The sequence below is a fragment of the Pristiophorus japonicus genome, unplaced genomic scaffold, assembly GCF_044704955.1.
Source record: "Pristiophorus japonicus isolate sPriJap1 unplaced genomic scaffold, sPriJap1.hap1 HAP1_SCAFFOLD_1081, whole genome shotgun sequence".
NCBI lineage: Eukaryota > Metazoa > Chordata > Chondrichthyes > Pristiophoridae > Pristiophorus > Pristiophorus japonicus.
The window spans coordinates 1-114,158 of record NW_027250736.1 but is presented as its reverse complement, the minus strand read 5'-3'; the positions used below and the strand labels follow the sequence as shown (position 1 = coordinate 114,158).

Below are 114,158 nucleotides of genomic sequence, written 5' to 3'. Positions count from 1 at the left end.
AGATAGGATGGTCGGGGGGGGCGGGGGGAAGGAGATAGGGTGGTGGGGGAGGGGAAAGGAGATAGGATGGTGGGGTGGGGGTTGTGGAGCAGAGGGGCAAAGTCGAGGAGCAGCCAGCAGCAGGCAGGACAATTCCTGCACCTCCCGGCCACAGAGAAACTGTTACACAGAGAATAAATAGAAAGAACCTGTTTTTATATCCGTCCTTTCACGACCTCGGTATGTCCCAAAGCTCTTTACAGACAATGAAGAGTTTTTAAAGTGTAGTCACTGTTGTAATTTAAGGAACACCACAACCAATTTGTGCACAGCAAGCTCCCACAAGCAGCAAACTGATAATGACCAGATAACCAGTTTTCATGATGCTGGTTGATGGATAAATATTGTCCAGGACACCGGACGGAACTAATTCCTTGCATCATTCCCTCTGGAGCTTCCAGCAGTCCCTTTAAGGACCACAGGTTGGGCCATTCTACAGACTGTTCCACTGGGCGGGAATTGCACAGCTCACGCACCGACCAATGGAAGACCAAGATTGCACGGGGGTCCCATGTACATTCTGGGATCCGGTTTGCATAAACTAATGCGGCTTCCCCCATGTTTAGTGCGGAACGCTGGATTCCTATTTCACGGCTGTGGTATAATTTCCCGGCGGCCCTTAGTGGGAACCACTGCGGGTGATTTTTGTCTCATTACTGCTCCATTTACGGTGTAAATCCGGACAATAGTGAAACGTAAATCACTCCCAACTACTTTATGCAGAGGGTATGGGAAGTAATACATTGTGAGAAGTGGTTTGAGATATTTGTCAGGAACATTGGAAATGTAAGTTTCTCCTTCAGATGTAATTACAGTGTGTTTATTTCCATCGCATTCCTTATACTGGACGCTGTCTTATCTGTGAAATATTTTATTCACAACACTACTTTCCTTGTGGCGTTTGGAAACAGCTACCCCCCCCCCCCGCCCTGCTCTCTCACCCCCCTCCCTCCCTCTCCCCCCGCTCTTCCCTCCCCTCCCCCCTCTCCCCTCTCCCCTCCCACCTGCTCTTTCTCCCCCTCTTCTCTCTCTCCATCCCCCCCACTTTCTCTCCCTCCTGCTCTCTCTCCCCCTCCTCCCCGCTCTCTGTCCCCCACTTTTCCTCCACCCACGCTCTTCCCCCCCCCGCCCCCTCAACCACCAGCTCTCTTCCCCCTCCCTTCCCCGCTCTCTCTCCGCCTCCCTTCCCCGCCTCCCTCCGCGCGAAGGCAGATTATCTTCTTAATAGCCAGATTAGGAAAAGGCGAGTTGCAACGAGACCTGGGTGTCATGGTACATCAGTCATTGAAAGTTGGTATACAGGTACAGCAGGAGGTGAAGGCGGCAAATGGTATGTTGGCCTTCATAGCTAGTGGATTTGAGTATAGGAGCAGGGAGATCTTACTGCAGTTGTACAGGACCTTAGTGAGGCCTCATCAGGAATATTGTGTTCAGTTTTGGTCTCCGAAGCTGAGGAAGGATGTTCTTGCTATTGAGGGAGTGCAGCGAAGGTTCACCAGACTGATTCCAGGGATGGCAGGACTGACATATGAGGAGAGACTGGATCAACTGGGCCTGTGTTCACTGGAGTTTAGAAGGATAAGAGGGGATCTCATAGAAATATATAAAATTCTGACGGGACTGGACAGGTTAGATGCAGGAAGAATGTTCCCGATGCTAGGGAAGTCCAGAACCAGAGGACACAGTCTAAGGATAAGGGGTAAGCCATTTAGGACTGAAATGAGGAGAAACTTCTTCACTCAGAGAGTTGTTAACCTGTGGAATTCTCTACCGCAGAGAGTTGTTGATGCCAGTTCATTGGATATATTCAAGAGAGAGTTAGATATGGCCCTTGCGGCTAAAGGGATCAAGGGGTATGGAGAGAAAGCAGGAAAGGGGTACGGAGGTGAATAACCAGCCATGATCTTATTGAATGTTAGTGCAGGCTCGAAGGGCCGAATGGCCTACTCCTGCACCTAATTTCTATGTTTCTATCCTGCTCTCTCCAGTGGTTTTCGGGTCTTTATCTCCGGGCGCTGATTCGGGCCCGAAATCGACGTAAATCGCCCCCCAGAGCGTAAACACTGGAGCAGTAGCTGATTCTATGATCACAACCCAGAGCCCGAGTGGGCACTTTAAACAGGAAAGTGTTTGAATAAATCACAGCAAGAAACTGAATCACTGACTGTTGTATTTTAACTTTCCCCAAGCTCCAGCCTCGATGACTCTGGATCCGAACACAGCAAATCTCCGGCTCATCCTGTCTGAGGACCCAACCCGTGTGAGACATGGAGACAAATGGCAGCTGCTCCCGGTCACCCTGGGGAGGTTTGATCCCTGGGGCTGTGTCTTGGGATCAGAGGTGGAGGTGTGGAACAAGGTGGGGTCTGGAAGTGGTCAGAGAGTCTGCCGGGAGAAAAGGGCCATTCACCCCGAGCACAGAGACCGGATACTGGATTGTGGGGCTGGATCCCGGAAGAGGCTATTTTGCCGGCACCTCCCCCTCACTAACCCACCTCACCCAGAGTGTGAAGACCCTGACGATCAGGGTGTACCTGGACTATGAGGGTGGACAGGTGTTATTTTACAATGCAGACAACTTGTCCCATCATGTCCCATCTCCACACTTTCACTGAGAGAATCTTTCCCTACGTCTCCCCGGGGCGGAATGATGGCGGGAAAAACTCCGCACCACTGACAATCTGTGGGGTTAAAGGTCACCAACAGGCCCATCCCAAAATTTCAACCTGCCACCTGCTGGCCATTGGTCCCAGTCACAGGTGGTGCGGGGAGGGAGCTGGGGAGCGAGGGAGCGAGGGAGAGAAAGCACGTGCGCGGAGGGGTGTTGGGGGGGGCGGGGAAGAGAGAAGAAACAAGTCGATGGTGAATTGTAGACGGGGAGTTACTGGGTGGAATGAGCTGTGTAACACAAGAATCCGGTGATCTTGCTGCCTGTAATGTTGCTCCACAGGCAGAAGGTGACACTACATGGCGGTGTTTGAGATGAATTAGTGCAACACCTCTTCTGGCAAGCCTGTTATTAAACTACACAACAGAAGCGACATTGTTGTTTTTTTAAGCGAATTGGGGGCTTAACGACATCCCAGCGTCATGTACTAAACATTTTTATTTTAAATTTGCACCTTACCCATCCCTGGAATTTAGAAGTTTAAGCCGTGATTTGATCGAAGTTTTCTAGACATTAAGAACCGAGAGTAAGCCTTTCTGCCGCGTGGGTTGTCTAGGACTAGGGGCATCGTCTAAAAATTATAGCCAGGCCTTTCAGGAGTGAAGTTAGAAAATACTTCGACACACAAAGGGTGGGAGAAGTTTGGAATTTTCTTCTGCAAACCACAATTGATGCAGCTTCAATTGTTAATTTTAAACCAGAGGTTGATGGATTTTCGTTAACCAAAGGGATTGTGGGATATGGGCCAAAGGCGGGTTTATGGAGACAGGTCACAGATCAGCCGTGATCGCATTGAATGGTGGGACAGGCTCCAGGGGCTGAATGGCCTCCTCCTGCTCCTATCCTGAACTAACAGGACTGATTTTAAGAGCCCCCGCCTGGTGTAACCGGAGCGATAGTCGCCTGGAAATGGCACTAAAGTTTACGCTGGTGCTTCAGCCATCGTCACTGTGGGTGGGGTCCTGAGATGGGCAGTGGGAACGCCTGCCTGTTTCAGGGGAGGAACCCTCATCAAACCGGGGTCCCGTGATGTACAGAGGACCCTGACTGCAATTCTGAGGTACAAATGGGCGGAGTGAGGGCACGTTGAGCGGCCGAACCAGCTGCTCTTCAAACACTCGCTGGAGGCCGCTCAGAAATATTTTTTATAAAACAGATCTCTTTCCTAAAAACAAACACATTCCTGACATCACAACCATTATATTTCTGATTTACTTCATTTTGTTCACAAATATTTTTAACCTTCCCCGTGTTCCACTCCCTTCAAGGCCGTTCCTTCATCTTTGTCCATGAAAGTGTGAACATTTCATGTTGAAAGTTTCTTCTGTATTTTTTTTCATTCGTTGCTGGGATATGGTGGTGCAAGGCCAGCATTTATTGCCCATCCCTAATTGCCCTCGAGAAGGGGGTGGTGAGCCACCTTCTTTAACCACTGCAGTCCGTGTGGTGAAGGTGCTCCCACAGGGATGCTAGGGAGCGAGTTCCAGGATTTTGACCCAGCGATGAAGGAACAGCTGATATATTTTCCAAGTGAGGATGGTGTGTAACGTGAAGGGAGAAGGGGAACTTGCAGGTGAGGGTGTTCCCCTGCAACTGCTGCCCTTGTCCCTCTGGGTGGTCGAGGTCGCGGGTTTTGGAGTTGCTGCAGTGCAACGTGTAGATGGTACACACTGCAGCCACGGTACGCCGGTGGTGGAGGGAGTGAATGTTGAAGGTGGTGGATGGGGTGCCAATCAAGCGGGATGCTTTGTCCTGGATGGTGGCGAGCTTCTTGAACTTTGTTGGAGTTACACTCATCCAGGAAAGTGGAGAGTATTCCATCACACTCCTGACTTATGCCTTTGAGATGGGGGAAAGGTGTTGGGGAGTCAGGAGGTGATTGAAAGTGATTTGACCAAATCAGTTGTGAATATACTGGTGCATTAATTCTCCAGTTTTAAACCATGAGAGAACCCAGTGTAACAGGTTAATGATTTAGATCACTGTTTTAGTTTACTAATGAATGAATTCTAATGGCCGATTGCTTCTAAAATAGTTGTGATTATTAGACTGTTGCATTATAAATCATGAATCAGACATCAAATGCTGCCATTTCATCTATTTTCTTATTTGAAGGGGTATGGATAATATTTACATTCTTTTACTCGTGTCTGGTATTGTTAAGATGTGCCCACTTATTGAGGGTTTTACGGGTTAAGTGAGAAACCAGGAAAGGCCCTCCGTACCAGGGTTGAGAATGTCCATTACATGTCTCCACACTCTATACTGGGTGGGTCCCTTCAATGCTCCCAGAGACAGGCTGCCTCCCGCTATGTTTGGCTGATAGTACACTTCACTAATAATGTAAATATGAAATATTGAACAGCAGAAAATAAAACCGCTCTTCAATATCCTACTTTATAATGTTGTTCAGTTATTTTTGGAGCGTGTCGTACCTCTCCTCCTCCGGCGGACTCTCCTGAAATAGACAGAAACACAAATGTTAATGCACAGCAGATCGCTGGCAGTGCTCAAACAGACTAAACAAGGCTCGGCTTTGCAGCATGAGAGAGCTAGAGAGTCAATAGTAAAGTGTGGAGCAACTCACTGATCTCAGCTGCCCAAAACCTGAAGTGATATGCTCCTCCTGTACCATGTGGGAACTCAGGGACACTTCCGGCGTCCCTGAGAACTACGTGTGTGGGAAGTGTACCCGCCTCCAGCTCCTGGAATTGGAGCTGAGGGTGGATTCACTCCGGAGCATCCACGATGCTGAGAATGACGTGAGTAGCACGTGTAGCGAGTTGGTCTTACCACAGGTGAAGGGTCCACAGCCAGATAGGGAATGGAAGAGCAACAGGAAGAGCAGTGCAAGGAAGGTAGTGCAGGGGTCCCCTGCGGTCATCCCCCTGCAAAACAGATACACCGCTTTGAGTACTGTTGGGGGGGATGACTTACCAGGGGAAGGCTGCAGCAGCCAAGTTCAAGGCACCGTGGCTGGCTCTGCTGCACAGGAGGGCAGGAAAAAGAGTGAGAGAGCGATAGTGATAGGGGATTTAATTGTAAGGGGAATAGATAGGCGTTTCTGCAGCCGCAACCGAGACTCCAGGATGATATGTTGCCTTCCTGGTGCAAGGGTCAAGGATGTCTCGGAGCGGGTGCAGGACATTCTGAAAAGGGAGGGTGAACAGCCAGTTGTCGTGGTGCACATTGGTACCAACGATATTGGTAAAAAATGGGATGAGGTCCTACGAGATGAATTTAAGGAGCTAGGAGCTAAATTAAAAAGTAGGACCTCAAAAGTAGTAATCTCGGGATTGCTACCAGTGCCACATGCTAGTCAGAGTAGGAATCGCAGGATAGCTCAGATGAATACGTGGCTTGAGCAGTGGTGCAGCAGGGAGGGATTCAAATTCCTGGGGCATTGGAACCGGTTCTGGGGGAGGTGGGACCAGTACAAACCGGCAGGACCGGAACCAATGTCCTAGGGGGAGTGTTTGTTAGTGCTGTTGGGGATGAGTTAAACTAATATGGCAGGGGGATGGGAACCAATGCAGGGAGACAGAGGGAAACAAAATGGAGACAGAAACAAAAGACAGAAAGGAGATGAGTAAAAGTGGAGAGCAGAGAAACCCAAGGCAAAAAACAAAACGGGCCACTGTACAGCAAAATTCTAAAGGGTCAAAGTGTAATAAAAAGGCAAGCCTGAAAGCTCTGTGCCTCAATATGAGGAGTATTTGGAATAAGGTGGACGAATTAACTGTGCAGATAGCAGTTAACGGATATGATGTGGTTGGCATCACAGAGACATGGCTCCAGGGTGACCAAGGCTGGGAACGCAACATCCAAGGGTATTGAACTATTGGAAAGATGGACAGAAAGGAAAAGGAGGCGGGGTGGCGTTGCTGGTTAAAGAGGAAATTAATGCAATTGTAAGAAAGGACATTAGCTTGGATGATGTGGAATCGGTATGGGTGGAGCTACGGAATACCAAGGGGCAGAAAACGCTCGTGGGAGTTGTGTACAGACCTCCAAACAGTAGTAGTGATGTTGGGGAGGGCATCAAACAGGAAATTAGGGGTGCATGCAATAAAGGTCCAGCAGTTATTATGGGTGACTTTAATATGCATATAGATTGGGCTAACCAAACTGGAAACAATACGGTGGAGGAGGATTTCCTGGAGTGCATAACGGATGGTTTTCGAGACCAATATGTCGAGGAACCAACTAGGGGGGAGCCCATCTTAGACTGGGTGTTGTGTAATGAGAGAGGATTAATTAGCAATCTCGTTGTGCGAGGCCCCTGGGGAAGAGTGACCATAATATGGTGGAATTCTGTATTAGGATGGAGAATGAAACAATTAATTCAGAGACCATGGTCCAGAACTTAAAGAAGGGTAACTTTGAAGGTATGAGGCGTGAATTGGCTAGGATTGATTGGCGAATGATACTTAAGGGGTTGACTGTGGATGGGCAATGGCAGACATTTAGAGACCGCATGGATGAACTGCAAAAATTGTACATTCCTGTCTGGCGTAAAAATAAAAAAGCGAAGGTGGCTCAACCGTGGCTATCAAGGGAAATCAGGGATAGTATTAAAGCCAAGGAAGTGGCATACAAATTGGCCAGAAATAGCAGTGAACCCAGAGACTGGGAGAAATTTAGAACTCAGCAGAGGAGGACAAAGGGTTTGATTAGGGCAGGGAAAATGGAGTATGAGAAGAAGCTTGCAGGGAACATTAAGACGGATTGCAAAAGTTTATATAGATATGTAAAGAGAAAAAGGTTAGAAAAGACAAACGTAGGTCCACTGCAGTCAGAATCAGGGGATGTCATAATGGGGAACAAAGAAATGGCGGACCAATTGAACAAGTACTTTGGTTCGGTATTCACTAAGGAGGACACTAACAACCTTCCGGATATAAGAGGGGTCAGAGGGTCTAGTAAGGAGGAGGAACTGAGGGAAATCCTTATTAGTCGGGAAATTGTGTTGGAGAAATTGATGGGATTGAAGGCCGATAAATTCCCAGGGCCTGATGGACTGCATGCCAGAGTACTTAAGGAGGTGGCCTTGGAAATAGCGGATGCATTGACAGTCATTTTCCAACATTTCATAGACTCTGGATCAGTTCCTATGGAGTGGAGGGTAGCCACAAATGCAACCCCACTTTTTAAAAAAGGAGGGAGAGAGAAAACAGGGAATTATAGACCGGTCAGTCTGACACCGGTAGTGGGTAAGATGATGGAATCAATTATTAAGGATGTCATAGCAGCGCATTTGGAAAGAGGTGACATGATAGGTCCAAGTCAGCATGGATTTGTGAAAGGGAAATCATGCTTGACAAATCTTCTGGAATTTTTTGAGGATGTTTCCAGTACAGTGGACAAGAGAGAACCAGTTGATGTGGTATATTTAGACTTTCTGAAGGCTTTCGACAAGGTCCCACACATTAATGTGCAACGCTAAAGCACATGGGATTGGGGGTAGTGTGCTGACGTGGATTGAGAACTGGTTGTCAGACAGGAAGCAAAGAGTAGGAGTAAATGGATACTTTTCAGAATGGCAGGCAATGACTAGTGGGGTACCGCAAGGTTCTGTGCTGAGGCCCCAGCTGTTTACACTGTACATTAATGATTTAGACGAGGGGATTAAATGTAGTATCTCCAAATTTGCGGATGACACTAAGTTGGGTGGCAGTGTGGGCTGCGAGGAGGATGCTATGAGGCTGCAGAGCGACTTGGATAAGTTAGGTGAGTGGGCAAATGCATGGCAGATGAAGTATAATGTAGATAAATGTGAGGTTATCCACTTTGGTGGTAAAAACAGAGAGACAGACTATTATCTGAATGGTGACAGATTAGGAAAAAGGGAGGTGCAACGAGACCTGGGTGTCATGGTACATCAGTCATTGAAGGTTGGCATGCAGGTCCAGCAGGCGGTTAAGAAAGCAAATGGCATGTTGGCCTTCATAGCGAGGGGATTTGAGTACAGGGGCAGGGAGGTGTTGCTACAGTTGTACAGGGCCTTGGTGAGGCCACACCTGGAGTATTGTGTGCAGTTTTGGTCTCCTAACTTGAGGAAGGACATTCTTGCTATTGAGGGAGTGCAGCGAAGGTTCACCAGACTGATTCCTGGGATGGCGGGACTGACCTATCAAGAAAGACTGGATCAACTGGGCTTGTATTCACTGGAGTTCAGAAAAATGAGAGGGGACCTCATTGAAACGTTTAAAATTCTGATGGGTTTAGACAGGTTAGATGTTGGAAGAATGTTCCCAATGTTGGGGAAGTCCAGAACCAGGGGTCACAGTCTAAGGATAAGGGGTAAGCCATTTAGGACCGAGATGAGGAGAAACTTCTTCACCCAGAGAGTGGTGAACCTGTGGAATTCTCTACCACAGAAAGTTGTTGAGGCCAATTCACTAAATATATTCAAAAAGAAGTTAGATGTAGTCCTTACTACTCGGGGGATCAAGGGGTATGGCGAGAAAGCAGGAATGGGGTACTGAAGTTGCATGTTCAGCCATGAACTCATTGCATGGTGGTGCAGGCTCGAAGGGCTTAATGGCCTACTCTTGCACCTATTTTCTATGTTTCTATGTTTGGGCCTTTGAGAGGAGCAGATGGGAACTAATGGAAGGAAACGGTTGGAAAGCTAATAAGCAAAGACCAGTGGATAGTATTGGACAAATTGAGTCAGTTTAGTGAAGTGCATGGGCTTGGTACTCAATATTGAGGGCGAGTCACTGGGGAGCTGGGACAGGGATTTTTGCAAACAGGTACAGGGGCAGCAAGAAACAGAAATAACTGCTGGGGGAAACCGAGCACATAAGATAATAGAGGATGCACTGACAGCAAGAAGAATGCTTGTAAAGACACTGAGAAAGCCACAACAATGTGCAGATATAGGAACATAGGAACAGGAGTAGGCCATTCAGCCCCTCGAGATTAAATCGAGATTTAATTCGATCAAGCACTAACTCCGAATGCAGAAGACCAAGTAATGGAGGAACAAGTAGTTCAGAAGCCAGAGAACATAGTTAGGACAAAGATGCAGTTCACAGAATCATAGAAATTTACAGCAGGGCAGGAGGCCATTTCGGCCCATTGTGTCCGTGCTGGCCGACGAAGAGTTATCCGGCCTAATCCCACTTTCCAGCTCCCGGTCCTAGTCCTGTAGGTTATGGCACTTCAAGTGCACATTCAAGTACGTTTTAGTAGTGGTGAGGTTTTCTGCCTCTACCAACCTTTTGATAAGTGCGTTCCATACCCCAACCACCCTCTGGGTGAAAACATTTCCCCTCAAATACCCGCTAAACCTCCTACCAATGACTTTAAATCTATGCCCCCTGCTTGTTGACCCCACTGCTAAGGGAAATAGGTCCTTCCTATTCACTCGGGTCTCTCCTCAGCCTCCTCTTTGCCAAAGAATAAACAATCCCAGCCTATCCAGTCTTTCCTCAAAACTAAAATTCTCCAGTCCAGGCAACATCCTCATAAATCCCGTCTGCTAATGTAAAGCCCATGTGTGTCTCAGTACCAGCTCCTGTACATTTACAGTACACAGTGGGTAAAGGGAAACGATTCACTCCCACCTGGTACTGTAGAGCCCGCGTGTGTCTCAGTGCCAGCTCCTGTACACAGCGGGTAAAGGAACAATTCACTCCCGGCTGCTTCTGTAAAGTTCGTGCTTGTCTCAGTGTCAGCTCCTGTGCACAGTGGGTAAAGGGGAACGATTCACTCCCGCCTGGTACTGTAGAGCCCGTGCCTTTCAGTGCCAGCTCCTGTACATGTACAGTACACAGCGGGTAAAGGAACAATTCACTCCCCTCTGCTACTGTAGAGCCCGCGTGTGTCTCAGTGTCAGCTCCTGTACACTGCACAATGTCCCACCATTTAATGTGTATTCCCTTGCCTTGTTAGCCCTCCCCAAATGCATGACCTCACACTTCTGCAGATTGAATTCTATTTGCCACTGTTCTGCCCACGTGACCATTCACTGATATCTTCCTGCAGTCTGTTAATGTGCAGGGAGATTCTGGCTGTAGGGAGGTGGGTGGTGATGAGTGCGGTAATGATGATGAGTTGGTTACCCAGAGATAGGTCTGTGCACATTGAAGATAAATGACAAAAGGTACTGGAGGAGCAGGAGGGGCTAAATGACAATGTATGAAATCCTGTAAGGACTCTGAACCCTCCCATGCAAGGATGGCCAAGAAAATCAAGGCAATTTCCTGTGTTATACTTCCTGATCTGGGTGACAAAGATGTTTGCAAAGAAAATTGCAAATTATGTCAATCTGCTGCGAAAATAATACTGGGACGTTGAAACGTAAATGGCACTGTTCTTGTGACAAAAAATGGGAGAGAGATGACCAAATAAAAACCATGGAGCTGGTCAGGAACGTTGAAGTAGCTGCAAGAAGCATTTTCATTGGAGGAGGGAGAAGGCCAGGAGGAAAGGTGATCCACATGACACTGATTACAGAGTGGAATCTAGACAGCAGGTGGGTGATATACAAGAACCAGGTAACATTAACAAGGGTAAACTAGGGGCCAAAAGATGGAACATCTACAGTAAGCTGTATAGACGTGAATGCTGAATGCATTCGGAATCAGCAATTCCAAAACACGAGGCTACTGTGGCACTCGGGAACTCCAGTGTTGTGGGAATATTATAAACATGGCTGACTGCAGAGGATGGTGCACAGGGACAGGAGGAGCCTGTTCCACCAGTTAGATCATGGCTGATCTGTACCTCAACTGCATTTACCCACTTCTGCTCCATATCCCTTGATGCCCTTAACCAACAACAATCTATCTATCTCAGTCTGGAAAATGGTGAATTGTTTGATTCTGGCATTCAGTCTTTTGAGGGAGAGAGTTCCAGATTTCCACAACTCTGTGAATGAATAATTTTTGTAAGAGTATTCAGGCACAGCAGAGTAGACAGCAGGGATGTGATGTGGGCCTGGATGTCAAAGACACCGAGGAGATTAAAGCTGTTGATCCTGTGAAAGAGCTGTCCAATTTATTCCCACACCCAATCCTTTCCCCATAACCCTGCAAATTAGTTCTCTCCAGCTACATGTCCAATTGCCCTTTGAACGTCCCGATGGAATCTGCTTCCACCACCCTTTCAGGTTCCAAATCTGAAAACATATCTCCACATTTCCCCTCTAGTTCTCTTGCCAATTATTTTAGATCTGTGACCTCGGGCTACCGATCCGGTTGCCAGAAGAAACAGTTTCTCCCGTTTGCTCAATCAAAACCCCTCAGAATTTTGATTATCTCCATTAGGTGTCCCCTTGACCTTTGCTGCTCCAAGGAGAACAATCCCAGCTTCTGCTATCTCTCCACTTTACTGAAGTCCCTCATTCCTACTCTCATCCTAATAAACCTCCTCCTTACTCTCTCCAAGACCTTGACATCCTTCCTCAAGTCTGGTTCCCAGAATTCTACACAAAACTCCAGCTGCAGCCTAACCAGTGATATGTAAAGGTTCAGCATGACTTCCTTGTATTGAATTCAATGCCCCCGTTTACAAAGCCAAGTATCCCACAAGCTTTCTTCACTGTCTTATCAACTTGCTCTGCCACCTTCAAAGATTCGTGAACATTTACCCCAGTTCCTTCTGTTCTTGCACAACCCTCAAAATAGCACCATTTAGATTATACTACCTCTCCATGTTGTTCTTCCCAAAGTGCATAACCTCACACTCAGCCACGTTAAACTGCACCTGCCATGTGTCTGCCCATTTCTCCAGTCTGTCTTTGTCCTCCTGAAGTCTGCTTCTATCCTGCTCACTATTCACTACGTTGCCAAGTTTTGACTCGTCTGCAAACTTCAAAATTGTATTTTCTATCCACAAAATAGCACCATTTAGATTATACTACCTCTCCATGTTGTTTGCCCCAAAGTGCATCACTTCACACTCAGCCACATTAAACTGTATCTGCCATGTGTCTGCCCATTTCTCCAGTCTATGTCCTCCTGAAGTCTGCTTCTATCCTGCTCACTATTCACTATGTTGCCAAGTTTTGTATCATCTGCAAACTTCAGAATTGTACTTTCTATCCCCAAGTTCAGGTTCTTTATCTACAGCAAGGAAAGCTTATCATGAATTGTCTCAGATTTCTCACAGATTTGTCTCCATTCTGAATAAAATAACATCCTTTTCCTCATTCAGTTCTTTGACCAAATTCTGTTCCTTTTCATCCAAAATATTGTGCAATGTAGAAAATTCAGAGTCGATGAGAGCCTGCGATTGATTCGACTGTTCCTGTGAAGACAAAAAGAGTTCAAGGAGGAAGCAAAACTATTGCAGGTCACCAGCACATTGATCACAATGCTTAATAAACGCCAAGCCACGCTGCTGAGAATGCACAGGGATAGAGTTCTGTTAGCCAGCATGGGGTGCATAACACGCTAACTGTACAGGCACAGCCCATATCGGCCCACTGAGAATTCACCATCATTTCAGAGATGCTCTCTTGCTGCTCAAACTCAAAATCGTCAAGAGGTTTTCTTCTGCCTCAGAGAATGTAGGATTGTCTTCATTTTCTCCTGGGATTGAAACTCCGAGATCGGAAGATAATTGGCAAATGGCAAAAAACAATCCAGGGGGTAAATGAGGGGCTACATTTTTACACAGCAAGTTATGGTGATCTGGAGTGCCCTGCCTGAAAGGGTGGTGGAAGCAGATTCAATAGTAACTTTCAAAAGAGAATTGGATAAATTATTAAATAGGAGACATTCGCAGGGCTCTGGGGTAAGAGCAGGGGAGTGAGACTAATGGGACAGCTCTTTCACAGGCACGATGGGCCGAATGGCCTCCTCCTGTGCTGTGTGCGTCTATGATTCTGGGAGCTGATAAGAGAGCCACGGCGCTGCTAAAATTTAAAAAATTAAAAGTAAATTTATAATTTGTACAATCGGCAAAGTGTTAAACTGGGCAATGTGACCCCTCCTTCACCTCCACATTCCTGTCTCATCTCCTCCTCACATCCCACCCCCTCCTCCTCACTGCCCCATCCTCTTCCCCCATCTCCTCACCCACATCTTAACCCACATTCTCCCACCTCCTCAACCACACTGCACCTTTCTCACACACCACCCACCTCCTCATCCCCATCTCCCCCTCAACCACACTGTCCCCCTCCTCACACACCACCCACATCCTCACCCCCATCCCCCCTCAACCACACCCCCATCCCCCCCTCAACTACACTGTCCCCCTCCTCACACACCACCCACATCCTCACCCCCATCCCCCCTCAACCACACCCCCATCCTCCCCTCAACCACACCGTCCCCCTCCTCACATACCACCCACATCCTCACCCCCATCCCCCCTCAACCACACCGTCCCCCTCCTCACATACCACCCACATCCTCACCCCCATCCCCCCCCCTCAACCACACGGTCCCCCTCCTCACACACCACCCACATCCTCACCCCCATCCCCCCCCCTCAACCACACCGTCCTCCTCCTCACACACCACCCACATCCTGCCCCACATCCTCCCTCCTCCTCACTCCCATTCCGCTTCCTTACACCTATCCTCACTTCCCACCCCACATCCTGCTCCAACCTCCAACCTTCAACCCCCATCCTCCTACCCCCATCATCTCCTCCTCCTCCTCCTCCTCATCATCGTCCATCGTCCATCAATCATCATATCCCTCCTCCTCTCACCCCAGCCCCCCAGGTATAAAACCAGGCAGCCGCCCTCAGCCGCTCCCAGCGTCGCATAACTGCCCCCCCGGCCCAAACACACTGCCTGAGCTCCAAGTCCCACTGAGGCCCGGGCCCGCCTCCCTCACTCTGAGTGACAGGCATTCCGGCCAATCCGCTTCCCCCGGGAGCGCCTCACCGCGCCGCCCCTGGCCAATTAGCGCTGCCTGGAGGCGGGGTTTGCGGCCATGATTTGGGTTGAGCGAGGCTCGGGCTCGGAGCTTGGCGGTTGGGTTGAAATATTTGAATGTTTAACGGGCGGTGACCTTTGCCCCTGTGTCCCACTCCAGGACATTGTGACGTATTTACTGAGGCGGCCGAGAGCTCGGGCCTTACACTAAACATCCGTAAGACAAAGGTCCTCCAGCAGCCTGTCCCCGCCGCACAGCACTGCCCCCCAGTCAGCAAGGTCCACGGCGCGACACTGGGGACCATTCCCCAAACCTCGGGAGTCTCTTATCAACAAGGGCAGGCATTGACCACCAGATCCAACACCGCCTCCAGTGCGTCAGTGCAGCCTTCGGCCGCCTGAGGAAAAGAGTGTTTGAAGACCAGGCCTCAAACCTACCACCGAGCTCATGGTCTACAGGGCTGTAGTAATACCCGCCCTCCTGTATGGCTCAGAGACATGGACCATGTACAGCAGACACCTCAAGTCGCTGGAGAAATACCACCAACGATGTCTCCGCCAGATCCGGCAAATCCCCTGGGAGGACAGACGCACCAACGTTAGCGTCCTCGACCAGGCCAACATCCCCAGCATTGAAGCACTGACCACACTCGACCAGCTCCGCTGGGCAGGCCACATTGTTCGCATGCCAGACACGGGACTCCCAAAGCAAGCGCTCTATGCGGAGCTCCGTCATGGCAAACGAGCCAAAGGTGGGCAGAGGAAACGTTACAAGGACACCCTCAAAGCCTCCCTGATAAAGTGCAACATCCCCAGTGACACCTGGGAGACCCTGGCCAAAGACCGCCCTAAGTGGAGGAAGTGCATCTGGGAGGGCGTTGAGCTCTTCGAATCTCAATGCCGCGAGTGTGAAGAGGTCAGGCACAGGCAGCAGAAGGAGCGTGTGATAAATCAGTGCCACCCACCCCTTCCTCCGACGAATATCTGTCCCACCTGTGACAGGGTCTGTGGCTCTCGTATTGGACTGTTCAACCACCAAAGAACTCATATTTTAGGAGTGGAAGCAAGTCTTCCTTGATTCCGAGGGACTGCCTATGAAAAAAAAGAGGGATTGGCGGGATAACAACAACAACTTGTGTTTATATAGTGCCTTTAACGAAGTAAAAGGTCCCCAGGCGCTTCACAGGAGGGTCACAGATTGTTTTGTCTATTCCGAGGCAGATCTGCGATTGTCACCGAACTAATCTGCCTCCCACAATATCTACAGAATCTTGGGAATACCCGCAACCTCCCCGAGAATGGTCTTCATCATCATCAGCGCTCCCTGGAACCAGGATGATTTGCTTCCACATGGGTTTGCAGATGTTTCAATGAAGGAGCCGATATTCCAGTCCTGAACTCCAATTGAAGGGTGGAAGATGCCTGTGCCTGGATTGTTTTAACGTGTGGTGGCCGTCTCACACCAGCCACCACACGGGATCGACAGAGCTTGGCCTTTATCCAGTGGCAAGGGTTAACCAGGACGGCTGGAGACGTGCTCTGCTGCAAGGACCTAGTGCGCACACATATCGTAGTGTGGGCAGGCCCGTGCTGCCCCTGGGCTCTCGGCTCTTCTGGGCCCGTACCCTCATTCACTGCACCTCCGCCACGATCTCTCACCATTCCTCCGCCACGATCTCTCACCGCTCATCCGCCCCGACCTTCCCACTCCTCCACTGTACCTGGACCCCGCCGATGTTCCTGCCCACGCTCGAAATGGCGACCTGGGTTTTGATGATCTCATCCAGTCGCCCACCTCGAAGCCGTCGCACACTTGTAGCAGCTCACTCTGGAAGCTGCAGTGGTATGCTCTTTTATCCTCCCGACCCGCCGTGGCTTTTTTTTCTTCAAAAATATACTTTATTTATATAAAATTTTCCAAATACATTGGAAAGTAGTTCAGTACCTTGCGGTCAGCAATTCCATACAATTGATTTGGATGCTGACAGCAGTTCCATACGATGCACTAGCGTGCATTTCATTTCAAGGTACAGTTTAGTACAATCCGTAAATCATGTTACATGTAGTACTGTGCAAATAAGGGTAATATATGGAGCAGATAATAACAGGTTTACATGTCATTCAAGAATACATTTCAATACCGATCACGAATCTCGTTACATGTAGCACTATACAGATGAAAGCAGTACACGGAACGGATGAGAATATGTCCTCTCGCAGGTCGGGGTGACCCACGATGAATGAATGCCCTGGGAATAAGTTGCCCTGATATTGATGCTCAGATTGTAATTATTTCTGTGGTGCCCAACTTTAATATTCTCCTGAAAGTCCCACTGCAATCCAGTTCCAGTTCCATTGAGGGTGTAAAAGAAAAGATAGCCATCCGTGGCTAACTAAAGAAATAAAGGACGGTATCCAATTTAAAACAAGGGCATACAAAGTTGCCCAAACTAGTGGGAGGACAGAAGATGGGGAAGCTTTTAAAAGCCAGCAAAAAACGACAAAGAAAATCATTAAGGGAAGATAGACTATGAAAGTAAACTAGCACAAAATATAAAAACAGATAGCAAGAGTTTCTCTCGGTATATAAAAAGGAAAAGAGTGGCTAAAATAAATGTTGGTCCCTCAGAGGACGAGAATGCGAATTAGTGATGGGGTACATGGAGATGGCAGAAACTCTGAACAAATATTTTGTATCAGTCTTTACTGAGAAGTAAGATAATGGGACTAAAGGCGGATAAATCCCCTGGACTTGATGACTTGCATCCTAGGGTCTTAAGAGAAGTAATGGCAGGGATAGTGGATGCATTGGTTATAATTTACCAAAATTCCCTGGATTCTGGGAGGTCCCAGCAGATTGGAAAACGGCAAATGTAACACCCCTATTTAAAAAAGGAGTCAGACAAAAAGCAGGAAACTAGACCAGTTAGCCTAACATCTGTGGTTGGGAAAATGTTGGAGTCCATTATTAAAGAAGCAGTAGCAGGATGTTTGGAAAAGCATAATTCGGTCAGGCAGAGTCAGCATGGATTTATGAAGGGGAAGTCATGTGTGACAAATTTGTTGGAATTCTTTGAGGATGTAATGAACATGGTGGATGAAGGGGAACCTGTGGATGTGGTGTATTTGGACTTCCAAAAGGCATTTGATAAGGTGCCACATAAAAGGTTACTGCGCAAGATAAAAGTTCACGGGGTTGGGGGTAATATATTAGCATGGATAGAGGATTGGCTAACAGAAAACAGAGAGTCGCGATAGATGGTTCATTCTCGGGTTGGCAATCAGTAACTAGTGGGGTGCAGCTGGGACCCCAACTATTTACAATCTATATTAACAACTTGGAAGAAAGGACCGAGTGTAACATAGCCAAGTTTGCTGACGTTGCAAAGATGGGATAAAAAGCAATGTGTGAGGACACAAAATATCTTCAAAACGACATAGACAGTCTAAGTGAGTGGGCAAAAATTTGGCATAATGTTGGAAAGTGTGAGGTCATGCACTTTGGCAAAAAAAAATCAAAGAGCAAGTTATTATTTAAATGGAGAAAAATTGCAAAGTGCTGCAGTACAGTGGGACCTGGGGGTATTTGTGCATGAAACAAAAAAGATTAGTATTCAGGTACAGCAAGTGATCAGGAAGGCCAATGGTGTCTTGGCCTTTACTGCAAAGGGGATGGAGTATAAAAGCAGGGAAGTCTTCCTACAATTGTACAGGGTATTGGTGAGGCCACACCTGGAATACTGCCTTGGTTTCCATATTTACGAAAGGATGTACTTGCTTTGGAGGCAGTTCAGAGAAGGTTCACTAGGTTGATTCCGGAGATGAGGGGGTTGACTTACGAGGAACGGTTGAGTAGAATGGGCCTCTACTCATTGGAATTCAGAAGAATGAGAGGTGATCTTATGGAAAAGTATAAGATTATGAGGGGGCTTGACAAGGTGGATGCAGAGAGGATGTTTCCACTGATAGGGGAGACTAGAACTAGGGGGCCGCCCATTTAAAACTGAGATGAGGAGAAATTGCTTTTCTCAGAGGGTTGTAAATCTGTGGAATTCGCTGCCTCAGCGAACTGTGGAAGCTGAGACATTGAATAAATTTAAGACAGAGGACAACAGTTTCTTAACCGATAAGGGATTAAGGGGTTATGGGGAACGGGCAGGAAAGTAGTCCTGAGTCTATAATCAGATCAGCCATGATTGTATTAAATGGCGGAGCAGGCTCCAGGGACCGTACGGCCTACTCCTGCTCCTATTTCTTGTGTTCTTATGTAAAAGACCGATGATAATCAGACCTTGATGAATCGACTGACTCTGGCAGATAGGGACGTGATCTTTGGGTTTGAGCTTCCCGTGTGTTAATCTTCTCCTTCTAATACCCTGTAAAAGGAGTTTACAAAAGTCATCACTGTAAGTACAGGATAGAACTTCAGAACATTCTCTCCTTGTTCTTGTCCCATGGGCCATGCAGCGCCGATACACCTGGGTAATCTGGGCCTGTCACTGATGGTAAAACCCGCAGCTCCCGCCCCGCTGGACACACACGTGACAACCAATGGCCCAATGGTTTTCCTGGTGCCCTCCCCGTCCCTGGTGCCAGGTTCGGTACTCGGCCATCTTGTGGGGTCGGTGCCCTCACCTGGTGCCAGGCTCGGTACACGCCCATCCTGTGGGCTCAGTGCCCTCCCTGTTAGGCTACATGACGTCACAGAGACTGCGTTGCCAGGTTACTGATGTCACACACCTCGCGTTGCTGGGGTTTTGACGTCACACACCCCTTCTTGCCGGGTTGTTGACGTCACGCAGCGCGCTGCCGGATGGGTGACGTCACTGGCGTAGAGTAAACGGCGGCGCGAATTCGAATCGCAGCCACGTGACCCGGAGCGAGCCGCCTCCGACTGTGGGAGTGGGCGGGGTAAATGACAGAAACAGGGCCCCGATTGGTGGGCGGCCTGTCAATCAGGGCAATCAGCCAATTGCAGGGGCGGACAACGCCTCACTGAGCGCGCTGTGAGGCGGCACTGCGCATGTCCGGGATACCCGGAGGCCGGCCGTTGGTGAAGGTAAACAAGATGGCGGAAAGTGAGCGGAGCCGAGCGGCACCGGGGGGGGGAGAGGGAGAGGGTGAGGGTCCCGGGGGGCTGAGGGAGAGTATCCCGGGGGGGAGGTGAGACATGGAATGGGGCTGAGGGCGAGAGAGACACGGACACGGACACACAGACTTGACACAGGCACATCCCCAGAATGACTATGGAGGGAGGAGACAGACGAGGGGGAGAGAATGGGGGGGTCCTGGGAAACCGTTCCCCTCCCCATCTCCTGCAATCGTCCCCTCGGCTCCTCGTCCCCTCGTCCCCATTCCCGTGGCCCAGTGAGATCAGACAGTGTGTAACCCGGGGGTGGGCCCAGTGAGATCAGACAGTGTGTAACCCGGGGGTGGGCCCAGTGAGATCAGACAGTGTGTAACCCGGGGGCCCAGTGAGATCAGACAGTGTAACCTGGGGGCCCAGTGAGATCAGACAGTGTGTAACCCGGGGCCCAGTGAGATCAGACAGTGTGTATCCCGGGGGCCCAGTGAGATCAGACAGTGTGTAACCCGTGGGTGGGCCCAGTGAGATCAGACAGTGTGTAACCCGGGGGCCCAGTGAGATCAGACAGTGTAACCTGGGGGCCCAGTGAGATCAGACAGTGTGTAACCCGGGGGCCCAGTGAGATCAGACAGTGTAACCTGGGGGCCCAGTGAGATCAGACAGTGTGTAACCCGGGGGCCCAGTGAGATCAGACAGTGTAACCTGGGGGCCCAGTGAGATCAGACAGTGTGTGTAACCTGGGGGCCCAGTGAGATCAGACAGTGTGTAACCCAGGGCCCAGTGAGATCAGACAGTGTGTATCCCAGGGGCCCAGTGAGATCAGACAGTGTGTAACCCGGGGGTGGGCCCAGTGAGATCAGACAGTGTGTATCCCGGGGGCCCAGTGAGATCAGACAGTGTGTAACCCGGGGCCCAGTGAGATCAGACAGTGTGTAACCCGGGGGCCCAGTGAGATCAGACAGTGTGTAACCCGGGGGCCCAGTGAGATCAGACAGCGTGTAACCCGGGGGCCCAGTGAGATCAGGCAGTGTGTAACCCGGGAGCCCAGTGAGATCAGGCAGTGTGTAACCCGGGGGCCCAGTGAGATCAGGCATTGTGTAACCCGGGGAGATTTCTGGTGATTTTCTGTCAGTCCAGACGGGCGGGAGAGATCTGAGGAAAAGGATAAAATCAAACAGAAATACTGGATATATACTGTTCTGAAAGGTTGGAAAAACACTTTACATTACATTCCACTTCACAACATTAATCTTCTAATTTTCTGCCCTGTGATAATTAGATCCCGGTGAATAGCGGAGTGATTGAGAAAGTTCCACAGCTGGAAGGAAACAGGGATTGTGGACTGAGGAACAACAGCAGGTGAACCAGCACAGGATTGTGAGAGCACCAACCAGTGAGCCCCTTCCGATTGAAAGCGCTTCAATAGATCGACTGGGGAGAAAGGTAAGAGAAAGTGCCATTTACTCAGATACACACCGGTCCTGTAGACAGTACACACAGGTTGCAAGGTAAGACAGGAAATGAGACCGGGAGAGACTAACCACTGAGTACAATTATCCAGCATGAGTCTGTGCAATGGGATGTGAAGTGAGATCAGTTTCTGTCTCTAAACACAGTCACAGTGAATCTTGTGTGTGTTTTAGAGTAAAGGGCTTTGATCTAAGAGGTGACTCCAGTTTGAGGCAGAGCCCAGCAGATGGACCGGTCTCTGTACATTAGGTGCGGCTGAACTCTCACCGACACCATCAGATCTCAATGTTCGAATATTTCCCATCTGGTGAGAAAGCCAATGAAAAGATTGAACCGGAAGCACATCGTCAATTCACTGATCACGGTGCACAGACCCATCTGAAAGACCAGCACGGCCTATCACCCACAGAATCAATTATTCATTCATGGACATTTAGAATTATAAGAAAATATATTGATAACTACTTTATATTGATTACTAATATTGAAGCATTAATCACGAGAGATATGTAGTATTCTAATATACTGAAACACAGATATGGAGAGTTGCAATTTATTGATTGGCGTCGTACTTGACCCCGAGATGAGCTTCCAAACCCATATTCCCTCAATCACCAAGTCCGCTTACTTCCACCTCCATAACATCGCCGGTCTCTGCCCCTTCCTCAGCTCATCTGCTCAAACCCTCATCCATGCCTCTGATCGGCCTCACACCTCGCACTCTCCGTAAACATAAGCTTAAACTTAGGGGGCATAGTTTTAAGGTGGTTGGTGGAAGATTTAGAGGGGATTTGAGGGGGGGCTTCTTTACGCAGAGGGTTTTGGGGATCTGGAACTCACTGCCTGGAAGAGTAGTGGATACAGAAACCTTCACTACTTTTAAGAGATGGTTGGATGGGCACTTAAAGTGCTGTAACCTGCAGGGTACGGACCTCGAGTTGGTAATTGGGATTAGACGAGATCACCTCTTGTTGGCTGGCGCAGATATAATGGTAAGTGCTGCAGGGAATCGAATACGGCCAGGGTGATGTGGACTAGTTTCGATCGCCTGGATGGGTAGGAGAAAAATTTTCCCACATTTTCTTTCCCTAAATTGGCCTGGGTTTTATCTGTTTTTTTGCCTCTCCCAGGACATCACATGGTTCTGGTTGGGGTGGAGTGCAGAATGTTTCGGTGCAAGGGGTGATGCAGTTATGTGAGGCGGACTGGTTGGGCTGGGTGCTATTTACCTTTCCGCCATTGTTCATTGTTCATAGGTTTATATGTAACCTTCCGGGCTGCTGACCGAGGGCCGTGTGGCTCTTTGTCGGCTGGCGCGGACACGATGGTCTGAAATGGCCTCCTTCTGCGCTGTAAATTTCTATGTTTCTTCAACACTCCTGCTCGTATCCTTACTCAAGAACACAAGAAGTAGCGGCAGGAGTTGGCCATACGGCCCCTCCCATCTACTCCGCCATTCAGTAAGATCGCTATTCGATAGAGAATTTTAAAGATTCACAACTCTCCAAGTGAAGAAATAGCTCCTCCACATAGTCTTAAATGACCGATCTCTTATCCTAATACTAGGACCCCTAACTCTAGACTATCCAGCCCTTGTCAATTCCTCTCAGAATTTTATATGTTTCAATGATATCACCTTCCGTTCTTCTAAACTCCAGAGAATATAGGCCTATTCTACTCAATCTGTCCTCAGCCCTCTCATCCCAACTTGTACCAATTTGCGTTCACCCATCACTCCTGTGCTCGCTGAACTACATTGGCTCCTGGTCCATCAGTGCCTCGCTTTCAAAATTCTCATCCTTGTTTTGAAATCCATCCAGGACCTTGCCCCTCCCTATTGCTGTAACCTCCTCCAGCGCGACAACCCTCATATCTTTACATTCCTCCAATTCTGGCCTCTTGAGCAGCCCCAATTTTCAGCAATATTGGTGGCCGTACCTTCAGCTGCCGAGGCCATATGCTCTGGAATTCCTCCCTAAACCTCTCCACCTATAAAATGCTCCTTAATACCTAGCCTTTTGAACAAGCTTTCAGTCACCTGTGCTAATATTTCCTTCTGTGACTGGGTGTCAAAGTTTGTTTGCTAACAGTCCTGTGAAGTGACTTGGGACATTTTACTACGTTTAAGGCGTGATATAGATGCCATTTGTTGCTGATAACTGAAGATATTTTGAATCGTAATATAACGAAACTACAGGCATGGGGAATTGCAATAGATTGATAACTGCAGAGGAAGAGGATTGTTATGTATTGCTCATAGTGTGAATTCTTTTAATGTGAAGTGGCCCAATGACCCCGTTGCTTGTTCCCTTGGATTGGATCTTTATTTATTCCCTTTGGTTTGTTTTCAGTTTCACTGCTGGACCCACTACTCAAAGCACTTTGTCTGATTTGCCCCTGGGAATGAGCAGACTCCTCCCTCATCTCCCACACTGCACCAGCTCTCCTCCTCTTTCCCCCATGGTTGTGTTCCACTTTCTGGGCCTTGGGCCTTCCCCGGGGATTCTCAGTATGAACAGGGGGATGTGTGTTGAGACAGGATGTCCCAGCTCTCCACCTTTAAAAGGACATGAAGAGGGCCCACTGGGCTGAATGGCCCTGCTTTATGATAACACTGCAGTGCCTAGCAACGAACCTCCCTGAGCCCTGCTCATTATGGGCTGGCAGTGTCTGATGGGACAGTGAAGAGGGAGAAAGACTTGGATTTATTTGGCGCCTTTCACGACCAAAGGACCCCTCAAAGCGCTTTACAGCCAATGAAGTACTTTTGGATTGTAGTCACTGTTGTAGTAAAGGAGAGTTACCCTGTATCTAACCCGTGCTGTACCTGCCCTGGGAGTGTTTGATGGGACAGTGTAGAGGAAGCTTTACTCTGTATCTAACCCATGCTGTACCTGCCCTGGGAGTGTTTGATGGGACAGTGTAGAGGAAGCTTTACTCTGTATCTAACCCATGCTGTACCTGCCCTGGGAGTGTTTGATGGGACAGTGTAGAGGGAGCTTTACTCTGTATCTAACTTGTGCTTTACCTGCCCCTGGTGAGTGTTTGATAGGACAGTGCATACGGAGCTTTACTCTGTATCTAACCCGTGCCATACCTGCCCTGGGAGTGTTTGTTGGGTCAGTGTAGAGGGAGCTTTACTCTGTATCTAACCAGTACCGTACCTGCCCTGGGAGTGTTTGATGGGACAGTGTAGAGGGAGCTTTACTCTGTATCTAACCCATGTTGTACATGTCCCGGGACTGTTTGATGGGATAGTATAGAGAGAGTTTTACTCTGTATCTAACCCTGTGCTGTACCTGCCCTGGGAGTTTTTGACGGGATAATGTAAAGGGAGCTTTGCGCTGTATCTAACCCATGGTGTACCTGATCTGGCAGAGTTTGACGGGACAGTTTAGAGAAAGCTCTTCTCTCTATCTAACCCATACTGGAACTGCCTTGGGAGTATTTGATGGGACAGTGTGGTGGGAGCTTTTCTCTGAATCTAACCCATACTGTACCTGCCCTGGGAGTGTTTGATGGGATAATGTAGATGGAGATTTACTGTGTGCCAAACCTGTGCTAACCCAGCAAGTTGTGAAGAGGACGCCAATAATCTACAAAGGGATATAGAGAGGCTAAGTGAGTGGGCAAAACTGGCAGATGGAGTATAGTGTTGGAAAATGTGAACTTATCCACTTTGGTAGGAGAAATAAAAAAGCAAATTATTATTTAAATGGGGAGAGAATACAAAATGTCGTGTACAGATGGATCTGGGGGTCCTTGTACATGAAACACAAAAATTTAGCATGCAGTTACTGCAATTAATTAGGAAGGCAAATGGAATGCTGGCCTTTATTGCAAGGGGGATGGAGTATAAAAGTAGGGAAGTCCTGCTGCAACTGTATATAGCATTGGTAAGACCACACCTGGAGTACTATGTACAGTTTTGGTCTGCTTATTTAAGGAAGGATATACTTGCACTGGAGGCAGTTCAGAGAAGGTACACGAGGTTGATTACTAAGATGAAAGGTTGGGCCTATACTCCTTGGAGTTTAGAAGACTTAGAGGTGATCTCATTGAAACATATACAATTTTGAGGGGGCTTGACAGGATAAATGCAGAGAGCATGTTTCCTTTTGTGGGGGAATCTAGAACTAGGTGGCATAGTTTCAGGATAAGGGGTCGCTCATTTAAAACGGAAATGAGGAGGAATTTCTCCAGGAGGGATGTAAATGTTTGGAATTTTCTATCTCAGCTGTGGGGGCTGGGTCATTGAATGTATTTAAAGTGGGGATAGACAGATTTTTGAAAGATAAGGGAGTCAAGGATTATGGAGAACGGGCGGGGAAGTGGAGTTGAGGCCTGGATCCAATCAACCATGATCTTGTTGAATGGCGGAGCAACCTCGGGGGGCCAAATGGCCTACTCCTGCTTCTATTTCTTGTGTTCTATACCTGCCCTTGGAGCTTTTGATGGGACAGTGCAGAGGGAGGTTTACTCTATCTAACCCGTGCTGTACCTGCCCTGGGAGTGTCTGATGGGACAATATAGAGGGAGGTTTACTCTGTTTCTGACCCATGCTGTACCTGTTCTGGGAGTGTTTGATGGGCAGTGCAGAAGGAACTATACTCTGTATCTGACCCGTGCTATACCTGCCCTGGGAATTTTAGATGGTACACTGTAGAAGGAGCTTTACTCTGTATCCAATTTTGCTGAACCTTCTCTGGGAGTGTCTGATGGGACAGTGCAGAGGAAGCTTTACTCTGTATCTGACCTGTACTGTACTTGCCCTGGGAGTGTTTGATGGGATAATGTAGTTGGAGATTTACTGTGTACCGAGCCTTTGCTAACCGAGCAAGTTGTGAGGAGGACGCAAAGAATCTACAAAGGGATATAGAGAGGCTAAGTGAGTGGGCAAAACTTTGGCAGATAGAGTATAATGCGGGAAAATGTGAGGTTATCCACTTTGGTTGGAGAAATAATAAAGCAAATTATTATTTAAATTGTGAGATTACAAAATATGGTGGTACAGTGGGATCTGGGGGTCCTTGTACATTAAACACAAAAAGTTAGCAAGCAGGTACTGCAATTAATCTGGAAGGCAAATGGAATGTTGGCCTTTATTGCAAGGGGGATGGAGTATAAAAGTAGGGAAGTCCTGCTGCAACTGTACAGGGTAAGACCACACCTGGATTACTGCATACAATTTTGGTCTCCTTATTTAAGGAAGGATATACTTGCACTGGAGGCAGTTCAGAGAAAGTTCCCGAGGTTGATAACTGAGATGAAGGGGTTTTCATAATGAGAAAGGTTGAGCAGATTGGGCCTGTACTCATTGGAGTTTAGAAGACTTAGAGGTGATCGTATTGAAACGTATAAGATTCTGAGGGGGCTTGACAGGGTAGATACAGAGAGGATGTTTCCCCTCGTGGGCGAATCTAGAACTAGGGGGCATAGTTTCAGAATAAGGGGTCGCTCATTTAAAACTGAAATGAGAAGAAATTTCTTATCTGAGGGGCGTGAATCTTTGGAATTCTCTCCCTCAGAGCTGTGGGGGCTGGGTCATTGAATGTATTTAAGGTGGGGATAGACAGATATTTGAACGACAAGTGGGTCAAGGACTACGGGGAGTGGGCAGTGAAGTGAAGTTGAGACCTGGATCCGATCAGCCATGATCTCATTGAATGGCGGAGCAGGCTCCTATTTCTTATGTTCCATACCTGCCCTTGGAGTGTTTGATGGGACAGTGCAGAGGGAGTATTACTCTGTATCTAACCCATGCTGTACCTGCCCTGGGAGTCTCTAATGGGACAGTGTAGGCGAGGTTTACTCTGTATCTAATCCGTGCTGCACCTGCCCTGGGAACATTTCATTAGACAGTGTACATAAGAGCATAAGGAACAGGAGTAGGCCATATGGCCCCTCGATCCTGCTCCGCCATTCAATAAGATCATGGACTCGGCTCCACTTCCCCGCCCGCTCCCCATAACCCTTTATCCCCTTATCGTTTAAGAAACTGTCTATTTCTGTCTTAAATTTATTCAATGTCCCAGCTTCTACAGCTTTCTGAGGCAGAGAATTCCACAGATTTAGAACCCTGTGAGAGAAGAAATTTCTCCTCATCTGTTTTAAATGGGCGGCCCCTTATTCTAAGATCATGCCCTCTAATTCTCGTCTCCCCCATCAGTGGAAACATCCTCTCTGCATCCACCTTGTCGAGCCCCCTCATAATCTTATACATTTCGATAAGATCGCCTCTCATTCTTCTGAATTTCAGTGAGTAGAGGCCCAACCTACTCAACCTTTCCTCATGTCAACCCTCTCATCCCCGGAATCAACCGAGTGAACCTTCTCGGAACTGCCTCCAAAGCAACGATATCCTTTTGTAAATATGGAAACCAAAACTCAACACAGTATTCCAGGTGTGGCCTCACCAAAACCTTGTATAGCTGCAGCAAGACTTCCCTGCTTTTATACTCCAACCCCTTTGCAATAAAGTCCAAGATACCTTTCGCCTTCCTGATCACTTGCTGTATCTGTATACTATCCTTTTGTGTTTAATGCACAAGTACCCCCAGGTCCCGCTGTACTGTGGCGCTTTGCAATCTTTCTCCATTTAAATAATAACTTGCTCTTTGATTTTTTTCTGCCAAAGTGCATGACCTCACACTTTCCAACATTATACTCCAACTGCCAAATTTTTGCCCACTCACTGAGCCTGTCTATGTCCTTCTGCAGATTTTTTGTGTCCTGCTCACACATTGCTTTTCCACCCATCTTTGTATTGTCAGCAAACTTGGCTATGTTACACTCAGTCCCTTCGTCCAAGTAGTTAATATAGATTGAAAATAGTTGGGGACCCAGCACTGATCCCTGCGGCACCCCACTAGTTACTGGTTGCTAACCAGAGAATGAACCATTTATCCCGACTCTCTGTTCTCTATTAGTTAGCCAATCCTCTATCCATGCTAATATATTACCCCCAACTCCGTGAACTTTTATCTTGTGCGGCAACCTTTTATGTAGCACCTTGTCAAATGCCTGCTGGAAGTCGAAATACACCATATCCACTGGTTCCACTTTATCCACCCTGTTCGTTACATCCTCGAAGAACTCCAGAAAATTTGTCAAACATGACTTCCCCTTCATAAATCCATGCTGACTCTGCCTGATCGAATTTTGCTTATCCAAATGTCCTGCTACTGCTTCTTTAATAATGGACAAGGGCAACATTTTCCCAACCACGTTAGGCTAACTGGTCTATAGTTTCCTGTTTTTTGTCTGCCTCCTTTTTTAAATAGGGGCGTTACATTTGCAGTTTTCCAATCTGCTGGGACCTCTCCAGAATCCTGGGAATCTTGGTAAATTACAACCAATGCATCTACAATCCCTGCTGCTACTTCTCTTAAGACCCTAGGATGCAAGCCATCAGGTCCAGGGGATTTATCTGCCTTTAGTCCCATTATCTTACTGAGTACCACCTCCTTAGTGATTGTGATTGTGTTAAGTTCTCCCCCCTGCTTCCCACCACCACATAGCCCCTTGACTATCCACTGTTGGAATATTGTTGGTGTCCTCTAACGTAAAGACTGATACAAAATATTTGTTTAGAGTTTCTGCCATCTCCATGTTTCCCATTATTAATTCCCCGGTCTCGTCCTCTAAGGGACCAACATTTACTTTAGCCACTCTTTTTCTTTTTATATACCTATAGATACTCTTGCTATCTGTTTTTATATTTAGTGCTAATTTACTCTCATAGTCTATCTTCCCTTTCTTCTTCATTTTTTTCGTCGTTCTTTGTTGACTTTTAAAAGCTTCCTAGTCTTCTATCCTCCCACTAGTTTATCACTTTGTATGCCCTTGTTTTTAGTTGGATACCATCCTTTATTTCTTTCGTTAGCCATGGATGGCTATCTTTTCTCTTGCACTCTTTCCTCCTCACTGGAATGTATTTTTCTTGAGAGTTGTGAAATATCTCCTTAAATGTACACCACAGTTCATCAACCGTCCTACACATTAATCTATTTTCTCAGTCCACTTTACCCAACTCTGCCCTCATACCTTCATAGTCTCCTTTATTTAAGCTTAGTACGCTGGTTAGAGATCCAACTTTCTCACCCTGCATCTGAATTTGAAATTCAATCATGTTATGATCACTCATTCCGAGAGGATCCTTTACTAGGAGATTGTTTATTAATCCTGTCTCATTACACAGGATCAGATCTAAGATAGCCTGCCTCCTGGTTGGTTCCGTTACATACTGCTCAAGGAACCCGTCCCTTATGCACTCCATGAACTCCTCAAGGCTGCCCTGACCAATTTGATTTGTCCAATCAATATAGAGGTTAATATCACCTATGATTATTGCTGTTCACTTTTTACAAGCCCCCACTATTTTCTGGTTTATGCTCCGACCAACAGAGTTGTTACTGTTCGGGGACCTATAGACTATGCCCACCAGTGACTTTTTCCCCATATTATTCCTTATCTCCACCCAAACTGTCTCAATACCCTTATCATTTGAGCCAATATCGTTCCTTACTATTGCAGTGATTCCATCCTTTATCCATAGAGCTACCCCACCTCATTTTCCTTTCTGTCTGTCCTTCCGGATTGTCAAATACCCCTGGATATTTAATTCCCAGTCCTGGTCACCTTGCAACCACGTCTCTGTAATGGCTATCAGATCATACCCATTTGTCTCAGTTTGTGCCGTCAACTTATCTATTTTGTTACAAATGCTACGTGCATTTAGACAAAGTGCCTTTAAGTTTGTTTTTTCAACTTTTTTTCCTGCTTGTTTCCTCTCTCCTTCAAACACTTTCATTATTTTTGCTTTCTCATTCCAGCTTTACTCCTCTCCCTATTGAATCTTTTTCAGGTTCCCATCCCCCTGCCAAGCTAGATAAACCTTCCCCAACAGCACTAGCAACCGCCCCCCTCCCCCCCCTGCGAGGATATTGGTCCCTGTTATGTTGAGGTGCAACCCGTCCGGCTTGTACAGGTCCCATCTCCCCCAGAAGCAGTCCCAATGCCTCAGGAAGCTAAAGCCCTCCCGCCTGCACCATCTCTCCAGCCATCTGCTCGATCCTCCTATTTCTGTACTCACTAGCTCGTGGCACCGGGAGTAATCCAGAGATTACTACCTTTTGAGTTCCTGCTTTTTAATTTCTCTCCTAGCTCCCTAAACTCTGCCTGCAGGACCTCATCCCTCTTCCTACCCATGTCATTGGTACCGATGTGAACCATAACCTCTGGCTGTTCAACTCTCCCCCCCAGAGTGTAGAGAGAGCTTTACTCTCTACATAACCCATGCTGTCCCTGCCGTGTGAGTGATTGATGGGACACTTCGAGGGAGCTTTGCTCTGTATCTAACCCATGCTCTTACCTGCCCTGTGAGCTCTGATGGGTTGGTGTAAGGGAAGCTTTCCTCTATATCTAACCCGTACTCTATCTGCCCTAGTTGTGTCTGATGGGACAGTGTAGAGGGAGGTTTACTTTGCATCTAACCAGTACTGTTCCTGCCCTGTAAGTGTTTGATGGGACAGTGTAGACGGAGCTTTACTCTGTTTCTGACCCGTGCTGTACCTGTTCTGGGAGTGTTTGATGGGGCTGTTTAGAGGGAATTAAACTCTGTATCTGACCCGTGCTATATTGGCCCTTGGAGTTTTTGATGGGACAGTGTAGAGGGAGATTTATTCTGTATCTAGTTTTGCTGTATCTGCCCTGTGAGTGTTTGATGCGGCAGTGTAGAGAGAGCTTTATTTTTTATCTGGCCCGTGCTAGACCTGCCCTGGGAGTTTTGAAGGGACAGTGTCGAGGGAGCAGTACTCTATCTAACCTGTGCTATATCTGCTATGGCAGTGTTAGAGGGAGCTTTAATTGGTATCTAACCCATGCTGTACCTGCCCTGAGAGTATTTTATGGGACAATGTAGAGGGAGCTTTACTTTGTATCTAACCCGTGTTGTACTTGCTCTGCGAATGTTTGATGGATAATGTGGATGGAGATTTACTCTGTATCTCACCTGTGCTAACTTAGCAAGTTGTGAGGAGGACGCAAAGAATCTACACAGGGATATCGAGAGGCTCAGTAGGTGGGCAAAACTTTGGCAGATGGAGTATAATGCGGGAAAATTGAGGTTATCCACTTAGGTAGGAAAAATAAAACAGCAAATTATTATTTAAATGGGGAGAGATTACAAAATGTGACAGTACAGAGGGATCTGGGGATCCTTGTACATTAAACACAAAAAGTTAACATGCAGTTACAGCAATGAATTAGGAACGCAAATGGAATGTTGGCCTTTATTGCAAGGGGGGTGGAGTCTAAAAGTAGGGAAGTCCTTCTGCAATTGTACAGGTCGTTGGTGAGACCACATCTGGAGTACTGCATACAGTTTTGGTCTCCTTATTTAAGGAGGGGTATACTTGCATTGGAAGCAGTTCAGAGAAAGTTCCCGAGGTTGATTACTGAGATAAAGGGGTTGTCATAAGAAGAAAGGAAAAGCAGTTTAGGCCTATCCTCATCGTAGTTTAGAAGATTTAGAGGTGACCTTATTGAAACACATAAGATTATGAGGGGGCTCGATAGGGTAGATGCAGAGAGGATGTTTCCCCTCGTGGGGAATCTAGAACTAGGAGACATAGTTTCAGAATAAGGGGTCGCTCATTTAAAACTGAAATGAGGAGGAATTTCTTATCTGAGGGACGTGAATGTTTGGAATTCTCTACCTCAGAGAGCTGTGGGGGCTGTGTCATTGAATGTATTTAAGGTGGGGATAGACAGATTTTTGAATGATAAGGGAGTCAAGGGTTATGGGGAGCGGGAGGGGAAGTGGAGTTGAGGCCAGGATCGGATCAGGCATGATCTTATTGAATGGCGGCGCAGGCTCGAGGGGCCAAATGGCCGACTCCTATTTCTTATGTTCTATACCTACCCTTTGAGTTTTTGATGGGACAGTGTAGAGGGTGCTTTTCTCTATATCTAATCCAGGCTATACCTACCCTGGGAGTGTTTGATGGGACAGTGTAGAGGGAGCTTTACACGGTATCTGACCTGTGTTGTACCTGCCCTGGCATTGTTTGATAGGGGAGTATAGAGGGAGCGTTACCTTCTGCCGAACCCATGCTATACTTGCCCTTGGAGTGTTTGTTGGCCAGTGGGAAGAATCTTTTCTCTGTATCTAACCAGTACTGTACCTCCCCTGGGAGTGTTTGATGGGACAGTATAGAGGGAGCTTTACTCTGTATCTAACCCGTGCTGTGTGGGCCCTTGGAGTATTTGATGGGACAGTGAAGTGGGACCATTACTGTGTATTAAGAACCAAGGTTGCAAGTCATCAGGTTCAGGGGACTTTTCAATCTTTAGTCCTATTATTTTATTGAGCCTTTTTTTTTGTGATAGTGATTGCTTTAAGTTCCTCCCTCGCTATAGTCCCTTGATTATCTATTATTGGGATGTTTTTAGTGTCTTCTACCGTGAAACCTGATACAAATTATTTGTTCAAAGTCTCTGCCATTTCCCTGTTCCCCATTATTAACTCCCCAGTCTTATCCTCTAAAGGACCAACGTTTACTTTAGCTACCCTATCCTTTTTACATACCTGTAGAAGCTCATACTATCTTTTTTATATTGCTTGCTAGTTTACTCTCATAATCTATCTTCCCTCTCTATTATTTCTTTAGTCATCATTTGCTGTTTTTTAAAAAATTTACCAATACTCCGGCCTCCCACTGATCTTGGCCACTTTGTATGACATTGTTTTCAAATTGATACCATCCTTTACTTCCTTCATTAGCCACGGAAGATTCTCCCTTCGCTTAAAGTTTTTCCTTCTCACTGAAATATATTTTTGTTGAGTTATGAAATATCTCCTTTATTGTCTGTCACTGCTTCTCAACCGTCTTACACTTTAATCTATTTTCCCAGTCGACTTAAGCCAACTTTTTTTTTATACCTTCCCGGGATGTGGACGTCGCTGACAAGGCCAGCATTTATTGCCTATCCCTAATTGCCCTTGAGAAGATGGTGGTAAGCCACCTTCATGAACTGCTGCAGTCCATGTGGTGATGGTAGTGCCACAGTGCTGATAGGAAAGGAGTTCCAGGAATTTGACCTCGCGACGATGAAGGAATGGCGATATGCTTTCAATTCGGGATGGTGTATGACTTGGAGGGGAATGTGGAGATTGTGGTGTTCCCATGCGCTTGCTGCCCTTGTCCTTCTCGATGTTAGAGGTCATGGGTTTGGGAGGTGCTGCCGAAGAAGCCTTGGCGAGTTGCTGCAGTGCATCTTGTAGATGGTACACACTGCAGCCACGGTATGCCGGTGGTGGAGGGAGTGGATGTTTAAGGTGGTGGATGAGGTGCTAATCGAGCGGGCTGCTTTGTCCTGGATGGTGTCGAGCTTCTTGTGTTGTTGGCGCTGCACTCATCCAGGCAAGTGGAGAGTATTCCATCACACTCCTGGCTTGTGCCTTGTAGATGATGGAAAGGCTTTGGGGAGTCAGGAGATGACACACTTGCCGCAGAATACCCAGCCTCTGACCTGCTCTTGTCACAGTATTTATGTGGCTGGTCCAGTTAAGTTTCTGGTCAATGGTGACCCCAGGATGTTGATGGTAGGGGATTCGGCGATGGTAATGCCATTGAATGTTAAGGGGCGGTGGTTAGACTCTCACTTGTTGGAGATAGTCATTGTCAGGCACTCGAGTGGCGCGAATGTTACTTGCCACTTATCAGCCCAAGGCTGAATGTTGTCCAGGTCTTGCTGCAAGCGGGCATGGACTGCTCCATTATCTGAGGAGTTTCGAATGGAACTGAATATTGTGCAGTCATCAGTGAACATCCCCACTTCTGCTTTCATACCTTTGTAGTCGCCTTTATTTAGAATCAGGACACTGGTTTAAGGTCTGACTTTCTCACCCTCCAACTGAATTTGAAATTCAACCATGTTACGATCACTTTTTCCTAGAGAATCCTTTACTATGAGATAATTTATTAATCTTGTCTCATTACACAGTACCAGATCTAAGATAGCCTGCTCCCTGATTGGATCTTCAACTTACTGTTAAAGGAAACCATCCCAGATACACTCTTATAAACTCTTCCTCAAGTCTACCTTGGCAAATTTGATTTGTTTAATCAATATGAAGATTAAAGTCGCCCATGATTATTGTCGTACCTTTCTTACAAGCCTCCATTATTTCTTGATTTATACTCCGTCCAACAGTGTAGCTACTGTTAGGGGGCCTATGGACTACACCCACCAGTGACTTCTTCCCCTTATTATTTCTTATCTCCACTCAAACTGATTCTACATCTTGATCTTCTGAGCCAATATCATTTCTCACTACTGCACTGATCTCATCCTTTATGAACAGAGCTCCCTCACCTTTTCCTTTCTGTCTTACCTTCTGAATTGTTAAATACCCCTGAATATTCAGTTCCCAACCTTGGTCACCTTGCAACCACGTTTCTGTAATGGCTGTCAGATCATACCCATTTGTATCTATTTGTGCCGTCAACTCATCTATCTTGTTACGAATGTGAAAGCATTCAGATAAAGAGCTTTTAATTTTGTCTTTTTAACATTTTTTTCCTGCTTTGACCCTACTTTCTGTTACACTCTTATTTTATACATTCTGTCCCTTCCTGTCGCAGTCTGGTTATCATTTCCCCCACCGCTACCCTGCTCTATTGCCTTCTCCTTGCTCTTTGATTTTTTAAATTTCCGCTTACCTAAACCCTCCACCCCCCCACCCCCCACCCCCCACCCGCGACCCCCCCAGTACTGGTGCCAGTGCCCCATGAACCGAAACCCATTTCTCCCACACCAGTCTTTGAGCCACATGTTCATCTCTCTGATCTTATTTACGCTATGCAAATTTTCTTGTGGCTCGGGTAGTAATCCAGTGATTATTGCCTTTGTGGTTCTGCTTTTTAATTTAGCCCCTAGCTGCTCAAAATCCCTCAGCAGGGCCTCTTTCTTTGTTCTGTCTATGTCATTGGTCCCTCCGTGGACCACGACAACTGGATCTTCCCCCTCCCACTCTCCAGCCCAGAGGAGATGTCCTTTACCTTCGCACCGGGCAGGCAACACAGCCTTCGGGACTCCCACTCTCGGCTGCAGAGAACAGTATCTATCCTCCGAACTATACTCTATCCTACCACTACAACATTTATTTTTACTCCCCCCATTGAATGGCCTCCTGAACCACGGCGCTGTGGTCAGTTTGCTCATCCTCCCTGCAGTCCCCGCCCTCGTCCAAACAGGGAGCAAGAATCTTGTACCTGTTGGACAATTGCAAGGGCTGAGGCTCCTCCATCACTACCTCCTGGGTCCCCACAGCTGCCTCACTCGTAATCACACCCTCCTGTCCCTGACCACGGACCAAATTTGAATGAATTAATCTAAGGGGTGTGACTGCCTCCTGGAACACAGCGTCCAGGTAAGTCTCCCCCTTCCTGATGTGTCGCAGTGTCTGCAGCTCGGACTCCAGCTCATCAACGCGGAGCCGAAGTTCCTCGAGCAGCCAACACTTACTGCAGATGTGGTCGCCGTGGACCTCAATGGGGTCAACCAGCTCCCACATGCAGCAGCAGTAACACATCGCCTGCCCTGCCATCTCGAATGGATTTAATTAAGTTTTCACGTTTTGAAAGTTTAGATTTTTAATCCTAGCTCTTAGTTTAAACCAATGCCCAAGAAAAGAGAGAAAAACTGACCAACCAATCACTTCCCTGCTTTCCTGTGACATCACACTTTGAATCTTTTTACTTCTTACCCTCCCAGGTCACTTGGTGCTGTTTCGGCTGTCTGCTCGGCTGACTCACGCCCTTTGTAGGCTTACCGCTGCTCCCACTCTGTGCCCTTTCCGAAGTCCCACTGCTCGGCTGACTCACGCCCTTTGTAGGCTTACCGCTGCTCCCACTCTCGGGCCCTTTCCGAAGTCCCGCTGCTCGGCTGACTCACGCCCTTTGTAGGCTTACCGCTGCTCCCACTCTCGGGCCCTTTCCGAAGTCCCGCTGCTCGGCTGACTCACGCCCTTTGTCGGCTTACCACTGCTCCCACTCTCTGGTCCTTTCCAAAGGGATGGACGCAAGTAGGTTTTCCCCCTCGTGTTGGTCCTCTCACCACCTGCTGCAGGCCCAGTCTGGCAGCTATGTCCTTCAGGACTCGGCCAGCTCGGTCAGTAGTGGTGCTGCCGAGCCAGTCTTGACGGATGTTGAAGTCCCCCACCCAGAGTACATTCTGTGCACCTTGCTACTCTCAGTGCTTCTTCCAAGTGGTGTTCAACATGGAGGAGTACTGATTCATCAGCTGAGGGAGGGCGGTGGGTGGTAATCAGGAGGAGGTTTCCTTGCCCATGCTTGACCTCGAGCCACGAGACTTCATGGGGTCCGGAGTCAATGTTGAGGAGTCCCAGGGCCACACCCTCCCGACTGTATACTACTGTGCTGCCACCCCTGGTGGGTCTGTCCTGACGGTGGGACAGGACATACCCAGGGATGGTGATGGAGGAGTCTGGGACATTGACTGAAAGATATGATTCTGTGAGTGTGACGATGTCAGGCTGTTGCTTGACTAGTCTGGGACATCTCTCCCAATTTTGGCACAAGTCCCCAGATGTTGATGGGAAAGACTGGGCTGGGTGTGCCGTTGTCGTGTCCGTAATCGGGGCGGAGGTCGATGCCGGGTGGTCCGTCCGGTTTTATCCTTATTATTGATTTTTGTAGCGGTGGATCAATTGATGAATCAGTATGGTCTTGAATGGCAGAGCAGGGTCGAGGATCCAAATGACCTACTCCTGCTTCTAATTCTTATGTGTTTATACCTTAGCCCAGATCATTTCTCTATATTAAGAGCAATGGTCCCAACACTGACCCTGGGGACACCACTGTTTACATCCCTCCAGTCTGAAGAACATCCATTAACCACTACTCTCTGTTTTCTGCCCTTTACCCAACTTCCTCTCCACGCGGCCCCACTCCCTTTAATACCATGAGCCTTAATTTGATCAACAAGCCTCCTGTCCGGCACCTTATCAAACACCTTTTGACAATCCATCTACACAACATCCCCTGCATTTCCTTTCTCACTGCACTGTGTTATTTCCTGCAATAATCCCTGCTGTCTGTCCTGAATCAACCCATTTCACTACCAAATGTTGTAACGTTTACTTCTGTAGCCAGAATCCCCCACACAGGGGTAAAGTGCTCTATCAATGACAACAGGAGCCCAGACGTGGGACCGGGCTGTGCTCTGAGCAGGCGCAGTGCCAGTGTGGAGGTGGTCTGAGGTGGAAGAGACGTTCCGCGAGTCGGTAGGAGCTTGTGGGCTCAGTGGAGGAATTGGACCCCTGGGTGGGCTGGGCAGCTTCATAAACACCTGGTGTAGGCCTCAGACCCCAAATACAAGCCCACAGGCCCCATGTTTGACCCGCGGTGATAGACCCGACCGCTCGGGGTAACTAGCCGAATTTTTGGACAGGATTAGGGCGCCTACGTGGCCATCTTGCTACAGGAGCAGAGGGTGGGCGGGGCTTTGGGGTCCCAGTGACTAGGAGAGAAAATCATTCCTCATTTATTCTCAGTCTGCACACTAGGAATGTAGAACTGAACTCAACCAGAGAAGAGGGAGTGAGAAAACAGCAGCTGGAAGAAAGAAATGATGGAGGTAGTGCGATGTGTTTGGATTTCAGCAGCAGGAGGAGGGAGAGTGTGTGGGACGGGAATTTACAGCTTTGGGGGAACAAGAGAGGAAAGAATGTTCCATAGAAACTAGGATTGTCTGTCCTCAATTTCTATCCTGCACTTCCAGTGCTGACTTTTGTAAACTCCTTTTACAGGATATTAGAAAAGGAGGATTTGCAGACGGGAAACTCCAACCAATCATATCGAGATCTGACAGAGTCACTCGATTCACCTGTATATCATTGGCCTTTGAATGTGGAAGGAGAAACATTTGTCTGTTCTGTCTGTGGGAAAAGATTTTAAACATTTGTGTGACTGGAAAAGCACCGAGACACACACACCCGAGTGAGAGTGTTCCAGTGCACTGATTGTGGAAAGAGCTTTAACCAGTTACACAGCGTGAAAAACATCGCACTATTCACAGCGGGGAGAAACCGTTCATGTATTGTGTGTGTGGACGAGGTTTCAACTGATCGTCCAACCTGGAGAGACACAAGGACACCCGCACCATGGAGAAACCGTGGAAATGTGGGGATTGTGGGAAGGGGTTCAATTGTCTCTCTGCACTGGAAACTCATCGACGCAGTCACAACGGAGAGAGGCCGTTCACCTGCCCCGTGTGTGGGAATGGATTCACTTATTCATCCAGCCTGCTGGCACACGAGCAAATTCACACTGGGGAGAGGCCGTTCATCTGCCCCGTGTGTGAGAAGAGCTTCACTCAGTCATCCAACCTGCGGACACACCAACTCACTCACACTGGGGAGAGGCCATTCATCTGTTCCGAGTGTGGGAAGGGATTCACTCGATCATGTGAGCTGCTGACACACCAACACATTCACACTGGGGAGAGGCCGTTCATCTGCTCTGAATGTGGGAAGGGTTTCACTCGATCAACCCATCTGCTGAAACACCAGCACATTCACACTGGGGAGAGGCCGTTCACCTGCTCCGTGTGTGGGAAGGGATTCACTCGATCATGCATCCTGCTGACACACCAACGCATTCACACTGGGAGAGGCCGTTCACCTGCTCTGAGTGTGGGAAGGGGTTCACTCAGTCATCCAACCTGCTGAGACACCAGCGAGCTCACAAGTGACTCTGGGAGTTGGACTCTGCTGTTATTGTTGCCGTTAATCACATCCAGGTCTGAACCATGTTCACTCGGACAGTTGGGGTTTGTTGCCGCTGGTGTAATTAATCCCGACAACTGGGCTGGAGTTTAATTTTCTAAATATCATAGAATGGTTACAGCACAGAAGGAGGCCTTTCGGACCGTCGAGCCCGTGCCGGCTCTCTGCAAGAGCACTTCAGCTAGTCCTACTCCCTGCCCTTTCCCCGTAGCCCTGCAAATGCTTTATTTCAGGTAATTATCCAATTCCCTTTTTGAAAGCCACGATTGAATCTGCCTCCACCAGCCTTTCAGGCCGTGCATTCCAGATCCTAACCACTCGCTGCATAAAAAAATATATATTTTCTCATTTCGCCTTTTGCCAATCACCTTGAATCTGTGTCCTCTGGTTCTCCACCCTTCCGCCAATGGGAATATTTTCTCTCTACTCTGTCCAGACCCCTCATGATTTTAGAGCACCTCTATCAAATCTCCTCTCAACCTCCTCTGTTCTAAGAGCAATCACCCCAGCTTCACCAGTCTATCCATGTAACTGAAGTCCCTCATCCCTGGAATCATTCTTGTAAATCTTTTCTGCACCCTCTGTCAAACAACTGTCAAATAAATCAGCTTTGTTTCCTACATACAGTGAGTCGATTCCTTGATTTCTCCATGGGGAGGCTAATTGATGTCCTGTTACCGACTGTTTCAGTTTTTAACCTTTTCTCCGTTGTTAATGGAAGACTTATATTTATTAAATGTTTTTCATGGCCTCTGTTTTGGTGATGTTGATTGAGGGATAAATGTTAGCCAGGACACCAGAGAGATCTTTTCAAAATAACGTCATGGAATCTTTTACGCCCACTTGAGAGGTCAGATGGTTCTGATTCTTTTTTTATTCGTTCACGGGATGTGGGCGTCGCTGGTAAGGCCAGCATTTATTGCCCACCCATAATTGCCCTTGAGAAGATGATGGGGAGCCACCTACTTGAACTGCTGCAGTCCGTGTGGTGATGGTACTCCCATGTGTTAGGGAGGAAGTTCCAAGATTTTGACTCAGCGATAATGAAGGAACGGCGATATGCTTCCAGTTCAGGATGGTGTGTGACTTGGAGGGGAACGTGGAGGTGGTGGTGTTCCCATGCGCCTGCTGCCCTTGTCCTTCAAGGTGGTAGAGGTCGTGGGTTTGGGAGGTGCTGCCGAAGAAGCCTTGGCGAGTTGCTGCAGTGCATTTTGTACATGGTAAACACTGCAGCCACGGTACGTCAATGATGGAGGGAGTGAATGTTTAAGGTGGTGGATGGGGTGCCAATCAAGCGGGCTGCTTTGTCCTGGATGGTATCGAGCTTCTTGAGTGTTGTCACAGTTGCACTCATCCAGCCAAGTGGGGAGTATTCCATCACACTCCTGACTTGTGCCTTGTAGATGGTGGAAAGGCTTTGCGGAGTCAGGAGGTGAGACACTCGCTGTAGAATACCCAGCCTCTGACCTGCTCTTGTTGCCACAGTATTTATGTGGCTGGTCCAGTTAAGTTTCTGGTCAATGGTAACCCCAAGGATGTTGATGGTAGGGGATTTGGCGATGGTAATGCCATTGAATGTTATGGGACGGTGGTTAGACTCTCGCTTGTTGGAGATAATCATTGCCTGGCACTTTTGTTCGTGAATGTTACTTGCCACTTCTCAGCCAAGCCTGAATGTTGCCCAGGTCTTGCTGTATGTGGGCTTGGACTGCTCCATTATCTAAGTCGTTGTGAATGGAACTGAACACTGTGCAGTCATCAGCAAACATCCCCACTTCTGACCTTATGAAGAAAGGAAGGTCATTGATGAAGCAACTGAAGATGGTTGGGCCTAGGACACTGCCCTGAGGAGCTCTTGAAGCGATGTCCTGGGGCTGTTGATGATTGACCGCCAACCACCACAACCATCTTCCTTTGTGCTAGGTATGATTCCAGCCAGTGGAGAGTTTTCCCCCTGATTCCCATTGACTTCAGTTTTATTAGGGATCCTTGATGCCACACTCGGTCAAATGCTGCCTTGATGTTGAGGGCAGCCACTCTCACCTCACCTCTGGAATTCAGCTCTTTTGTCCATGTTTGGACAAAGCTGTGATGAGGTCTGGAGCTAAGTGGTCCTGGGGGAACCCAAACTGGGCATCACTGTGCAGGTTATTGGTGAATAAGTGCCGCTTGATAGCACTGTTGGCGACACCTTCCATCACTTTGCTGATGATTAAGAGTAGACTGATGGGGGCGGTATTTGGCTGGATTGAATTTGTCCTGCTTTTTGTGGACAGGACATACCTGGGCAGTTTTCCACATCATCTGATAGCTGCCAGTGTTGTAGCTGTACTGGAAAGCATGGCTAGAGGCGCAGCTAGTTCTGGAGCACAAGTCTTCAGCACAACAGCCAATATGTTGTCAGAGCCCATAGCCTTTGCTGTATCCAATGCATTCAGCCGTTTCTTGACATCACGTGGAGTGAATCGAATTGGCTGAAGACTGGTTTCCTTCGGAGGCGGCTGATATGGATCATCCTCTTGGTATTTCTGGCTGAAGATGGTTGTAAACACTTCAGCCTTTTCTTCTCACATTATCAAGATATAGAATCAGTTTGTGTGGAGATAAGAAATCACTGGTGGGAGTAGTCTACAGGCCCCCTAACAGTAGCTACGCTGCAGGACAGTGTATAAATTGAATTATTTTCATTTTGATTGGACAAATCAAATTGGCAAAGGGAGCATAGAAACATAGAAAATAGGTGCAGGAGTAGGCCATTCGTCCCTTCGAGCCTGCACCACGATTCAATGAGATCATGGCTGATCATTCACCTCAGTACCCCTTTCCTGCTTTCTCTCCATACCCCTTGATCCCTTTAGCAGTAAGGGCCATATCTAACTCCCCCTTAAATATATTCAATGAACTGGCATCAACAACTCTCTGCGGTAGAGAATTCCACAAGTTAACAACTCTCTGAGTGAAGAAGTTTCTCCTCATCTCAGTCCTAAATGGCTTGCCCCTTATCCTTAGATTATGTCCCCTGGTTCTGACTTCCCCAACATTGGGAACATTCTTCCTGCATCTAACCTGTCCAGTCCCCTCAGAATTTTATATGTTTCTATGAGATCCCCTATCATCCTTCTAAACTCCAGTGAATCCAGGCCCAGTCGATCCAGCCTCTCCTCAGATGTCAGTCCTGCCATCCCGGGAATCAGTCTGGTGAACCTTCACTGCACTCCCTCAATTGCAAGAACGTCCGTCCTCAAGTTAGGAGACCAAAACTGAACACAATATTCCAGGTGAGGCCTCACTAAGGCCCTGTACAATTGCAGTAAGGCCTCCCTGCTCCTATACTCAAATCCCCTAGTTATGAAGGCCAACATACCATTTGCCGCCTTCACTGCCTGCTGAACCTCCATGCCAACTTTCAATGACTGATGTACCATGACACCCAGGCATCGCTGCACATCCCCTTTTCCTAATCTGGCGCCATTCAGATAATATTCTGCCTTCGTGTTTTTGCCACCAAAGTGGATAAGCTCACATTTATCCACATTATATTGCATCTGCCACGTGTTAGCCCACTCACCCAACCTATCCAAGTTACCCTGCAGCCTTTTAGCGTCCTCCTCACAGCTCACGCTGCCACCCAGCTTAGTGTCATCTGCAAACTTGGAGATATTACACTCAATTCCCTCATCCAAATCATTGATGTATATTGTAAATAGTTGGGGTCCCAGCACTGAGCCCTGCGGTACCCCACTAGTCACTGCCTGCCATTCTGAAAAGGACCCGTTTATCCCGACTCTCTGCTTCCTGTCTGCCAACCAGTTCTCTACCCACGTCAGTATATTACCCCCAATACCATGTGCTTTAATTTTGCACACCAATCTCTTGTGTGGGACCTTGTCAAAAGCCTTTTGAAAGTCCAAATACACCACATTCACTGGTTCTCCCTTGTCCACTCTATCAGTTACATCCTCAAAAAATTCTCGAAGATTTGTCAAGCAGGATTTCCCTTTCATAAATCCATGCTGACTTGGGCCGATCCCATCACTGCTTTCCAAATGTGCTGCTATTTCATCTTTAATAATTGATTCCAACATTTTCCCCACTACTGATGTCAGGCTAACTAGTCTATAATTACCCGTTTTCTCTCTCCCTCCTGTTTAAAAAAAAGTGGTGTTACATTAGCTACCCTCCAGTCCATAGGAACTGATCCAGAGTCGATAGACTGTTGGAAAATGATCACCAATGCGTCCACTATTTCTAGGGCCACTTCCTTAAGTAGTCTGGAATGCAGACTATCAGGCCCCGGGGATTTGTCAGCCTTCAATCCCATTAATTTCCCTAACACAATTTACCACCTAATAAGGATTTCCTTCAGCTCCTCCTTCTCACTAGACCCTCGCTCCCCTTGTATTTCCAGAAGGTTATTGGTGTCTTCCCTCGTGAAGACAGAACCAAAGTATTTGTTCAACTGGTCTGCCATTTCGTTGTTCCCCATTATAAATTCACCTGAATCTGACTGCAAGGGACCTACGTTTGTCTTCACTAATCTTTTTCTCTTCACATATCTCTCGAACTTTTTGCAGCCTGTTTTTATGTTCCCAGAAAACTTCCTCTCAAACTCTATTTTCCGCCTTACATAGAAAATAGGTGCAGGAGCAGGCCATTCAGCCCTTCCAGCCTGCACCGCCATTCAATGAGTTCATGGCTGAACATAAAACTTCAGTACCCCCTTCCTGCTTTCACGCCATACCCTTCCTGCTTTCACGCCATACCCCTTGATCCCCCGAGTAGTAAGGACTTCATCTAATTCCCTTTTGAATATATTTAGTGAATTGGCCTCAACTACTTTCTGTGGTAGAGAATTCCACAGGTTCACCACTCTCTGGGTGAAGAAGTTTCTCCTTATCTCTGTCCTAAATGGCTTACCCCTTATCCTTAGACTGTGACCCCTGGTTCTGGACTTCCCCAACATTGGGAACATTCTTCCTGCATCCAACCTGTCCAAACCCGTCAGAATTTTAAACGTTTCTATGAGGTCTCCTCTCACTCTTCTGAACTCCAGTGTATACAAGCCCAGTTGATCCAGTCTTTCTTGATAGGTCAGTCCCACCATCCCGGGAATCAGTCTGGTGAATCTTCGCTGCACTCCCTCAATAGCAAGAATGTCCTTCCTCAAGTTAGGAGACCAAAACTGTACACAATACTCCAGGTGTGGCCTCACCAAGGCCCTGTACAACTGTAGCAACACCTCCCTGCCCCTGTACTCAAATCCCCTCGCTATGAAGGCCAACATGCCATTTGCTTTTTTAACCGCCTGCTGTACCTGCATGCCAACCTTCAATGACTGATGTACCATGACATCCAGGTCTCGTTGCACCTTCCCTTTTCCTAATCTGTCACCATTCAGATAATAGTCTGTCTCTCTGTTTTTACCACCAAAGTGGATAACCTCACATTTATCCACATTATACTTCATCTGCCACGCATTTGCCCACTCATCTAGCCTATCCAAGTCACTCTGCAGCCTCATAGCATCCTCCTCGCAGCTCACACTGCCACCCAACTTAGTGTCATCCGCAAATTTGGAGATACTACATTTAATCCCCTCGTCTAAATCATTAATGTACAATGTAAACAACTGGGGCCCCAGCACAGAACCCTGCGGTACCCCACTAGTCACTGCCTGCCATTCCGAAAATACCCATTTACTCCTACTCTTTGCTTCCTGTCTGACAACCAGTTCTCAATCCACGTCAGCACACTACCCCCAATCCCATGTCCTTTAACTTTGCACATTAATCTCCTGTGTGGGACCTTGTCGAAAGCCTTCTGAAAGTCCAAATATACCACATCAACTGGTACTCCTTTGTCCACTTTATTGGAAACATCCTCAAAAAATTCCAGAAGATTTGTCAAGCATGATCTCCCTTTCACAAATCCATGCTGACTTGGACCTATCATGTCACCATTTTCCAAATGCGCTGCTATGACATCCTTAATAATTGATTCCATCATTTTACCCACTACTGAGGTCAGGCTGACCGGTCTATAATTCCCTGCTTTCTCTTCCCTCCTTTTTTTAAAAAGTGGGGTTACATTGGCTACCCTCCACTCGATAGGAACTGATCCAGAGTCAATGGAATGTTGGAAAATGACTGTCAATGCATCCGCTATTTCTAAGGCCACCTCCTTAAGTACTCTGGGATGCAGTCCATCAGGCCCTGGGGATTTATCGGCCTTCAATCCCATCAATTTCCCCAACACAATTTCCCGACTAATAAAGATTTCCCTCAGTTCCTCCTCCTTACTAGACCCTCTGACCACTTTTATATCCGGAAGGTTGTTTGTGTCCTCCTTAGTGAATACTGAACCAAAGTACTTGTTCAATTGGTCTGCCATTTCTTTGTTCCCCGTTATGACTTCCCCTGATTCTGACTGCAGGGGACCTACGTTTGTCTTTACTAACCTTTCTCTCTTTACATACCTATAGAAACTTTTGCAATCCGCCTTAATGTTCCCTGCAAGCTTCTTCTCGTACTCCATTTTCCCTGCCCTAATCAAACCCTTTGTCCTCCTCTGCTGAGTTCTAAATTTCTCCCAGTCCCCAGGTTTGCTGCTATTTCTGGCCAATTTGTATGCCATTTCCTTGGCTTTAATACTATCCCTGATTTCCCTAGATAGCCACGGTTGAGCCACATTCCCTTTTTTATTTTTACGCCAGACAGGAATGTACAATTGTTGTAATTCATCCATGCGGTCTCTAAATGTCTGCCATTGCCCATCCACAGTCAACCCCTTAAGTATCATTTGCCAATCTATCTTAGCCAATTCATGCCTCATACCTTCAAAGTTACCCTTCTTTAAGTTCTGGACCATGGTCTCTGAATTAACTGTTTCATTCTCCATCCTAATGCAGAATTCCACCATATTATGGTCACTCTTCCCCAAGGGGCCTCGCACAACAAGATTGCTAATTAGTCCTTTCTCATTACACATCACCCAGTCTAGGATGGCCAGCCCTCCAGTTGGTTCCTCGACATATTGATCTAGAAAACCATCCATAAAAGACTCCAGGAAATCCTCCTCCACCGTATTGCTACCTGTTTGGTTAGCCCAATCAATATGTAGATTAAAGTCACCCATGATAACTGCTGTACCTTTATTGCACGCATCCCTAATTTCTTGTTTGATGCTGTCCCCAACCTCACTACTACTGTTTGGTGATGTGTACATCACTCTCACTAACGTTTTCTGCCCTTTGGTATTCCGTAGCTCCACCCATACTGATTCCACATTATCCAAGCTAATGTCCTTCCTTACTATTGCGTTAATTTCCTCTTTAGCCAGCAACGCCACCCCACCTCCTTTTCCATTCTGTCTATCCTTCCTGAATGTTGAATACCTCTGGATGTTGAGTTCCCAGCCTTGGTCACCCTGGAGCCATGTCTCCGTGATGCCAATTACATCATATTGGTTAACAGCTATCTGTGCAGTTAATTCATCCACCTTATTCCGAATACTCCTCGCATTGAGGCACAGAGCCTTCAGGCTTGTCTTTTTCACACACTTTGCCCCTTTAGAATATTGCTGTAATTTGGCCCTACACTTTAACCGTCCTACACTTTAATCTATTTTCCCAGTCCACTTTTGCCCAATCTGCCCTCATACCTATGTAGTCTCCATCATTTAAGCTTAGAACGCTGGTTTGAGATCCAAATTTCTTACTGTCGACATCTCGACTCGCAATATACGACTCAGACACCTTCAGCTCCGGCAGATGTTCCTTTAATTTTACTTGCAGGAAGGGAAAAGTCTCACTCAGTCAACAGCTAAGTGAAGACCTCCAAAATGGTACAGTTTCATGAGATATTTATACAGTAAAAACACAAGTTATGACCTCTTCCTGTGTATTGGCTCTGTCTTGCAGTCAGTGAATACAGATAAAGAGTTAATCACCTCATCCTTGTCCTGACATGGTTCCCAAATGTCTCCTTTTGTCAGAGTTATTAGTTGGCCAGTCAGCCATTACTCGATGAGAGTGTGAAAATGTGCTATTACCGGCATTGCATTGTGTCAGGATTGTCCAGTTTCCTGGTCAGTTATCTTTTTGCATGAAATGGATGAGTTCTGTATAAGAGATAATGGCTGGTAGTTTGAGTATCTCAAAGCGGGGGCGGGGAGTGGAACTGGTGCTGCATGGACAATACAGGAGAGCACCAGGGGTGGTACTTGTCTTAGCACGACAGTCTCCATTAATCAGCTACCGGCCGTTTCAAGCCAGGTTTAGCTGTTTATGCAGACAGACTGTCTGTTGCAGAAATTTCTAGAAGGACCAGGACTCCATTTTGTTTTATCTCAAAAAGGGTACAAAATACAGTGTGATACAGCTTCGATAAAATACATTTCCACATCACCCTCCATCTGAATTTGAAATTCAACCATGCTATGATCACTCATTCCAAGGGGCTCCTTTATTCGAAGATTGTTGATTAATCCTATCTCATTACACAGGACCAGATCTAAGATAGACAGCACTTCAGAGGAGGAGAGGGAGAAGGAGAGGGAGAGGGAACCAGTGAGTGTCGAACTGAACCCAGCCACAGTCAGCACCATCAGGGGAGGGAGAGGGAGGGGAACCAGTGAGTGTAGAACTGAACCCAGCCAGAGTCAGCACCATCAGGGGAGGGGAGGGAGGGGAACCAGTGAGTGTAGAACTGAACCCAGACAGAGTCAGCATAAGAACATAAGAAATAATAGCAGGAGTAGGCCATACGGCCCCTCGAGTCTGCTCCACCATTTAATACAATCATGGTTGAGCCGATCATGGACTCAGGTCCACTTCTCTGCCTGCTCCCCCTCACCCCTTATTCCCTTATCGATTAAGAAATTGTCTATCTCTGTCTTAAATTTATTCAATGACCCAGCTCTCTGAGGCAGCAAATTCCACAGATTTACAACCCTTTGAGGGAAGACTTTCCTCCTCATCTCAGTTTTAAATGGGCAGCCCCGTATTCTAAGATTATGCCCCCTAGTTCTAGTCTCCCCTATCAGTGGAAACATCCTCTCTGCATCCACCTTGTCAAGCTCCCTCATAACCTTCTACGTTTCGATAAGAACACCTCTCATTCTTCTGAATTCCAATGAGTAGAGGCCCAACCTTCCTTCATAGGTCAACCCCCTCATCTCCAGAATTAACCTCGTGAACCTTCTCTGAACTGCCCCCAAATCAAGTATATCCTTTATTAGATATGGAAACCAAAACTTTTTGCAGTATTCTAGGCGTGGCCTCACTAATACCCCGTATAACTGTAGCAAGACATCTCTGCTTTTATACAACATCCCCTTTGCAATAAAGGCCAAGATTCCATTGGCCTTCCTGTTCAATTGCTGTACCTGCATACTTACCTTTTGTGTTTCATGCAGCAGGACACCCCAGGTCCCGCTGTACTGCAAATTTTTCTCCATTTAAATAATAACATGCTTTTCGAATTTTTTTTCTTGCATAACCTCACACTTTCCAACATTATATTCCATCTGCCAAATTTTTGCCCACTCACTTAGCCTGTCTATGTCGTTTTGCAGGTATTTTGTGTCCTCCTCACATTGCATTTCCTCCCATCTTGGCTACATTACACTCAGTCCCTTCATCCAATTCATTAATCTAGATTGTAAATAGTTGGGGGCCCAACACTGATTCCTGCAGCACCCCACTAGTTACTGATTGCCAACCCGAGAATTTATCCTGACTCTCTGTTTTCTGTTAGTTAACCAATCCTCTATCCATGCTAATATATTATCCCCAACGCCGTGAACTTTTATCTTGTGCGATAACCTTTTATGTGGCACCTTGTCAAATATCTTCTGGAAGTCCAAATACACCACATCCACTGGTTCCCCTTCATCCACCCTGTTCCTCAAAGCCAGAGTCAGCACTTTTAGGGGAAGAGAGGGAGGGGAACCAGTGAATGTGGAACTGGGCCCAGCCATAATCAGCACCTTCAGGGGTGGAGAGGGATGGGAACCAGTGAGTGCAGAACTGAACCCAGCCAGAATTGGTGGTGAAAACTGGGAGTGGAGGAGAAACAGTCTAGAAATGTGCGATGGGTTTGGATTTCAGCACAACAGGAGGAACAATGTGTGGGACAGGGAATTACAGCTTTGGAAGAACAAGAGAGGAAAGAATGTTCCATGGAAACTAGATGTGTCTATTCTGAATTTCTATCTTGCACTGACAGTGATGAGTTTTATTATCTCCTTTTACAGAATATTAGAAGGGGATATTTTCAGACAGGAAACACAAACCAAACATCACGTCAAGATCTGACAGAGTCAATCGATTCATCAGGACCTGAATATCATCGGCCTCTGAAAGTGGAAAGAGAAATGTTTGTCTGTTCTGTTTGTGGGAAAAGATTTCAAACATCAGTGTGACTGGAAAGGCACCGAGACACACACACACCCGAGTGAGTGTTCCAGTGCACTGCCTGTGGAAAGAGCTTTAACCAATTACACAGTCTGAAAAAACATCGCACCATTCACAGCGCAAAGAAACTAAACGTGTTGTGTGCAGGGTGAGGTTTCAAACCATCGTCCAACCATGGAGAGTCACAAGGATACCCGCACCATGGAGAAACCGTGGAAATGTGGTGATTGTGGGAAGGTATTCAGATCACCGTCTGAGCTGGAAATTCATCGACGCAGTCACACTGGGGAGAGGCCGTTCACCTGCTCAGAGTGTGGGAAGGGATTCACTGGGTCATCCCAACTTGTAGCTCACCGGCGAGTTCACACCAGGGAGAGACCGTTCACCTGCTCTGAGTGTGGGAAGGGATTCACTCGATCATCCAACCTGCGGATACACCAGCAACTTCACACTGGGGAGAGGCCATTCACCTGCTCTCAGTGCGGGAAGGGATTCATTTTTTCATCCAACCTGCTGACCCACCAGCGAGTTCACACTGGGGAGAGGCCATTCAACTGCTCAGAGTGTGGGAAGGGATTCACTTGTTCATCCAACCTCCTGACACACCAGCGACTTCACACTGGGGAGAGGCCGTTCACCTGCTCTGAGTGTGGGAAGGGATTCAATTTGTCACACGATCTTGTAACTCACCAGCGACTTCACACTGGGGAGAGGCCATTCAACTGCTCAGAGTGTGGGAAGGGATTCACTCGATCATCCAACCTGCTGACACACCAGCGAGTTCACACTGGGCAGAGGCCATTTACCTGCTCAGAGTGTGGGAAGGGATTCACTCGATCATCCAACCTGCTGACACACCAGCGAGTTCACACTGGCGAGAGGCCATTCACCTGCTCAGAGTGTGGGAAGGGATTCACTGCGTCATCCATCCTGCTGACACACCAGCGAGTTCACACTGGGGAGAAGCCTTTCACCTGCTCAGAGTGTGGGAAGGGATTCACTCAGTCATCCCACCTGCTGAGACACCAGCGAGTTCACAAATGACTGCAGGGTTTGGAATCTGCTGTTGTTGCTGCTGTTAATCACATCCCGGCGGAACCATGTTCATTCTGACAATTGGGATTTGTTTCTGCTGATTTTAATAACCCTATAACTGGGCTGGACTTTAATATTCTGGATATATTGCTGATTGTGTTCTCGGGGCTGCTGTGTCCATTTAAGAAACGCTGTGTGTAATCTTTCCCCTTAATTCAACGACTCACAACAGAAAGCTAGTTTGCAATAAAATTATGAACTTTTACTTTAATCCTAAATTGATCTTTGGCACAAAATCTGCAATAGTGTGTAAAATGTCCAATTAGAAAGAGCTTGCTGACAATTCTTACTGACTTGCACATTGCACACAGTGGCCCCTCCATTATCCACCAGAAAAAAGGGGAATGGGAATTGGTGGGGAATCAGTGTCCCCAAATGTTGCCCCTCCGGTCTGGTATAGCAATCCCCTTGGCATAGGAATAGAGACCACTCCAGACCAAAACTGTACGCAGTACTCCAGGTATGGTCTCACCAACGCCCTGTACAGTTGCAGCAGGACTTCCCTACTTTTATACACCACCCCCCTTGCAATAAAGGCCAGCATTCCATTTGCCTTCCTGATTACTTGCTGTACCTGCATACTACCTTTTTGTGTTTCATGTACAAGAACCTCCAGATCCATCTGTACATAGAAACAAAGAAAATAGTTGCAGGAGTAGGCCATTCGGCCCTTCGAGCCCGCACCACCATTCAATACGATCATGGCTGATCATTCACCTCAGTACCCCTTTCCTGCTTTCTCTCCATAACCCCTTGATCCCTTTAGCCGTAAGGGCCTTATCTGACTCCCCCTTGAATATATCCAATGAACTGGCATCAACAACTCTCTGCAGTCGGGAATTCCACAGGTTAACAACTCTGAAGTTTCTCCTCATCTCAGTCCGAAATGGCTTACCCCTTATCCTTCGACTGTGTCCCCTGGTTCTGGACTTCCCCAACATCGGGAACATTCTTCCTGCATCTAACCTGTCCAGCCCCGTCAGAATCTTAGATGTTTCTATGAGATCCCCTTTCATCCTTCTAAACTCCAGTGAATAAAGGCCCAGTTGATCCAGTCTCTCCTCAAGAGTCAGTCCTGCCATTCCGGGAATCAGTCTGGTTAACCTTCGCTGCACTCCCTCAATAGCAAGAACGTCCTTCCTCAGGTTAGGAGACCAAAACTGAACACAATATTCAAGGTGAGGCCTCACCAAGGCCCTGTTCAACTGCAGTAAGACCTCCCTGCTCCTATACTCAAAAGCCCAAGCTATGAAGGCCAACATACCATTTGCCTTCTTCACCGCCTGCTGTACCTGCATGCCAACTTTCAATGAGTGATGTACCATGACACCCAGGTCTTGTTACACCTCCCCTTTTCCTAATCTGCCACCATTCAGATAATATTCTGCTTCATGTTTTTGCCCCCAAAGTGGATAACCTCACATTTATCCACATTATACTGCATCTGCCATGCATTTGCCCACTCACCTAACTTGTCCAAGTCATCCTGCAGCCTCTGAGCATCCTCCTCACAACTTAAACTGCCACCCAGTTTAATGTCATCTGAAAACTTGGAGATATTACACTCAATTTAGATAATCACTATCACTAGGGGGGTAGTGCTGGACAGGCTAATGGGACTCAAGGTAGACAAGTCCCCTGGTCCTGATGAAATGCATCCCAGGGTGTTAAAAGAGATGGCGGAAGTTATAGCAGATGCATTCGTTATAATCTACCAAAATTCTCTGGACTCTGGGGAGGTACCAGCGGATTGGAAAGCAGCTAATGTAACGATTCTGTTTAAAAAAAGGGGGCAGACAAAAGGCAGGTAACGATAGGCCGGTTAGTTTAACATCTGTAGTGAGGAAAATGCTTGAAGCTATCATTAAGGAAGAAATAGCAGGATATCTAGATAGGAATAGTGCAATCAAGCAGATGCAACATGGATTCATGAAGGGGAAATCATGTTGGAACTAATTTACTGGAATTCTTTGAGGATATCACGAGCATGGTGGATAGAGGTGTACTGATGGATGTGGTGTATTTAGATTTCCAAAAGGCATTTGATAAGCCACACAAAAGGTTACTGCAGAAGATAAAGGTACGCGGAGTCAGAGGAAATGTATTAGCATGGATCGAGACATCACTTTCTAAACAAGACAATGGGTTATCAATAAATGGTAATGATATTAAACTATCTGCAATTACATTCTGAATAAAAGGATATAAAATGGTGAAAAACAACTGGTGAAGATAATCATTTATTTTTGCAGAATGCACTTGCAAACATTAAGAATGATGTACTTTGTACACCCACACATTCCACATATATAGAGTGAGCAGTGTGCTTTTTTCCCCGTTGTTCCTCTTAATCAGATGAGAGTTAGTGAACCCGGCGGACATTAGGACCCTGCGGCTGCCCATCCGGCGGTGCTGTGAGGTCCCGGTTCCAGGCTCTGTCTGACACAATCAGTGGGCCAGGCAAAGCTCAATGGAAAACACTGCCAAGAAAAACAATCCTTAGCATTAAAATCTGTGAGCAGTTGGCACAGGACACAGTGTGAATTAGTGACCTTTAACACACAGAGTGCCACTAAGTAGTGCAAAGTGAATTGTTCCCCTTCAGTCCTGTCCCTCAATCCCAGTCCATCTCTGGGAGATTGTTACAAGATTCACCCCATCCTCTCAACACAAATATTACCCACACAATACCAGATCAATAGGACATTGCCCACAGCTGCTGATAGCTATTAACAAGAAAAAACCTGCTTCGAAGTAAAGAAACCAAAATGATTGCATCCTCTCACACATACAAATACATATCTTTACGATTATCAATATTTATCTATTCCTCCATCTATCATCTGTCTCTCTATCTTACAGATGCAAGGTCTGGTTCAGTATTAGCTGAGACAGGTTCTATTGTAATATAAACAGAGACAGGGTCGAGTGTAATATAAACAGAGATCGGGTCGAGTGTAATATAAACAGAGATCGGGTCGAGTGTAATATAAACAGAGACAGGGCCTAGTGTAATATAAATAGAGACAGGGTCTAGTGTTATATAAATAGAGACAGGGTCTAGTGTTATATAAATAGAGACAGGGTCTAGTGTAATATAAACAGAGACAGGGTCGAGAGAAATATAAATAGAGACAGGGTCTAGTGTAATATGAACAGAGACAGAGTCTAGTGTAATATGAACAGATACAGGGTCTAGTGTAATATAAACAGACACAGGGTCTAATGTAATATAAACAGAGACAGGGTTTAGTGTAATATAAACAGAGAAAGGGTTTAGTGTAATATAAACAGAGAAAGGGTCTAGTGTAATATAAACAGAGACAGGGTCTAGTGTAATAAACAGAGACAGGGTCTAGTGTAATATAAATACAGATAGGTCGAGTGTAATCTAAACAGGGACAGGGTCTAGTGTAATATAAATAGAGACAGGGTCTAGTGTGATATAAACAGGGATAGGGCCTAGTGTAATATAAACAGAGATAGGGCCCAGTGTAATATAAACAGAGACAGGGTCTAGTGTAATATAAACAGACACAGGGTGTAGTGTAATATGAACAGAGACATGATGTAGTTACTGAATCACAGAGTCGAAGAATGATACATTTCAGATCGTGTACATCCAGCCCACTGGGGCCTGTGCCGGAACTCATGTGAAAGATCTAACCAATTATCCCACTCCACCTGCTCCTTCCCAATATCCCAATTAGTCCCACTCCCCCGGCTCCTTCCCAATATCCCAATTAGTCCCATTCCCCCTACTCTTTCCCAATATCCCTGCATTTTTTCCAATTCAAGTATTTACTCAATTCCCTTTAGAAACTTATTACTGAATCTGCTCCTGGCACCCTTTCAGGCCGTGCATTCCAGATCCTAACAGCTCACTGCGTACTTTCTTTCCTCATTTCACCTCTGATTCTTTCGCTAGTTAAAACTGTGTCCTCTGGTTACACACCCTTCAGTCTCTGGAAACTAGTTAAGAACATAAGGGCATAAGAATTGGAAGCAGGGGTAGGCCATACAGCACTTGGAGTCTGCTCTGTCACTCGATAAGATCATGGCTAATCATCGACTTCAATTCTACTTTCAGGTCTGTTCCCATAGTCCCGTGATTCCCCTCGAGTCCATAAATCTATCTATCTTAGCCTTGGATATACTCAATGACTCGGCATCCACAGTCCTTTTAGGTAGAGAATTCCAAAGATTCACAACCCTCTGAGTGAAGACATTCCTCCTCAACGTGGTCTGAAAAGGCATACCCCTTATCCTGACACTATGCCCCCTATTTCTGGATTCTCCAGCCAGGGGAAGCAACCTCTCGGCATCTACCCTGTCAATCCCCCTCAGAATCTTATATTTTTCAATGAGATCCCCTCTCATTCTTCTAAACTCCAGAGAGTATAATCTACTCAATCTCTCCTCATAGAACAACCCTCTCATCCCAGGGATCAATCTGGTGAACCTTCATTGGACCACCTCTGTGGTCTCACCAAAGCCCTGTACAATTGTAGTAAGACTTTCTCACTCTTGTACTCCAACCCCCTTGCAATAAAGGCCAACATGCCATTCACCTTCCTAATTGCTTGCTGTACCTGCATGCCAACTGTGTGTTTCCTGTACGAGGACACCCAAACCTCTCTGAACACCCAACATTTAACATTTTCTCACAACTTAAAACATTCTGTTTTTCTGTCCTTCCTACTAAAGTGAATAACCTCACAGTCCCCCACATTATGCTCCATCTGCCACCTTATTGCCCACTCTCTTAACCTGACCATATCCCTTTGCAGATGCTTTGTGTTCTCCTCAAAGCTTACTGTCCCACCCATCCCGGATACTGCTCCCGATACCCAGCACCTCTCGATACTGCTCCAGATACCTGTCATCTCTTGAACCACTGCATCAAGATTGGGAACAAATGACTGGACTGAGGCCTGTCTTGGATTAAAAACATAAGGAGCACTGTGTCACCATCTGCAGCAGCAAGTCAACAAGGCTTCTGCGACTGCACCTTCTAAACCCACAATCTCCACCATGTAGAAGGACAAGGACAGCAGGTCCATGGAAAGACCAGCATCTCCAAGTTCCCCTCCAAGTCACACACCATCCTGACCTCAGCACATAGACTGCAGCATGGTTCAAGAAGGCAGCGGCTCACCACCACCTTCTAAAGGGGCAGTTGAGGATGGGCAATAAATGCCGACCTGGCTCGCCCACATTCCGAGAATGAATGAAGAAATAAAGAATGAACTCACAGTGAGAAAGGAGCTGCAGAACTGCCGACACCGTCAGCTTTTAGGAGATGTTTCCCTTTGGAGATCGGGTTGCCCATTGAGTTTGATTAAACTGATGTTAAAGTAACAATGCTGCTTTGCCCTGTGACAGTAACAGATTATCAGAATATTTCCCATCGTTTGAAATCGAATGTCAGACTTGGACATTTTGTAGATTCAGCTTTTAAAAAGTTGTGGGAACTCTGTTCTAAGCTGGATTCCACCCAGTTCTATGTTCTTTGTTCTATGTTCCAGTTCGTAACAAGTCCTCAATCAGCTTGGCTTGTCATTGAGATATCAAGGACTAGGCACACGGTGTTTAAAAGAAAGCTGATTGATAATCTGTATAAATGTGAAATAAATCAAACGATAGCCCAGTTATAGGCAGAAACAAATCCCAACTTCCAGAATTAACATAGTTCTGCCTTGGGTGTAATTAACAGAAGAATCCAACCCCTGCAGTCAGTTGTGAACTTGTTGGTGTTTCAGGAGGTCGGATGATACAGTGAATCCCTTCCCACACACGGAGCAAGGGAACGGTCTCTCCTTCGTGTGAACTCGTTTGTTGTGTACCAGCAGGTGGGATGACTGAGTGAATCTCTTCCCACATTTGGTGCAAGTGAACGGCTTCTCCCCAGTGTGAACTCGCTGGTGTATCTGGAGACAGACTAACAGAGTGAATCCCTTCCCACAGACGGAGCAGCTGAACGGTCTCTCCCCAGTGTGAACTCGCTGGTGTGTCTGGAGGTTGGATAACTGAGTGAATCTCTTCCCACAGACAGAGCAGCTGAACGGCCTCTCTCCAGTGTGAACTCGCTGGTGTTTCAGAAGGGTGGATGACAAAGCGAATCCCTTCCCACATTCAGAGCAAGGGAACGACCTCTCCTCAGTGTGAACTCGTTTGTGTGTCAGCAGGTTGGATAACCGAGTGAATCCCTTCTAACACACAGAGCAAGTGAACGGCCTCTCCTCAGTGTGATCTCGCTTGTGTGCCAACAGGCCAGATGACTGAGTGAATCCCTTCCCACATATGGAGCAGGTGAATGGCCTCTCCCCAGTGTGAACTCACTGGTGATTCAGCAGGGAAGCTGCCTGAGTGAATCCCTTCCCACAAACGGAGCAGGTGAACGGTTTCTCCCCAGTGTGAATTCGTTTTTGTGTCAGCAGGTTGGATAACTGAGCAAATCCCTTCTCACACACAGAGCAGCTGAATAGCCTCTCCGCAGTGTGAAATCGTCGATGAGTTTCCAGCTGGGACGGGTAATTGAATCTTTTCCCACAGTCCTCACATTTCCACGGTTTCTCCATGGTGTGGGTGTCCATGTGTTTGTCCAGGTTGGATGATCAGTTGAAGCCTCATCCACACACAGAACACATGTACGGTAGCTCTCCGCTGTGCAATGTTTTTCAGGCTGTGTAACTGGTTAAAGCTCTTTCCACAGTCAGTGCACTGGAACATTCTCACTCGGGTGTGTGTGTCTCGATGCTTTTCCAGTCACACTGATGTTTGAAATCATTTCCCACAGACAGAACAAACAAACATTTCTCCTTCCACTTTCCAGGTCCGATGATATTCAGATCCTGATGACTCGAGTGACTCTGTCAGATCTTGATGTGATGTTTGGTTTGAGTTTCCCGTCTGTAAATCCTCCCCTTCTAATACCCTGCAAAAGGAGTTTACAAAAGTCATCACTGTAAGTACAGGATAGAAATTCACAACAGACAATTCTAGTTTGTTCACATGCCCGGGATCATTTAATCCACTCTGTTAATTGCTTTCAGCTACTGAACTTAACGTGTGCCTAACAGCATCTCTCTCATCTTCAATGTGCGAATAGAGCATCACGCCTGCAAATCTGGTTTTCAATTTACTCAGCAAATGTATTGAACTGAAGATGAACAAGTAAACAGATCATGGCCTAATGTTACAGCTCTAAATTCATAGGAGAAAGTCTGTTATCTAACTCCTCGAGTGGACAAAATAAAGATCCAAAATGCAAGAGTCCCTCGAATCCTTTGTTAAAACATTACAAATCTTGCCCGGTTCCTTCCTTATTACAGAATTATTTCTCCCTGTGGGAGTCGATATTGGTCAAAAACTACCAATTGTAAATTTGTAACCTTCAGTTTCAAGCTGACCAGATCCTTCTCTCAGAGAATCTCCAAAGAGATTATTTGATTTAAACACAGCTCTCCTCTCCTTTAAATCCAGGATTAGAGTTACCGGGAATTTGAATACTTGACCACATAAATTTAAAAGGGCATGTCATCTCTCCAGCCTTTAACCGATGAAACTTGTAACACCGAGCCTGAAATTCCACTCACGTGCACTGGATTCCAAACCTGGGACTGTACATGGGAATTCTAATCCTGGGACTATACATGGGGATTCTAACCCTGGGACTCTACATGGGGATTCTAACCATGGGACTCTACATGGGGATTCTAACCCTGGGACTGTACATGTGGATTCTAACCCTGGGACTGTACATGGGGATTCTAACCCTGGGACTGTACATGGGGATTCTAACCCTGGGACTGTACCCGGGGATTCCAATCCTGGGACTGTACATGGGAATTCTAACCCTGGGACTGTACATGGGGATTCTAACCTGGGACTGTACATGGGGATTCCAACCCTGGGACTGTACTTGGGGATTCCAACCCTGGGACTGTACATGGGGATTCCAACCCTGGGACTGTACTTGGGGATTCCAAGCCTGGGACTGTACTTGGGGATTCCAAGCCTGGGACTGTACATGGGGATTCTAACCCTGGGACTTTACTTGGGGATTCCAACCCTGGGACTGTACATGAGGATTCTCACCCTTGGACAGTACATGTGGATTCTATCCCTGGGACTGTACATGGGGATTCCAACCCTGGGAATATACGTGCAGATTTTAACCCTAGGATTATTGAACGGGGCCCAGCTCTGCAGCTGGCTCTTCTGTTAGAATTGTGTGGGATGTAAACCGTAAGCTGGACACTTACCAACGCCTTCAGGAGAGATGGTGAGAAATACGATGTGTGGAGAGTGGGGATAAAACAAATGAGGCGATGTTTTACTCCCGGGCACTGGGACCCGGTTGGAAACACACACTGCAGCCCCGCCCACTCTGTACCAAGATGGCTGCGCATGCGCTATTGCGCCATGAAGCGAGCGGGCCGCACTTTGAACCTACCCACCTTCCTGCACAAAGATGGCGGTTAATCTGGGCCTGCTACCGGGAGAAAATGCCCGTCGCTGCAAACGCGGGAGTTTCGGATTATTACTCGGGGCTTGCGGCCTGCACCAGATGTTTATGAAGCCTCCCCGCCCACTTGCCGATCGATGACTCCCCTGCGCCCCGCTGATTCTCACCCGGTGCAGAGTCCGGCTCCAGCCTGAGCTCGGCTCAGTGTTCGTGCGTCTCCAGTACTCGATCTGCGCATGCTCAGCTCACACTGCCCGGAAGATTGTCAGCAGCTCCGGACCAATAGGAAGAGAAGGGGGCGGGACTGGAGGACCGGGTGGACGGTTGGTCCTCCAACCAATCCGAGTGTGAGAGGGGCGGGGCTTGCGGCCCCCCAGTGGGCGGGGCTGAGCCCGGATCTCACTCACTGAGCATGCGTGGCCAGCGCAGCCGGATGTTGGTGGAACAAACGCTTCGGGAAGGCGGTAGGAGATAGTGGCCGCGGGGGAGAATGTGGACCCGCGGGTGGGCCGGCGAGCATCATAAACATCCGGTGTAGGCCTCAGGCGCAGAATAAGAGTCCGCATTGACAGTGTTTGCCCCGCGGTGACAGGCCCGTGTAAACGGGGTCTCTGGCCGCCATCTTGGGCAAGGCAGGGTCACAGCGCATGCGCGGCCGCCTTGGCCAGGAATAATGAGTGGGCTCGGCTTCAGTGTCCCAGTGCCCGCGAGACGGAGTAACTCGAGCAACAGGCGCGTCATCACCTCACAACAGTAACCCGGGCAACAGGCGCGTCATCCACTCACAGCAGTAACCCGGGCAACAGGCGCGTCATCACCTCACAACAGTAACCCGGGCAACAGGCGCGTCATCACCTCACAGCAGTAACATGGAAAATAGGTGCAGGAGTAGGCCATTCAGTAAGATCATGGCTGATCATTCCCTCAGTACCCCTTTCCTGCTTTCTCTCCTTACCCCTTGACCGTAACTCCCTCTTGAATATATCCAATGAACCGGCATCAACAACTCTCTGCGGCAGGGAATTCCACAGGTTAACTACTCTCTGGGTGAAGAAGTTTCTCCTCATCTCAGTCCTAAATGGCCTACCCCTTATCCTTAGAATATCTCCCCTGGTTCTGGACTTCTCCAACATCGGGAACATTCTTCCCGCATCTAACCTGTCCAGTCCCGTTAGAATTTTATATGTTTCTATGAGATCCCCTCTCATCCTTCTAAACTCCAGTGAATAAAGGCCCAGTTGATCCAGTCTCTCCTCATGTCAGTCCCGCCATCCCGGGAATCAGTCTGGTGAACCTTCGCTGCACTCCCTCAATAGCAAGAATGTCCTTCCTCAGATTAGGAAACCAAAACCGAATACACTATTCCAGGTGAGGCCTCACTAAGGGGCCTATTTCCCTCAGCAGAGGGTCAACAACCATTCGGCATAGATTTAAAGTAATTGGTAGGGGGATTTGAGGGGAAATTTGAGAGTTGTGGGGGTCTGGAACTCACTGCCTGAAAGGGTGGTAGAGGCAGAAACCCTCACCACTTTTAAAAATTGCTTGGATGTGCACCTGAAGTGCTGTAACCTACGGGGCTACGGACCAAGGGCTGAAAAATGTGATTTAGCTGGATAGCGCTTTGTCTGCCGGCGTGGACACGATGGGCTGAAATTAATTCCTTCTGTGTTGTAAATTTCTACGATTCTGTGACCCTTGTGAGGGGGGGGTAAGCATGTATGGAGTGTGTGCCTAGAGCCTGTGCACGGGAGAGGCAATGTTTAGGGTTGGTTGTGAAGCCCTTCACAGGCGAATAGCTTGTCAGCAAATCCTTACATCCCAGTGTGGGGGTCATTGCCTCAAAAAGGAGGAGATCTTGGGACATTATTGGAGAACACCGGAGGTTAGTTAAAAGAAGACATTTATTGCTGACTCCTCTGTGGCACCAGTCTCTGTCCGATCTTTTATAGATGTCAGGCTCGATGTCACTCCCGTGTCATTGGGCCCAGCCCGGGCTCACAGCCAGCAGAGGGTGCCCAAACATCTGGGACGAGTTCACCTCAGTCAACAAGTAAGTAAATACCGACACACTCCTCGGGGACTCCATGTAAATACTGACACACTCCACGGGAACTCCCTGGAAATACTGACACATTCCTGGGGACTCCCTGTGCTACTTACATACTCCCCGGAGATACCCTGTAAAAACTGACACACTCCCAGGGACCCCATGTAAATATCGACCCAGTTTCAGGGACCCTTGTAAATACCGACAGATCCCTAGGGACCCCCTGTAAACACAGACACTCCCGTGGACCCCTGTAAATAGACACATTCCTGGGGCCCCTGTAAATACTGACACACTCCCCGGGACCCCTTGTAAACATCGACAAACCCCCAGGGACCCCCTGTAAACACTGACACACTCCTAGGGACCCCTGTAAATACAGACGCACCATCGGGAGTCCTTTTAAATACGCACACACACCTGGGGACCCCCTGTAAACACTGACACAATCCCGAGGACCCCCTATAAGTATAGGCACACTCCTGGGGATCCCCTGTAAATACTGACACAATCCTGGCGACTACTTGTAAATACTGACACACTATCGGGGGTCCTTGTAAATACAGGAACACTCCTGTCGACACCCTGTTATTATGACACACTCCTGGATACCCGCTGTAAACACTGACACACAACCGGGGATCTGCTGTAAATACTGACACACTCCTGAGGAGCCCCTGTAAACACTGACACACTCCCGGGAACTCCCAGTAAAAACCGACACAATCCCAAGGACCCCCTGTAAATACTGACACACTCCCTGGGACACCTCCTGTAGATACTGACACATTCCTTGGGGATCCCCTGTATATACAGACACACTCCTGGGGGCAGCCCCTGTACATACTGATATAATCCCCGGGGATCCTCTGTAATTACTGCCACACTCCCGGGGACTCCCGTAAACGCTTATACAGTCACCAGGACCCCTTGTAAATACTGAGACACTCCCGGGGACCCCTGTAAAAACTGACACACTCACAGGGACCGCTTGTAAATACTGAGACACTCCCGGGAACCCCTGTAAATACAGATAAACTCCTGGGGACCCCTGCTAAGTACTGACTCACTCACTGCAACCTTCTATGAATATCAACACTCTCCCGGGCCCCCCTGTAAACACCGATACACCTCTGGAGACCCTCTGTAAATATAGACACACTCCTGGGGATCCTCTGTAAATATTGACACAGTCCTGGCGACTACTTGTAATTCCAACACACTATCGTGGGTTCTTGTAAATACAGGCGCACTCCCAGGGATCCCCTGTAAATAGTGACACACTCACGGGGATCCCCTGTAAATAGTGACACACTCACGGGGATCCCCTGTAAATACTGACACACTTCTGGCAACACCCCTTCTACACACTGACATATTCCCCGGGGATCCAACGTAAATACTGCCACACTTCCGGGGACCCACGTAAACACTGACATAGTCACAGGGACCACTTGTAAATACTGACACACTCCTGGGGACCCCCTATAAACACTGACACACACCCGGGGAACCCCTGTAAATACTGACACACTCCTGGGTACCAGCTGTAAACACTGACACACTCCCGGGAACTCTCAGTAAAAACCGACACACTCCCGGGGACCCCCTGTAAATACAGACAAATTCCCGGGGATCCCCTGTAAATACAGACACCCCCTGTACATGCTGACATACTCCTGGGGACCCCTGTAAAAACTGACATATTCCCGGGGACTCCCGGTAAATACTGACAAACACCCAGCGACCCCCTGTAAACACCGACACACTTGCAGGGGTCCCTGTAAATACTGACACGCCCCTGGAGACCCCGTCAACATTCAGACACTCCGGGATATCCCCTATTAATTACTGACTCACTCACGGGAACCTTCTGTGATTACTGACACACTCTCCGTGGACTCCCTGTAAAAATCGACACACACCCGGGGACACCCTCTAAGTACTGACACACACCCGGGGATACCCTGTAAATACAGACATACTCCCTGGGACAACCTCTGTAGATACTGACACATTCCCTGGGGATCCCCTGTAAATACAGACACACTCCTGGGGACACCCCTGTACACACTGACATATTCACCGGGATCTGCTGTAAATACGCCACATTTCCGGAAACCCCCGTAAATACTGACACAGTCACAGGGACCCCTTGTAAATACTGAGACACTACCGGGGACCCCTGTTAAAACTGACTCACTCCCGGTGACCCCCTGTAAACACTGACGCACTCTCCAGGCACCCCCTGTAAACACTGACACATCCCTGGGGACCTCCTGTAAACACTGACACACTCTCGGGGACCCCATGTAAACACTGACACACTCCTGGGGATCCTCTGTAAATACTGACACAGTCCTGGCGACTACTTGTAAATACCGACACGCTATCGGGGGTCCTTGTAAATACGGGCACACTCCTGGGGATTCCCTGTAAATACTGACACACTCCCAGGACCTCCCTGTAAAACCCGACACACACCCGGGGACCTCCTGTAAATACAGACAAACTTCTGGGGATCCCCTGTAAATACAGACACACTCCTGGGACACCCCCTGTACACACTGACATATTTCCCGGTGACGCCCTGTAAACACTGACACACTCCCGGGGAACCTCTGTAAACACTGACACACTCCCGGGGAACCCCTGTAAATACTGACACACTATCGGGGGGCCTTGTAAATTCGGGCACATTCCCGTGGACACCCTGTCATTACTGACACACTCCTGGGTACCTGATGTAAACAATGACACACACCTGGGGATCTCCTGTGAACACTGACACACTCCCAGCAACTCCCAGCAAAAATCGACACACTCCCAGGGACCCCCTGTAAATACAGACAAACTCCCGGGGATTCCCTGTAAATACAGACACTTCCTGCATATTGACACACTCCCTGGGACCCCTGTAAAAACTGACACACTCCCAGCGGCCTCCTGTCAACACAGACACTCCCGGGGACCCCCTGTAAGTACTGACACACCCTTGGGGACCCCCTGTAAACACAGACACGCTCCTGGGGGCAGCCTCTGTACATACTGACATAATCCCCGGGGATCCTCTGTAAATACTGCCACACTCCCGGGGACTCCCGTAAACGCTGATACAGTCACCAGGACCCCTTGTAAATACTGAGACACTCCCGGGGACCCATGTAAAAACTGACACACTCACAGGGACCGCTTGTAAATACAGATAAACTCCCGGGGAAGCCCTGTAAATACAGATAAACCCCCGGGGACCTCCTGTAAATACTGAGACACTCCCAGGGACACCTCCTGTAAAAACTGACACACTCCCGGGGACTCCCGGTAAATACTGACACACCCCTGGTGACTCCGTGTCAGTACTGAGAAACTCCCGGGGACACCCTGCTAAGTACTGACTCACTCACTGCAACCTTCTATGAATATTAACACTCTCCCGGGCCCCCCTGTAAACACCGACACATCTCTGGAGACCCCTTGTAAATATAGACACACTCCTGGGGATCCTCTGTAAATACTGACACAGTCCTGGCGACTATTTGTAATTCCAACACACTATCGGGGGTCCTTGTAAATACAGGCACACTCCCAAGGATCCCCTGTAAATAGTGACACACTCACGGGGATCCCCTGTAAATGCTGACACACTCCCGGGAACTTCCAGTAAAAACCAACACACTCCCGGGGACCCTCTGTAAATACAGACAAACTCCCGGGGACTCCCTGTAAAAACCGACACACTCCTGGCGACCCCCTGTAAATACAGACAAACTCCCGGTGATCCCCTGTAAATACAGACACACTCCTGGCAACACCCCTTGTACACACTGACATATTCCCCGGGGATCCAACGTAAATACTGCCACACTTCCGGGGATCCACGTAAACACTGACACACTCACATGGAACACTTGTAAATACTGACACACTCCTGGGGACCCCCTATAAACACTGACACACACCCGGGGAACCCCTGTAAATACTGACACACTCCTGGGTACCAGCTGTAAACACTGACACACTCCCGGGGACCCCCTGTAAATACAGACAAACTCCCGGGGACCCCCTGTACATGCTGACATACTCCTGGGGACCCCTGTAAATACTGACACATTCCCGGGGACTCCCGGTAAATACTGACAAACACCCAGCGACCCCCTGTAAACACCGACACACTAGCGGGGGTCCCTGTAAATACTGACACACCCCTGGGGACCCCTTGTTAACATTCAGACACTCCGGGATTTCCCCTGTTAATTACTGACTTACTCACGGGAATCCTCTATGAATACCGACACACTCTCCGGGGACTCCCTGTAAAAATCGACACACATCCGGGGACGCCCTCTAAATATTGACACACACCCGGGGACACCCTCTAAATACAGACACACACCCGGGGACACCCTCTAAATACTGACACACACCCGGGGACACCCTGTAAATACAAACAAATTCCCAGGGACACCCTGTAAATACAGACACACTCTTGGGGGCAGCCCCTGTACACTGACATATTCCCCGGGGACCTCCTGTAAATACTGCCACACTCCCGGGGACCCCTGTAAATACTGACATAGTCATAGGGACCCCTTGTAAATACTGAGACACTACCGGGGACCCCTGTAAAAACTGACTCACTCCCGGGAACTCTCGATAAATGCTGACATCTCCCAGGGACCCCCTGTAAACACCGACACAATAGAGGGGGTCCCTGTAAATACTGATACACCCCTGGGGACCCCTTGTCAACACTGAGACACTCCCGGGGACCCCCAGTTAAGTACTGACTCACTCACGGGAACCCTCTATGAATACCGACACACTCTCCGGGCACCCCCTGTAAACACTGACACATCCCCGGGGACCTCCTGTAAACACTGACACCCCCCCGGGGACCTCCTGTAAACACTGACACACTCCTGGGGATCCTCTGTAAACACTGACACACTCCCGGGGACCCCCTGTAAATATAGACACACTTCTGGGGATCCTCTGTAAACACTGACAGTCCTGGTGACTACCAGAGTCAGCACTTTTAGGGGAAGAGAGGGAGGGAAACCAGTGAATGTGGAACTGGGCCCAGCCAGACTCAGCACCTTCAGGGGTGGAGAGAGAGGGGAACCAGTGAGTGCAGAACTGAACCCAGCCAGAGTCAGCACCTTCAGGGGTGGAGAGAGAGGGGAACCAGTGAGTGCAGAACTGAACCCAGCCAAAATTGGTGGTGAAAACTGGGAATGGAGGAGAAACAGTCTAGAAATGTGCGATGGGTTTGGATTTCAGCACAGCAGGAGGGACAGTGTGTGGGACAGGGATTTACAGCTTTGGAAGAACGAGAGGAAAGAATGTTCCATGGAAACTAGATGTGTCTATCCTGAATTTCTGTCTTGTACTGACAGCGATGAGTTTTATTATCTCCTTTTACAGAATATTAGAAGGGGAGATTTTCAGACAGGAAACACAAACCAAACATCACGTCAAGATCTGACGGAGTCAATTGATTCATCAGGACCTGAATATCATCGGCCTTTGAAAGTGGAAGGAGAAATGTTTGCCTGTTCTGTCTGTTGGAAAAGATTTCAAACATCAGTGTGACTGGAAAAGCACCGAGACACACACACACCCGAGTGAGTGTTCCAGTGCACTACCTGTGGAAAGAGCTTTAACCATTTAAACAGCCTGAAAAAACATCGCACCATTCACAGCGCGAAGAAACTGTAAACGTGTTGTGTGCGTGGGCGAGGCTTCAACCCATCGTCCAACCTGGAGAGTCACAAGGATACCCGCACCATGGGGAAACCATGGAAATGTGGTGACTGTGGGAAGGTATTCAGATCACCGTCTGAGCTGGAAATTCATCGACGCAGTCACACTGGAGAGAGGCCGTTCACCTGCTCAGAGTGTGGGAAGGGATTCACTGGGTCATCCCAACTTATAGCTCACCGGCGAGTTCACACCAGGGAGAGACCGTTCACCTGCTCTGAGTGTGGGAAGGGATTTACTTGTTCATCCATCCTGCGGATACACCAGCGAGTACACACTGGGGAGAGGCCATTCACCTGCTCTGAGTGTGGGAAGGGATTTACTCAGTCATACCACCTGCTGACACACCAGCGAGTTCACACTGGGGAGAGGCCATTCACCTGCTCAGAGTGTGGGAAGGGATTCACATGTTCAGCCGACCTGCTGACACACCGGCGAGTTCACACTGGGGAGAGGCCGTTCACCTGCTCTGAGTGTGGGAAGGGATTCACCCGATCATCCAACCTGCTGACACACCAGCGAGTTCACACTGGAGAGAGACCATTCAGCTGCTCAGAGTGTGGGAAAGGATTCACTACATCATCCACTCTGCTGACACACCAGCGAGTTCACACTGGGGAGAGGCTGTTCACCTGCCCTGAGTGTGGGAAGGGGTTCATTCGGTCATCTGACCTGCTGAGACACCAGCGAGTTCACACTGGGGAGAGGCCATTCACCTGCTCCGTGTGTGATAAGGGATTCACTTGTTCATCCGACCTGGTGAAACACCAGCGAGTTCACACTGGGGAGAGGCCATTCACCTGCTCTGAGTGTGGGAAGGGATTCACTACGTCATCCAAACTGCTGATACACCAGCGAGTTCACACTGGGGAGAGGCCATTCACCTGCTCTGAGTGTGGGAAGGGATTTACTACGTCTTCCCACCTGCTGACACACCAGCGAGTTCACAAGTGACTGCAGGGGTTGTAATCTGCTGTTATTGCTGCTGTTAATCACATCCCAACTGAACCATGTTCATTCTGACAGTTGGGATTTGTTTCTGCTGATGTTAATAACCCGACAACTGGGCTGGACTTTAATATTCTGGATATATTGCTGATTGTGTTCTCGGGGCTGCAGTGTCCATTTAAGAAACACAGTGTGTTATCTTTTCCCTTAATTCAGCAACTCTCAACAGAAAGTTAGTTTGCAATAAAATTATGAACTTTGACTTTAATCCTAAATTGATCTTTGGTACAAAATCTGCAATAGTGTGTGAAAGTTTCTACTGAATAAAATGTCCAATTAGAAAGAGCTTACTGACAATTCTTACTGACTTGCACACAGTGGCCTCTCCATTATCCACCAGAAAGAAGGGGAATGGGAATTGGTGGGGAATCCGTGTCCCCAAATGTTGCCTCTCCCATCTGGTGCAGCAATCCCCTCGGCACGGGAATAGAGATAAGTCCAGACCAAAACTGTGCGCAGTACTCCAGGTGTGGTCTTACCAATGCCCTGTACAGGTGTAGCAGGACTTCCCTACTTTCATACTCCATCTCCCTTGCAATAAAGGCCAGCATTCTATTTGCCTTCCTGATTACTTGCTGTATTTGCATGCTAACTTTTTGAGTTTCATGTAGAAGAACCTCCAGATCCCTCTATACAACAGCATTTTGCAATAGTCCCCATTTAAATAATTTGGTTTTTTCTTTTTCCTATCAAAGGGGATAACCTGACATTTTACCACATTATGGTCCATCTGCCAGATTTTTGCCCGTTATCGAAACATAGAAAATAGGTGCAGCAGTAGGCCATTCGGCCCTTCGAGCCTGCACCACCATTCAATGCTTTCTCCCCATACCCCTTGATCCCTTTAGCTGTAAGGGCCACATCTAACTCCCTTTTGAATATATCTAACGAACTGGCCTGAACAACTTTCTGTGGTAGAGAATTCCACAGGTTCACAATTCTCTGAGTGAAGAAGTTTCTCATCTCAGTCTTAATTGGCTTACCCGTTATCCTTAGACTGTGATCCCTGGTTCTGGACTTCCCCAACATCGGGAACATTCCTCCTGCATCTAACCTGTCCAATCCCAAGACTGAGATGAGAAACTTCTTCACTCAGAGAATTGTGAATCTGTGGAATTCTCTGCCACAGAAAGTTGTTCAGGCCAGTTCGTTAGATATATTCAACAGGGAGTTAGATGTGGCTCTTGCAGCTAAAGGGATAAAGGGGTATGGGGAGAAAGCATTGAATGGTGGTGCAGGCTCGAAGGGCCGAATGGCCTACTCCTGCACCTATTTTCTATAACGAGCAAAAATCTGGCAGATGGACCATAATGTGGTAAAATGTCAGGTTATCCCCTTTGGTAGGAAAAAGAAAAAGCAAAATTATTAAAATGGGGACTATTGCAAAATGTTGTGGTACAGAGGGATCTGGGGGTTCTTCTACATGAAACTCAAAAAGTTAGAATGCAAATACAGCAAGTAATCAGAATTTTATGTTTCTATGAGATCCACTCTTATTCTTCTAAATTCAAGTGAATAAAAGCCGAGTCGATCCAGTCTTTCTTCATATGTCAATCCTGCCATCCGAGGAATCAGTCTGGTGAACCTTCGCTGCACTCCCTCAATAGCAAGAATGTCCATCCTCAGATTAGGAGACCAAAACTGTACACAATATTCAATGTGTGGCCTCACCAAGGCCCTGTACAACTGCAGTAAGACTTCCCTGCTATACTCAAATCCTCTCGCTATGAAGGCCAACATGCCATTTGCTGCCTTCACTGCCTGCTGCACCTGCATGCCAACTTTCAATGACTGATGTACCATGACACCCAGATCTCGATGCACCTCCCCTTTTCCTAATCTGTCACCATTCAGATAATATTCTGCCTTCATGTTTTTGCCACCAAAGTAGATAACCTCACATTTATCTACATCATACTGCATCTGCCATGCATTTGCCCACTCATACAACCTATCCAAGCCACCCTGCAGCCTCTTAGCATCCTCCTCACAGCTCACACTGCCACCCAGCTTAGTGTCAACTGCAAACTTGAAGCGATTACATTCAATTCCTTTGTCTAAATCATTAATGTATATTGTAAATAGCTGAGGTCCCAGCACTGAACCTTGTGGTACCCCACTAGTCACTGCCTGCCATTCTGAAAAGGACCCATTTATGCCTACTCTTTGCTTCCTGTCTGCCAACCAGTTCTCTATCTACGTCAATACATTACCCCCAATACCAGGTGCTTTAATTTTGCACACTAATCTCTTTTGTGGGACCTTGTCAAAAGCCTTATGAAAGTCCAAATACACCACATCCACTGGCTGTCCCTTGTCCACTCTACTAGTTACATCCTCAAAAAATTCTAGAAGATTTGTCAAGCATGATTTCCCTTTCATAAATCCATGCCGACTTGGACCAATCCTGTCACTGCTTTCCAAATGCGCTGCTGTTACATCTTTAATAATTGATTCCAACATTTTCCCCACGACTGATGCCAGGCTAACCGGTCTGTAATTCCGTTTTCTCGCTCACTTTTTAAAAAAGTGGTATTACACTCGCTACCCTCCAGTCCATAGGAACTGATCCAGAGTCGATAGAATGATGGAAAATGATCACCAATGCATCCACTATTTCTAGGACCATTTCCTTAAGTACTCTGGGATGCAGTCTATCAGGCCCTGGGGATTTATCGGCCTTCAATCCCATCAATTTCCATAACACAATTTCCTGACTAATCAGGATTTCCTTCAGTTCCCCCTTCTCACTCGACCCTCGGTCCCCTAATATTTCTGAAAGGTTATTTGTGTCTTCCTTAGTGAAGAGAGAACCAAAGTATTTGTTCAATTGGCCTGCCATTTCTTTGTTCCCTATTATAAATTCACCTGAATCTGACTGCAAGCGACCTATGTTTGTTTTCACTAATCGTTTTCTCTTCACATATCTATAGAAGCTTTTGCAGTCAGTTTTTGTTTCCTGCAAGCTTCCTCTCACACTCTATTTTTTCTCTCAGATGTTGCCTGACCTCCTGAGATTTCCAGCAGTTTGTTATTATTTCAGACTTCAGCATCTGCAGTATTTTGCTTTTGTATTAAGAAAGAAAGACTTGCATTGATATAGCGCCTTTCATGTCCACCAAACGTCTCAAATGCTTTACAGCCAATGAAGTACTTTTGGAGTGTAGTGACTGTTGTCATGTGGAAAACGCGGCAGCCAATTTGAACACAGCAAGCTCCCACAAACAGCAATGTGATAAATGACCGGATACCCTGTCCATGTTATATTGGAAGATCGGGATATGTTATGGCAGATCTGGGCGATAAAATGAGCAGCGTGCGGCCCAGGGAGCAGCGTGGAAGCATGCAGCTTCAGGGAGCAGCACGAGCTGTGAAGGCAGCAAAGAGTGATGTCATCAAGGTCCAGGTTGATGATTGGACCCTGGGTCGGTGCAGCAGGAGCAGCGAGGTCAGGGCGAAGAAGCAGTGAGAGACTGGAAGGACGTGATTGGGGCCCAGGAAAGGTGTGAGTTCGGGGCCAGGGGCCCAGAGTCAGCATGGGCCAGCCCACACTGTGATATGTGTGTGCACTAGGTCCATGCAGCAGAGCTGGTCTCCAGTCGTCCTGGTTAATCATCGCCACTGGACCAAGACCTAGCTCTGTCAAGCCCATGTGGTGGCTGGTGTGCAACGGCCATCAAACGTTAAAAAAATGCATGCACAGTCATCTACCATCCTTTGGGATGTAGTTCAGTACCTGGAATATTAGGTCCTTTATTGAAACACCTGTGAACTCATCCTATTTTGGCGTGGAAGCAAGTCATCCTCATTTCAAGGGACTGCCTATGATGATGATTTTCCCCCTCCTCATTAAACCCTTTGTCCTCTGCTGAATTCTAAATTTCTCCCAGTCCTCAGGTTTGTTGCTTTTTCTGGCCAATTTATATGCCTCTTCCTTGGATTTAACACTATCCCTAATTTCCCTTGTTAGCACGGTTGAGCCACCTTCCCCATTTTATTTTTACGCCAGAGAGGGATGTACAATTGTTGAAGTTCATCCATGTGATTTTTAAATGTCTACCATTGCCTATCCACCATTAACGCTTTAAGTATCATTCACCAGTCTATCCTCGCCAATTCACGTCTCATACCATCGAAGTTACCTTTCTTTAAGTTCAGGACCCTAGTCTCTGAATTAACTGTGTCACTCTCCATCTTAAGGAATAATTTTACCATATTATGGTCACTCTTCCCCAAGGGGCCTCGCGCAACAAGATTGCTAAGTAATCCTCCCTCATTACACAACCTCCAGTCTAGGATGGCCAGCTCTTTAGTTGGTTCCTTGGCATATTGGTCGAGAAAACCATCCCTCTTACACTCCAGGCAATCCTCCTCCACCGTATTGCTACCAGTTTGGTTAGCCCACTCTATATGTAGATTAAAGTCACCCATGATAACTGCCGTACCTTTATTGCATGCATCCCTAATTTCCTGTTTGATGCCATCTCCAAACTCACAACTACAGCTTGGTGGTCTGTACGCCTTTTCTGTCCTTTGGTGTTCTGCAGCCCTACCCATACAGATTCCACATCATCCAAGCTAATGTCATTCCTTACTATTGCATTAATCTTCTCTTTAACCAGTAACACTACCCCATCTCCTTTTCCTTTCTGTCTATCCTTCCTGAATATTGAATACCCCTGGATGTTGAGTTCCCAGCCTTGATCACCCTGGAGCCATGTCTCCGTCATCCCAATTACATTATATCCGTTAACAGCTAACTGCGCCTTATTATGAATGCTCCTCGCATTGAGACACAGATCCTTCAGGCTTGTTTTTTTAACACTCTTTGTTCTTTTAGTATTATGTTGTAATGTGGCCCTTTTTGAATTTTGCCTTTGATGTCTCTGCTCTCCACTTTTCCTTATCTCCTTTCTACCTTTCGCTTCTCCCCCATTTTAATTTCCTCTGTCTCCCTGCAAAGATTCCCATCCCCCTGCTGTATTAGTTTAAACCCTCCCCAACAGCACGAGCAAACACTCCCCCTCGGACATCGGTTCCGGTCCTGCCCAGGTGCAGACCGTTTGCACTGGTCCCACCTCCCCGAGAACTGGTTCCAATATCCCAGGAATTTTAATCCCTCCCTCTTGCACCATTCCTCAAGAAATGTATTCATCTTAACTATCCTGCTATTTCTACTCTGACTAGCACGTGGCACTGGTAGCAATTCTGAGATTACTACCTTTGAGGTCCTACTTTTTAATTTAACTCCTAGCTCCCTAAATTCAGCTTGTTGGACCTCATCCCATTTTTTACCTATATGTTGGTACCTCATTATCCTATCGATATCCCTTTGTAGATTCTTTGCATCCTCCTCACTACTTGGTTTGCTATCTATTTTTGTATCATCAGCAAATTTGACTGTGTTACACTTGGTCCCTTCATCCAAGGAATTAATATAAATTGTAAATAGTTGAGGTCCCAACACTGATCCCTGCAGCACCCCACTAGTTATAGTTTGCCAACCGGAAAATAACCCATTTATACGGACTCTCTGTTTTCTGTTACTTAGCCAATCCTCTATCCAATCTGATATATTACCCCCAATCCAATGAGCTCTTAGCTTGTGTAATAACCTTTTGTGTGTCACCTTATCGAATGCTTTCTGGAAATGCAAATATACAACTTCAACTGGTATTCCTTTATGCACTCTGCTCATTACATCGTCAAGCAACTCCAGCAAATTTATCAACCATGATTTCCCTTTCATAAATCCATGCTGACTCTGCTTGACTGCAACATGATTTTCTAAATGTCCTACTAATTCCTTAATGATGCATTCCAGTATTTTCCCAATGACCGATGGTAGGCAAACTGGTCTATGGTTTCATGCCCTCTGCCTCCCTCCTTACTTGAATAGGGGTGTTACATTTGCAGTTTTCCAGTCTGTTGGGACCTCTCCAGAATTCAGGGAATTTTGGTAGATTACAACCAGTGCATCCACTATCTCTGCAGCCACTTCTTTTAAGACCTTAGGATGCATGCCATCAGGTCTGGGGGATTTGTCCACCTTTAGTCCCATTTGTTTGCTGAGTACTTTATCTCTAGTGATAGTGACTGTTTTAAGTCCCCCCTCACCACCGCAATAGCTCCTTGATTATCAACTGTTGGGATGTTTTTAGTGTCCTCTACCGTGAAGAACAATACAAAATATTTGTTCAAAATCTCTGCCATTTCCGTGTTTCCCGTTATTAATTCTTCAGTCTCATCCTCTAAGGGACCAACATTTACTTTAGCTACTCATTTCCTTTTTATATACCCGTAGAAGCTCTTACCGTCTATTTTTATATTTCTTGCTAGTTTGCTCTCATATGCTATCTTCTCTGTCATTATCATTTTTTTGTAATCCTTTGCTGGTTTCTAAAAAATTCCCAATCTTCTGGCGTTCCACTGTCTTTCACAACATTATATCAGACAGGAGGGGATTGGTGTCAGTGACTGTGGGGTTGGTTTATATCAGACAGGAGAGGATTGGTGACATGGAATCATAGCAGTTTACAAAACAGAACGAGGCCACTAGGCCCATCGTGTCTGTGCGGCCGAAAAAAGCTATCCAACCTAATCACACTTTCCAGCTCTTGGTCCGTAGTCCTGTAGGTTAACGCACTTCCAGTGCATATCCAAGCACTTTTGTAAATGCAATGAGGGTTTCTGCCTCTACTATTCTTTCAGGCAATAAGTTCCAGACTCCCATCTCCCTCTGGAGGTTATGCTAGAACTGTGTAAAACACTAGTTAGGACACAACTGGAGTACTCACACAGTTCTGGTCATTACATCACCCCATTGGGCCAGCCTGGGCTCACCCTATTGGGCTAGCCCGGCCTCAGTCTGTTGGGCCAGCCCGGGCTCACCCTATTGGGCCAGCACAGAAGACCCAGTCGAAAAATCAGCAGCTCATTGAGTTTATTCTCACTCTGCACACAGCGGGTGCAGAACTGAACCCAACCTTGTAAGCTGGAAATGCATCGTCACTGTCACACTGGGGAGAGACTGTTCACCTGCTCTGAGTGTGGGAAGGGATTCACTCATTCATCTGACCTGCTGAGACACCAGCGAGTTCACAAGTGACTGCAGGGGTTGGATTCTACTATTATTGCTGCTGTTAATCACATCCTAACTGAATCGTGTTCATTCTGTCAGTTGGGGATTGTTTCTGCTGATGTTAATAACCCCTATAACTGGGCTGGAGTTTAATATTTTGATATTTCAAATAACAGAGTGTGTCAATATTTGATGACTCCAAAATAAGAGACTAATTGACATCCTATTACTGACTGCTCCATTTTGGGCCTTTTCTCCTTTCTAAATCCGGATTATTTTAATTCTTATACCTTTGGTTACTCTCAGGGGTAAGTCCCAGTTTCCCATACCTTCCAGAGTTGATCTCCTAGCCTTGGTATCCAGGGAAGGTGTTGGTCACACACCAAGGATCACTAAACATAAAACCCAGTCTGTTAATCACCTTCAGATACTGGACTGAGCATGTGCCCCACAGCATCTCTCTCACCTTCGATGTGTGAATGGAGCTTCACGCCTGCAAACCTGGTTTCAATTTGTATTTGAATCCACTCAGCAAACATATTTTTAAAAAGACGCACATGTAAACCAATCACATCAAATAATTGGCAAAGATTTCGAGTCAACAAGATGAATAAGTAAACACATCACAGGCCAATAAACCAGCTCTATATTCACAGGAGAAAGTCTGTTATCTAACTCCTCGAATGTCAGTTGGTGAGATGAGCGACTGAATCACTTTCCATGTACAACACCATCCATTCCCACTGCCCCCACATTTACAGTGTTGAGTCAGGTGGGTGCACGGGTCTCACAGGCTGAACGATTGGTTGAAGGTGTATCACACACACAACATGTGTCCTGTTTCTCCCCGCTGTGATTGGTGTTTTTACAAAGGCTGATGAGAAGGTGATCCTGATCAATCCGGGAATCTGTCAAATCTTGAGGCGATGTTTGGATTGAGTTTCCCAGCTGCAGATCCTCCCCTTCTAATACCCGGCAAATAAATGGTGCTTACAAACATTGTTACTTTAAATACAGGATAGAGATACAGAACAGACAATTCTAGATCCGACACAACATTCTGTTCCCCCGGGGGGGGGCCTGTCACCGGGAGAAAGCCCCGCAGCTGCCACCCGCTCGGGGAAAGGCCGGAGACCCACAGCGGGTGTGTGTGAGGCGGATAATGCGGAGTGTTGTCTCTCGGGCGGGACGGCGGGGCCTGGGCCCGCACACGGTGTGTGTGAAGCCCGCGGCCCCCCGGGGTTTATTAATCCGCTCCCTCCCTCCGCCCAACTCTCAGCTGCTGCCTCAGACACAGCCGCCCCACCGCGCATGCTCAACTCACGCTGCCCGGGTGATTGACGGCGGTTCCGGGCCAATAGGAAGAGCAGGGGGCGGGTCCGGAGGACCGAGCGGGCGGTTGGTCCTCCAAGCAATCGGAGTGTGCGAGGGGCGGGGCTTGCGGCCATCATTTCCCCCCCCTTCTAGTGGGCGGGGCTGAGCCCGGATCTCCCGCACTGAGCATGCGCGGGCGGCGGTGGCGACAGTTGGTGGAGCCCGAATGATGTGGGACACGAGACGGTGGGTTGTCGGCGCGGGGCAGGAATTGGAGCCGCGAGTGGAGCTGGTGAGTGACATAAACACCTGGTGTAGGGCCCAGGGCCCAATAACAGGCCAGAGGCTGAGCCCGGGGTTGTCCCGCCCGCCCGCGGGGACAGGGCCTCAGGCTCCCCGGGACACCCCACTAAATGCATTTTAGAAGCAGGAGAGAAATGGGAGGCATTCTAAACCAAATGGTCCAATTTAAAGGTGACCACAAATCTGTGAGGGGCAGGATCAGCTGATCAATCTGTTAATGCATTAATAGCAGTATAGAGCACAACAACAAGCTCATTATGGTCAACCTTTATCAGTCACTAGTTAGAGACTTGTCTTCAATACTGGCCACCACACTTTGGAAAGAACATCAGTATTAACTTTCAAAACGATAAATGCATCATGATTTTATGGGACTGGGATTTACAGCTTTCGGGGACAAGAAAGGAAAAAATGTTCCTTAGAAACTAGAATTGCCTGTTCTGAATTTCTATCCTGTAGTTACAGTGATGACTTTTGTAAACTCCTTTTACAGGGAGGATTTGCAGACGGGAAACTCAAACCAAACATCACAGATCTGACAGAATCACTTGATTCATCAGGACCTGAATATCATCGGCCTTTGAACGTGGAAAGAGAAATGTTCGCCTATTCTGTTTGTGAGAAAAGATTTTAAAATCAGTGTGACTGGAAAAGCACCGAGACATACACACCTGAGTGAGAGTGTTCCAGTGCACTGACTGTGGAAAGAGCTTTAACCAGTTACACAGCCTGAAAAAACATCGCACCATTCACAGCGGGGAGAAACTGTAAACGTGTTGTGGATGAGGCTTCAACTGATCATCCAACCTGGAGAGACACAAGGACACCCGCACCATGGAGAAACCGTGGAAATGTGGGGACTGTGGAAAGGTGTTCAGATCACCGTCTGAGCTGGAAACTCATCGACGATTTCACACTGGGGAGAGGCCGTTCACCCATCCCCTGTGTGGGCAGGGATTCAGTCAGTCCTCTCATCTCATTGAACACCAACGTGTTTACTCTGATAAGAGACCTTTTAAATGTTCTGACTGTGAGAAGAGCTTTAAATGCAGAAGTGATTTGATGAGGCACGAATGCAGTCACACTGGGAAGAGGCCGTTCACCTGCTCCGTGTGTGGGAAGGGATTCACTAATTCTTCCGGTCTCATTGACCACCAACGTGTTCATTCTGATAAGAGTTTAAATGTTCTGACTGCGAGAAGAGCTTTAAATGCAAAAGGGAACTGCTGATACGCCAGCGCACTCACACTGAGGAGAAGCCGTTCACCTGCTCCATGTGTGGGAAGGGATTCACTTGGTCGTCCAACCTGCTGATACACCAGCGACTTCACACGGGGAAGAGGACGTATACCTGCTATGTTTGTGTGGTGAGGTTCATTTATTCATCCACTCTACTGAGACATGGGTGAGTTCACAACAGACTGCAAGGATTGGATTCTGCTGTTAATCAGATACAGGACTAAACCAAGTACATTCTGATAGTTGGGGTTTGTTTCTGCTGATAATAACCTATGTAACTGGGCTATAGTTTGATATTCTGTATAAATGTCTCTAATATCAGCTTTCTTTTAAACACCAGGTCTCCCGTCCTTGATATCTTAATGATAAGATGAGTTGTTATGAAGTGAGGGCAATCCACCTTGGAACTGTGTTCCTAGAACAGAGTGCCTGTAATAAAACAGGGGAACTGCAGGCAATAATATGTTGCGAGGAACCAGATATAATACGGATTACTGAGTGATGGCTACAGATACGTATTTAGAAAAGATAGAGGGGGAAAAGGGAGAGGGAGAATAGTTGTACTTATTCGAGATAATAGAATGGCAATAGAAAGACAGAAATAGAATCCATGTGGATCGAGATAAAAGATAATAAAGGATCAGTCACACAAATAGAGTGTACAAACTACCTAATAGTGGAAAGGAGTTGGAGATAGAAATATAAAAAATTAGGGCAATGAATAAAAAACCTAGAATAATCTTGGGGGATTTCAACTATGCCAGAAGAGGTAGTTAAAGGGGAAAAGTGAATGGAGCCCTTTCTAACCCAGTGTGTAAGAAGCACAACAAGGGAGGATCTGCTACTAGATCTAGTAATGGGGAATGAACCAGAGCAGGTAAGAGAATTAAAAGCAGAGGAACTTCTAAGCAATAGTGACCTTAATATAACATGCTTTAAGATGATAATTGAGAAGAACAGAAGTATGCCAAAAAACAAGGTAATCGATTGGGGAAAAGCTGAGAATCGAACTTGGGGAAATCAAATGGACAACAATATTGGCAAACAATGACAGAACAGCAATGAGAAACATTTGAAATGGTGCTCAACAGAGTCCAGGAATAATATATTCTGCTAAAAATAAACCAATAATGGTCACCATGGGTGAATAAAGACATAAGGGGGAATTGAGGGTAAGGAAAGAGGCACACACTAAGTACATGGACAGCAGGGGAGAGCATGACGAGAGAATATGAAGCGATTAGGAGAGAAGTCAAAAAAGCAATTAGGAAGGCAAACGGGAACTATGAAATTAAGTCATCAAGAAACATTTTTAAAAATTGTAAAATCTTCTACAGACTCTGAAATAAAAAAAGGAAAGTTGGGTGGGGATAGGCCGCTAAGGGATGGAGAGGATTAAATCCCAGGCAGCGATAACAAAATGGCAGAAACATTAAATCATTACTTTGCTTCAGTACTTACCATGGAGACAGGCCAGGTGGGCATGACATCGGAAGATGAGATTACAAATGATAGACATGCATTTAAAATTAGAAGAGAAAGATTAAATAAACTAGTCAAGTTAAAAGAGGATAAAACCCCTGATCCGGACAGATTTCATCCACACATCTTAAAAGAATCTAGGGAAGAGATAGCAGAGGCACTGTTACACATATTTAATAATTCTTTACAAAAAGGTGTCGTGCCAGAGGACTGCCGCATAGTTAACGTAATACCCAGAGATAGAACGTGTCCAAGGACCTATAGACCAGTCAGCTTAACATTGGCCGTAGGAAAAATAACGGAATCCCAACTGAAGGAGAACACAGAAAAACATCTAGAAACCAAAAATATAATAATGAGTAGTCAGCATGGATTTCAAAAGGGAAAGTCTTGCTTGACCAACCTCATTGAATTTTTTGATGAGTTAACAGAGAGTAGACAAGGGTAATGCAATACTTATCTAGATTTCCAAACGGCCTTCAATAAGGTACCACATAATAGACTAATGAACAAGGTCAGAGCATGCAGAATCAGGGATAACAGCAGAATGGATAGCTAACTGGCTTCAAGGCAGAAAGCAGAGAGTAGGGGTAAAGGGTAGCTATTCAAAGTAGCAAAAGATGGAAAGTGGGGTCCCACAAGCATCAGTGCTGGGACCACTATTGTTCACAATTTATATTAATGATTTAGACTCAGGAATCAAAAACTCAATTTCTAAATTTGTGGATGACACCAAATTGATCGGGATAGTCAATACTGAGGACTGCAATAAACTACAAGACATTAATAAACTTTCAGAACGGACATATAATTGGCAAATTAATTTCAACACATAAGTGTGAGGTATTATATTTTGGTAAGAAAAATAAGGAGGTCAAATATTACTTGGTAAATAAGAATCTAAATGGGGTAGAGAAGCAAAGGAATCTGGGAGTACAAATACACAAACCACTAAAAGTAGTGAAGCAGCTCAACAAGGCCATGACAAAGGCAAACCAACCACTAGGGTTTATTTCTAGAGCTATAGATTTGAAAAGTAGGGAAGTTATGCTAAACTTGTATCAAACCTTGGTTAGACCACACTTGGAGTACTGCGTACAGTTCCGATTGCCATATCAGAAAAGGGATATAGAGGCACTGGAGAGAGTGCAAGGATGACACCAGAAATGCAAATTTATACCCATCAGGAAAGGATGAACAGGCTGGGTCACTTTGTTCTCGAAAAGAAAAGGCTGAGGGGTGACCTAATAGGGGTCTTTAAAATACTGAAAGGTTTTGATAGAGTAGACAGAGAGAGAGTGTTTCCACTTGTGGGGAAGAGCAAAACTAGAGGTGATCAATATAAGATAGTCACCAAGAAATCCAATAGGGAATTCAGGAGAAACGTCGTTACCCAGAGAGTGGTGAGAAAGTGGAACTCGCTACCACAGTGGTTGAAGCAAATAGTATAGATGCATTTCAGGAGAGGCTAGATAAGTATGAGGGAGAAGGGAACAGAGGGTTATGCTGATAGATTTCGCTGAGGAGAGATGGGAGGTGGCTCGAGTGGAGCATAAACTCCGGCATGGACTGGTTGGGCTGAATGGCCTGTTTCTGTGCCATATATTCTCTGTAATGTTTAAAAGATGGATCTACAGGGTGTCCAAGTCTGACCAGAGAGAACACTCTATTATATCACAAAGTCCCCTTCAAACAGCCTGGGCAGATTTCCACTCCCCATTCCACATTTCACTCCTAGGTCTTGGTCGGGGAGGCGCCGGGAGGTCGGGGAGGTCTGAGGAGCAGGAGGCCCGAAGGTCAGTGTGGAGTTCAATTCTGACGAGGATCTCATCACCCTTCGTCTGGGCAGGAAAGTGGTTGGCTGTTTGATTGGTAAGTTTCTTTCTTTTTCTTTTAATTAGATTTTTCATAAGATAAGTCTAAGTAGAGGGATGGCAGGGCAGCTCAGTCCCATGAAGTGCATGTCCTGCGGCATGTGGGAAGCCCTGGGCGCTTCGCGCGGCCTAGACAACTATGTGCAGTAGGTGTCTCCCGCTTCAACTACTTGAGCTCCGTGTTTCGGAGCTGGAACGGCAGCTGGAGTCACTACGGTGCATTGCGAGGCTGAGAGCTATGTGAATAGCACGTTTCAGGAGGTGGTCACCCCACAGCTTAAAATCGTGCAAGCAGAGGGGAAGTGGGTGACCACCAGACAGAGTAAGAATGCTGGGAAGGTAGTGCAGGAGTCCCCCCGTGAGCCCATCTCTCGTTCAAACCGATATTCACTTCTGAGCATCGGTGAGGGCGATGGTGTTTCTGGGGAGTGCAGCCAGAGCCAATTCCAAGGCACCAGGAGTGGCTCAGCTGCACAGGGGGGACAGACGAAGAATAAAAGAGCTGTAGTGATGGGGGATTCTATAGTTAGGGGAACAGAGAGGCGTTTCTGTGGCCGCAGACGTGACTCCAGAATGGTACGGTGCCTCCCTGGTGCCAGGGTCAACGATGTCACAGAGCGGACGCAGGGCATTCTGGGCGGGGGGGGTAAACAGCTGGAAGTCGTGGACCAACAACATAGGTAGAAAGAGGGATGAGGTCCTACAATCAGAATTTAGGAAGCTAGGAAGAAAATTAAAGGATAAGACCTCAAAGGTAGTAATCTCCAGGTTACTACCGGTGCCATGTGCTAATGAGTACAAGGATAGAAGGATAGAGAGGATGAATGTGTGGCTGGAGAGTTGGTGTAGGTGGGAGGGCTTTAAATTCTGGAGGCATTGGGACTGCTTCCGGGGGAGATGGGATCTGGACGGGTTGCATCTCAACAGCACCAGGACCAATATACTCGCGCGGAGTTTTGCTCGTGCTGTTGGGGAGAGTTTAAAATAGCTTGGTAGATGGATGGGAATATGAGAACAAATTCAATAGGAAGGAAGTAAAGCAGGAATTGGATTGCAAGTATTTAGAAAGCGAATCTGTAAGACAGAGGAAACGAGGGTTAGTAAGTAGTAATCAGGGTGGTCTTCCTGTGCTAAATGGTATATACTTTAATGCAAGGAGTATAGTGAATAAGGCAGATGAGCTAAGAGCACAGGTAGATATTTGGGAGTATGACATTATAGCCATTACAGAGACATGGCTGAAAGAGGGACAGGTTTGGCAGCTCAATATTCCTGGTTACAGGATTTTTAGACCAGACCGAGAGGGGGTGGGGAGCTCGCGTCACGGTACTGATTAAAGAAACTATTACAGCGGTGAGGAGGGATGATATGTTAGAGGCATCATCAAATGAGGCCATATGGGTCAAATTGAAAAATAAAAAAGGGGTGATCACACTGCTGGGTGTGTATTATAGACCCCCAAACAGTGGGAGGGAGATAGAGGAGCAAATATGCAGGCAAATTGCTGTGAAGGCCAAACATCATAGGGCAGTAATAGTAGGGGATTTAAACTATCCTAATATTGTTTGGGACAAATATAGTGTGAAGGGTATAGAGGGTGGGGAATTCTTACAATGCATTCAAGTGAGCGTTTTTAGTCAGTTTGTAACAAGCCCAACACGAGAGGGGGTGGTTTTGGATTTAGTTTTGGGGAATGAAGCTGGGCAGGTTGAAGGGGTATTAGTGGGAGAGCACTTGGGTGCTAGTGACCATAATTCAGTCAGATTCAAATTAGTTATGGATAAGGACAAGGATAGGCCTGGAATAAAAGTCCTAAATTGGGGAAAAGCTAACTTTGCTAGGTTGAGGAGTGATTTGGCCACAGTGGACTGGAAACAGCTACTTGTGGGTAAATCAGTGTCGGAACAGTGGGAGGCATTCAAGCAGGAGATCTGGAAGGCTCAGGCCAAACATGTGCCCTTAAAGAAAAAGGGTGGGAGTCCACTGGATGTCTAGGGACTTACAGGGGAGGATAAAGAACAAAAGGGAAGCTTATGTTATATACCGACGGCTAAATACTTTAGAATCTTTGGAGGAATATAGAAAGTTAAGACGTAAAAAAAAAAAGCATATTAGGAATGCTAAGAGAGAGCATGAAAAATTCTTGGCTAGTAAAATTAAGAAAAACCCTAAGATGTTCTATAAATATATTAAGAGCAAGAAGGTAACTAAGGAAAGGGTAGGGCCTATTAGCGACCATGAGGGTAATCTTTGTGTGGAGACGGAAGATGTTGATATGGTTCTTAATGAATACTTTGCGTTTGTTTTCACAAAGGAAAGGTGCAATGCAGATACTGCTATCGAGGAGGAGTGAAATTCTGGATGAAATAAAAATAGTGAGAGAGGAGTTATTAAGGCTTTGAAAGTAGATAACGCCCCAGGCCCAGATGAAGTGAATCCCAGGCTGTTGAGCGAAGTAAAAGAGGAAATAACAGAGCCTTGACCATCATTTTCCAGTCCTCTTTGGATTTGGGCATGGTGCCGGAGATCTGCTAATGTGGTACCCGTGTTTAAGAAGGGAGAAAGGGATAGGCCGAGTGATTACAGGCCTGTCAGCCTAACCTCAGTGGTGGAAAAATTATTGGAAAGACTCCTGAAAGACAGGATAAATCTACATTTGGAAAGGCAAGGATTAATTAGAGACAGTCAGCACGGATTTGTTAAGGGAAGATTGCGTTTGACTAATCTGTGAATTTTTTGAGGAGGTAACCAAGAGGGTCGACGAGGGTAGTGTGTATGATGTAGTGTATATGGACTTTAGCAAAGCTTTTGATATGGTCCCACATGGTAGACTGAAGGTTAAAGCCCATGGGATCCAGGGCAAAGTGGCTAGTTGGATTCAAAATTGGCTTCGAGGTAGGAAGCAAAGGGTAATGGTTGATGGATGTTTTTGTGACTGGAAGGATGTTTCCAGTGGGGTTCCGCAGGGCTCAGTACTTGGTCCCTTGCTTTTTATGGTATATGTCAATGATTTAGATTTAAATATAGGAAGTATGATTAAGAAGTTTGCAGATGACACTAAAATTGGCTGTGTGATAATGAGGAAGAAAGTCATGGACTGCAGGAGGATATTAGGTGGGCAGAGCAATGGCAAATGAAATTTAATTTGCAGAAGTGTGAGGTAATGCACTTTGGGAGGGCTAATAAGGAAAGGGTATACACATTAAGCGGTAGGCCACTTAATAGTGTAGATGAACAAAGGGACCTTGGAGTGCTTGTCCACAGAACCCTGAAAATAGCAGGCCAGGTGGATAATGTGGTTAAGAAGGCATATGGAATGCTTGCCTTTATTGGCCAAGGCATAGAATATAAGAGCAGGGAGGTTATGCTTAAATTGTATAATACTCTGGTTAGGTCACAGCTGGAGTACTGCGTGCATTCTGGTCGCCGCATTATAGGAAGGACGTGATTGCACTAGAGAGGGTGCAGAGGAGATTTACTAGGCTTCTGCCTGGAATGGAGAATCTTAGTTATGAGGACAGATAGGATGGGCTGGATTTGTTCTCATTGGAACAGTAGAGGTTGAGAGGGGACCTCATTGAGGTGTACAACATTTTGAGGGGCTTGGAAATAGTGGATAGCAAGGGCCTATTTCATTGGTGGAGAGGTCTATTATGAGGAGGTATAGTTTTAAGATGGTTGGTGGAAGGTTCAGAGGGGATTTGAGGGGGGGGGGGATGCTTCTTTATGCAGAGGGTTGTGGGGGTCTGGAACTCGCTGCCTGGAAGGGTGGTGAATGCAGAATCCTCACCACGTGTAAAAGGTGCTTGGATGGGCATTTAAAGTGCCGTAACCTGCAGGGTTACGAACCTAGAGCTGTTAATTGGGATCAGATTGGATGACCTTTTGTTGGCTGGCGCACATACGATGGTAAGTACTGCAGGGAATCGAATATGGCCAGAGTGATCTGGACTAGTTTCAATCGTCTGGATGGGTCAGAGAGGAATTTTCCCAGATTTTTTTCCCCCAATTAGCCTGGGTTTTCATCTTTTGTTGTCGGCTGGCATGGACACGATGGGCCCGAAATGGCCTCCTTCTGCGCTGTAAATTTCTATGTTTCTATATGGAAATAGACAGTCTTAGTTATGCTGCAGATTAGTGGTCACAAACTTACTTTCGGGTTATGTATGACACTAAGATTGCGAACAGCCTGGTTCAGTCTCAGACAGAAGTTGGGGAGAGGGATGGAGTCAGTGACCAGGAAATGAGGCCTGTGGCAATGACAATTACAAATATCAGAATATTTCACCGGCTATCACGTGTAAAATGTGTGGATGAATTTTTAAAAATTAAATCGGATCCAAAAATGGGTTAACTGATTCAGAAAGTAACGGATTTCAAATCTTATGCAATACAGTTCAATAAAGGGGTGGTTCAAAGCAATTTCAATTGAGTTTAAAGTGAGACACTGCAGTTTAAGTCTACTACAACCACATGCCATGTACTCAAATGGAACAAGTTTGGGGTTTGATATGACAGAAGGCGAACGAGGTGAGAAGTGATACAAGTTAGATTAAGAAAAAGCCCTAAAATGGAACAGTCGATAACAGAACATGAATTAGTCTCCTGATTATGGAGGAATCAAATATTCCACACACTGTGTTTGAAACAAAGGTAATTTATTCAACATTTATACACAATATTAATCTCCATGTCAGGTATAAGGATACAAAAGCAAAATACTATGAATGCTGGAATAAAAACAGAAAATGCTGGAAATCGGATCCAAAAATGGGTTAACTGATAGTTAGGCTGAAATGCAAGGAGTATAGCGAATAAGGTGGATGAGCTAAGAGCACAGGTAGATACTTGGGAGTATGACATTATAGCCATTACAGAAACATGGTTGAAAGAGGGGCATTGTTTTGCAGATCAATATTCCTGGTTACAGGATTTTTCGACAAGACACAGAGGGGAGGTAAAAAGGGGGGGGGCGTCATGGTACTGATTAAAGAAACTATTACAGTGGTGAGGAGGGATGATGTGTTAGAGGGATCATCAAATGAGGTCATATGGGTCGAATTGAAAAATAAAAAAGGGGCGATCACACTGCTGGCCATGCATTATAGACCCCCAAACAGTGGGAGGGAGATACAGGAGCAAATATGTAGGCAAATTGCTGTGAAGTCCAAAAGACATAGGGTCGTAAGGTTGAAGGGGTATTAGTGGGAGAGTACTTGGGTGCCTATGACCATAATTCAGTCAGATTCAAGTTGGTTATGGATAAGGGCAAGGATAGGCCTGGAATAAAAGTCCCGAATTGGGGAAAAGCTAATTTTGCTATGTTAAGGAGTGATTTAGCCACAGCTACTTGGGGGGCATAGTTTTAAGTTGGTGGAAGGTTTAGAGGGGATTTGAGGGGGTCTTCTTTATGCAGAGGGTGGTACGGATGTGGAACTCACTGTCTGGAAGAGTGGTGGATGCAGAAACCCTCACCATTTTTAAGAGCTGATTGGATAGGCACTTAAAGTGCCGTAACCTGCAGGGTTACAGACCTAGAACTGGTAATTGGGATTAGACTGGATAACCTCTTGTTGGCTGGCACAGATATAATGGTAAGTACTGCAGGGAATCGAATACGGTCAGGGTAATCACCTGGGCTAGTTTCAATTGCCTGGATGGGCCAGAGAGGAATTTTCCCAGATTTTTTTCTCCCAAAATGGCCTGGGTTTTTTTATCTGTTTTTTGCCTCTCCCAGGAGATCACATGGCTCTGGTTGGGGTGGAGTGTAGAATCTTTCAGTGTAAGGGGTGTGGCAGGTGTCTGAGGCGGACTGGTTGGGCTGGGTGCTCTTTGCCTTTCCGCCATTGTTCATAGGTTTATATGTAACCTTCAGGGCTGCTGACCAAGGGCTGTGCAGCTCTTTGTCAGCTAGCGCAGACACGATGGGCCAAAATGCCCTCCTCCTGTGCTGTAAATTTATATGTTTCTATGTTTCTATCTCAGCAGGTCAGGCAGCGTCTGTGGAGAGGAAGCGGAGTTAACATTTTGGGTTGATGACACTTCGTCAGAACTGGAGAATGTTAGGAAAGAACCGATTCTTACCCAGCACTGAAAGGGGGAGGGGAAAGGGAAGAAAGGACAACAGGGAAGGTCTGTGATAGGTTGGAAGACAGGAGAGATTAGAGAGACAAAAGAGACGATGTGCCGAATTCAAATGGTAATGCCAGAAGTTAGAAAAACAGTAGTCAAGATAGGGTGTGAATGGTGGGATAATGCCCAACTACCATTAGAGACAAGGAGTGGGAAGGGGGCCAAAGATTGGCGGTGGTTACGCTCTGAAATTTTTGAACTCGATGTTGAGTCCAGAAGACTGTAAAGTGCCTAAACGAAAGATGAGGTGCTGTTCCTCGAGCTTGAGTTGAGCTTTGTTGGAATAGTCTAGGAGACGAGGACAGAGAGGTTAGGTATAGGGGTTATTAAGATCATCAGAAACAAACACTAACTGCCAGAATGAACATCAGCATCATCATAGGCAGTCCCTCAAAGCGAGGATGACTTGCTTCCACGCCAAAAAGGGATGAGTTCACAGGTGTTTCAATAAAGGACCTAATATTCCAGATCCCGAACTACATCGTGAAGGGTGGAAGATGCCTGTGCTTGGATTTTTTTTAAGGTGTGGTGGCCGTTGCACACCAGCCACCACATGGGCTTGACAGAGCTAGGTCTTGGTCCAGTGACAGGGATTACCCAAGACTTACTGGAGACAAACTCTGCTGCACAAACCGAACGCGCACACACATCACAGTGTGGGCTGGCCTGTGCTGCCCTTGGACCCTCGTCGCTTCCCTCTACGGACTCTTGCCGCTCCTTCGCCCCTCCTGCTGTGCCTGCCCGCATTGCAATCAGCGATCTGGCTTTGTAGCCATCGCCCTCCTGCAGCAGCACACGCTGCTCCCTCCAATGGCACTGGCCTGCTGATGGTCTTTCAAGCCGTAACCGCGCCGATTTCCGGGCCCGGCCGCCGCAGCACGCTGCTCCCTCCAATGGCACCGGCCTGCTGTGCAACCACAGTAAATCCTGTTCTATTCACTAATGCAGCCTTTCAATGGTGGGGCTTTTACCCAGCATTCCCCGCGAGCCACAGTAAATCCTGTTCTATTCAATAATGCAGCCTTTCAATGGTGGGGCTTTTACCCAGCATTCCCCGCGAGGGAGAATGTGCCGCTCCCAGACTACAGGAGCTGAGTGCGCAGGCGCAGGACGTGGCTGGGTTTCGAGCATGCGCGGCGCGTGCAATGACGGCGAAGACGCGTGAAGCATCTGCTGTGCAGAAGCGCTCATTTTCAGCAGGGCGAAGGGGAGTAATGGACGAGCGAGCACTCGGGGAGGCTTCATAAACAACCGGTGCCCGCCTCAAGCCCGAATAATAATCGGACTATCGGCGGTTGCAGCTTCAGGGGCTTTCTCCCGGTCACAGGCCCAGGCTAACGGTGGCCATCTTGGTACAGGAAGACTGGTTAAACGCTCCGCCATCTTACTTGAGTTAGTGACAATGCGCATGTGCGGACATCTTGGTACAGGAACAAAGTGAGTGATGTCAGTGTCTGTTTCCAGCCGGGTCCTGGTGGGTAAAGGGATGTGGGAGATTTTATGGGATTAACTATTTGCACTTTTTTGGACACAGGCGTCTGCCAAGCCACGCCCCCTTCTCGGACCGCAGTTTTAAAGCCCCGCCCCCTGTCAAGCGGCGTCCCCACCCCCCCGGCGGAATCGTTCATCCATGTGAAGCCAGAAGCAGGACCTGAGGCACCGACTCTCTCCGCTGGTCAGCACCTTAACGGGAGGAAAAGGAGGGTAACCAGTGAGTGTAGAATTGAACCCAGCCAGAGTCAGCACCTACAGGGGTGGAGAGGGGAACCACTGAGTGTGGAACTGAACCCGGCCAGAGTCAACACCTTCAGAGGAGGAGAGTGAGGGGACCCAGTGAATGTATTTCTGAACCCAGCCAGAATTGGTGGGTGAAAACTGGGAGTGGAGGAGAAACAGTCTAGAAATGTGCGATGGTTTGGATTTCAGCACAGCAGGAGGGACAGTGTGTGGGACAGGGATTTACAGCTTTGGAAGAACAAGAGAGGAAATAATGTTCCATGGAAACTAGATGTGTCTATTCTGAATTTATGTCTTGTACTGACAGTGATGAGTTTTATTATCTCCTTTTACAGAATATTAGAAGGGGAGATTTTCAGACAGGAAACACAAACCAAACATCACGTCAAGATCTGACGGAGTCAATCGATTCATCAGGACCTGAATATCATCGGTCTTTGAAAGAGGGAAAAATGTTTGTCTGTTCTGCCTGTGGGAAAAGATTTAAAATATCAGTGTGACTGGAAAGGCACCGAGACACACACACCCAAGTGAGTGTTCCAGTGCACTGCCTGTGGAAAGAGCTTTAACCAGTTACAAAGCCTGAAAAACCATCGCACCATTCACAGCGCGAAGATAGTGTAAACGTGTTGTGTGATGGGCGAGGCTTCAACTGATCGTCCAACGTGGAGAGTCACAAGGATACCCGCACCATGGAGAAACCGTGGAAATGTGGTGACTGTGGGAAGGTATTCAGATTACCGTCTGAGCTGGAAATTCATCGACGAAATCACACTGGGGAGAGGCCATTCACCTGCCCCGTGTGTGGGAAGGGATTCACTGGGTCATCCCAACTTGTAACTCACCAGCGAGTTCACACTGGTGAGAGGCCATTCACCTGCTCTGATTGTGGGCAGGGATTCACTCGGTCATCCGAGCTGCTGATACACCAGCGAGTTCACACTGGGGAGAGGCAGTTCACTTGCTCTGAGTGTGGGAAGGGGTTCACTTGTTCATCCCAGCTTGTAGTTCATCAGCAAGTTCACACTGGGGAGAGGCCGTTCACTTGCTCTGAGTGCGGGAAGCGATTCACTTGTTCATTCCCCCTGCGGAAACACCAGCGAGTTCACACTGGGGAGAGACCATTCAACTGCTCTGAGTGTGGGAAGGGATTCACTACGTCATCCAGCCTGCTGTTACACCAGCGAGTTCACACTGGGGAGAGACCATTCACCTGCTCTGAATGTGGGAAGGGATTCACTCAGTCATCGAACCTGCTGACACACCAACGAGTTCACAAGTGACTGCAGGGGTTGGAATGTGCTGTTATTGCTGCTGTTAATCACAACCCCTACTGAATCATGTTCATTCTGACAGTTGGGGTTTGTTTCTGATGATATTAATAACCCTATAACTGGGCTGGACTTTAATATTCTGGATATATTGCTGATTGTGTTCTGGGGCTGCAGTGTCCATTTTAGAAATTGCTGTGTGTTATCTTTCCCCTTAATTCAGCAACTCTCAACAGAAATTCAGTTTGCAATAAAATTATGCATTTTAATGTTAATCTTAAATTGATCTTTGGTACAAAATCTCCAATAGTGTCAAAGTTTCCACTGAATAAAATCTCCAATTGGAAAGAGCTTGCTGACAATTCTTACTGACTTGCACATTACACACAGGCCCCTCCATTATCCACCAGAAAGAAGGGAATGGGAATTGATGGGGAATCAGTGTCCCCAAATTTAGCCCCTCCCGTCTGGTCTAGCAATCCCCTCGGCACGGGAATGGAGACAAGTCCAGACCAAAACTGTGCACAAAGCTCCAGATGTGGTCTTAACAATGCCCTGTACAGTTGTAGCAGGACTTCCCTACTTTTATACTCCATTCCCCTTGCAATAAAGGCCAGCATTCCATTTGCCTTCCTGATTATTTGCTTTACCTGCATGCTAATTTTTTGAGTTTCATGTACGAGAACCCTCAGATCCCTCTGTACTACAGCATTTTGTAATTGTCCCCATTTAAATAATAATTAGCTTTTTTATTTTTTCTACCAAGGAGATAATCTGACATTTTATCACATTATAGTGCATCTGCCAGATTCTTACCCGCTCACTAAGCCTATCTATATCCCTTTGTAGATTTGTTGCGTCCTTCTCACAACTTGCTTTCCCACCTATCTTTGTAGCATCAGCAAATTTGGCTGCATTACACTCGGTCCCTTCATCAATCATTAATATAAATGGTAAATAGTTGAGGCCCCAGCACTGATCCCTGCGGCACCCCACTAGTTACAGTTTGGCAACCTAAAAATGATCCATTTATCCCGACTCTCTGTTTTGTGTTAGTTAGCCAATCCTCTATCCATTCTGATATATTACCCCCAACCCCGTGAGCTTATAGCTTGTGCAGTAACCTTTTGTGTGGCACCTTATCGAATGCTTTCTGGAAATGCAAATGTACGACGTTAACTGGTTCTCCTTTATCAACTCTGCTCATTACATTTTCAAACAACTCCAGCAAATTTGTCAACCATGATTTCCCTTTCATAAAACCATGCTGACTCTGCTTGACTGCAACATGATTTTCTAAATGTCCTGCTACTAATTCCTTAATGATGGATTCCAGTATTTTCCCAATGACCGATGGTAGGCTAACTGGTCTATGGTTTCCTGCTCTCTGCCTCCCTCCTTTCTTGAATTAGGGTGTTATATTTGCAGTTTTCCAGTCTGCTGGGAGCTCTCCAGAATTCAGGTAATTTTGGTAGATTACAACCAGTGCATCCACTATCTCTGCAGCCACTTCTTTTAAGACCCTAGGATGCATGCTATCAGGTCCGGGGGATTTGTCCACCTTTAGTCCCATTAGTTTGCTTAGTACCTTATCTCTAGTGATAGTGACTGTTTTAAGTACCCTCCCCCCCACCCCCAACACCGCAATAGCCCCTTGATTATCAACTGCTGGGATGTTTTTAGTGTCCTCTACCGTGAAGAACAATACAAAATATTTGTTCAAAATCTCTGCCATTTCCATCTTTTCCATTATGAATTCTCCAGTCTCATCCTCCAATGGACCAATGTTTACTTTAGCTACTCATTTCCTTATTATATACATGTAGAAGGTTTTACTGTCTTTATATTTCTTGCTAGTTTGCTCTCATCTGCTATGTTCTCTGTCTTTATCATTTTTTTAGTCGTCCTTTGCTGGTTTATAAAAATGTTCCAATCCTCTAGCCCTCCATTGTCCTTTGCAACATTATATCAGACAGGAGGGAATTGGTGTCAGTGACTGTGGGGTTGGTTTATATCAGACAGGAGGGGATTGGTGTCAGTGACTGTGGGGTTGGTTTATATCAGACAGGAGGGGATTGGTGTCAGTGACTGTAGGGTTGGTTTATATCAGACAGGAGGGGATTGGTGTCAGTGACTGTAGGGTTGTTTTATATCAGACAGGAGGAGATTGGTGTCAGTGACTGTGGGGTTGGTTTATATCAGACAGGAGGGGATTGGTGTCAGTGACTGTGGGGTTGGTTTATATCAGACAGGAGAGGATTGGTGTCAGTGACTGTGGGGTTGGTTTTTTCAGACAGGAGGAGATTGGTGACATGAAATCATAGCAGTTTGCAACACAGAACGAGGCCATTAGGCCCATCATATCTGTGCAGCCGAAAAAGAGCTATCCAGCCTAATCCCACTTTCCAGCTCTTGGTCCGTAGCCCTGTAGGTTAATGCACTTCCAGTGCATATCCAAGTACTTTCGTAAATGCGATGAGGGTTTCTGCCTCTACTAATCTTTCAGGCAGTAAGTTCCAGACTCCCATCTCCCTCTGGAGGTTATGCTAGAACTGTGTAAAACACTAGTTAGGACACAGCTAGAGTATTCACACAGTTCTGATCACCCCATCACCCTATTGGGCCAGTCCAGGCTCACCATATTGGGCCATCTGAGATTTCTTATCTCCAGAAAGTGAGATATTTTAGTAAGGCTCAAGTCACTGAAATAGACAGCTTTACCATCACTGCACAGTACACAAGGGAGCGACTGTTAATGAGAGCTCTGTTAGTGAAGTCCCCCAACATCCCAAGGTAAACTGGACGTCCCTTTAACTATAAATAGGCAGAGAAAGGGGAGTCCCTATCCCTTTAAATATCTGCCCCATTTGTACAGGGCCTTAGTGAGGCCTCACCTGCAATATTGTGTTCAGCTTTGGTCTCTTAATCTGAGGAAGGACGTTCTTGCTATTGAGGGAGTGCAGCGAAGGTTCATCAGACTGATTCGCGGACTGACATATGAGGAGAGACTGGATCAACTAGGCGTGTATTCACTGGAGTTTAGAAGGATGAGAGGGAATCTCATAGAAATTTATAAAATTCTGACTGGATTGGACAGGTTAGATGCAGGAAGAATGTTCCTGATGTTGGAGAAGTCCAGAACCAGGGAACATAGTCTAAGGATAACGGGTAAGCCATTTAGGACTGAGATGAGGAGAAACTTCTTCACTCAGAGAGTTGTTAACCTGTGAAATTCCCTGCCGCAGAGAGTTGTTGATGCCAATTCATTGGATATATTCAAGAGGGAGTTAGATATGGCCCTTATGGGAAAAGGGATCAAGGGGTATGGCGAGAAAGCAGGAAAGGGGTACTGAGGTGAATGATCAGCCATGATCTTATTGAATGGTGGTGCAGGCTCGAAGGGCCGAATGGCCTACTCCTGCACCTATTTTCTATGTTTCTACTCCCCCGGCAGTGGGAGGAGGAACAGTGCCTGGTCTCTTTAGATCCTGACCCAGCAAGCACGCCGGATGGGCTGCCGCAGGGTCCCAAAGTCCACAATGTATTTTTTGCGGGGTTTAGCAGAAAAACTGAAAAGAGCACAGAGTCTTTGCTATATGTGTAAACAAAACACACCATTCTTAATGTTTGCTAGTCAATTCCATAGAGATAAATTATTATCTTCACCAATTTTTTCCAGCATTTTATTTCCATTTTATAACAATGTAATTGCAGAGTGTTTAATACCTTTATCAGTTATTGATTGCCCATTGTCTTCTGTGCTCTTGTTTAGAAAGTGATGTCACACTGACCATTCTGTTACCAAGGTGACCATGTCTGTCCGCAGCATTCAGTGGGAAAGGGGATTAAATCACACCGAGGATAATGAGCAGCCCCCCCACCAGTCTCTGAGCTTTATTGTCCAGTGATCACCTCACCATCACACACACGCTCCTGAGATTTACCTCCAGTGTGGTCATTAATGTGATGATAAAACTGACGTTGGGGTGAAAGAGGAGTTGGGGGTGAGGACTTGGAGAGTAGAGGTGAAGGAGGGGTTCGGTTGAGGAGTTGGAGAGTAGGAGGTGTTAGGGTGAAGGAGGGGTTGGGGAGTAGGGGTGAAGGAGGGGTTGGGGAGTAGCAGTGAAGGAGGGGTTGGGGTGAGGGTGATTGGAGAGTAGGGGTGAAGGAGGGGTTGGGATGTGGATGATTGGAGAGTAGGGGTGAAGGAGGGGTTTGAGTGAGGGTGTTGGAGAGTAGGGGTGAAGGAGGGGTTGGATTGAGGAGTTGGAGAGTAGGGGTGAAGGACGGGTTGGATTGAGGAGTTGGAGAGTAGGGGTGAAGGAGGGGTTGGATTGAGGAGTTGGAAAGTAGGGGTGAAGGAGGGGTTGGATTGAGGAGTTGGAGAGTAGGGGTGAAGGACGGGTTGGATTGAGGAGTTGGAGAGTAGGGGTGAAGGACGGGTTGGATTGAGGAGTTGGAGAGTAGGGGTGATTGAGGAGTTGGAAAGTAGGAGTGAGGGAGGGGTTGGGGTGAGGGGGGTTGAAGAGTAGGGGTGAAGGAGGGGTTGGGGTGAGGGTGGTTGGAGAGTAGGGGTGAAGGAGGGGTTGGGGTGAGGAGTTGGAGAGTAGGGGTGAGGGAGGGGTTGGGGTGAGAGGGTTTGGAGAGTAGGGGTGAAGGAGGGATTGGGATGAGGAGTTGGGGAGTCGGGTGAAGGAGGGATTGGGGTGAGGGGGGGTTAGAGAGTAGGGGTGAAGGAGGGATTGGGGTGAGGAGTTGCAGAGCAGGGGTGAAGGAGGGATTGGAGTGAGGAGTTGGGGAGTCGGGGTGAGGAGTTGCAGAGTAGGAGTGAAGGAGGGATTGGGGTGAGGAGTTGGGGAGTAGGGGTGAAGGAGGGATTGGGGTGAGGAGTTGGAGAGTAGGGGTGAGGGAGGGGTTGGATTGAGGCTGGTTGGAGAGTAGGAGTGAAGGAGGGATTGGGGTGAGGAGTTGGAGAGTAGGGGTGAGGGAGGCGTTGGATTGAGGCTGGTTGGAGAGTAGGAGTGAAGGAGGGATTGGGGTGAGGAGTTGGAGAGTAGGAGTGAAGGAGGGATTGGGGTGAGGAGTTGGAAAGTAGGAGTGAAGGAGGGATTGGGGTGAGGAGTTGGAGAGTAGGAGTGAAGGAGGGATTGGGGTGAGGAGTTGGAGAGTAGGGGTGAGGGAGGCGTTGGATTGAGGCTGGTTGGAGAGTAGGAGTGAAGGAGGGATTGGGGTGAGGAGTTGGGGAGTTGGTGAGGGAGGCGTTGGATTGAGGCTGGTTGGAGAGTAGGAGTGAAGGAGGGATTGGGGTGAGGAGTTGGGGAGTTGGAGTGAAGGAGGGATTGGGGTGAGGAGTTGGAGAGTAGGAGTGAAGGAGGGATTGGGGTGAGGAGTTGGGGAGTAGGGGTGAAGGAGGGATTGGGGTGAGGAGTTGGAGAGTAGGAGTGAAGAAGGGATTGGGGTGAGGAGTTGGAGAGTAGGGGTGAGGGAGGCGTTGGATTGAGGCTGGTTGGAGAGTAGGAGTGAAGGGGGGATTGGGGTCAGGAGTTGGGGAGTTGGGTGAAGGAGGGTTTGGGTGAAGAGTTGGAGAGTAGGAGTGAAGGAGGGATTGGGGTGAGGAGTTGGAGAGTAGGAGTGAAGGAGGGATTGGGGTGAGGAGTTGGAGAGTAGGAGTGAAGGAGGGATTGGGGTGAGGAGTTGGAGAGTAGGAGTGAAGGAGGGATTGGGGTGAGGAGTTGGAGAGTAGGAGTGAAGGAGGGATTGGGGTGAGGAGTTGGAGAGTAGGAGTGAAGGAGGGATTGGGGTGAGGAGTTGGAGAGTAGGAGTGAAAGAGGGATTGGATTGAGGCTGGTTGGAGAGTAGGAGTGAAGGAGGGATTGGGGTGAGGAGTTGGAGAGTAGGGGTGAGGGAGGCGTTGGATTGAGGCTGGTTGGAGAGTAGGAGTGAAGGAGGGATTGGGATGAGGAGTTGGAGAGTAGGAGTGAAGGAGGGATTGGGGTGAGGAGTTGGAGAGTAGGAGTGAAGGAGGGATTGGGGTGAGGAGTTGGAGAGTAGGAGTGAAGGAGGGATTGGGGTGAGGAGTTGGAGAGTAGGGGTGAGGGAGGCGTTGGATTGAGGCTGGTTGGAGAGTAGGAGTGAAGGAGGGATTGGGGTGAGGAGTTGGAGAGTAGGGGTGGCTGGTGTGCAACGGTCAGCACAAGTTAAAAAAATCCACGGACAGGCATTTTCCACCCTTCAACATGTAGTTCGGGATCCGGAATATTAGGTTCTTCATTGAAAAACCTGTGAACTCAACCCTTTTTAGGCGTAGAAGCAAGTCCTTGTTGGAGCTGCGGACGTGATCATCAAGCTCAGCAATGCCGCTTCAAACACTATGTGTGCAAAGGGTGTGAAACAATGAGACACCTGCAGCGAATGAGCAGACGAGCTGCAAACCCTGCAAACCACCACGTTGCAGAGGAGAACAGATCCATGGCGGATCAGGCTGAATAGAGACTCGAACCGAGGAGGCAGAAGTGTATGGGGTACAGACTTTCACCACAAAATGCCCACCGATCATGCTAAAAGTCGAACTGGATGGAATTCCAGTATCCATGGAACTGGACACGGGTGCGAGTCAGTCTATCATGAGCAAAAAGGCCTTTGACAGGTTGTGGTACAACAAGGCACACAGGCCCAAGCTTAGCTCCATTCATACCAAGCTAAGAACTTGCACTAAAGAGCTGATCCCTGTTATTGGCAGCGCAGCAGTAAAAGTCTCCTATGATGGAGCAGTGCACGAACTCCCACGATGGATTGTACCAGGAGATAGCCCCAAACTGTTTGGCAGAAGCTGGCTAAGAAAAATCCGCTGGAACTGGGACGGCATCCGAGCACTCCCGTCCATTGACGATGCCTCATGTGCCCAGGTTCTGAGCAAGTTCCCGTCATTGTTTGAGCCAGGCATCGGAAGTTGCTCGGAGTCAAAGGTACAAATCCACTTGGTTCCCGGTACACAACCCATCCACCACAAGGCATGGGTGGTACCATATATGATGCGAGAGAAAGTGGAAATTGAGCTGGACAGGCTGCAGCAAGAAGGCATCATCGCATCAGTAGAGTTCAACGAGTGGGCCAGTCCTATTGTTCCGGTTCTCAAAGATGATGGATGGTCAGAATTTGTGGGGTCGAAAAAGGAACGATGAACCGTTTTTTGCTACAGTTCCAGTACCCGCTACCCAAGGCAGACGACCGATTTGCGACTCTGGCTAGAGGAAAGTCATTCACCAAGTTGGATCTGACCTCGGCCCACATGATGCAGGAGCTGGAGGAATCTTCGAAAGGCCTCACCTGCATCAGTACGCACAAAGGTCTGTTCATCTACAATAGGTGCCCGTTTGGGATTCTATCAGCCGCGGCAATTTTCCAAAGGAACGTGGAAAGTCTGCTAAGTTCCACGCACCATAGTTTTCCAAGATGACATACTGGTCACAGGTTGGGACACCATCGAACACCTGAAGAACCTGGAAGAGGTTCTAAGTCAGCTCGATCGCATGGGACTCAGGTTGAAATGCTCGAAGTGTATTTTCCTGGCACCAGAAGTCGATATCTTAGGGAAAAAAATTGCTGCAGATGGCATCAGACTCACCAACGCTAAGACATAGACCATCAAGAACGTGCCGAGACCACAGAACATGATGGAGCTGCGGTCGTTCCGGGGGCTCCTCAACTAGTTTGGTAATTTCCTACCTGGGTTAAGCACCTTGCTAGAACCCCTACATATGCCGCTATGCAAGGGAGATGACTGGCTATGGGGTAAATCAAAATAGGCTGCTTTTGAGAAAGCCAGAAATCTGTTATGTTCCAACAAACTGCTTGTTCTGTATAACCCATGTAAATGTTTAGTGCTAGCTTGCGATGCGCCTTCATACGGGGTTGGGTGTGTGATACAACAAGCTAATGAATCGGGAACATTGCAACCGGTTGCCTATGCTTCCAGGTGTTTGTCCAAGGCCGAAAGGGCCTATAGCATGATTGAAAAAGAAGCTCTGGCATGCACTTACTGGGTGAAAAAATGCACCAGTATCTGTTTGGTCGCAAGTTTGAGCTAGAAACTAACCATGAGCCACTCATATCACTATTCTCAGAGAGCAAAGGGATTAATATCAATGCCTCTGCCCGCATCCAAAGATGGACGCTCATGCTGGCTGCATACAATTATGTAATCCGCCACAGACCAGGCACAGAGAACTGCGCTGATGCTCTAAGTCAGCTACCATTGCCCGCCATCAGGGTGGAAATGTCACAGCCTGCAGACCTGCTCTTGGTGATGAATGCATTCGAAAATGAAAAGTCACCCGTTACGGCCTGCCAGATCAGGACCTGGACCAGCCAGGATCCTTTACTGTCCCTTGTAAAAAAAACTGTGTCCTCCATGGGAGCTGGTCCAGCGTCCCAGCGGAGATACATGAAGAGATCACGTCGTTCCAGCGGTGCAAAGACGAAATGTCCATACAGGCGGACTGTCTTTTTTGAGGTAATCGCGTGGCTTTGCCGAAGAAAGGCAGGGAAATGTTCATACGCGACCTACACAATACCCACCCAGGCATAGTAATGAAGAAAGCTATAGCCAGAGCCCATGTGTGGTGGCCTGGCATCGACGCAGACTTAGAGTCGTGCGTGCACCAATGCAACAGTTGCTCTCAACTGAGCAATGCACCCAGAGAGGCACCGCTAAATTTGTGGTCATGGCCCTCCAAACCATGGCCGAGGATCCACGTTGACTTTGCGGGCCCGATCCGAGGCAAAATGTTTTTGGTTGTTGTGGAAGCTTATTCAAAATGGATTGAATGTGTAATAACGTCTGTAAGCACGTCCATCGAAAGCCTAAAAGTCATGTTTGCCATGCATGGCCTGCCCGATTTCTTTGTCAATGACAATGGGCCGTACTTCACCAGTGCTGAATTCAAGGAATTCATGACCCACAATGGGATCAAGTACATCAGATCTGTCCCGTTCAAGCCCACAACCAACGGTCAGGCAGAACGGGCAATCCAGACCATCAAGCAAAGCTTGAAATGCATGTCGGAAGGTTCCCTGCAGACCCGCCTGTCCCGAGTCCTGCTCAGCTACCACACCAGACCCCACTCGTTCACCGGGGTTCCCCCAGCCAAGCTGCTCATGAAAAGGGCGCTCAAAACAAGGCTCTCTCTTGTCCACCCTGATCTCCATGATCACATCGAGGATAGGTGGCATCAACAAAGCATGTACCATGATCGTGCAAATGTGTCACGCGATATTAAAGTCAATGACCCTGTATTTGTACTCAATTATGGACATGGTCCCAAATGGTTTATTGGCACGGTCATAGCCAAAGAAAGGAGTAGGGTGTTTCAGGTCAAACTTGCCAATGGACTAATGTGCAGAAAGCATTTGGACCAAACCAAACTGCGATTCACAAACAGCCACGAGCAACCTGATGAGGACACCACCAACTTCGACCCTCCAACATACACACAAGTGACAACCGACATCACAGTTGACCACGAAACTGAACTCACCATCCCCAGCTGCCCGGAAAGGCCAGCTGTCCAGCAGCCCAGTGAAGAACCAACCAACTCACACACACCCGCATTTGTACCGAGACGATCGAGAAGGGAGTGAAAAGTCCCAAATCGTCTCACCCTGTAAATAAGAGTACTATTGCCTTTGGGAGGGAGTGATATCATGTTTGCAACCTCAGGCAACCTGCATAATACTGCCATCAGAGGGCTTACCTGTTGGATCCCAGCATCCCTTGGGAGCATTGTATATAAGCAGGCCTCCCACGCTGGAGTCTGAATAAAGGAGCTAATGTCACAATAACTCATTGTCTACAGTGCTCAGTTGCATTACTTTATTATGAGCATAACACCACCGATCTCTGAGCTCTCTTCCTGTTGGTTCCCAGGGCAATCAATCACCACTCGCCAACATTATGCTGCCAGATTAAGTTGAGGGGCTCAGAGCAAGTAATAAATTGAGGCCGTGAATCTGAGCTAAGAAATAAAATTAGAGAAGCATGAATAAATGAATGAGGAGAGGCAAGATAAAGTAAAGGGTACAATCCTAAAGGGGCTGCATGAACAGTGAGAACTTCGGGTTTACGTGCACAAATCACTGAAGGTGGCAGGACAGGTTGAGAAAGCAGTTAAAAAAGCTTACAGTATCCTGGGCATCATAGAGGCATGGCGTACAAAAGCAAGGAGGTTATGATGAACCTTTGTAAAACTGGTTCAGCCTCAACTGGAGCATTGTGTCCAATTCTGGGCACTGCACATTAGGATGTGATGGCCTTCGAGAGGGTGCAGAAAAGATTTACAAGAATGATTCACGAGATGAGGGACTTCAGTTACGTGGATAGACTGGAGAAGCTGGGGTTGTTCCCCTTTGAGCAGAGAAGGTTGAGAGCAGAATTGATAGGTGTTCAAAATCATGAAAGATCCAGACAGATCAGATAGAAAGATACTGTTCCCACTAAAGGGTTGAGAACCAGAGGAGACAGATTTATGGTGATTGGCAGAAGATCATCATCATAGGCAGTCCCTCGAATCGAGGATGATTTGCTTCACGTTAAAAAGTTCACAGGTGTTTCAATGAAGGACCTAAAATCTCAGGTCCGAACTAAATCATGAAGGGTGGAAGATGCCTGAGCGTGGAATTTTTAACGTGTGGTGACCGTTGCATGCCAGCCAGCACTCGAGCTTGACAGAGGTCTTGGTCCAGTTGCAAGGATTAACCAAGATGACTGGAGACCAGCTCTGCTGCACGGACCTAGTGCACACACAAATCGCAGTGTGGGCTGGCCCGTGCTGCACCTGGGCCCTCGCCTCTTCTAGGCCCCGAACTCGCGCCTCTCCTGGGCTCCGATCACGTCCCTCTACAATCTCTCGCTGCTCCTTCGCTCCAACCTCACCGCTCCTGCTGTACATGCCCATGCTCCAATCACTGACCTGGACCATGGCGACGTCCCTTTTCATTGCCGTTGCTCTCCTGCTGCAGCACGTGCTGCTCCCTGGAGTGGTATGCCATCACAGTGCTCCTTTTGCTCTCTGGCCTGCTCCTATGGTGCTCGCAGGCCGGGGGCCATTCAGCCTGCTGGGCCAGGCTGCCACGCTGATCCTTCCGCTCCCTGGCCTGTTTCAATGGTGGTCGCAGGCTGGGGGCCGCTCAGACTGCTGGTTTAGGCTGCCACACTGCTGCGTCCGCTCGCTGGCCTGCTCCGATGGTGCTTGCAGGCCGGCTCAGTCTGCTGGGCTAGGCTGCCATGCTTCTCTTTCTGCTCCCCAGTCTGCTCCAATGGTGCACTCTTTGGTAGACTGCGGGTAAGGCACACAAAAAAACTACACACAGGACAGTTGAATAGCTTATCCTGAGTGTAAATTCGCTCGTGTACCAGCAGGTGTGATGAATGAGACACACACACACACGAGTGAGAGTGTTCCAGTGCACTGCCTGTGAAAAGAGCTTTAACCAGTTGCACAGCCTGAAAAAACATCACACCATTCACAGCAGGGAGAAACCATACACGTTGTGTGTGTGGACCAGGCTGCAATTGATCATCCAACATGGAGAGACACAAGGACACCCATACCACGGAGAAACCGTCTAAATGTGGGGATTGTGGGAAGGGATTCAATTGCCCCTCTGCGCTGGAAACTCATCGACGCCATCACAATGGAGAGAGGCCATTCAACTGCCCAGTGTGTGGGAAGGGATTCACTCATTCATCCAACCTGTTGGTACATAAGCGAATTGGCAGAAGAATGAAAGGCGACGTAAGAAAAATCTTTTTTATGCAGCAAGTGGTTAGGATCCGGAATGCACGGCCTGAAAGGGTAGTGGAGGCAGACTCACAAACAGCTTTCGAAAGAGAATTGGATAAGTATCTCAAAGAAAACATTTGCAGGGCCAGGGAGAAAAGGCAGGCTAGTGGGACTCACTGGGAGTCGGCAAGGTCTCGACGGGCCTAATGGCTTTCCGTGCTATAACCATTCTCTGATTGTGTGAGCAGAACCACTCTGTTCCTTGACTCAATCTAAAGCTTCCTGATTGTGAGCACCTCTGTTAAACCTGCCCTGCACCTTCACTGCTCCAAGGAGAACCACCGCAGATGCTGCAGCTATCATCTTATTGAATGGCGGCAGGCTCGAGGGACCAAATGCCGACTCATCTCCTATATCTGATGTTCTCATGTCACTGGTCCCCATCCTGCACCTGATGGCCTCCCTGAAGTAAGATGACTGCCGCGCATGCTCCCTGCCCTGCAGAGGGACAATGGCAACATTGTGACGTCCAGGAAGCCCCGCCCCTGTCGCTACCCTGCTCCCTGCGGTTCCGTGCTGCCCAGAGATGGCGGCCGAACTCCCCGCAATCCCCGACAGTAAGCAAGGTCCGTCCCTGCCCGAAGGTGCCCCGCAGCCGCCACCCGCAGACTCGGCGGCCAAATCTCGCTGCCGGCGCGTGTCCGTGAGTATGTGAGTCCGCAGGGAGACCGGGCGCGCTGCTCTTTCCTCCGCGACGGCGGCGGTGGCGAAACATCGTCCGTCCGTCCGCGGCCAATCGGCTGGCCTCGCGCCTGCGCACAACTCCGCCCCGCCTCACCCGGGCCCCTGAGCTCAAATGCCGCGAGCGGAGCCCGCCAACAAACCGCCAACCGCCCGCGCGCGCAGCACTCAGCCCCAGCCAATGGCGAGGCGGCGCGGGGCACCAGCCCACCCAGCGCACGCTGCTCCGCGCCAATCAGCGGCGGGGAGGAGGGGCCGCGGCACCAATCAATCAATCGGCGAACAATCCAGGGCGCGCGGTGCTGAAGGGAAAGTGTCTCTGGCGACACAAACAGAAGATGCTGGAAGTGTCCGCGGCTCAGGCAGCATCTGTGGGCAGCGTCAGAGGGGGCGGGGCCGCGGCCCTCCGTCACAACTGGAGAGTGCTGGGAAAGAACCGATCCTGAAGGAGCACTGAAAGGGGGAGGGGGAGAAAGGACAACAGGGAAGGTCTGTGATAGGGGGGAAGGCAGGAGAGATTAGAGAGACAAAAGGGAGAATGGACCGAATTCAGATGGTACTGGAAGGAGTTAGAACAACATTAGTCAGGATAGGGTGTGAGTGGTGGGATAATGATCAGTGGGCACTAGAGACAAGGAAAAAAAACAGACTCGGTGGGTGGAGACCATGAGAAATAGGAGCGGGAATGGGCCACCCGGATTCAATTGGAAGGGGAATAGATAGGCATTTCTGCGGCCGCAACCGAGACTCCAGGATGGTATGTTGCCTCCCTGGTGCAAGGGTCAAGCATGTCTCTGAGCGGGTGCAGGACATTCTAAAAAGGGAGGGAGAACAGCCAGTTGTCGTGGTGCACATTGGTACCAACGACATAGGTAAAAAAAAGGGATGAGGTCCTACGAAACGAATTTAAGGAGCTAGGAGCTAAATTAAAAAGTAGGACCTCAAAAGTAGTAATCTCGGGATTGCTACCAGTGCCACGTGCTAGTCAGAATAGGAATCGCAGGATAGCGCAGATGAATACGTGGCTTGAGCAGTGGTGCAGCAGGGAGGGATTCAAATTCCTGGGGCATTGGAACCGGTTCTGGGGGAGGTGGGACCAGTACAAACCGGACGGTCTGCACCTGGGCAGGACCGGAACCAATGTCCTGGGGGGAGTGTTTGCTAGTGCTGTTGGGGAGGAGTTAAACTAATATGGCAGGGGGATGGGAACCAATGCAGGGAGACAGAGGGAAACAAAAAGGAGACAAAAGCAAAAGACAGAAAGGAGATGAGGAAAAGTGGAGGGCAGAGAAACCCAAGACAAAAAACAAAAAGGGCCACTGTACAGCAAAATTCTAAAAGGACAAAGGGAGTTAAAAAAAACAAGCCTGAAGGCTTTGTGTCTTAATGCAAGGAGTATCCGTAATAAGGTGGATGAATTAACTGTGCAAATAGATGTTAACAAATATGATGTGATTGGGATTACGGAGACGTGGCTCCAGGATGATCAGGGCTGGGAACTCAACATCCAGGGGTATTCAAAATTCAGGAAGGATAGAATAAAAGGAAAAGGAGGTGGGGTAGCATTGCTGGTTAAAGAGGAGATTAATGCAATAGTTGGAATGGACATTAGCTTGGATGATGTGGAATCTATATGGGTAGAGCTGCAGAACACCAAAGGGCAAAAAACGTTAGTGGGAGTTGCGTACAGACATCCAAACAGTAGTAGTGATGTTGGGGAGGGCATCAAACAGGAAATTAGGGGTGCATGCAATAAGGGTGCAGCAGTTATAATGGGTGACTTTAATATGCACGTAGATTGGGCTAACTAAACTGGAAGCAATACGGTGGAGGAGGATTTCCTGGAGTGCATAAGGGATGGTTTTCTAGATCAATATGTCGAGGAACCAACTAGGGGGGAGGCCATCTTAGACTGGGTGTTGTGTAATGAGAGAGGATTAATTAGCAATCTCATTGTGCGAGGCCCCTTGGGGAAGAGTGACCATAATATGGTGGAATTCTGCATTAGGATGGAGAATGAAACAGTTAATTCAGAGACCATGGTCCAGAACTTAAAGAAGGGTAACTTTGAAGGTATGAGGCGTGAATTGGCTAGGATTGATCGGCGAATGATACTTAAGGGGTTGACTGTGGATGGGCAATGGCAGACATTTAGAGACTGCATGGATGAACTACAACAATTGTACATTCCTGTCTGGCGTAAAAATAAAAAAGGGAAGGTGGCTTTACCGTGGCTATCAAGGGAAATCAGGGATAGTATTAAAGCCAAGGAAGTGGCATTCAAATTGGCCAGAAATAGCAGTGAACCCGGAGACTGGGAGAAATTTTGAACTCAGCAGAGGAGGACAAAGGGTTTGATTAGGGCAGGGAAAATGGAGTACGAGAAGAAGCTTGCAGGGAACATTAAGACAGATTGCAAAAGTTTCTATAGATATGTAAAGAGAAAAAGGTTAGTAAAGACAAATGTAGGTCCCCTACAGTCAGAATCAGGGGAAGTCATAACGGGGAACAAAGAAATGGCGGACCAATTGAACAAGTACTTTGGTTCGGTATTCACTAAGGAAGACACTAACAACCTTCCGGATATAAGAGGGGTCAGAGGGTCTAGTAAGGAAGAGGAACTGAGAGAAATCCTTATTAGTCGGGAGATTGTGTTGGGGAAATTGATGGGATTGAAGGCCGATAAATCCCCAGGGCCTGATGGACTGCATCCCAGAGTACTTAAGGAGGTGGCCTTGGAAATAGCGGATGCATTGACAGTCATTTTCCAACATTCCATTGACTCTGGATCAGTTCCTATCGAGTGGAGGGTTGCCAATGTAACCCCACTTTTTAAAAAAGGAGGGAGAGAGAAAACAGGGAATTATAGACCGGTCAGCCTGACATCGGTGGTGGGTAAGATGATGGAATCAATTATTAAGGATGTCATAGCAGCGCATTTGGAAAGAGGTGACGTGATAGGTCCAAGTCAGCATGGATTTGTGAAAGGGAAATCATGCTTGACAAATCTTCTAGAATTTTTTAAGGATGTTCCCAGTAGAGTCGACAAGGGAGAACCAGTTGATGTGGTATATTTGGACTTTCAGAAGGCTTTCAACAAGGTCCCACACAAGAGATTAATGTGCAAAGTTAAAGCACATGGGATTGGGGGTAGTGTGCTGACATGTATTGAGAACTGGTTGTCAGACAGGAAGCAAAGAGTAGGAGTAAATGGGTACTTTTCAGAATGGCAGACGGTGACTAGTGGGGTACCGCAAGGTTCTGTGATGGTGCCCCAGTTGTTTACACTGTACATTAATGATTTAGATGAGGGGATTAAATGTAGTATCTCCAAATTTGCGGATGACACTATGTTAGGTGGCAGTGTGAGCTGTGAGGAGGATGCTATGAGGCTGCAGAGCGACTTGGATAGGTTAGGTGAGTGGGCAAATGCATGGCAGATGAAGTGTAATGTGGATAAATGTGAGGTTATCCACTTTGGTGGTAAAAACAGAGAGACAGACTATTATCTGAATGGTGACAGATTAGGAAAAGGGGAGGTGCAACGAGACCTGGGTGTCATGGTACATCAGTCATTGAAGGTTGGCATGCAGGTACAGCAGGCGGTTAAGAAAGCAAATGTCATGTTGGCCTTCATAGCGAGGGGATTTCAGTACAGGGACAGGGAGGTGTTTCTACAGTTGTACAGGGCATTGGTGAGGCCACACCTGGAGTATTGTGTACAGTTTCGGTCTCATAACCTGAGGAAGGACATTCTTGCTATTGAGGGAGTGCAGCGAAGGTTCACCAGACTGATTCCCGGGATGGCGGGACTGACCTATCAAAAAGACTGGATCAACTGGGCTTGTATTCACTGGAGTTCAGAAGAATGAGAGGGGATCTCATAGAAACGTTTAAAATTCTGATGGTTTAGACAGGTTAGATGCAGGAAGAATGTTCCCAATGTTGGGGAAGTCCAAAACCAGGGGTCACAGTCTAAGGATAAGGGGTAAGCCATTTAGGACCGAGATGAGGAGACACATCTTCACCCAGAGAGTGGTGAACCTGTGGAATTCTCGACCACAGAAAGTTGTTGAGGCCAATTCACTAAATATATTCAAAAAGGAATTACATGTAGTCCTTACAATAGGGGGATCAAGGGGTATGGTGAGAAAGCAGGAATGGGGTACTGAAGTTGCATGTTCAGCCATGAACTAATTGAATGGCGGTGCAGGCTAGAAGGGCCGGATGGCCTGCTCCTGCACCTATTTTCTATGTTTCTATGACCCTGATCCTGCTCCCCATTCAATAAGATCATGGCTGGTCTGATCATAGAGTCAATTCCACTTTCCTGCTTACTCCCCAGAACCCTTTACTCACTTATCGCTCAAAAATCTGTCCATCTCCGCCTTAAATATATTCAATGACCCAGCCTCCACAGCTCTCTGGGGCAGAAAATTCACAGATTTACAACCCTCTGAGAGAAGAAATTCCTCCACACCTCATTTTTAAATGGGCGGTCACTTTTTCTGAGACTATGTCCACTAGATACAGAGAAAAGCTTGCTACACACGATTACATCTAAAACTGTAGGTACAGCACGGGTTAGACAGGAAGGTTCAAGCTTGGCATTCCAGAACTTAGGGCCTGGGCAACAGAAGGCACAGCCAACAAAGCCACCAGTGGTTGAACAATTATAATCAGGAATGCTCAGGAAGGCAGATATCTTTTTGGTCAGGGTGTGGAGGGTGGCGGGAGCAGGTGTGGGGCTGGAGGAGTTTACAGAGCTAGGGAGGGGCGAGGTCATGGAGGAATTTGAAAATAAGTATTAGAATTTTGAACTGAAGGCATTGCTTAACAAAAGCCAGTGTAGGTCAGCGAGCAGAAGGGTGATAGGTGAGCAGGACTTGGTGTGAGATAGCTCACGGGCAGCCGAGTTTTGGATCAACTTTAGTTTATACAGGGTAGAATGTGGGAGGAGTGCGTTGGAATTGTCGAGACCAGAAGTAACAAAGGCATGGATGAGGGCTTCAGCAGTGGATGAGCTGAGGCAAGAGCAGAGACGGGCGATGTTACAGAGGTGGAAATAGGCAATCTTAGTGATGCTGTGGATATGTGGTCAAAAACTTATGTCAGAGTTAAGTATGACACCAAGGTTGCGAACAGTCTGGTTCAGCGTCGGACAGAAGTTGGGGAGAGGGATGGAATCAGTGACTAGGGAACGGAGTTTGTGGCAATAATAATTGCAAATATCACGATATGTCACAAGCTATCACGTGTAAAATGTGTGGATGAGTTTGTTAAATTCATTCGGTTCCAAAACCGGGTTAACTGATACAGAAACTAACGGATTTCAAATCTTACATAGAAACATAGAAAACATAGAAAATAGGTGCAGGAGTAGGCCATTCGGCCCTTCGACCCTGCACCGCCATTCAATTAGTTCATGGCTGAACATGCAACTTCAGGACCCCATTCCTGCTTTCACGCCATACCCCTTGATCCCCTGAGTAGTAAGGACTCCATCGAACTCATTTTTGAATATCTTTAGTGAATTGCCCTCAACAACTTTCTGTGGTAGAGAATTCCACAGGTTCACCACTCTCTGGGTGAAGAAGTTTCTCCTCATCTCGGTCCTAAATGGCTTACTTCTTATCCTTAGACTGTGACCCCTGGTTCTGGACTTCCCCAACATTGGGAACATTCTTCCTGCATCTAACCTATCTAAACCCGTCAGAATTGTAAACAGTTCTCTGAGATCCCCTCTCATTCTTCTGAACTCCAGTGAATACAAGCCCAGTTGATCCAGTCTTTCTTAACATGTCAGTCCCGCCATCCCAGGAATCAGTCTGGTGAACGTTCGCTGCACTCACTCAATAGCAAAAATGTCCTTCCTCAAGTGAGGAGACCGAAACTGTACACAATACTCCAGGTGTGGCCTCACCAAGGCCCTGTACAATTGTAGCAGCACCTCCCTGTCCCTGTACTCAAATCCCCTCGCTATGAAGGCCTACATGCCATTTGCTTTCTTAACCGCCTGCTGTACCTGCATGCCAACCTTCAATGACTGATGTACCATGACACCCAGGTCTCGTTGCACCTCCCCTTTTCCTAATCTGTCACCATTCAAATAATGGTCTGTCTCTCTGTTTTTACCACCAAAATGGATAACCTCACATTTATCCACATTATACTTCATCTACCATGCATTTACCCACTCACCTAACCTATCCAAGTCACTCTGCAGCCTCATAGCATCCTCCTCGCAGCTCACACTGCCACCCAACTTAGTGTCATCCGCAAATTTGGAGATACTACATTTAATCCCCTCGTCTAAATCATTAATGTACAATGTAAACAGCTGGGGCACCAGCACAGAACCTTGTGGTGCCCCACTAGTCACTGCCTGCCATTCTGAAACGTACCCATTTACTCCTACTCTTTACTTCCTGTCTGACAACCAGTTCTCAATCCACGTCAGCACACTACCCACAATCCCATGTGCTTTAACTTTGCACTTTAATCTCTTGTGTGGGACCTTGTCGAAAGCCTTCTCAAAGTCCAAATACACCACTTCAACTGGTTCTCCCCTGTCCACTCTACTGGAAACATCCTCAAAAAATTCCAGAAGATTTGTCAAGCATGATTTCCCTTTCACAAATCCATGTTGATTGGACCTATCATGTCACCTCTTTCCAAATGCGCTGCTATGACATCCTTAATAATTGATTCCATCATTTTACCCACTACCGATGTCAGGCTGACCGGTATTACCTGTTTTTTATCTCCCTCCTTTTTTAAAAACTGGTGTTACATTAGCTATTCTCCACTCCATAGGAACTGATCCACAGTCTATGGAACGTTGGAAAATGACTGTCAATGCATCCGCTATTTCCAAGGTCACCCCCTTAAGTACTCTGGGATGCAGTCCATCAGGCCCTGGGGATTTATCGGCCTTCAATCCTATCATTTTGCCCAACACAATTTCCCGACTAATAAGGATTTCCTCCTTCTCACGAGACCCTCTGACCCATAGAAACATAGAAAATAGGTGCAGGAGTAGGCCATTCGGCCCTTCTAGCCTGCACCGCCATTCAATGAGTTCATGGCTGAACATGCAACTTCAGTACACCATTCCTGCTTTCTCGCCATACCCCTTGATCCCCCTAGTAGTCAGGACTTCACCTAACTCCTTTTTAAATATATTTAGTGAATTGGCCTCAACAACTTTCTGTGGTCGAGAATTCCACAGGTTCATCACTCTCTTGGTGAAGAAGTTTCTCCTTATCTCGGTCCTAAATGGCTTACCCCTTACCCTTAGACTGTGACCCCTGGTTCTGGACTTCCCCAACATTGGGAACATTCTTCCTGCATCTAACCTGTCTAAATCGATCAGAATGTTAAACATTTCTATGAGCTCCCCTCTCATTCTTCTGAACTTCAGTGAATACAAGCCCAGTTGTTCCAGTCTTTCTTGATATGTCAGTCCTGCCGTCCCGGGAATCAGTCTGGTGAACCTTCGCTGCACTCCGTCAATAGCAAGAATGTTCTTCGTCAAGATAGGAGACCAAAACTGTACACAATACTCCAGGTGTGGCCTCACCAAGGCCTTGTACAACTGTAGTAACACCTCCCTGCCCCTGTACTCACATCCCCTCGCTTTGAAGGCCAACATGCCATTTGCTTTCTTAACTGCCTGCTGTACCTGCATGCCAACCTTCAATGACTGATGTACCATGACACCCAGGTCTCGTTGCACCTCCCCTTTTATATCCGGAAGGTTGTTTGTGTCCTTGTCAGTGAATACCAAACCAAAGTACTTGTTCAATTGGTCTGCCATTTCTTTGTTCCGCATTATGACTTCCCCTGGTTCTGACTGCACCACCATTCAATAAGATCATGGCTGATCATTCCCTCAGTACCTCTTTCCTGCTTTCTCTCCATACCGCTTGATCCCTTCAGCCATAAGAGCCATATCATACTCCCTCTTGAATATATCCAATGAACTGGCATCAACAACTCACTGCGGTAGGGAATTCCACAGGTTAACAACACTCTGAGTGAAGAAGTATCTCCTCATCTCAGTCCTAAATGGCTTACCCCTTATCCTTAGATAAGGTCCCCTGGTTCCGGACTTCCCCGACATCGGGAACATTCTTCCTGCATCTAACCTGTCCAGTCCCGTCAGAATTTTATATGTTTCTATGAGATCCCCTCTCATCCTTCTAAACTCCAGCGAATTAAGGCCCAGTCAATCCAGTCTTTCCCATATGTCAGTCCTGCCATCCCGGGAATCAGTCTGGTGAACCTTTGCTGCACTCCCTCAATAGCAAGAACGTTCTTCCTCAGATTCAGAGACCCAAACTGAACACAATAATCCAGGTGAGTCCTCACTAAGGCCCTGTACAACTGCAGTAAGACCTCCCTGCTCCTATACTCAAATCCGCCAGCTATGAATGCCCACACACCATTTGCCTTCTTCACCACCTGCTGTACCTGCATGCCAACTTTCAATGACTGATGTAGTATGATACCCAGGTCTCGTTGCACCTCCCCTTTCCTAATCTGCCACCATTCAGATAATATTCTGCCTTCATGTTTTTTCCACCAAAGTGGATTAGCTCACATTTATCCACATTATACTGCATCTGCCATGAGTTTGCCCACCTAACCTGTCCAAGTCACCCTGCAGCCTCTTAGCATCCTCCTCACAGCTCACACCGCCATCCAGCTTAGTGTCATCTGCAAACTTGGAGATATTACACTCAATTCCTTCATCTAAATCATTAATGTATCTTGTAAATAGCTGGCGTCCCAGCATTGAGTCCTGCGGCACCCCACTAGTCACTGCCTGCCATTCTGAAAAGGACTCGTTTATCCCAACTCTCTCCTTCCTGTCTGCCAAGCAGTTCTCTATCCACGTCAGAACATTACCCCCAATACCAGGTGCTTTGATTTTGCGCACCAATCTCTTATGTGGGACCTTGTCAAAAGCCTTTTGAAAGTCCAAATACACCACATCCACTGGTTCTCCCTTGTCCACTTTACTAGTTACATCCTCAAAAAATTCTAGAAGATTTGTCAAGCATGATTTCCCTTTCATAAATCCATGCTGACTTGAACTGACCCTTTCACTGCTTTCCAAATGCGCTGTTATGTCATCTTTAATAATTAATTCCAACATTTTTCCCACTACTGATGTCAGGCTAACTGGTCTATAATTACCCGTTTTCTCTCTCCCGCCTTTTTAAAAAAAAGTGGTGTTGCATTAGCAATCCTCCAGCCCATACGAACTGATCCAGAGTCGATAGACTCTTGGAAAATGATCACCATTGCATCCACTATTTCTAGGGCCACTTCCTTAAGTACTCTGGGATACAGACTATCATGCCCTCGGGATTTATTGGCCGTCAATCCCATCAATTTCCCTCACACAATTTTCCATCTAATAAGGATTTCCATCAGCTCCTCCTTCTCACTCGACCTTCGGACGGTCCGCTAGTATTTCCGGAAGGTTATTGGTGTCTTTCTTCATGAAGACAGAACCAAAGTATTTGTTCAACTGGTCCACCATTTCTTTGTTCCCCATTATAAATTCACCTGAATCTGACTGCAAGGGACCTACGTTTGTCTTCACTAATCTTTTTCTCTTCACATATCTATAGAAGCTTTTGCAGCCAGTTTTTATGTTCCCAGCAAGCTTCCTCTCAAACTCTATTTTCCGCCTCCGAATTAAACCTTTTGTCCTCCTCTGCTGAATTATAAAATTCTCCCAGTCCTCAGATTTGCTGCTTTATCTGACCAGTTGATATGCCTCCTCCTTGAATTGAACATTATACTTAATTTCCCTTGTTAGCCACGGTTGAGCCACCTTTCACAGTTTATTTTTACTCGAGACAGGGATGTACAATTGTTGAAGTTCATCAATGTGATCTTTAAATGCTTGCCATTGCCAAGCCACCATCAACCCTTTAAGTATAATTCACCAGTCTATTCTAGCCAATTCATGTCTCATACCATCGAAGTTACCTTTCCTTAGGTTCAGGACCCTAGTCTCTGAATTAACTGTGTCACTCTCCATCTTAATAAAGAATTCTACCATATTATGGTCATTCTTCCCCAAGGGGCCTCGCAAACAAGAGTGCTAATTATTCCTTTCTCATTACACATCACCCAGCCTAGGATGGCCAGCCCTCTAGTTAGTTCCTCGGCATATTGGTCTAGAAAACCATCCGTAAAAGACTCCAGGAAATCTGCCTCTACCGCATTACTACTAGGTTGGTCAGCCCAATCAATATGCAGATTAAAGTCTCCCATGATAACTGCTGGACCTTTATTGCACGCATCCCTAATTTCTTATTTGGTGGTCTGTAGATAACTCCCACTAGCGTTTTCTGCCCTTTGGTATTCCGTAGCTCCACCATACTGATTCCACATCATCCAATCTAATGTCCTTCCTTACTATTGCGTTAATTTCCTCTTTAAGCAGCAACGCCACCCCACCTCCTTTTCCATTCTGTCTATACTTCCTGAATGTTGAATACCCCTAAATGTTGAGTTCCCAGCCTTGGTCAGCCTGGAGCCATGTCTCCGTGATGCCAATTACATCATACCTGTGAACAGCTATCTGTGCAGTTAATTTGTCCACCTTATTACGAATACTCCTCGCATTGAGGCACAGAGCCTTCAGGCTTGTCTTTCTAACACACTTTGCCCCTTTAGAATTTTGCTGTAGTGTGGCCCTTTTTGCTTTTTGTCTTGGGCTTCTCTGCCCTCCACTCATACTTTTCTTGTTTATACTCCTGAATCCTAGTCCGTTCATCTACACTCACTGATTCCTGGTATTGTTGTTGATGTAAAAAAATTCTAAATTAATGACACTGCCCTCTGAACAGCACTTAAATACAATTGTTGACATTTACAATGGGTTTGCTTCTGCCCCCATTCTACTTCCCTCTGTCTCCCTGCATAGGTTCCCATCCCCCTACAATATTAGTCTAACCCCTTCCCAACAGAACTAGCAAACACTCCCCCTAGGGCATTGGTTCCGGTCCTTCCCAGGTGTAGATCAATTGTACTGATCCCACCTCCCCCAGAACCGGTTCCAATATTCCAGGAATTTGAATCCCTCTCTTATGCACCACTCCTCAAGCCACGTATTCCTCTGAGCTATCCTGCGATTCCTACTCTGACTAGCACGTGGCATTGGTCGCAATCTTGAGATTGCTCCCTTTGAGGTCCTACTTTTTAATTTAGCTCCGAGCTCCATAAATTCGTCTTGTAGGACCTCAAACAGAACAAGTTTGGGGTGTGATATGATAGAAGTGATCGAAGTTCGATTAAGAAAAAGCACTAAAATGGAACATCAATTGGTCTCCTGTGATCACGGAGCAATCAAATATTGAAAACACTGTGTTTGAAACACACATAATTTATTCAACATTTATAAAGGGTATCAAATTCCAGTTCAGGTATAGGGGTTATTAAGATTATCAGAAACGAACAAG

The 114,158-nt window shown here is 47.3% G+C and overlaps 1 long non-coding RNA gene and 2 pseudogenes across 1 annotated transcript; 2 read left to right on the top strand and 1 right to left on the bottom strand.

Annotated features, from left to right (window-relative positions):
• Window positions 1–20,434: 20,434 nt before the first annotated feature.
• Window positions 20,435–90,502, top strand: LOC139241445 (zinc finger protein 850-like; annotated as a pseudogene).
• Window positions 52,658–59,148, bottom strand: LOC139241447 (uncharacterized). The gene is made up of 3 exons (XR_011588906.1): window positions 59,071–59,148; window positions 55,689–57,370; window positions 52,658–52,913 (listed from the first exon to the last, which is right to left on the bottom strand). It is a non-coding gene; the product is annotated as an uncharacterized lncRNA (long non-coding RNA).
• LOC139241446 (zinc finger protein 3-like) lies at window positions 76,330–89,562 on the top strand (annotated as a pseudogene).
• Window positions 90,503–114,158: the final 23,656 nt, after the last annotated feature.